The sequence below is a fragment of the Amblyomma americanum genome, chromosome 7, assembly GCF_052857255.1.
Source record: "Amblyomma americanum isolate KBUSLIRL-KWMA chromosome 7, ASM5285725v1, whole genome shotgun sequence".
Taxonomy (NCBI): Eukaryota; Metazoa; Arthropoda; class Arachnida; order Ixodida; family Ixodidae; genus Amblyomma; species Amblyomma americanum.
Genome location: NC_135503.1, coordinates 18,282,595 through 18,404,490, shown reverse-complemented (window position 1 = coordinate 18,404,490; position 121,896 = coordinate 18,282,595). Strand labels below are relative to the sequence as shown.

The window sequence follows — 121,896 nt, the reverse complement described above, 5'->3', positions numbered from 1 at the left end:
ACTCTGAAATTTGTTCAGGAGGCATTTGGCTATGGTCAGACAGCTCTCCTTTGTTTTCTTGGAAAAGAACTGCCCTCTTTGCATAACATAAGACTTGTACCGAAGTTCTTCATGAACGACACGTCTGATGGTGGAATCATCGACCCCCACCCCCTTGGCAAGGACCCTCATCAACTTCCGAGCATCCTCATCAACAACACCTTGGATGAGTGATGAATTCCGGCGTCCAGAGTGTTATAGCACTGGCAATGTCATTTCCTGTGGGAGACAACGTCCACATCAACCTGGAAACGCCCAATTCTTTCCATATTTTGAGAACGAATGACCCAGCAACCTTCAAAAATGTAGTGATCTCTGAATCTGAGTGGCCTGCAGCCAAAGAGACTGAATTTCCCAAGTTAGCCAAAGCTCTACCACACTTACCTGCAGCAAAAAAGGATTTGTCATTATGTACATGATGGTGTGCCAATTTTAATGCATGTTCCCAAATACCTGCTGCACCCTGTATTTGTCTTCTTTCAGTCTCTCCATGCTGTGTTACAGAGGAATGCTTAGAACTGCTGCAGCCGATGAAAAATTCAGCTTAAATTGCGCGAGATTTTTTAACTAGAAATTTGAGGAAGCTGTTTAGCATTCCTTTGTTGCCGTATGCTGCACTCGAGCACACGCTAATGAATAATTACTCTTTTGATCAAGACATGATGCACCTCTGTTGATTTCTCTAGACACATTGGACCTAAAGCGGTACATAGGAAATGAAGTGGGATGACTGAAAAAAACATGGTTAGAGAATACTCTATTGAACTATGACAGCAAGTGGCTTGGGTGAATGAAAAAAGACAAAGCTGAATGGTTAGACGTTTATTTTGAAAAACGTTTAAAGCAGTACACCTTGTTCTTTCACTGCTTTTCTTTTGTAAACAATGTTTTTTTTTTTTTCAGATGTACACTGGAATTATAAATAAACAAGGAATGGAATTTAAGCTTTAGTCCAACGATATGTGCCATAGAATTTGAAGCCCACTCTCTTCCAGAGATCATCAGCCTCCTTGAAGCCTCGGCTGAAAGATAAAAAGAAAGTTGACCAAATTTAGCCATGACACAGTCGCAGGACTGGGGCCAGAAAAGCAGCACCAAATGCTAGCAAGCAGTCAGCCTCAATTAAAATCTTATGGCTATCTTCTTTGTGCAAGTGACCAACAACATCTCTCCATACTTGCAACAAGCTGCTGACTTTTTCAAAGGCGTGCTGAAACATAGAATGTTATGGCAGAAAATACCTGTTCTGGGGTCCTAGCAAGGCTAGAAAAACGATAAATTTACTGCAGCACCAGCTACTGCACATTTTAACTTTTTATGGATTCTGAAGTCTTTTTACAAGGCCTTAGCATGGTGAGCATACAATATACAAGGAAATAAAAGTTGGAAACAACATGCAATACATTAGTAGCACTTTGCAAACAGCATGTTCTCAGTCAGCATTATTAAAGTTGAAGGATACCACTAAAACCTCTTCAACTCAATAACTGCACTTATGTACTACACCCAATTCCTTTATTTCTTGCATTTCCTGACTACATTTAGATTATCTAAAGGTCCACACCAACAGCTCTTGGGGATGAAATCCCTTAAATGGTCCTACAGCATGGTGTCAATGGCACTGCAGATTACCCCTGGAGTTTCAGCAATCCAAAACACAAACGTGAGTGTGGTTTGCAATAAGGGACCATTCTCTCTTTTGTCATAGTGGCTCCAGGAAGCCAGCCAGACCTACAAACTTTGTTTGCTGTGTCTGAAAGCTCAGCTAGGCAAAGCTGCTCTAACATATAGCAGCACTGTTTCATGAAGTGGCCCATGCACGCTACCAGCAAACGATGGCCCGGCAACATACCTGCCATACTCGTAAGGCACTGGCTTGGGCTTTTCTCGGTCTATCTGGTGCAGCAGGGGCGTGAAAATTCGCCACGCCTCTGCCAGCTCGTCACTGCGCACGAAATGTACCTGGCTGCCATAGCAAACATCCAAAATGAGCCGCTCGTAGGCGTCCGGCATGGTCATACCCTACAAGAACAAGTGGGACACATCGTGGCCAGTTAAATCATTCGAAAACTTCACTGAGTTGCAACATTCTTACGTCTCAGTTGATGCACAACTAAGGAAATGAATACAAGGAAAATGCAAAGCAGTTCACCCCTGAAAAGCTGGGTGTCAATGAAACAGTGACTAATAAAATTTAAACAGACTAAAACCACAGAGATAGTAGCCACCGGCTTCCTTTTCTTCCTGAAAAAACATCTTCATAGACTGCCTGCAAGGATGAGTTACAGGAAAAGAAGAGGCTGCAAGAGAAGTGCCAGTTTGCCGAAGTCTCTGCAGATGTGAATGTCACAAGATAGCCATGCCTAGATAAATGTTGCAATGCATAGGCTAGCAAAATTCATTTTTTTTCTGTCATTAACTATATAGGCATCCCTTCATTTTCCAATGGTAACATTCAAGAAACAGAGAGAAATACAGCAAAAGAGAAAAAGTGGCAGGAACCTTGTAGCGGCTGCCATAGGTGAGGTCCAGCTCCGTCTCCTCAATGTCAAAAGCCATGCCAGGCTTCTTCGCCATGAATTTGACATAGATGGCCTCGCCAGGCTGCACCCTCAGCACCAGCTCATTGCGCTTGCTCTCACCGCCAAAGATGTCACCTGGCACGTCCTTGTACTGGATGCGTACCTCTGCCTTGCGCTCATTTAGGGCTGCACGAGACACAGCACGCAGCGATGCAGCAAGGGACGCAAGAATAAAAGCGTGTGCAACATTCCAAACAGCTGGGCTCCTGAAAAGATGGGCCTAGACATTCGCACTATCTTGTACGCCTAACTCCAACCTCATTGCTGAAAAGAAAGCAAAAGTTGAAGCAAAACTTGCAGTTCTGCAATATATGCAGCTTAGAGTGAATTCTGTAAAGAGTATGGTGCTGACGTAATGCATCTAGATCGTGCCTCTTCTGGACAGGCTCTTAACCTAAGCCAACAACACTACTTTTCACAGGAAATGAACACACCCCCTTGAGAGTGGTGGTTAAAAATAAATTCATAAAACAAAGCCACAAGTGCCTTCTCTTCACAGCCAAGCAGATGAGAACTTGGCTAACTACTTAAAATATAAGCAATTGTGACAGTATGGCCTGAGCACCTCTGCAGAGCAAGTTGGCAAGTGGCTACTACAGTCGGATACAACTTAAGTCTGCAGTGAAGCGCCGCCCACAGTCATGACCGGCGCACAGAATTCCTCCACGACAAAAGAGTAGTCCGTTGTTAAAACTTCTCTTGTCATCTAAACAAGAAGCTAATCACAAGAAAAAAGTTCTGAGCTCTAGATTTTTTGATGCCTGGCTTGTTTAATAAAGTCAAACATTAAAAAGCTTATTCCATTTACTTTTGGGACTGGCTAGCAGAGTGATACACTACGCCGCGGACCATGGCCCAGTGTTAACTTCTTTTTTAATTTGTATCCTGCTATAGTCTCAATGAAGGCAAGAAGAGGCTGTTTCATTTCTAAGCTGCTGAATGTTGAAGCAAACTTGTTCTCTCTACAACTGAATACACAGGGTCAGCTTGCACTTTCCCAAATCAAAGGCTCACAAATGTACTATATACTCAACAAATGAAATGCAAACCAAATGAAACACGAACACCAAAATGAGATCTTAGTGGGGGAGGAAGCTATAATTTCACTATGAAGATGCAAAGATTTTCTTTCAGAAGCGTTAGACAACCCCGCTTGTATTTCCTCCCATAGAGCTGCTAATATGTTCATGATTTTGGTCGGCACTTCAATTTTCTTGTTCTCATTTCATTTGCTGAGTATTGTACATGAACATGTGCACATGAATACACACACACATGCACGCACATAAGGCCTCATGTGCTCAAAAAAAAAAAAAAACACCGTTGCACATAGAAACAAATGAAGCTTTCACTCCCTCAAGGGACTGGCTTTCCTGGTAAAACTTAGCCCACAAATGGTAACAATGAAAGGAGTTGAAAGCTGTGTTTACATGAAGTGACAACAGCTTCACTGCCAGCTGTTAGTGGGTCACGGTCACACGGGATTGAAGCCAGGTGTCCCTTTATTTACTGCCTATAACAGATACCTCATTCTCATAATACTCTTCTACCCCTCCAACAAACTATGCTGTAAAGGAAAAAAGAAGTGTTTACAATGTTAGAATTTAATAACACAAAAGAAAAAAAGCCATAGTGGCCCAACAGAGAAAGCACAAAGAAGAGCAGTGGGAAGTCCGGTCTCATTCTCTCATACCCTTGCCGCAGCGCAGGATGAAAGGCACTCCTTCCCACCGCTCGTTGTTGATGTAAACCACCGCAGTGGCGTAGGTGGCAGTGCGGGAGTTTGGAGGCACCGTGGGGTCGTCCAGATAGCCCTGGGCCTCTTCCCCGGTGCCACCAGGCTTGCCCACATATTGGCCCAGCACCACATCATTCATGGTCACTGGTGGAACACATTTGAGCACCTTCACCTGCACACAGCATTGGGGACAGTCATGCTGACACTGCTCCTTGCATTGTCTCTCAGGGTTTAGTGAAGTCTCCACTTCCGCAACCACTATATGTGAAGACTGGTGGCAAAGCACTGCTCTTCGATCTAACAATGGCAATCTAAACTACATTCCCCTGTGGTTGTTTTGACTTATACAATACAGAAAGCATTTTAATTAGGGAACAACCACTAAGTTGTGCACTTTGAGGCATAAGAACATTAAAAGAAGAATGCCACTCTTCCCAGAAATGTCAGGTTAAAAAAAAAATTAATTTTATACTGCTTTAGAGGTAAAATTGTTGCTTCCAGGATACTGCTAACTTAATTGGTCATAAAACCAATATAACATTTTTGTAACTTCGCATTTATAGACAGGGACAATCAAAAGTATAATAGACACAAAGAGGTAATAAGGATGCAGAGGAAATAAACAAATAGAAGTTAAGAAAAATATTACAGTGCAAACTATACCAACGTGCTTATAAATTATATACAGATTGTAGACTAGACTGTTTTAAAGACTAAAAAAAAAAGAGGCTAGTCAAAAGCACGCCCTTCAAATTACCTACAAGGAAAGCCGTTAAAATGCACACAAAAACACAGTGCCATGTACTGGTATTCAAAATGGCCATGGCATGTCAACGCGCACTCGCACAAACGCACACTCCGAAAGGAAGCAAGGCATCTTGTATCGATTTCCTGCTCCAGAGTGCAGAGCGGATAAAAACAGGAAGCAGAGTGCCATCCTGTCGCCCATTATCAGACGACACACGCACACGAGGGCCATAAGTGTCTAAAGCACTGACCTTCTCATTCCTGATGTCCTCTGCATTAGTAGACACTGGCTTCTCCATGGCTACAAGAGAGAGGATCTGTAATAGGTGATTCTGCATGACGTCCCTGGGGAAAAAAAGAAGTGGAAGCAGGTGCTCACAAAGTGAAACTGTGGCGGGTAAGTGCAAGGTCCTCGGTTAAGATGCAAGGCATTAGAAAATTTGCAAGGAAGGCTACTGTTGATGCTTGTTCACACCAGAACGCTTTGCGGAAAAAAAAAAAATTATTCTGCACAGCGGAGAGCATTTCAAAGTTCCCAGGCCAGTCAGCATCGCAATAAAGCAGTTACTCAGCTGTGAAATAGAATATGTGTTGCGCTGCTAGCACCCAAACACATTAGGTGCTAAGGTGCTCTTCACCTGTGTCTAAACCACCTTAAAGAGCAGCTCCGGGGGTTTTTTCATGGTTACTATGTTTTAATGAAACTCATTACTTACGATTACTATGACTACTTCTTTCAAGTTTGGCAGCCATGAGACTTCCCATTACGGCGCAAATCGATTTGAAAGTTTGCCGTTTCTCTGGCCATAGTTTTTTTTTTATTTATTAATACTGCAATCCCAGGAAGGGATTTTCGCAGGGTGAGCATACAGAAAATAGGTAAGTACAAATATTAAGAAAAAAAAGTACAAAGGCCACAAATTAATAATAAGCAACAAAACACAACAGCAAAATGAAAGGCTCAATGACGTAACACAACGAAAAGGTACACTAAGGTTTGGGGCATATAAATACACTACTATCAAGTCATCAGTGAACATGGTCAACAGGGAATTAATTAAATGAAGAAAGAGCACCAAAACGATCACAATATTAAATTCAGTTCAAAAATGGGAACCGGGAATGCATGACAGAGGACATTATTGTGCACTGAGGTTGCCGATGAATGATGTTACAGATAGCTGTAAGACTTCGTCGTTAGTAAGTTAGTTCCACTCCGTTACTGTTCGCGGAAAAAAAGATGGTTTCGACTGGCTGCACTGTATTTCAATACCAAAAACATTTTTAATATGTTGACAACTGCTCTCCACTTCACTAACAAAATTATGAGGCATGAATTCGGTTGTCTCGGGCATTTTATGAAGAAAACTCATCATCTGGAGTCGCTGCTTCAGCTATTCAATGCGTGCATAAGTGTTTTAATAGTAATGTTTGTGATGTCATCTCTGCATGACATTAATTGTCGTTCCTGGCCACGAACTAAATTTCAGTTTGCTGTTTGGGCAATTTTAAAATGGTTCCACTAGGTCATTTGAAAAATGGCGTGTTGTGGAGGACACCATTTGGAACCACCCCCCCCCCCATCGAGTTGCCCTTTAACCCTTTATAAGGTGCAAGCTCTGTGCAAGTCTCACATGCACTCAAACAGTAAATTTGCATTCAGTGTGTCTCCAGGAATTAATGAAATTACTATCAAGCCGTTTCAACACCTGGTTTTTGACTTCGTAAAAAGACCTCAAATGTCGTATGCATCAATACCTCAGTCTTTTGGATGTATAAGACAACTTGCATTAGAAATGAAAATTACTTTAAGAGGTTTGAGACAAGGTAATGCGGTACACTGCCTCAGCATGACACCCACCTGATGATGCCAAAGCTGTCGAAGTATCCGCCTCGGCCCTGCGTTCCAAAGGGCTCCTTGAATGATATCACAACACTGGCAATGCTGTTCCTGTTCCACGTGGGACCAAAGATTTGGTTGGCAAACCTAATAAAAGAAATATAAGGAGGTTTATGATTACACTTGCATATGAATTGTGCGAGGCTAAGTGCCGCAATGTCTTCAGAGGTGGCCAATTCTATTGCTCAGTCACGTTCATGCCAGAAAATATTTAAAATTTAACTACAATCAAGCTTTTCATAATGTTTACAACTTATACATGCCACAGTTTCATCATATCCTCAAGCCAAAAAAATCACTCAATAATAAAGCGGCAACCAAAACCCGCCCAAAGGGGACAGAAAAATGCAGCCCAGGCAATGGTAACACAGTTAGGAAATCCACTGCAAGCTAAATCGAACAGAACATAACACCACACTGTTAAAAAACTAGACTAGGCGTTTCCATTTTCAGGCAAATATCTGGAGCCATAACGCTGCATAGCACAGTGAAACTATCACCCACCTTATAGCCATGAGATTCTGGACCATCTCTTTTCCAAGATAGTGATCAATGCGGTATATTTGAGATTCATCGAAGAGCGATGCCAGATGGTTGGAAAGCTCAGCAGAAGTGTCTGAATCCTTCCCGAAAGGTTTTTCAATCACAACACGTGTCCAACCCCTGAAAAAAATGAAACAAGACAACAACACATAGGCAACAACAGTTGACCTACAAGCAAACAACATTTGCAAGCAGTATACTTTAATATAGCCAATAAAAGCCAGAGCTCTATGTGCGACGACAGAACTCGTGCAACCATAAGAAACCACCCGTAAAGTAAAGGTTGCTTCATACGTAAATACAGAAAAAAAAGAAAAAGAAAAGGAGTGACTAAATCTCGAACGAGATCATCACTCAGATTACACCCACATCTACAAACACCAAACATTTTTTTGCAGTTATAGTCACTTGATAAGTGATCATTTCAGAAAAAGTATGAGTGATGTTTCCCAAAGTGAACACAATTGCGTAAGTAACACTGATAATGCAAAAGTCATTGCTGCCTTGACTCACTGCTTGCTCATGCAGTGTTGCTTGATGTTTGTAGCAACAGGCTGAAAAACGGTTGGTGGCAACGCCATGTAGAACATCCGGTTCCCAATGGAAGCACCCTCAAGCTTTTGCATTTCCTTGTTGAGTGCAGCGAAGTCATCGCCCACATCATATCTGCCAGACACATAAGAGTTGACCTGGGTGAAGTCCTTGAAGCGACCTTTGTCCTCTTCCTTGATCTGCATTAGCAAAGAAATCCAGCCAGATTACGAACAGCATTGCTATAACTAGAATGATAAACTCCGTATGACAACCCGAAAAGGGAACCTGAGATTGTGTGACAAACAGTGCATATAATTATTTACATTAGGACCCCTCTGTTGTAACGTCACTCATACCAGTAAAAATCTCGACTCTATAAGTTGTTGGTGCTGTCATGGCTGCTGTCTCATAATTTGGATGCTTACTGTACACAGTGTTGGTTAAGAAAAGAAACTTAGGAATACTTTCCATCCTCCTTTTATCATCCAGTTACATGCTAATGATTTGTTCTCAGTTATCACATTTGATGTTACCATGTTTTCTATTTTTTCCCAAGTGCCATGGAAGTACCGCAGATGCACGAATATAACATGAAGGAGTGGGAAGGGAGTTTGACTCCATATGGAAACCAAAGCTGTGCATGAGCATGGCATCGCCTTCTGCAACCTCGAAGTCATTTAAGAGGCAATAGTTAAGAAACGTGCGAGCCACAATTGAGCACGGCAAAACCACCTACCCAGTGCCACTCCACTTCACTGCTCCGCGCTGCCTGGTGCTGCAAACATTAATAACTAGCACCCCCCCCCCCCCCCCTTTTTTTTTCCCTGCGCGTGCCGCGCGCTTCGCCCGACTGCCTCAGTGCATTCGAAAAGTTTGCTTCCCCACCTAACTCACAAGCCTTGTGGTAAAGCCATATAAAAAAAAATGCCGTTTAAGTGGAGCTCGACCGCGGCGGCTGCGTTTTTATGGAGGCAAAACGCTAAGGCACCCGTCTGCTGTGCGATGTCAGTGCACGTTAAATATCCCCAGGTGGTCGAAATTATACCAGAGCCCTCCACTACGGCACCTCTCTATTCCTTTCTTCTTTCACTCCCTTCTTTATCCCTTCCCTTACGGCGCCCTTCAGGTGTCCACGGATATATGAGACAGATACTGCGCCATTTCCTTTTCCCCAAAACCAGTTATTATTATTATTACTATTATTATTAAAGTGGCCATCCATTTGCCTCCAACTGTTGGGTTTACGATTAGCCCTTACTTCTGTGGTCGTGACGTCATTACGCGGCAAGTGCGCCGCGATCCACTTGCCGCCATCGACAGATGCTCTTCACTGCAAACTTTTCTTTGTAGTAGTTTATGGGGGGCGAAATGGGACCGCAGTTTCTTTGCTATATCAGAGTTTGCTACAGCGGGGATTCTACTGTGTATATCTAATGTGAAATGGGATTACTGAAGTTCACTGTACACAATTTAATGAATATAAGAAAATGAAGAGGGAATCGACTCAACAGAAGGGCTCAATTCAGTGTTCTCTCAGCCTTTCTGCATCCAGTGAAGCCAACACCTTATGAACAGAAACCATACTATAATTCACAAAATCTTTTCCCCATTACACAGTATGCTGCCCTGCTAACTTTCTCTCGTCGGCAAAGTTTCCACATTCACGCCAACACTTCTATGGCAGCGTGGGTGCGATAGAATGCATTTTGCAGCCAGGATCGAGCTTACCACTTTCGAAAAATGAACAATCAAGGGCTATAATACGCATCCCTTGTAAAGTCTACACACCAAGAATCGCCAAACAAGAACTAAATAAGGAAAATGATTTCACGACCAACTAAAGTTGAAACATGAAATTTTGTCTTCAAGCACATTACTAAAGCACAATAGTCTATATTGCGCGTAAAGTAGGGCTGTAGCACATACTGATATCTGTCTCGAAACAGACAGCAATATTGCCAGCTGGCAGAGTACATTGTGTAACCTTTATCTTCACAGAACAGTGAATCACAACACACACACACACGCACGCACACACTGAATAACTTGTTTCCTGCATGTGCCACGTACAACAAACTTACCTTGAGGAAGGGAGTGATTTTTCCCCACAGCTCCTGTATGGTCATTTTTGTACGGGCATATCCAATAAATTTTGTCTTCTGTGGCAGTAACCCATCTCTGAAAAGTGCCCTGCAAATGAGAGAAGGGATATTCTCGCCGATCTGACCCAAAGACTTAGCATACAACATTATCGTCACTTTAGAACGCCGGATTTTGATAGTAATAAGCAGAGCAACAGAATACACAGCGAGGAGCACACCGGAGACTATTGTTCCCAACAGCACTGAACAAGTTGAGTTATAAGTTTCTACAGCTGACATTCCATTTCCGTCATTCCAGAACTGGCGATACATGCAATACATTTTCCGGCGAAAGTTATCATCAGGAATGCGATTTTGTTTTTCCTCTCTCGCCTGCATGGAGTGAACCGTGAACACAACAGAGGCACTATTACATTGAGCACTCACCATAAAGTTGGGTAGATCTTTTTCTTTGCCAAGTCTCCCTACAATAAAAAACAGAAAAGGCAACGAGCGGGTTGGAAAAATGGGAGAAATGAAAAATCTATGCGCGATTTGCACAACACGCGAGTTCGTGCGTCACACACACCGGCAGGAGCGAGACAAGGAGGAAGTCGAGGAAAGTGCGGCCAAATTATACGCATCTGGCGTGCACCTACATGGAGGAAAACGAAGGGGGAAGATGCGCTTCGGGCGGCATGGCTCAACACCGCACCGGCGTAGAAGGAGCAGGCAAACTACTGCGTGCAGGAGTGGTGCAGGCCGATCACCGCAAGTCCCATGCAGCACACATCCTAGTCCACATGCATACACTCCCTCGATGACCTACGAGCTCGTGAAATACCACGGCGACGGCTAAGCCGTCGCTGTCGCTCGTGTGCGCTGCGTGCCCGTTGAGCGCGTCGCGGCCCGCGGGAGACAGCGCAGCTTCCCTCCGAATTACGCCCATCACAGAACCGCGACAAGTGAACGTCGCTCCCACGTGGCCGCTTGTTTTTAACAGCCAAGCTCGGGTCCGTCGCTAAGCGCTGGTCGGTAAACATTGAGAGGAGCGCGCACGGCGGGAAGAGAGAAGGCGGTGCAAAACCAAAACCAAGCGGGGCAGTAGTGAGCGGGGCGAAGAGAGCGGGTGTAGCGTATACTCACCGAAGCGCCGAGCACGACGAAGATGTGCAGCTGCTCCTCCTGGACGGGCTCCTCGAACAGGTGTATCGATTCCTTGAGGAGAGCGATGCACTGCGGGGAGAGGTCAGGCGGGTACGATGTTTGAGGCATCTCGGCGTCTACGGCGGCGACGGCGACACGAGGCTTAACTGAGCCGCTCTGAACGCAGCCCAGCTTGGCTGGCGATGGCTCGCGTTGTACTACTCCTATTTGTAGCCGCGCGCTGCGGCGGGCGGCGGTCGGACGAGCGGAAGCGGATGATCAGCGCGCCCCGCCTGACGCCGACGGGCACGTGCCCCGCTGGAAAACCAACGGAACTTGCGACCGTCCCGCGCGCAGGCTGATTGGCCTCTGCCACGCGCTCCGATCGCGAGTTGCGTGCGCGGCCCGTCACGGCCGTACGTCGACGATGTCGTAACCGAACGCCCCGTTTCGGCCCCCCTGATTTTTTCAAACTGGTTTGCGACCCTGAGTGAGCGCGGAGGGAAACTTGGCCTGCGGTTTTTGGTCAAACGCCTTTCGCTTTTCTTCTGGCACGATGTCTCCGGCTTGCGCGCGCTGCGTTTGAATGGATGGCGGGCGTTTTCTGCGATCAACAGCTGGCTGAAGGGCCCTGTGTTGCTCGACGGGCGGGCGCACGGATTGATCGCGCCTTCGTACGCGTCTCTTTCGTTGGGTCTTGCGCCGGTTTGACTGTATCGATCATAAGAGGCTTTCCAGCGTTATCGAGCACTCTCGAGTGTCGCGTTCGGAGCGATCATTTGCTTTCCCTTTCGTCCCTCCGTTTCTCTTCGCATTACGCGTGATCGCTTCGGCTGATGTCTTCTTAGCAGCACGAGGAGCGCACGCGGAGGGCGCCTGCGTCAGAAGAGCTATGCGATAAGGCATCTAAAAACGGAACCTGGTGGTGCGATCTTGGGTCCCAAAAACAGATGCCGATAAAACGAACGTGCCAGCTGTTAGTATATCGCTCTCTCCTTCCTCACGGGAAGGGGGGGGGGGGGGGGGGCGAGTGCTCTACGCCTTGGCAGTCAGTGCAACGACCGCGCCGCGCGCGCTCTATCCTTGACTATAGCTGTCATGATTGGCAGGTCTGAAATTGAATTTCGCTACCGCCTGGTCGGGTGACAAGCTGCGACGTGGCATTGAGACACATCCTAGAGCCCGGGCGACAATGTTGAGAGCCGTATGTTAGGGCGAACGCGGCTACCGGGGCGTATACGCGTTGCGTCTGATAGGGCGTACGCGCGAGCTTGCGTGCTATGTGAGGGACAGATACCTGTACTTACAACGGGCGCAGCCAAGAACAGGAACAAGAAGCCGGGGGCAGAAAGAGGTAAAACCCTCATCTGACCGGGGAATAGCGCCATCCGCGTACGCGCCTCGCCGAAGTCGGCCTGCGGAGGGTGGCAGCCTATTCTCGGCTTCGCTGGGGTTGTCCGGCGCGCCTCATCAATGTTTCAGCGATAAAGGCCTCCCTGTGTCGGCGCTTTGCCTTGGTATCGCTGGCGGGATCTTTTGTGCGTATACGCGGGGTCATCGGCAAGCCACGTCAATTAGTGTTCGCGCGCAGACAGGAAAAATTAACGGGAAGACGCCCTCTCGAACGAAAACACTTTCCTGATACTCAGAGGCTGAAAATACGGTTCTGTTTGTTAAAAAAAGAAAGGTGAGGTACAGACGGGTGCTCAACACCTTCATGCAGTTCGACGACTCAGTACCGGGCGCCTTAATTTATTGAAGGTAACAAAAATAACAATAAAGCAAAAAAATAAAACAAAAGAGCAGTGAACTTTACTGAAGCAACAGACACCTCGATGACAATATGCAGACGTAAAAGAAAAAAGTCTTCTAAGTGCCAATTTACACCTATAAATCTACGACAACAATAACAATTGTTTTTTTTTTTTTTGGGGGGGGGAGGAAATGCGCAGTATCTGTCTCATATATCGTCGGAGACCCGAACCGCGCCGTAAGGGAAGGGATAAAGGAGGGAGTGAAAGAAGAAAGGAAGAAAGAGGTGCCGTAGTGGAGGGCTCCGGAATAATTTCGACCACCTGGGGATCTTTAACGTGCACTGACATCGCACAGCACACGGGCGCCTTAGCGTTTTTGCCTCCATAAAAACGCAGCCGCCTTTAAAAGCAAAGTGAAAAACTGTAAATCTGTTCACCACAAAGCTCTTGTCTGTATATCGGCTACTCGATCGGTATAAATTGGGTGACAAGAATGGAGGAGGGGTGGAGGATTGAAAGATTCTTTCACTCCCTCCTTTATCCCTTCCCTCACGGCGCGGTTCAGGTGTCCAACGATTTACGAGGCCCCGCCGCGGTGGTTCAGTGGTGAGGGCGTTCGGCTACTGATCCGGAGTTCCCGGGTTCGAACCCGACCGCGGAGGCGGCGTTTTTATGGAGGAAAAACGCCAAGGCGCCCGTGTGCTGTGCGATGTCAGTGCACGTTAAAGATCCCCAGGTGGTCGAAATTATGCCGGAGCCCTCCACTACGGCACCTCTCTCTCTTCCTTTCTTCTTTCACTCCCTCCTTTATCCCTTCCCTTACGGCGCGGTTCAGGTGTCCAACGATATATGAGACAGATACTGCGCCATTTCCTTTCCCCCAAAACCAATAATTTACGAGACAGATACTGCGCCATTTCCTTTCCCCCCAAAACCAATTATTATTATTATTATTATTATTATTATTATTATTATTATTATTATTATTATTATTATTATTATTATTATTATTATTAGGGGTGAAGGATTGCTTTTTTTTTCTTTCGGCTGCTAGCGGCCACCAAATTTCGCATAAGAAAACACACTTGAACTGGCAATCAAGATCAATAAAGCGCAGCAATGACACACACTATTCACAATACAAATAATACAATGCACACGCCAGCAATGATAACATAGACTAGAAAATATACTATAACTTTACGGGCCCAAGTCAACGGGTGAGCTATCTAGTGTAACTGTCGTTGCTGCAACCGCGGTCGTTGCCATGGGGTGCGTAGGCCTGAGGTCGAAACTATTGAGCTTGCGAGCACGTGCACTCGGTCGATATATCTTTGGGCTTGTGAGCAATGTATATACCCGTCTGCCCGAACTTTCACGCCGTGCAGGTTGCATCTCGAAAAATAGCGTGACAATAAAAAAAAAAAGAACTGTTTCGACATTCATACTTCCTTTTAGTGTTCTCTGTACGGATGCCCAATTTAGCCTCATTGCCAGAACAGTCAGAACATGTATGAAGGCGTGCACCCATGCACAATTTACCCGCCCGTCTTGAGACAAGCAATTGAAAGAAGCAGGCCAACAAACATCACGTAATCTATGTCATGATCGTCCTGTTCTCGGGATTGCCGCCGCGTAACAGCCGAACGAAGCAATTGCTCACCAGGCGACTAAAAAGACAAAATACGGCGCCGCAAACTTCTCGAAATATGTCCCCACAGCGTCAGTTTATTTTAAGCCTTCCAGGAAACGCGTACGCGCGTGCTATCGGTCGTTGCCATAGCAACCTACCGACAGTGCTCGCGCACGGCTGCTGACACTGCTGTCACCTTACACGCCCTGTATTTTCATTTCGCGGTTGCTTTGCATGTGATCCAGTTGATGGACATTTGACTAATCGCAACAAAGAAAGAAAGAAGGGAAGAGAAAAAAAAAAGAAAGCTACCAAGATGGCAAAGTCTTATGGCCATAGGCGCGCCCATGCAGGGTTCTCCATTAGGGAGAGCAAAGTTTAACTGCATTCCTCCACCCCCCTTCCCAACTCCGTCCTATACCGATGCTCCTACGGTCAAAACACGGCGCTAAGGTGAGGAATGGTTATAAAACATTCATTTCATTCTGATGGAAGCGCAAAATATGCAAAACATTGCGGAGCAGTACATTTTACTTTCATGTGCAACGTCGGTAGAGGAAGGCAGTCCCAGCGCCGCTGAGGTATCAATGTAACAACGCGGTTCCGAAGGAATTTACATTCTAAACCGCAGCTGCGTTTTTATGGAGGAAAAACGCCAAGGCGCCCGTGTGCTGTGCGATGTCAGTGCACGTTAAAGATCCCCACGTGGTCGAAATTAATCCGGAGCCCTCCACTACGGAACCTCTTTCTTCCTTTCTTCTTTCTCTCCCTCCTTTATCCCTTCCCTTACGGCGCGGTTCAGGTGTCCGCCGATATACGAGACAGATACTGCGCCATTTCGTTTCCCCCAAAACCAATTATTATTATTACTATAAACCGCAGAAAATGTGCGACCTATCAACTGCGAAAAAGAAACTGAAAAGATTGCCTCAAAGTGACCCGGCTAGTAAACAGTTCTTTGAACGCAACGCCACCGATAGCGTCAAAAACCTGCGTGGCCATAACACTGCACCGCAAACAATGCCGAGACAGGTCCGACAAAGTAAATGTATGGGGCAGACTTTGCGCCTCCTTAGATGATTAAGGGGATAATTACGGGGGCACCCCCTGTCCCTCCTGTGCGCACGCCTTTGCTTATTCTGAACCCTACCATTACTTCAAATAATCGAATCAAATAGTCAATTTGTCGAACATTTTCTTAGCGCACCTGCGGTGCTTAAAAGTCTTTTTTGCTAAAATTAGCAGCTCATATATTCTCCGAGTAAAGTCCGCCCCGCCCATAACGGCAGCGACCCGCCGCGGTGGTTCAGTATAGGCTTTGGCATTTGGCTGCTGATCCCAAGGTCGTGGGTTCCATTCCGGACACGGCGGCCGTTCCAAAACGCTTGTGCGCTGCGCGAAGCTGCCAATGACGGTGCATTTTTAAGAACCCCGGGCGGTCTATAAATTAATCCGAGCCCTCCACTACGGCGTCCTTCATAGCTCGTGTATCGCTTCGGGACGTTAAACCCCTTGGCTTACAATTTACGTAATTGCCGTGGGCATGCGATGACCTGAAACCGTTGTGTCCTCTGACCTGTTTGGCCAATTTCTAATCACCAAGCTGTAAGATGTACTTCGTGCCTACTCTGTAAACAGAAGGGAGTAAAAAGAAAGTAAACTGTCCTCTGACTCCCTTTTAAAAAAGGGGGTGCGAGAGAGATTCCCTTTTTACTCCCATATAGGCGCATTCGTGTTTAGAGTGTAATTTTGTAGGTATCCTTGTAATGGCAGCCAGCTGCACGATGAAGCGTGCAGCTGCATGCACGCACACATACACGCTGACAACAACAGCGCCCCCTGCCCCACCATTCACGCAACGCAGACAGTTTCGACGTTAGTTTCGTTACATCCCCCCAAACTATAGCAGCCGATGTTGGGCGCTGTAAAGAGCACGGGGCGCGCCAGGCACCGGCGTCCCGCGAGTTCCGCGCGTATATATTCAACAGCGAAGTCGCGTGTGTGCGTGAGGGTTTTGTACGCACATAGTTATATTCACCGTTCCGGTGCTTTGACCCCGAAAGCAGTGATTTATACGACGGCCGCCTCGTTTGCCGCCTCGCAATGGCTTTGAACGGCGCGCAATCTGGGCCACGACTTCGCGCGCGCCGCCAGGATTGAGAGAGCGGCGCAGTCGCTCGCTTCTCAACAGCACCTTTGAATCGTCAAAACAGTGCAGCACTGTAGAAAGCTGAGGGAAAAATGCTTAAGCGCTCACTCCACCCTCCATGATGATCACTTCAGTCTAGGCTTTGAAGAGCGTATTTAGCAACTGTTGCGCGGCTCGGTGGATGAATAAACCAGATCTCATGCGAGAAAGACTGCGTGTACTTGTGGCTGGGAGTTTTGTTAGTCACGCGGTTAAAAAACCTTGACACTCCGGTTCAGAATCGTGGCGCCTCTTCAGGCGCAATATTTGGATATATACTAGCATACGGCGGCGTTAGAGCAGTTAATTTATTGCCACATAAAGATACAGGCGGCATGTTAATCTGCAGGCTCCCAAATTTTCAAAATTTTGAAACTGACCGCTGGAATTTGAACCCATCGCACCCCGAATCGGCTGCTGCTATGTACGCTTAGTTCTCACAATGTTGCATGGTTTTATAGAGACAAAGCGCTGTTTGCTCTCCAGGGGGTCTCCGTCTAGACCGATTACTTTACCTTACATTACCCTGCTTTGATTTTGTCTCTCATACTCGGCTGTATAGCTTTCTCTCAGCCGCGCTTTGATCCACGCGGCAGATTTGCGCTCCTACACATACCTATAGCTCCTTGAGGCTGTGTCTTTGTTCTTCGCGCGACTCTTGTCTCAATTTGCAGATAGATCGCGCGTTCCTGTCTCCGAGCCGATCTCCTTTATTTACTATCTGGTTCGCTTCTTTTCCCGTTCTTTGCCCGAATGAAGGCCGCTCTCGGTTCAAGAACAAAAAGCGTAAGGTTTGTGAACTGACTGAGGCGGCGGGCCGGGGGCGGTGTTTTGCATTATCGAACGGGGCCGCGACGACCTCTCGAGCTAGTGCGGCGCTTTTTGTCTGGGAGCAAGCTGGCACCGGGCGGTAACGCGCAGACTGGTTTCTTTCTTCCTTTCTTTCTTTCTTTATTTTCGTTTCGTTTCGCTGCCTCCTTTGTCCCGAGCCGCTATCGAGTATCCTTATTCTCTAAGAGTGTATACAACGTCACCTGCATAGATTACGGCACGTTGCCTGCGCGCGACGGGCGTGACCCTAATTATGCGGTGCTTAAAGGGTTAGCGCACGACAAAAAGGGGAGCGTGGGTGACGTTTGACACAAACGGTCCCTCGAGGGACGCATTCCGTGGCAGCGCAGAGCTACAAGCGAGGGGGGAAGTTGTTAACGGTTAACGCGTGGGCTCCGCAGATCGCGTCACGCAATGTAGACCACCCGGGGCTCTTAAACGTGCTCCGAATTCTCTGTGCCCGGGCGTTTTAATTTGCATTTCGTCCCAACAAAATGCGGCCGGGGTCGAATCGGCGAACTGCCATGGCCAGCGAGTCACCGCGGCTCCCTGCTGGAAAGCTGTGGCAGTAACTTGAATTATTTAGCTTCGCCGGCATTTCAGGCGTTCAATGCATACTCGCTTTAGATCTCTCCGAGTTGTTCACAAAGCTTTTTTCTTTCTTTCTCTTTCTATCTTCCTTTCCTTTTCTTTCTTTTCCTTCTTTCCTTTTTTCTTTCTCTTTCCTTTTCTCTCTGTCTTTCTTTTCCTTTCTTCTCTTCCTTTCCTTTTCTCTTTCAACTCTTTTCTTTCTTTTATCCCTAGCAGCGCTAAATCCTCTTCATACGTCACCGCAGGCTCCGCTGTATAAGTCGCAGTACACGTATTCACGCATGCACGGCAGCCGTCGACAGGTTTTTACCGCATGCAGGTTTTATCCGTTGCCGGGCTGGATCACTCATCACTGTCGGCGCTGACCATGCCTCTCGCTATGGCGTACATATTTTTTTCTTCACGGCCGACGGAACGGGTTCGCCGCTGCCGACGACCCAGCGACTACGCGTGCGCTTTACGGCTGCACCCGTTGTCGCGGCTGAGAGTTTTCCCCCGAACGAAGCGCGCTTTTGAAGCTTCGAATTTGTCGTTTTTGTAGACACTGAGAACGAATCAAATCTGTATTAGAACTAAAAGTTACAGCTAAGAATGTTCAACAGCGAAATTCACAACCAGAATACCCAAATGTACCAAATGTACCAAATTTACCTCCCCCCATGTCTTTCTTCTGTCCCTCACCTCTTTTATTTCATTTCTCCCACCTGCCTGCTATCCTTTCTTTCCGCTGCCCCAGCTCAGGTGCCGCCGCACGTGATGGCAGAAGCCGGGGCTAGCAAAAATCTTTTACCTTCCTTTTATGTTATTTTAAATAAACCATTACTACTACTACCCGCCGCGGTGCACGTGACTCAGTGGTTAGGGCGCTCGGTTGCTGATCCGGGGTGCCCGGGTTCGAACCCGACCGCGGCGGCAGCGTTTCGACGGAGGCGAAACGCTATAAAGCACCCGTGTGCCCTGCGATGTCAGTGCACGTTAAGGATCCCCAGGAGGTCGAAATTAATCCAGGGCTCTCCACTACGGCACCTCTTTCTTCCTTTATTCTTTCACTCCCTCCTTTATCCCTTCCCTTAGGCGCGGTTCAGGTGTCCGATATGTGATCAGATACTGCGCCATTTCCTTTCCCAAAAACCGGTTTATAATACTCAAATGTGAAGATTATTGAGCACTCACTCCACATCCACCGCGGCATTCATTTCTCCACAACAGGCTCGCTGCATGTTTATTCCGTACCTTAACCCCCCACCCCCACTTCGGCACGCAGTTATGCGATATGGTGTGTGGCAGAGGTAAACATTATATAGCAGGCTATTTTCCTTACATGCGCCCCGGTGAAATTCGTTTTTATGTCAACATACCAGAGGAGCCCCCAATGCTTTGTTGATTCTGGCACCGGGACAAACGCTTGCGTGAGGCCGGTGTTTACTTCCTAGCTCACGCAGATCGGCTGATTCATATCAGTTTATAGATTACTGCGAACGCTGTTTGCGGAACTCCATTTCCCGGAACTGCCATCGGTTGCCAAGAATACAGTGGGAGGGTCAGCCAGAGGTGCCTATACTCCGCACAGTTGCGTTTTCTTTATGAATACACTAAAAGACCTCTCTGTGTTACGCTAAACTGGATGTTATCATGTTTATGAGCATATAGTTTATCAGAATTGATGACAACAAAGAAATGAAGAGCACAACAAAAAGGTGTCGTTTTTTATGTTTTTCGATTAAGCTTGTGACTTGGTGATCTGTCAAAATGTCTTGCTTTTTAACGCAAAAAAGAAATCAACAATTTTTTTTTGTTGTTGATTATGTCAGGTTGAGACATCGCTGGCTCGGGCCTCGCTCAATGGCAAGCGGTGCGGTTGATCCAAGTTAGAGAACACGAAATAATCGGATATTTTCGAATGATCCAGCACGTGATCAAGTGTGAAAGCACGCCTTCGCTTTTACTCAATCGCCATATAATAGGTTTTCACGGCCGATATTTGTCAACCAGTTCGTTTTCTGTTACTGCCTCAATTTTTGTCAGGCGTGTTTTATGTTGGTTTTGTTAGCGGTTCTATTCTTGCTGCATTTCTTTACCGGTTTCACAGGTTGTAACTGTCCTATATACTTCTTGGCGCGGCGTCCGTATCCTTAAAGATTTCTTTCTTATTGCTGCCAATATTTTTTGGGTGTTGCTGCTTTTCCATCATTACTTTATTTTTGTACCTGATATATACATTTATTATTCGTCTCTGACTTTCCTGAACTATTAGTGCACTTCGTTAGTCACCATTTTGCCTTCTATGATTGTACAGCAGATTGGAGTGGTCGTGCATATAGATTGCGTGCGTGCAATGGGGTGAGAGAAACGCTCGTTTCGCGTGCTCTGGGTACGGGACCTCAAGAGGGATTTGGTGTGAAAGGAAAAGATTTTTAAAATTTTTTCTGCCTAAAATGCGAACGTCGTATACCAAACAGAAGCGTCGTGTATCGGGCACCAAGTTTCTGAGTCACGCAAGACCTGCAATCTTCGCCCATACGCTTTTCACAACGGGCTTAATTCTCTGAATCGAGAACACGACCGGCTTCAAAAGTGTCTCGTTGTTTCCCGAGGGCTCTCACTTCTTTTTTTGATCATTCCTCGCGTGCGCGATCGCACCTAGGACAAAAAGAAAAAAAAATCGGATTACTTGAGCTCACTCTGAACTATCGTCCAAGGACGTCTCCGCAGTGTGCGTCCCGCTCGAACCAAAGCGAAGTAGCGTTTTATGTAAGTGAATATACGTCGGCACAAAACGCAAGTGAACAGCTGTTCCCGTTATCCCCTGAAGGTGTGAATGCTATGTGTCACCACAACCGCGCAGCGTTGCAAAAGCTGCGCCATGATCGAGGCCCAAAGCTGCTGTGAGTGGGACGACTGTTTTTCCGGGGCGTGAGCGGTGTTGTTCACTCGCTGCCGCTTCGTCAAATACCTTCTCCATTTTGTTGCCTGTCCCCGACGACCCCTCGTGATTCGCTGCCGTAGCGGCGACCGAAGTAGCTCAGTTCTCCCAACCAAAAATCCCTCGTTCACAGATCACGTTTTCACTTTCTGCTCTGCTACCTGCCGCGGTGGCTCAGTGGTTAGAGCGCTCGACTACTGATCTGGAGTTCCCGGGTTCGAACCCGACCATGGCGGCTGCGTTTTTATGGAGGAAAAACGCTAAGGCGCCCGTGTGCTGTGCGATGTCAGTGCACGTTAAAGATCCCCAGGTGTCGAAATTATTCCGGAGCCCTCCACTACGGCACCTCTTTCTTCCTTTCTTCTTTCACTCCCTCCTTTATCCCTTCCCTTACGGCGCCCCTCAGGTGTCCAAGGATATATGAGACAGATACTGCGCCATTTCCTTTCCCCCAAAACCAATTATTATTATTATTATTATTATTATTATTATTATTATTATTATTATTATTATTATTACTCTGCTCTGCTGACTGAAGGTGCTAGCGCGCAGGGAACGGTTTTTCGGCAGTATTGTCAGCGGTGTATCAGAATACAGATAAGACGTGCGAACTATAGCAGACTGGTTGACTAATACCGAAGAGTTCATTTTGAACTATTACTGTTAGGCTCCTTAATTATTGAGAGGCGTGCAGCCCACCGTAACTTATACCGAAAACAGTTTTTAATAATAATAATTGGTTTTTTTGGGAAGGAAATGGCGCAGTATCTGTCTCATATATCGGCGGGCACCTGAACCGCGCCGTAAGGGATAAGGGAGGGAGTGAAAGAAGAAAGGAAGAAGGAGGCGCCGTAGTGGAGGGCTCCAGAATAATTTCGACCACCTGGGGATCTTTAACGTGCACTGACATCGCACAGCACACGGGCGCCTTAGCGTTTTGCCTCCATAAAAACGCAGCCGCAGCGGTCTGGTTCGAACCCGGCTACTCCGAATCAGTACTCGAGCGCCCTAACCACTAAGCCACCGCGGCGGGTCATAACAGTTTTTAAAATTTCGAAAACGCGGTTACCCTTGGCGCTGTGAGCAAACAAATTTTGGCTACATCGTGCCAAAATATACGCTCTTTCGAGAAGCTTGCAGGCAAAGCAACCTCTCCAGAATACGTAACTCGTGGAAGCAGCCAAAATTTGTTGGGCCACTGCGCCGACAGTAACCGCATCATCGAAATTCTAAAATCTGACATGGGTATTACTAAGGAGCCTAAAAGTAACAGTTGAAAGTTAACTATTAAATACCAGTTAACCATCCTGCTAGTTAGCACGTATTAGCTATATTTTGATGCATACTACACCGTTGACAATACTATGCCGAAAAAAAGCGCTCTTCTAACTCTAAAAGCCTATATTTAGTTTGGTTTATTGGGGTTTTACGTCCCAAAGCGACCCAGGCTACGAGGGACGCCGTAGTGAAGAGCTCCGGAAATTTCGACCACCTGGGGTTCTTTAACGTGCACTGACATCGCACAGTACACGGGCCTCTAGAATTTCGCCTCCATCGAAATTCGACCGCCGCGGCCGGGATCGAACTCGCGTCTTTCGGGCCAGCAGCCGAGCGCCATAAGCGCTGAGCCACCGCGGCGGCCCTATATTTAAAAATTGCGTAAAGACTTAGGTGAAACACCCTGTATACTTCATACCGATGACGCGCTCCAGGTAGCATATACCGCTGACAAATTGCAGGATCAAGGAATGAAGACAAGAACTTAATATACAAAACACAATAACGAGAAACAATGCGCCATAAATTTGTTCGGCATATCCATAGCGGGAAGGTGGTGAATAAAAAATACACGGCACAGACTATATGAGAATGTCGAAATGCCTCAATATTATTAGGATGTGGGCCGAATCAGAACACCAGCGCCTCAGCGGGGTCGCATCCTGGCCACACATGAGCCCCACCCTATCCCGCCGGCACGCGGCTTTACCACTTTGTGACGCGAGACGGAGCCATATATCTCTAATGATATATCAGCCGCCCGCAACAGCTTCTTCGTTATGTGGGATTGTATATAGTAGGTGGTTTCGCGCCTCATCTCGAGAATGTTGCCGAGGGCGGCTGTGATTCTGTTCTTCGGCGACTGCGGATCTCATTCTTTGCGATTTCCGCCGCCGAGTCAATAATATGCGGGTGCCCAATAAACAGCTGGTCCTGGTGCCACGCTGGCCAGCTCGTCTGTTATTTCAAGGCGTTTTCACCACCATGTGACAGCATGTGTAGGACGTCGTATAAAACAAGCAGCGTTAATAATAAATAACAACATCTGTCGCGAGCACGCAAGGAAATCAAGCATTGTCTATTCGAAAGCCAGAGCTTCTCTTTGTAGGCGAGTGCGGGCGGCTCGGGAGACAAGTACCCCCAAATACGCGCGAATCCTGCTGCTTTGTGTCCTCGTGGAGATTTCTGCGTTCCGAGTCGTCAATCATCGCGCCTGCAGGCCGCAGACGCGAGTGCGTTTCCCCTTCCCCGTCCCCAAGGGACGGGGCAGACAAAACGATGTTCCTTTCCCCCCGTTCCCAGCAGGCAGGGAAGGGGGGTCGGTGACCCGAACTTTGGTCGACCTTGAGCGGGAAGCGATTTGGTTGGACGCTGTCCCGAAGGGGAATGACCGAGGAGGCTAGTTAACAGGAGTCGTGGAACTCTCGGCGGAGAGGCATACGTGTGCGAGTGCTTCCGAGTTATGCTTCGCACCGACTCATGGTCCTAGCAGCCACCTTTTGCGCTGACAGTATTTCGCGGTTGCGAGCTCTGGCCAAAGTTTCAAATTATTTGTGAATTTGTGAATTATTTGTGGCCACCTCCGTCGTCTTCTAAATAATTTGCAAATGAAGTTCATATTATAGTGCCAAGGAGAAATGCCCCGCCTACTTGTGCAACGTGTCGCGCCGACTGAACCATTTGACAAACGAATATATGGTGTAACATCATGCTCTAGAAATTAACTACCTCCCTCATCAATCGAACGCACCCCCAGATTTTGCAGCCTGAGGAAGAGAAAAATGGCTACAAATCTCCAAGGTGTACGTGCAGCACGGTTTCGCCTACGTGCGACCAGTCGTGAGCGTTGAAAGCTGGATTACAAAAAAAAAATTAAAAAGAGGAGACTAGCTCACAACACACAGATCCACTTAACACTTGCGCTGCTCGTTTAAAAAAAAAGTAATCAGCACGTTAAAACAAATTAACCACGCGTATAAAACAGCTGTAGATAGCAGCCGAAAAAACAGGTTACGAAGCGACATCGGTCAAGGTCACTTAGATTTTTTTTGTTGTCGCTTTTCCTTCACGCGTACTTTTCCGGCATCCTCCGCACTATATGGAGCGGTGACGACGGCATACAAGAGCACGGACGGTGGCGTCGCGAGGCTTTGAATTTTCCTCTTCAGTCTGAATTACCGCGTGAATAGCGTGAATAAGCTGGGCGATCTGTCGCACACAAATCCGCGCTTTCCTCTTTCCTTAAAGAGCGCCGCATTTCCCTCTGAAAGCGGTCCACTTCTGTCTAAGGTGCAGGAGGGGTCACCGATAACAGCCATCTCTGGCATCATGCACGTCAAGGAGCAGCGGACACGAAAACATCGCCCCACCACATCACGCGCGGTTTTGTTATTGCCGACAGTAGAATAGGCGGTACTGCAATTAACTGCGCGCACCTGAAAGCGCACGCGTTCTTCTATGTTGTTGTTTATTTGTTTGCTTGGCTTCCTCAGAATCGCGGCGCTTGAGATTTCAACATCGTGATGCTTAGCGATTCGACTGGCGAGGAGTGACCTTGAACCTTTCGAGTATGCGGGCATGGGGGGGGGGGGGCGGTGCCCCTTAATGAGGCCTCTCCTGTAGATCTCCCTCCTCTCAGGGGGGGCACTGCCGTTCTAACGGGTTGATGTCGTTCCGCCTTTTTGAGCAGAACCGTGCTGTAAGGCTATAGAAAGAAAACTCTGTGCGTACGTATCAAGTGTATGATTTTTGTAATACGGGGTTTAAGGGGCCGAGGCTGAATATGAGTCCTATGAGAGATACCGTATTGAAGGCCTCTATAGTATACGTGAGGTTCTTTAATGTGCGCTGACATTGCACAGCATAGAAGCGTTTTCTTTCGCCTCCATGAAAGAACGTATAATGTTGAGTAGTAGTAAGTTATGCTGGGTTTATATTGGCGCATGAGCAACTACATAAGGGTTTAAATTAGTTTAAAACATCAGTCAACATTAGCGGCGAGCAGTGACAAAAATACTCTTGGAGTTCGTAGAAGAAAGCGGTATAGAGACACCAACATTCAGTGATTCAGGCGGAGCAATTGCCGACATTCCGTCTGTATATAGGCTAACTTCGCCTGTGCATAAACACCACAACCACGCACAGCACGGGTGGTAAACGTGGACTGTGTAAATTGCTTGCCGCGGCGTCCAGTTGCTGGAACATGGACTCCATGTTCTGGCTGCATTTGCGATGGTAGCAATATTTTGTAGGTGCACTATGCAAAAACATCTCCTCCGCCCTTCTCCCTCCCGCCTTCATTTATTTCGATGCGCGTTCAAAGCGTCAGGCGCATTCCATTTGATATTCTGCTGGCAGCTTCATAAGCTCGGAACAAATCCGATTTCGGAGCCCTCCACTACACGTCATCCAGTGTGAAGCTTTCGGATGTAAACGCATCATATTTTCGGCCGTAGGAAAATAAACATATACGCGCTCAGTAAACGGAGCAAGCAAACAAACAACATGCCACAGATATCTACCACGGTATGTATACGCACCACCGCCCGCGATCGTTGTGTTTGCTGCCCCTCGCAGTATAAACACACAGACACGGCCTCACCTGTCCCGTGGACTTCACCATCGTGGTCGACCGTCGTGTACGGCTGTGTACGAGCAGCTACCGGCGCCGTGGTTGGAGGCTCGCTTTCGAGCGACGCAGAGACGGGCTGTCCCGGGCTCTTCGAGCAGCTCCGTAGCCGTCACGCGACAAGTGAGCCTCTGGTACAGGAACAGACGCCGCGCGGTTCTCTTTCTTTTTTTTCCTCTCCCTTTCCTGCTCAATGGTGGTGGTGGTGGTGGTGGTGGTGCGACGGGCGTCGGAAGACGTGCCTCCCGGCCGTGAACACCCCTGCTGAGTGGTGTCTCTGTACACGCACGCACGCACGCTCACAAACGTGTACATACACGTACGTACAGAGGAAAACCGGAGCTTCGTCTGCGCGCAAGAAGTACTTCGCGCTCCGCGGACAGGGCGAGAAAAAGGAAAAAGTCGGCTGCTTCGCGAGGACCCGCGGGCCCTGCATGTTGGCTGTGCGTGCACGGAGCACGACAAATAGCGGACGCGGCCTCGCGTTAGTGAAAATTGCAGGCTTTAGTGAAGGCGTATACGAGAACCACTTTCGCTGCTCGCAAAGCTAGCAGCAGTGAATAATTATAAACACAGTCGAACCCCGTTATAACGAAATAATGGATACAACGAAGGAATGACAGTTTCCTTGGGAGCTAGGTCAACAGGGGCTATAACGAAGCTACGGCTATAACGAAGTAATCGCCCGGCCCCATTAACTTCGTTATAACGATCGGTTCAACTGTATACAGCTCAAAATGGCTGCACCATATGGCCTATATGAACATACGACTATGTATAGATTGCAAATAGCCATTTTGACGAAGCTGTGAAGACAGGAGTGTAGCCTGTATAGATCATTGCAGACAGTGTAAGATTATACTGAAAGAATAAGCTCCAACACAGACACAGGGGTGTTATTTTCTTGTGTTCGTCTGTGTTGTCGCTTATTCGTTCCGTATCATGCACAAACTAGCCCAGCAAAAAGTTCTGCTACAGTAAGATGAGCTGCAATATGAGGATAATTCTTAATGACATATGAGACAAGATATGGTGTGTGATGTCGTTAAATGATTAGTCAAATCGCACCTCGGAGGCGGGAAGGCCCCTCCGCACGGGGGAAAGGGAGCAGTAAGGCAACCGATATGCTCTCTATAGTGAACTGTAGTGAACTCGCGTGTTAGGCATACCGGTTGAGGTCGCGACCGCATAGGCATACATCGCCCATTGACGTGTAGCCGACAGTTCGTCGTGACTTTCGCAATACCAGGAACGATCGGCGTCTCTCACGCGCATTCGTTTTTCCTTAACTATACGCCTAGCGTGAGCGGAAGCAGAGCGGCGTGCTATATGTTTGCAACCTTTTCTATATATGCGCCGTAAGCCGCTCGTATAGGGTTAAACGCAATTGTCCGATATATTCAAGCGGACACAACATGTGTCCAGACGCGGCACCAGGAAGGGCGCCCGTTTATTGCAAAGCCCGGCTTCGGCAGCGGCCTTCAAGTTCAAGGCCCCGTTGCGCGGAATGTCCCGCCACAAAATTACCCCAATTATCTCTATTCGCGTCCCCCGGTGGCGCGATTCGCCCCCTCACGGAGCACTCCTTTGTTTTCTGCAATGCTGAGTGCCTCCTTCCCTCCCCCTTCGACTGCTGCCTGCAAGCTTCCTTCTCGCTGAGACTCGTTTCGGGGCGCGAGACAAGGCTGCGGTTCTGAATGCACCATTGTTCTGTGGTGGCCCGAGTTGGAGGTCGGTCCTTTTAAAGGGCTTTCCAGCCCGCTGCAGCGCCAAAGTGGGTCACCGAGGAAACCACATGCGTCACTTAATAACGCACTTTCACGCGATCAGGCGTGGTAGCTTAGGCGTCTGTGTGGTTAGTGCATTAAATGCGGCACAAGCATACAGTTGTACAAAGAGGAAGGGGAGTCTCACTACGACGAAGCAAATGGTTCTGAAGTGCCCGAAGCATGACGCAAAACGCACAAAACTTCCCTTGTATCTGACCATATACTTTCTTACTCTACAGTAAAAGGATTTTCAACAACTGTAGTCTTGAGGTGTGAACGCTTGTTCCATATTTAATTCTCTTTTTTTTTTTCGTGAACTGGCGCGCTTCTTCGAAGCCAAAGTGAGCCGGGGAAGTAACTCAGTCTTATTCAGGAATGGAAATACTTTCGAATAGGCGGACTCGTATACAAATAGCTAGCAACGCTTAAAACACCTATATTACTATAAGGGAGTTAAAAAGGGACTAATCTGTCCTCAAGCGCATTCCATTTGGATTGCCGGTATATGTATTTCGAGAAGTTCAGCGCTCCAACCACAGGTTGTCTTAAAAGAGCACCCCGCCCCGCCCCGCCCCCCCCCCCCCGCCCCCCCCCCCCCCCCCCCCCCATCCCCGCCAGCTACCCCGAGCGAGAAACTGTCAAATGAAGAACTGTACCAACCCCTGTCTGCGAATGGAACTGATCAGCCACGAAGACATGCATTGTGCTAATGAGGCCGGCCGTAGTAATCCAAAGGTCATTGTCGCATTAGCTGATGCACTCGATAAGTGAAGAGACAGCACAAAGAGCTCTGCTAAGAGCTCTTGTATCATCCTCGTGCTGCTTCGCGCTGCCCAGAACCTGCTACTACCGTCATTATTTTTGTTTATAACGGGAATGCAGTAAACTATTCTGGATAGAATATAACTACACAACATAGAGAAACAGGCAATATACCTCCGGTAGAAGCCAAAACGCGCCACATATACGGAGGTCGTGGGCGCAGCCGTATACTATACATCTCGCTTGGCAACGGGTGGCCTTTTCTTATTCGTTCTTTTTTTATAATAGATTTTCCTTTCCTTTCCCACTTGTAACGCTGAAAGTGCTGCGGCTGTCATTCTGGAGCATTTCTTTTGCTGTTGTTGGGCGAGGAAGCCGATCTCTGAGCATTTTTTTTTTACATGCAGCAGATGTCGCCATCAAGCTCCGCGACCAGAAAAGTTTCTCTCTCTCTCTCTTCGTTTAGTAGGTGACTGCGTCCGTCCCTCACCCCAACTATAAGGTAGCCAATCAGATATTGGTTCACCTCCCTGTCTTTTCTTTCCTCTGTTCCTTCCTTCTAACCGTCGTCATCATCTACATCGCCAGCCTAACTATATAGCCCACTGCGGAACAAAAACCTTTCCCATATCCCTCCAGGTAACCCTGTCCTGTGTCATATGCGGCCACCTTATCCCTGCAAACTTCGTAATCTCTTCCGACCACCTGACTTCCTGCCGCCTCCTGGTGTACGTTTGCCTTGTTATGGTATCCGCTCCGTTAACCTTGACGATCATCGGTTATATATCTTACCATCGTATTACATTCCCTGCCAATGCCCATTCATTCTCCTTGATTTTGACTAGAACGCCATTATCTCGAGTCTGGCCCACTCTGCCCTCTTCTGCTCTCTTAACGCTACGCTACACCCTTCATTTTCCTTTCCATACGGCTCACTGCACCGTCCTTAATCGAAGTTAAGCCCTCTTCGTTAGGCTCCAAGTTTCTGTCAATCGGTGAGCAGCGGTAGGACACAACTGTTGTATACTTTTCTCTGGAACTAATAATAGTAATAATTGTTTTTTTGGGGGAAAGGAAATGGCGCAGTATCTGTCTCATATATCGCTGGACACCTGAACCGCGCCGTAAGGGAAGGGATAAAGGATGGAGTGAAAGAAGAAAGGAAGAGGTACTCTGGAACTGCAATTCATGATCTGTGAGTACCTGCTAAGTGCGCTCCACCCACTTCATACAATATCAGGCGACTGAGTAGCGAGGTGGAGCTGCAATAAACGTTTTTCCTAAAGATCGCGTCCCGGAAACTTTTGTCCCCAGGCAGAATACGTCACTTAGAAATGGCAGAGCAAGCGAATAATAATTTAGAACTGACGGAAAATGTACGCAATGAGAAGCGCCCATATGAAAGGACGAAAATGAAAAATGAACTGAAGGTCACGCCCCTGACAATTCGTGACAATTCGTCACGCCCCTGACAATTGCTCAGCCGGCATTTTACTTGCAAAATTTATACGAAATTTAAACGAAAAAAATTGAAAATATGATATCTTTCTGTTAACCATGCACTGTAAAGGCCACAGTGGTTATATTCTGCGCCTTTCTGTATCACCTGATCGATGGTATGAATATGGTCTACTGTCGAGTAGCCTTCACGAAAGCTATAGCCTATCCCTTTGGTTTATTGAAGTTTCACTGATTTTATAGAAGCGATTCGTTTAGTAAATACCTTGTAGGCAACGGACAGTAAACGTTAGCGATGTAACTGCTTCAATAAAGTAACTGCTTTCGCAGAAGTTTCGCATCAGATATATCTGATCTTCCCGCAATTTTTTAAACCTCCGCCCGCTGCAGTGGTTCAGTGGTTATACGGTGTTCGGCCGCTGAGCCCGAGGACGCGGGTTAAATTCTGGCCGCGGAGGCCTCATTTCGCCCGGCCTCATTTCGATGTAGGCGAAATGCAAAACCTTTATAAAAGTGGTCTATATACAGTCTATGGACTTCCTATAGACTCTATTGCCTTCTTATAGATTTTTATTTTTGTATATACACAGTCTATAGAGTGTCTATAGACAAAAGTCTATTACAACTGTATGGCCATAGATCTATAGATTGTCTATAGATTGTCTATAGGATTTGTATTGCCTGTAGACTATTCTCTAGGATTTGTCTATGACAGTCCATAGACGTTACAGACAGAAGTCTATGGACAGTCTATATGTCTAAAGAAATTTTTTTCAGGGAGGTGATCGTGTATTGCGCAATGTCAATGCACGTTAGAGATCTCCAGCTGGCCCAAATTCTTCCGGAGCCCTCGACTACGGGGTCCCTCTTTCTTCTTTCACTCCCTCCTTCACCCCTTCCATTACGGCACGACTGAAATGCCCGCCGACAAGCTTTCCGTTACCCCAAACTATTTTGTTGAAACCTCCGCCAGCGATCATGCGCAGCGAAGCATGCACTTGCACTCGGTACACTGCCACCGCATCGCACCACGCACTACATGACTCATACCTGTGGGTTCACAAAAGGCATGTGCCTGATTTTCTTTCCCGCATCGCGCAGGCGGCAGGCGGGGAAGCCGCCTCTAATCTCTCTTTCCGCGCCATCGCCGGATTTGCCGTCATTTTCGTTGCTTCCGGGCCTCTTTGTTCAGGGCCTCATTTCGCCGCCCATTTGTCTCCGCTGCACGGACCCCGTCGGGCGTAGATTTCCGACTGCTCGGCCGCAGCAGCGCGCGCGCCCATGCGCAAGCGGACCGACGGTGCGTGTCCGTCGCAGCAGCCGAGCCTGCACGGACACCACGGAGGAAACAGCGCCGCTGCGGTTTGCTCTGACCCGCTGGCCCGGAAAGCGTGTACACGCGTACGCCGTCCGCTGACTTGAAACACTCGAGCACGTGGCTTGGGCTGGCATTATCGCCTTTGTCCTTGCAAAGACTCCTTTAGACAGTCTATAGACTCTTCATAGACTTCTGTCAATAAAGCCTATAGACTCTTCTGGAGTAGCATGCTAGGCCGACCGACAACCAGGCAGACCTCTCCCATTCCATTAAAGTCCCTCCTCCTCCTCATCTATAGACTCTGTATATAGACAAACCCTAGAGAACAAAAACAAATCCTATAGACTGTCTACAGACAATCTATAGATTTATGGCCATATATCTTAATAGACTTCTGTCTATAGGCATTCTACAGGCTATGAGTAGGCGAAAAGAAATATCTGTAGGAAGGCAATAGAGACTATAAGAAGTCTGTAGACTGTCTACATAGCCCATTTTTATGAGGGTGAGCGCTGGTCGCTGGGACAGAGACCAGTCTGAGTGGCGTGATTGTGGTGATTGATGGTACCATGCAGGTGACCTGGAGCGCTTGAGCAGCCGGGGTGGAACTGCCAAACCGATCTTGTTTAGAGCAACCCCCTACTCGCCAGTAAATTCATACTGCAGAAATGCGATACCCAGAAATTTTCATGGTTAAAAGACACAAAGCGCCAACTGAGGACGTGCGCGCTGACGGCGTTTCCTCTGTAGAGCGGCGCCTCCGACTTGTTCGTGGATTTGGGTGCTCAATTAAGTGCTCAGGCGCGATGTTTTAGAAATAGAGAGAGAGAGAAACCCCGAGCGGTGAAATTGGGAATCTTTCGCGTCAGAGTTTAGAAAAGTCAGAAAAAGTACATGAGGTCCCCTGAGAATCTTTGCGAGAACAGTCAGCGTATATTATGCTAAGGCTCCCCCCCCCCCCTCCACACACACACACACACACGTGTGCGTACAAAATCTGATTTTATTAATTTGGTTACATGTTTACAACGTGAGACGCAAGGAGTACACGTAACAGTGCCCCCCCGCCCCCCCCCCCCCTCCCCCCCCCCCCAAATGAGACAATGGGATCCATGGCCATGAGATCCATGAGATCTGCATACAGCATACGGTGTGGAACACTTTATACTTTGCACTGTGGCAGCAGAGCTCAACATATATATGGCGAAATTCTAGAGGCCCGTGTACTGTGCGATGTCAGTGCACGTTAAAGAACCCCAGGTGGTCGAAATTTCCGGAGCCCTTCACTACGGCGTCCCTCATAGCCTGAGTCGCTTTGGGACGTTAAACCCCCTTAACCTAACCAAACCAGACGACTCCAAGGAAATAAACTACGCATGCACAGTCTTTGTCAAAAGTATCAGCCGAACGTGATTGAATCTATAGGCCGTTTAGTGGGACTCTTGCAGCATTCTTGGGAGTCGTAGCTTCTATATACCTTTTTTTTTTAGGGGGGGGGGGGGGGGGTAATGACGAGCGTACGCTTCCGGTGCACAACGAGCCACACGTCACTGACGAAACCTCTGGGGCTGTTTTCTTTTGACAAACGGTGTAAATGCATATTGTTTATGCACGTGGTCCTTTCAACATTTGAACGGGAGTATAAACTTAGCAGAGTCTGAGTTGAGAGAATAAATAAAGTTTATACAAGTTTTCTCAAGGGTATACACACCGATCGTCACGTCCATCCAATATAACAACCGCTTGCTCATTAGCACGATGTCAACTACTACGTGTACCGTGTTAATCACAGGCGGCGCACAAATAGTCATTGTTTGTGCGTGCGTTTTATATCGCTTATCTCCAGCAACGTATAGCGAAAGCGCACAACATGTCAAGGCAAAACTGTGCACCTCAACTCGGCTCAGACAGTACACAAACTGAACGACCGTCAAGATTTACTGTTTCGTATACGCTACCCACATTGGATCGTTTGTAGCGAGTGGACCTTGAGCTGTCTTTCCGATCCCTGCTTGTACGTCCGTCATCGACCAAAGCTTGTCATTCGCTCACGGTACATTACACTCTGATCTATACATAAGGGACGCGCACGCGGTAGAGTCCCGCGCGTCCTTATAGATCGCAATAACACGCGTCATTTGCGCGCGCTTTTTGCAGCACGGAAGGGGGAAATATGGCGGTCGCACATATGGACTGACCACGCGGACCCCGCCAAGCGCGACTGTGGGTTTTGTAGGCGTAGTACAGCGCCGTGCCCGTGTCGTCTCCGCCCACGCACAAACTCTGTCAAGGTCGAACATCGTCCGAGCACTGAAGAACGGGGCGTGTATCTATGGTTAAGACGCAATGGCATACAAGCTCCTGTCGTACGAGCAGAATATTCCGCGGCCCACGCGTCGAGCGCGCTGCCGCATTTAACTTATGCATATACGCATAAACGTGCGCGGCAGCAGCAGCGGCAGCAGCAGCAGCAGCGCTGGCAAACCGCCGACCGGCACCGGCACAGAGGCACAGAGGGCAATCAATGGAAGGCGTTGCCCGGGCGCTTCGAGATCTGGCGCTGATACTTTCGCGCCGCCGCTTTATTCTGCCTCGTATAGTTCCGGCTGTGGTCAGCCTCAGACTGCGTGTCCCCGCTGCCAAGAAGGAGAGCTTTCTCCGTTCTCTCCGTTTGGCAGGACACGCAAGACTGCGCCGCAATTATCCGCCGCCCGCGTACCGCATTTTCTTCCACATAGCATAAGGTGTGGAATCTGGCGTTGGTTTGACTTTGACACTACGCACCGGCTGCGATTCACATCGATTTTTATCCCTTGTGGCACCGCTCTATAGCTCAGCGAAAGGGGAACATAAAAAGGAATGTCTAAAAACAGGAAACATCTACTGAGGCTCGAGTTACACATTTAAACATCATTTTAAGGGTGGAAATTCGTTTACGGAGTAAATTGACGCAATTACGACACAATCGCAGCAGGGCGGCAAAAAAAAACAAACAAATATTATCCTTAAATCATTGTCTAAGTCGAGGTTACTATACAGGCCTCTTTTAGCGAACGACATCAGCGCACGTAATGGACCCAAGGTGGCCGAAGTGTCACTCATACATAGCCCATCTGTCGCTTCGGGACGTTAAACCCTTCAATTGATAAATTACATCGTTTTCCCTTTTAAAGAGCGCATTCATCGTCAAAACGATCAGCACCTGTCGAAGAAATGTAGTTAGCTCTGCCACGATGGGTGGAAAAATGGTAGAGCACCCTTGTTCCGAATAAGTGCACTTAACTGTGGCCAAATGAACTCCCATTGCGTTGTTGTTTCAGTCACCCTTAGACGTTAATATCAGGCGTTTAAGGACCTGAGTTTGGCACATTTAAACACCCTTATGGGTGTGAATTGGCTTTCAGTTTATACTGGAAAACGCAACGATTATATGCTGAAAGAAAGACTCAATAACCCGACTTCTGCTGGAATCATTAACCCGCGCTGTGGGCCTCACCGCTAACATTATATTTTGGTGTAAAACCAACAAGAGGTTGCGTGCTAAGTGCCCATGGGACCAGTAACGGCTCTAAAATTTCCCGGCAATGCAATTTCCTCTTCCTCCGAATGGATTCTTATGCCAGGCTTCTACAGTTAGTCACGGCTGCTTCGTCGAAAATAATGGTGGACATGGGTGCGTACAACGCGGAAGAAATTCACAGTCATTAAAACCCATGACAACATGAAGAAAACGCCAGTTTATTTCCCTTCATTTTATGAAAGTGACATAACCCAACTCGGAAATTATATTTAGACCTCATGGTTATGCCGGAATAAATTAGAAGAAAATAAAAAGCGTCACTGTTTGCATTACATTGGGCACAAATCTGTATAACCACACTTCGAAGGTGTATCCATGCTAACGGCAGCACTCAAAAACACCCACGGGGGTAAAGGAAAGGCTATAGACGTAACAAGAACGCCGACAATGTTATTCAGATATTGTGTTGCGTCTACCTTCTATCCCTTGTGTGTGTGCGTGTTTACGTGTGCGTGCATGCGTGCGCGCGTGCGCGATGCGATATGCATGGTGAGGCGCGGGGTGATCACCGAACAAGGAACAAGCTAACAGGAGTATATACTAAGTGCTCCATAATATAAACCGCTCGCAAGTCAATGGGCACGCGTGAGCGGCACTGCGCAGTCCATTCAGTCCAGCACAACTATAGCTGGCACAACGAACAGCGAGAACAAGTGAGAGTTGCGCTCACGAGGGACCGATAAAGCAGCGAAAACTCCAAATCAGTTTTATTAATTACAATTAGCGTGATATATATGCATGACTGCTGCGGGCTGACTGAGGAAGAGTAACTGAAAGCGCTGCATGCTCGTCTTTTACTTGAGCACCCATTAAATACCTTTACGCCTGATTTAACTCTTCTGTTTCATTTTATTGCTCGTTCTCACTTTTCTGAGCTTATTGTTCACTAAAGGTCGGCTGACTAGCCATGTATAAGTTAGCCGAATTAGTCTGCCATACCTCCGTTCCACATACTGAAAAACAGTAACCGCTTGAACTGAACCTGAACAATTGCGAAAATTTTGACACTGGCAGTATTCGTTGCGGACTTTCCGAGCGGCTATTTTGAGCGTGTACCCGACACAAAGCCACCTGCCCCCGTTTAATTCACCCCTTTACCTCCTCGTCCGATTTCATTTCTTTAGAATAGGGTGATCCTATCGGTTAGGGACATAGGGGAATAGGGGACGGGCGCGCCATGTAGTGAGCAGGCGCAGGACAATAATGGCCCTCCGGTTATTGTCCTGCGCATGCGCACTGGCGCCCCGTTATTCCCTTATGCCCCTAACCGATAGAGTCACCCTGTTCTAAACGTCCCTAATATATCCCGAACTGGTCCACGGCGCTAAGTGCCCTCGCTCCCTGCGCCAGTGATACGCATGGGCAATGCAACTGCTTAGACTTTTCTTTACATGGCAGCGTTGGGAGAGCAACCCGCTAATAGAGACGTTACAGCATAGCGCGATCCGCAATCCCCTGCCGTGGTCCGCTTCCGCGCGGCGCGTGCGCAGATCACCCCGAGGGCGCCAGATTGCGCCAGGCGTCGGCCAGCTGCGCACATATGGCACCACGTGGTCGGGACCAGTCAGCGCGGTGCTCCTGACAACATGAAGGAGGTATAATGCGGCAGGGATATTCGGTAGTCGGCTACATGGCACGGTGTGGACGAGGACACGCTTGCATGCACGGCAGCCAGATCACTCACGCCGTTGGAATGAGTTCAATGTTTCCGGATGTTTAAGCGCACGCCGGCCAGCGCGCAGTCCCCCGCGTTTGCGTCTCGCTGCGTGCGGTCGCGGCGTATATTCTCTCTCGCGCTGGGGCAGGAAATGGTTGTATAGTGTTTGCTTGCGCGGAGATATCTCTTTCCTTTTTATGATCGCCTATTATCAGGGGCATGCGGAGGGTTGCGTCGAGTGTTTATTACAAGTTCGGTCCAAACACCTGCGCGCTGTAGCTGGCATGGGTTCAGTGAACATTGTTTACAAAGGTGCATAGCCAAACGCGGGCGCTCGCTTGGCTGTCCACTTGCGTGCCGCTGCCCATATTAGGTGCTATACATCGTTGAAGGACAGCATTTTCCACCCACCCGAAAGGGAAACCCTGTCGTCTTGAAGGTTCCTAGCGGTCAACGAAATGATACCATTTCGCGGTTCGCGCTACGTCATATTACGGTCAACAACTATCCAGGTAAACGGAGAAGTACGGGGGAGAGAGGAATGCAAGTAGGGAGAACCTTCCCCCTTCCTTGTTGGAGATATCTGTGCACTCCTACGGCGAACAATAAATGTTTATGGGAACGAAAAAATGAAATGAAAATTGCCTTGGGGGCGAAAGGAACTGGCGCAGTATATCTGTCTCACATCTTGGCGGACACCTGAACCGCGCCGTAAGGGAAGGGACAAAGGAGGGACTGAGGGAAGAAAGAGCACACGGGCGCCTTTTGAGTTTCGCCTCCACCGAAGCGCTGCCGCCGCGGCCGGGTTCGAACCCGGGTACTCCGGATCAGTAGCCGAGCGCCGTAACAACTGAGCCACCGCGGCAGGTAAAAAAAAACAGTTTGGGGTAAAGGAAAGACGCAGTAACTGTCTAACTTGTCGCTGAAGTACATGGTTCCTCATTACCAAGCCTAATGAGGAACCATGTACTCCAGCGTCGTCCTCGTCAACTCCTTTTCTTGTGTACGCGTCCTGTTCCGCTGGTTTCTCTACCTGGTACCATGTACTCCACCTTTTAACAATTTTAAGATCTTGTACATTCACAAAGATAAACTAACTAGAGAAATCAGCGAAGCATTTCATATCCACAAAAACCGCGACACATGCGTAAACACCCTATCCGTCCTCGTTCATGACTGTGCACTATTGTATCTCGATCCCCATGACTGAAGTTGTCAGCTTATCAGTGTTGTTGGTGAAGCTCAGGAGCGCTCTTGGTTGTAAAGAGAGTATATTTTACGTGCTCCTCTTCAATAAACCTTCAGTTGCTAGTCAGCGCTTGTCCCGTTTTCTTCTTTCTTGTCCTTGCGCTGTTTTTGTTCGATTGCTGCGAAGGGCGACAGTGGCACCATCAAAGGAACTGCGCAGTTTGTAATGCCGGCCTTGGCGCCCTTCGCGTCATGGCGCTTTTCTATGCAAACAACAGATGGAGCCACTAACGCCCTTTAGCAGAGTCCGAAGTGAACGAGGTCGATGAGCGAACCCCCCACCTCCTGACTTTAGCCTTTGCGTGTTTTTTCTTTTTTCTTCTTTTTGCTCTTTTTGTGCGGTTTATCTTTCTTTCTCTCCTTGTGCGCTTCCATCTTCTTGTTTTTTTTTTTGTTTTTTTGGTCCGGGTGCCCAACCTAATGGTGCCCACCCGTTACAAAGGGCAAGGCCTCAAGTATCTATCTATCTAGCGAAAACCCGGAGTTGGCGGATTTCGGTTTGTTGATTTCGAGGCAGACGATTACGGGTTTGCATCGTGCGCGGCTGAACCAGGTAAGTACTGTTGACAAACTTACTACGGGACAAAAGTTACCGCAATACCCAAGTTCTGTGCCCAATTTCAGCGTAAACGATCCAGCGGTTGAGGCGAGAAAAATTTCATGTCTTCACGATGAAGATGCACAATACTGTACAGCCCCGATATGGTGCTACACCGGCTCTTGATTGTAAATTCACAGTTCGAACAGTCTTGCAATTTTGTTAGCTCTGCGGCAGACTGAACCGACTCAATGGTGGTCACCGAGTAACTTTTTTAAAAATCTTTTTCCCTTCTGTTCACTCCGATCATCCCTTTCCTCACTGCGTTGCTGAAACGTAATTCGCGCGTTTGCTTGCTCCAAAAGACTGTAAACACCGCCGCGGTCTCCAATTCAGCCCATCACTTTGGGACGTTAAGTTCCATATAATAGAGAATTGTGTTCGTTGCGCAGAAGCTCTTGCCATGGTTGCGTTATGACATGTTATGACATGTGTAAATCTATGGTAAATCTCCCCTGCGGGATAGCTGCCGTACAATGGTGCAGTACTACACTGGCCGCCATGCAAATTCGGTTCGACCCTTTGATTCAGCCTCCATGCCAGTTATTTTCCCGTAGATGTGGTATGTATATAAATACGGTATAGAGGGCTGCGCGTACCCTTTCTTCGCTGAAGTTGTCAGCTTATCAGTGTTGTTGGTGAAGCTCATGCGCACTCTTGGTTGTAAAGAGAGTATATTTTACGTGCTCCTCTTCAATAAACCTTCAGTTGCTAGTCAGCGCTTGTCCCGTTTTCTTCTTTCTTGTCCTTGCGCTGTTTTTGTTCGATTGCTGCGAAGGGCGACAGTGGCACCATCAAAGGAACTGCGCAGTTTGTAATGCCGGCCTTGGCGCCCTTTGCGTCATGGCGCTTTTCTATGCAAACAACAGATGGAGCCACTAACGCCCTTTGGCGAAAACCTGGAGTTGGCGGCTTTCGGTTTGTTGATTTCGAGGCAGACGATTACGGGTTTGCATTGTGCGCGGCTGAACCAGGTAAGTACTGTTGACAAACTTACCACGGGACAAAAGTTACCGCAATACCCAAGTTCTGTGCCCAATTTCAGCGTAAACGATCCAGCGGTTGAGGCGAGAAAAATTTCATGTCTTCACGATAAAGATGCACAATACTGTACAGCCCCGATATAGTGCTACGCCGGCTCTTGATTGTAAATTTGTCTTGTAATTCTGATAGCTCTGCGGCAGACTGAACCGACTCAATGGTGGTCACCGAGTAACTTTTTTAAAAATCTTTTTCCCTTCTGTTCACTCCGATCATCCCTTTCCTCACTGCGTTGCTGAAACGTAATTCGCGCGTTTGCTTGCTCCAAAAGACTGTAAACACCGCCGCGGTCTCCAATTCAGCCCATCACTTTGGGACGTTAAGTTCCATATAATAGAGAATTGTGTTCGTTGCGCAGAAGCTCTTGCCATGGTTGCGTTATGACATGTTATGACATGTGTAAATCTATGGTAAATCTCCCCTGCGGGATAGCTGCCGTACAATGGTGCAGTACTACACTGGCCGCCATGCAAATTCGGTTCGACCCTTTGATTCAGCCTCCATGCCAGTTATTTTCCCGTAGATGTGGTATGTATATAAATATACGGTATAGAGGGCTGCGCGTACCCTTTCTTCGTCAGAGTAGGAGCTGTCTTCGTCCACGGAGCAGAGGCTGCCGGTTACGAGTTCCAAGAGAGAGGTGCTGCTTCTCGCCGGCGCAGCGCCGCGCGCCATGTGGTCGGCTGCACACGGACGCCGCGGGTTGCAACGTTGCGCAGGCCTTCGTCAGGTCTCTACACCTCTGCACGCGCCGCACCCTCACCTGTGTTTCGGCCACCCGGAGCTCACGATCTTCCTGCGGCGAAGACAGTTGCCTCCCATGCGTGACCCATTGATCACAATGGGCCGCATACGTGCTTGTGTTGTTTCGCGTCTGCCTAGCGAACACATGAGTGTACGCCGTCGACAACCGTGTGCCACAAGATAAAAAGGCGTTCTCTTCATTACTTTCGCCAGGTGCGGGGTACATGAATATATAAAGCTGTCGTCCCTGTTGTGTTCTGTTTTGGCCAGGCCCATTTCACACAGCTGGCGCTCGGAACGCGTACTACATACGTGTACGAACTCTCCGAGACGCTGCACCGCCATGTGTGCTTCTCAATCTCTGGCGTGCCTGTTGCTTGGTAGTTTGTAGTGGAAACAATGAGGGCATCGCGCACAAAATGTTTCACACAATGATTTGACATATCGCGGCCCTTTTTGCAGGTTTTCGTGCGCTGTTTTCTATCGAACGAACGGCACTACTACCAGCAGCAAACGGTGAGAGCAAAGAGAAAGTTATGAAGCTGGTCTTGATGTTGACTATAATGTGAATTACCGACGAAGATTCATGACTGCTATCTGACGGAACAACCAACAATGCAGCAAGCAGTGGAAACGAAAGCAACGGAAGCATGGAATACATGGCATGGAATACATGCCAGCACGAAGTCAGGAAACGAGTCAAGACAAGGTGGAGCCGACGGGAGTAGTTGCGGTAGCTGCGCGCGAATTGGCGGCAAGTTGTTTGAGTTGGTTTCATATTATAACCGAAGTTCTCTGCAAAAAAACTGCCCGGAGTGTGGTGCGAGGCATGCGGCGTTCGTTTTTAAGTCGGCTGGATCGTCGCGCACCGCATGCTTAGGGCATATGATTTTGTCGGCCAGGAAGTGCGCGTTGCACTGCCTGCAAAGACCGTTGAAAACCGTTAGGACTCGTCCATCATGGAGCTGGACGATACAGACTCTCTCGTTAGCAATACACTCACAGTGTTTGGTGAACTACCATTCGACATCCTCGATCAGTCATGGATCGACACTGCGTGGGATGGCAGGTACACAGACGTTAGTCTCCCTGATGTTGACCTGTTGGAATCGTGCGAGGGAAACTGCCATGCTCTGCTGGACGCGCTGGCGAGCGCCTGCGAAGTTTGCGAAAAGTGGTCCCTTTATTTGGGGCCTGAAGACGTAGGAGAAGGAAACGCCGACGAAAAACTGTGGCAGACGCTCATGGAGAACGGAGTTCACTACAAAGCGCTTCTGGGTTTGGTGTACCTAGGCATCTGCCAGGGTAACTCGCCGGGCGCCACTTTCGCGAATAAGAGGATCGCCTTGCGGTTCTGCAAGCTTTACTTCAACCTCGTGCTGGTGCCCGGTAGCACGGCCTACCGGATTTTTCAGGAGAGCCTATTTCAGAGCGCTGTGCAGTGCTTTCGGCTTCCTAGCAAGAGCAGCTCTAGTGGCAGCGACGGGACGGCAAGTAGAAACTCGTCTCAGAATGCGTCCGGTCGAGCGTCAGGTCGAGCGGCCGGTCGCGGCGGCAGGCGAAAGCAGAATGCCGCTGCCTCTGTCTCTAGCCTCGATAATTGCGACGCGGATGGCGAAATTTCGGTCGCTGAAAGTGAGACCATTTCCGAGTCCATGCTGTTGGACTTCATGACTTGCATGACAGACACGCTCAGAGACCTCGGCTGGATGTTGCAGACGTTCAGCCTGCGTTCATACGGGGACGTGACTGACTTCTTGGTTCAGCACCTGTGCGAGATTACCCAGCTCGACATCCCCGGCGCTGTCGTGAACTTCAACATCGATTTCGAGCAGCGTTTTCGCGGCTGCCACTACCGCCAGCTGACGACGTACGCCTACTGCACGCTCAAGCTGCTGTGCTTGCCACTGCACGGCGAGCCTGCCGAAAATTTCCGCACCATCGCCAAGAGCCTGATGCCGCATATCCTGATGCTTGCCGCCGGCAATGCGCAGTCAGTGAGCCGACCCTTCATCAACATACGAGACAACGCCATCTCATTTGTGGGCCACGTGGTGCGGTCCTGCGAAGAATCGCTCAAAGACAGCTTCGAAGACGTGATCATAATCTTGATACACAATGTCGCATTCCACGCCGTGGACAGAACCGATTTCCGTCTCAAGACTGCGCAAGCCGTGCTCATGCTTATGGGTGACCTGAGCGAGGAGCGCTTCAAGCGTGTTGTCCAGTGGTTCATCAGACTTACCATGGTGCCGTTGGCCAACCGACGCGTCTTTGCACTCGAAATGATCTTGGCCCTCATCTGGGACGAGCGGGTGGCCGACAAACGTTCTGACCTGTTGCTTGCTGCCATGAAGCGTTGCAATGACAAAGCAGCCACAGTAAAGACCAAGGCATTGTCCGTGTTAGCGTCTGTCACAAACGAAAGTCCTGAACTCTGGGTGCCGTTACTTAAGGTGTCTAACCCAGTCGAGCCAGGCGGCGAGGGTGAAGGGGAACAAGTCGCAGTTGAAGACGACCGCCTCTCTCAACTAATGCAGGTGCTCAAGTACCGCACAGAGGACTCCAAGGTGAATGTGCGCAAGGCAGCACTTTCACTGTTGCAGAATGTGCTCTGTACCAGTAAAGACTTCATCAAGGAAGAGTATGTGGAGGTGCGTCTCATAACCTCTGTCTTCCTCCCTTTAGTTGTAGTGTTTTTCTAGGGTGCTGCGATACACCCCACAGCTGCTTTGTACCTGCCAGTCACCGCTAAAGTGGTGCAGAAGGCTGCGGAAGTGCTCTTTGAAATGCACTTCTATGCACCTCTTCAGGCTGTGCTGTCAGGCAGTGAAGAATTTTTTGCAACACCCGTGCGTTGTGTAATACGTGTACATTAGTAGAAGACTGTTCCCTCCAGCATTTTTGTTTTTGATGTCTAAAAATGAGAGGCAACTGTACGTATTCCACGCAGTGCACTGTTGTTGCTCATTGCCTGACAACCTCTCTCACCGAAAACAGTTGTATAAGCTAGAAAAGAAAAAAATAACGAAATACTGTTGTCGCCCCCCCCTCCCCACTAGCCATTTTTGCAAATGAAATTCATGTATCAACACTGATTTTTAGGTGCGGATCCCAGAGGTTACTCTACACTGCCATTCATGTCAAAATGGCGGGAACATGTCCTTTGTGGCAAGAGTGTCGTGAATTTGTATAGACCAGCAGCAAGATTTTTAAATCCAATTTTCTGGAGATGAATGAGTCTTTTACTGCTGGACAAAAGCCAGCTTAGAGAAAGAGCGAGAGAATTGTTATTTACTGATAATTGTAATTGGACGGAGTTTCTCTCAATATCACCAATGTTTCACATTGCTTTTTTGAAGAATTGGTGGCTTGATAAAAGGCTGTGCTGCCTGTTTTGCTTATATTGTGGTGTGAGTAAAATACCGAAGCATGTGCTGTGTAAGAAAGGGAAGGCTTAGATTTAATGACTAGGAAAACTGCATGGCACACTTTTTCTTAGAGGTGATTGCAAGTTTTTTAAGCCTTGATGCTGGTGCTGTTGCCACGCTCAAGCTGACAGACTGCACCTTGCCCTAAAAACTAAAGCTTCAGCACTTATCTTGTGGCAACAATCTCATGAGTAAATTGGTCTTTAAAGATGTGTCGTTAAACTTGTTTGGCATCATGCTGTAAATTTTGAAGCATGTACCTTCTAATTAAAGGGGTCCACGAACCATTGTCTGCCCCGACTTGTACCACGCCACAAGTAAGGGTTAAAACACTGGCTGAAAAGGTTAAAACACTTAAAGTGTGATCAAGCCAATGTAGCAAAGCAATTGAGAACACATTATTGCACTTCGGCTTCTGCGACGTTGTACCGAAGACAGAGTTCCTTCAGTTCGGCCTGCAGTGTAGGGAATATAGCAGCAGTTCGGGCAAAACGGTGCTGCACTGCTTGTAGCTTAATGTAGCGCAACGACAGGGCTGCTGGAGAAGCAGCCACTTATGCTGGGTAGCACTCCATTTTTGATCTTGATGCTGGCTGCCGGTCATCCGCCACTACAGGACCAGGAAAGACACCACGTTCCCCAAACATAGCCCAGGGACGTTTGACTACTGGCCTGAGCCACCAGAGCCACAATGTCAACTGACAGTAGAACTACGCTGCAACAGAGCTCAGGCCTTTGTCTAACTCTGTGCCTCATCAAGCATCACTATCGCAATCAAATGCGCAGTCATTCTACTGAGTGATGAACATGAATGATGAAAAAGACTGCGCGTGGCATGCAGACTTGTTTGCTGAGCTGAAAAGGGCTATAAGGCCAATGATTTAAGGTACAGGTGTACTTGTGGAACCTATTGGGTTTATGTGCATTGAACAGACAGACCTCCGAAACATTGCTTGAATTTGGTAATGAGTTGTTCTTCGTTGTAATTTAAACACCCTCTCTACTTGGAAAACAGAAAAGACCATTTGGCAGCTTATTGTGCATTGCCCTATTGCTGGCACCATGAATGAGCCCTGTGTTATGATGTGCATTGTGGAAACCATGAAAGCTTTTCTTATTTTTGGTGCTTGTCTGCATGTGCAAGTGAAAACCACCGTTGCTTGTGCTTGCAGGGGCTAATTTAGGCAAGTGAGCCAACAAGCTGTGACACATAGCAACATGAGCTTGACCTTTAGTAGCTACCTAAACAGCGCGATGCCTTTATGAGTATCATGTCAGTGCACATTAAAGAACCCCAGGTGGTTGAAATTTCTGAAGCCCTTCACTACAACGTCCCTCATAGCCTGAGTCGCTTTGGGACGTGAAACCCCATAAACCAAACCTTTATGAGTATTGATGGAAAAAAACGTGCTACACTAGGAAAGATATGACAAAACAAAACAGTTAAGGTACACAGGACAAGCGCGTTTTATTCTTTCCTAGTGTAGCACGTTTTTTTCCATCATTATATACAACCAACTAGCTCCCATTGTTGCCTTGCTTGCCGTTATAAGCTCTAGGCCAGCCGCAGATTGGAAAGGGTGGAAGATGATGTGGGGCTTCCCTGGCTGATCAGCTTTATGCTCACTTCTTACACTGGCCCTGGCGTTACCTGGCTTTTTTTTTTCCCATGTCTGGATACATTTTGTTGTGTAATGGTCATAAAGCCCAAGTCTCTCAATACTGTACAATCCTTTGCACTGATTCGTTTTCACTGGGAAAGCATGCAACTGAGACTACACCCCAAGCTACACTGCAAATCCGTCACATAATCAGTATTTTTTACTGGTTTATGCTGTGTCTTTTTTGTGAACAAGGGCGCTACTCACAGCTGATTTACTGAAGGCTGGACCAAGCATATACAAGGTACTTCACCTAAGACTACACAGTTTTTAAAAATAGGCTTTTTTTGTGTTGGAAGAGCACTTTTTCCAGCATAGCACTGTCAGCAATTTAATGCATAAGGGTGCTAATAAGACGTACTAACTAGCAGGTTGGTTAACTAATATTGAATAGTTAACTTTTTAACTATTACTATTAGGCTCCTTAATTATTGACGTGTGTACCACACTGTAAATAATACCCATATCAGTTTTTAGAATTTCAAAAATGCTGTTACCCTCGATGCTGTTACCCAACAAATTTTGCCTACATTGCACCAAAATACATGCGTTTTCAAAAAGCTTGCAGGCAAAGCAACCTCTCCAGTGCTCGTAACTCGTTGAATTAGCCAAAATTTGATGGGCCACAGTGCTGAGGGCAACAGAGTTTCCGAAATTCTAAAAACTGATATGGATGTTACTTACGGTGTGCAACACACCTCTCAGTAATTAAGGAGCCTAATAGTAATAGTTCAGAAGTTGGTTAGTCACCAACCACCACGTGGGTGGCCACGTGGTTGGTGACCAACCACGTGGAGAGAGGGAGAGGAGACGGGGGGGAGAAAGTGAATCACGTCCAGGGATGAAGATGAAGGAATTCCCAGTGAAACGGAGCGGTGAAAGACTGACTTTGCAATTCGACTAAGCGAGTTCCACTCGGCCGCCGTCACTATTCAATATTAGTTAACCAACCTGCTAGTTAGTACATCTTAGCAGTATTCTTATGCACTACATCCCTGTCAGTGCTATGCTGGAAAAAGCGCTTTTCTAACACAAAAAGTCTATTTTTAAAAATTGAGTAAAGTCTTCGGGGAAACACCCTGTATATATCCACAGGCCTGCAGATGCACAACCTTACAACGAATCTTGTTGACTGGCAGACGGGAAGTTATACCACGTGCAAAAGAAACTTCATCTCTGCATTGTACAGCACAATTGACGTGTCATTAATGCAATCTTGTCCTGCTTTTCTGATAGAAAATGCCTCCAGTGTTTCACGAGCAGTTTATTGCTTACTTTTGCCTAGGATTTGCCTCTGATTTTCCTAGTGGTATGCCTAAAGAATTTTCCTAGTGGTATGCCTAAAAGGATTTGCGTAGTGGTACTTTTGCATAGTGGTATGACAGTCTTGAAGTAAATCAACAAAAATGGGGTAAGGCAAGACGAAGAAAAGCCGTCTGTGTGTGGATAAGGTCGCCGTCATGCTTGCACATGTGCGCAGATCCTGAAAGAAAGCTGCCTGGATCTAGCTCTGCTGGTGCGCAAGCAGGCGTTGCATGCCTTGACCAAATGCTTGCGGGTGCACCCCCAAGAGGAGCTACTGCAGCGCTTCTGGCTGGAAGGGGCCCTGCCATTGGTGTTGGATGCCGAGAGTTCTGTCGTGGAGAAGGCTGTCGAGGCATTCGAGGAGCTGATTCTGGAACCACTGTGTCTCATGTCCCCGGGACCTGAGGCAAACCTGGCCTGGTGTCTGCTGGGACAGGCAAGTGCTTCTGAGGCCATTGCAATATCTTTGACTTGACTGTGTGCTGGCTGTAGCCGGTGGGGTTCGAGATTAACTGTAGAAGTTTGGCAGCACTCTTCATTAGCACTTGATATGTTTACCCCAGCTGTTGCAGTTTTATTCTAGTAGTCGCCCCTACATTCCATGCTACACCCATACTTGTAAACGACATGTATAATTGTGGGCACCACACACTGTGTATCACATACTGCATTGAAACACTCTTCAGGTATGGCAGGCAACTCATCGCCCTAGCAGTCTTTCATTTGCCACAGGAAGCTGAAATAAACTGCACGATGCAAGGTCTTAGGCTAAGTGGGTGACCAACTTCTCTGGTCTCCTGTTCAATAAGGAGATTATCTCATTGGCAGCAAGGATTTTTGAGTTGTTGTAGTGCAGCATGATTCCTTGCAGCCACGTTCTTGGGCACTTCTTATTGATGTTCCAAAAAAATAACAGTTAACAGTAAGAGGACACCGGTGTGTCATTCAGCAGCTGCTCAATGTAACCGTTACCCTATGACCACTTATTGCTAATGAAAGTTGCCAACATTTGTTTTCTCTCTTTGACATCCTGGGTTGTGACCACCACTTTTCCAGGGAAGCCCCAAACAGATATGCCGCTTTTTTTGTAGCGACAGCTACAGTACGCTAGCATTTCGAGCCTTCAGCGTACCAACCACGTGGAGAGAGGGAGAGGAGACGGGGGGGGGAGTGAATCGCGTCCAGGGATGAAGATGAAGAAGGAATGCCCAGCGAAACGGAGCGGCGAAAGACCGACTTTGCAATTCGACTAAGCGAGTTCCACTCGGCCAGCTGAAGCTATCACGTCACTCCAGGTTTAACCAGAGCAAACTTTTTTCCCTGTTCATGTTGGCGCATCCAGGTGTTATTACTAGTCATGATGTCTTCTAAATGGAAAGAGTTTCCAGTTTAAAATTGTTGTGCCATACTGTGGTCCCATCCAGCCTGAGCCAACTTTCCGCCTCAGTGAAAAATGTGTGGCACCCATTCACATGAAACCTGCCAGAAAAATTGTAGAAACACTTGGTGGGTCACTCATCAGGACTGCCTCAAGTGTTTTCATATACTGAGAGCGGATCTTTCTAACGAGCTTCTCCCACGAGTGATGCTTTCTGCAGTCAGTGGCATTGACCATCTGCTAGTGGGTACGTGTAGCGAAGCACTATCTCGAAAAGTATGTGACAGCAGTTGAAGTAGCTTTGGCTAAATATTTAAACCAGTTTTTAGACAATAAGGTGACATCACTTGGAAATCCCATTGAAGTTCTTGATGGGCAGGTCAAACCACAGTAGCGTAGTGCAACTTGCAGCAGCACATTGCTTGCACTGGGAGACACTGTGCTAGCGAACTGACAGTTCAACATACTAGAAAAAGCCAACAGTTATTTGCCCAACACTTATATTCTTCTAGGTTTCCAGTTTCCTATGTTACGAAAATTTTCATGACTCCTGCAAAACAACTTTGGTTGGCAGTCTTGAAACGAGCATTAAATGAAAGGAATGAAAATGTGTTGCACAATTTTACCATGGGCGGCAGGAACACATCGGAAACATACTACGAACAGCTCCATTTTATTTCTTGCCTTTTGCCTGGATAGATTAATACTGATACTATACCTGTCGAAGCATAATAAAAAAATTCCAGACGGTTTAGCATGAGTAGGCCAAAATCAGATTAGGTGCACTTGCACTTCTGTTTTCACTTCGGTTTCGGCTCGGTTTCGGTTCAAGGCTTGGTTTCCAAGGTCAAGCAGGCTTCAGGCAAAGATCTGCGAAATCAGACTTCAGCTCCACCTTACGGGTATGACGGGATAGCATTAATGGGTTAATGGCCATATATGCGGAATTGGTCATTTTCTACTTTACATTCATAGATCGCTGGGAGCCCTCATACCACTCCTGGTGCAGTGGTGAAGCAGTTAAGCAATGCGCCACTGCTCTGCGATGGCATGTGCTGCCACTTGCAGGACTTGTGAGACCCAGGTTGCTTCACGATCACGGAGAGAGGCTTTGGACAGACAAACATCGGTGAAATCTGAGATTGGGGGTTCTAGTGCCCCGCCGCGGTGGCTCAGTGGTTAGGGCGCTCGACTACTGATCCGGAGTTCCCGGGTTCGAACCCGACCGCAGCGGCTGCGTTTTTATGGAGGAAAAACGCTAAGGCGCCCGTGTGCTGTGCGATGTCAGTGTCCCCAGGTGGTCGAAATTATTCCGGAGCCCTCCACTACGGCACCTCCTCTTCCTTTCTTCTTTCACTCCCTCCTTTACCCTTCCCTTACGGGCAGTTCAGGTGTCCAAGATATATGAGACAGATACTGCGCCATTTCCTTTCCCCCCAAAACCAATTATTATTATTATTATTATTATTTAGTGCTAACGCACTAAAAGCAGCTAAACATTTATGCCAAATTTTGTCCTTCCTAAAATATTTATTTTTCTTTCCAGACTAGTGCAACTTTCTTACCTGACATTGGACACCATAATGAGAGGAGCACTGTGTAGTGTACACTGTTTAGCAGTACCACAGCATTCACATCCTGCGTGGCAGTGTGCAATTTCTGCAGAGCTTTACAAAAGTTAGAGCACAGAGAGGCACATGACATTCATGTTCATTGAAATTTGTTTTGTTGGGAGCTCTAATGTTGTAATATATTACTCTATGCTGGCTTTAGTGCATTAAAGTGGGAACTGCTATTGTCAGACCTCTTTTAACCATAAAAAGGAATAGACAGCTGGAAGAAAGCTTGCTCACAGAACAGCCTTGTTCCCTGGTGCAGCCCACTTGCATATGTTTCAGTGATTGCGCCCCGCAGTGGGCTTAATCAGGCTGATGGTGATGATGATGATTGTTTTTACAGGCATTTCTGGGACATGATACTTTAGGAGTTGTATTTCCAAGTGTATTTGTAATATAATAAGAATGTCAGACTAAAGTGCTTCTAAAAGGCTTAGTTGGCGTGCACAATTACGTGCTCAAAGTCACTGATATGATTTTACTGTTTTCTTTGCTTGTTCTTTTACCTCTTTGTAAACTGGCTGACACTTTGTTGAGCATACTAGACAGGAATAAATGCTCGCTTTACTTTCAATGTGTCATCCTACCTTTTCATTCTACTTTTCTTTCATTCATGATTTACCAGTGCAACTTTGATTTTGGATCAGTGTGCAAATTACGGTACATATGCACAGAATGGTATAGGCAGGTACCAGAATGGGCACATCCTCTGCATTGATAAAACGAAATTTTGTGCTCATTCTACGATCTCTGTGATTGTAGAATGGAGCTAAGGTGGCTCTTCCCATTTTAACGGAAAAGAATAAGGGTATTTAATCTAATTGTGATACCACGCATTAATTTCTTGATACGAAACAGTTGAAAGTGCATATTTTATGTTTACAAGAACTGCAACTAAGTTGGACCCAGCTGCACCGTGCATATCATGCGCATGCCTTTGACTGGGCCAAGGACTAACAACGGCCGCTCACCGCAACTTTTGCATGGTACTTTGGGTGACATACTGATAAAAATAATGTACTTGTTCCTCTCTCAACAAGTGTGTCGCTTACGGATGCCACATGCATTGTTGTAGTGCTTGCACTGTTTCATGGTATGATTTTAAAATGCACTCTGTAGGGCATTAAAAAGTCTTTCACTGCAGAAATGGAGTTCAGAATGACAGAGTAGTGGCAGAAAGTTGACTTTACTTTGTCACCAATTTTGCTGTTCAGGTATCGCAGGGCCCATTTCGTGAGTACCACAAGTACCTACAGCAGGCCGTGCTTCAGTTGCATCGTGCTGAGAAGATACGGTTGAACCAGCTGAACAGCCTGAAAACTCACGTGGGTGGTGCCAATGATGCCTCTGTCTGGCTACTGCTCTCAAAGCTGTCTATCTGCTGTGACCTGGGACAGGGCAACTTTGCCTTTAGCTACTGGAAACAGCACTGGGAGGACCATCCAGAGGGTTGCAGCGTCCCGCATGCCTCCAACGAGACCGTCAACCATGTGCTCATTGTCCTCAAGAAGGTGTCCCGCCACTTGTCCTCGAACGCCCTCAGGGAGCTAATTGTCGACATGGAACAGCGGTTGTCTCAACTGAGCCTCCCTGTTGATGTTATCCCTCGCACAGTGGAGTGCTTGCACAGCCTCAAGCGCAACCTACATCGAGAACGGCCTGAGCTGGGCGAGCGTGCCATTGAGGTCTGGTGCAAGCAGATGCTGGACAAGTGCCAGGCATTCCTCTCCGAGGCCGTTTCGGGAGCCAAGGGCGAGGATGGCGATCTCCAGGATGAAGAGCTTGTTCGCCACCTTGTGGTTCTCGGAGAAGCGGCGCAGCCTGCCCCTCGTGCTGTCTCTGGTCAGCTTCACCAGTTGGTCCAGGCCTGCATGACCAGTTTGGACCGTATGGAACCTGCAGAGCCTGCTTCTGGGGAGGATGCTGCAGTGTCTGAGCCAGATGCAGAAAACGTGGAGGCCAAGGACACGAAACCTCCCAGACGGTCTAGGGGTCGACTGGCAGGGCCCGGAACGAGCCATCTGCGGACCTCTCGGCGCGTGCGCGCCCAAGCCGTGATAGTGATGGGCATGCTCTGCATCCAAAATGAGATGCTTGCGAAGACTGTTGTGCCAACCATGGGCAATGCCCTGTCCAGCACCCAGGACCCGATGATGCGTGCGAACCTGATAGTAGCTCTGACCGACATGTGCAAGCGTTACGCTGTTTTGGTCGACCCGTACCTGCCTGTTCTGACACGCTGCATCAAGGACCCTGTTCCGGCTGTCCGCAGCTTGGTCCTCACGTGTCTGCTACAGCTGCTGCAGCAGGACTTTGTCAAGCTGCATGGCCGGCTTTTTTACCGGCTCCTCTCAGCCTTGACAGATGAGGAGCGTGAAGTCCGTGAGTTGGCTGAGTTTGGCCTGGTTGACTGCGTCCTCAAGCGGAGCCCGCACATATTCTACCAGCGGTTTGTAGAATGCATCTGCTACTTCAACTGTTACGGGAGTGGCGGCAGCAATCAGGCATCGCAGGACAACATTGTGGAGACATCCGAGCGAGACAAGCGCCTGTTTGGCCTTGAGGGGGCAGAGCAGCGCGAACGACGCATGTCATTGTATCGCTTCTTGCTGCTGAACATGTTAGATGAGGACCGTTTCAAGCTGACTCTGGCTCTGACCCAAAGCATGCTGACGCCTTGTACGGACGAGTTGGCCATTGGGCCCACATTGGAGGAGCAGTGCCCCGAAATGCTGTACGATGCCTTGCGGGTGCTCTGCTCTGATGAAATCAAGCTGCAGACGATCGCGGCCGCAGCTGAGGATGCAGCAACAGAGGAGGACCCTGCCCAGGCCCTGATGCACTCGACGCGCAAGACCCTACTCTCCACTGTGGTGAGTACTGGCAGCAGGGGCTTCTGAAGCACTGCTGCTCTTCTTGAGGTCATTGGCCCCGCATGACTGGTCATGGCAGTGCTTCCCCTGTAGGCTGTTCATTCTTTATTCCTGTTCTGCCACGCAGGCAAGCTAACCAGTTAGTCCTGTGCCTTCTGTTATCCTCAGCTCTGCATCCCTGCAGTCTGACTCTGGACAGTTTTAGCAGAGAATTTTTGCATCTTTTCGCTGCTTTTGCTGAATGCGGAGCCCTTCTAGACTCGCATCCATGAAGTGAAGTTTTAGCTGAGCAGTCCGAATATGGCGGCCTATATAGGGCCTTTAAAGGCGAATTGCTGCGGGCACTCACTTGATATGAATGGAAGAGCTACAGTTCTAAAAAAAAAAAGAGAAGGAAATATAGCCTATCAGTCTGCTGTGCAACAAAAGAATTTGTTCATGTTATTGAACATGAATGTATGATAAGAAAAAGTAAAATGGCGCCTGTACTGTGTTGGAGTGGTTAGTATTGCCAGGTCTGCTTGACTTTCCTCGCATGTGAGCAGAGCGGACATACTCTCGACTAAGTGGGAGTGCGAAGGTGCTTCGCTGACACTGTCTTCTGATAGAGGACAAACTGAAGTCGGTCTGTGTTGATAGATTACCGCACTCTAATGACAAAGATGCCACTTTCACTTAAAACAGAGCTTTTATAACCATGAAAGGCCAAAAAGTGAAATACATGTCTCATGCAAACTGCGGTGCATAGAGAGATTTTTTGCTTGTGAATCTCTGGGGCTAGGCAACACCACCATAGTCCTTGTTTTGGTATGGACGTCATAAGTTTGAATCGAGTGATGAGAAAATTTTTAAATCCAATTTTCTTGGCAATAAATGCATCTCATGCTGCCGCACATAGTTGTAGCTAGACAGAGCCACAGGCATGGTTTTCAGTGAGACCAAAAGTTTGATGGGGTTGTCCTTGGTGTCCTTTTAACACCTTATGCTTTGAGGGGTTGAATTCAGCGCTCTTAAAAAGCCTCACAGCAAGGCCAATATACTGAAGCAAGTTGCTTAATTTCCTCTTTTAATGTTGGTCTGATATCATCGCAGTAGCGTTAAGGGTCCCATGTCGCAGAAAAGCCGGCGTCGACATTGTTGGCTGTGAGCGAAAAATGCCCAGAGGAGCAACCTATGTGGTAGGTAAGATATCCTGGTCACGTGACCTCGTGACATCATCACAACCTGCCCACCGGTTTGTGAGCAAGCTGCCCAGCAAGGCAGGCGGCAGTTCAATTAATGATTGGTTGTGAGAGGCTGCTTGAGAAGAACAACTTGGGTCTCACAAGCCCCACCGGTGGCAGCACCTGCCATCGCGAGGCAGTGGCACATCGCTCACCTGCTGCACCACTGTGCCAGGAGTGGTATGAGGACTCCTAGGAATCTATTATTGTGACGTAGTATGGGCATGAGCCCATTAATGCAATTGCATCATACCGTTACGGTGCAGCTTAAGTGTTTCCTCCAGTGTTTCTCCCCTTCATTATCTCCAGGAAACACCTGCATGTAGAGGTTTTACCACTGTGTCAAGTTTCCAGCTCTCTCTTCAGTGCCTGCTACATGTTTCAGCCTGCAAAATGTCTGGCAACTCTGGAGTTAAATTGCAAAGGCACCACAAATGAACACTGTGGTAGACATCTGCGAAACATTTTGATTGTTCAGCTGTTTGGTTTGCGACAAGTTTGTGTAGAAAAATACTTGTACTTGTCTGGAATGCACACTTCCAAGAAACGAAGGGAGTAGTATGAAGAACTGCATGTTTCGTTGCTTGGAGATTTGTCTCTGCAACCTCGATGCTATGCTGAGGCAGGCAAAAGTTCTGTTGCAGCCTCATCATTCCAGCCTTGTCCAGCCTAGTGTGCTTTCGCCATTATCAAGGTTCACCGAAAGAACTGTGTCCTCATTGGGCTTATGCTTGTACCGACCAAGTTTAAATAGACCTGTTAGACCTGTCCCACTTTAAGAACACAGTGACTTTAGGGGGTGTGGCCTTGTGGGCAAGAACTCTCATTGTGGTCTTCCTTGCTCCTTGTCCTTCATTTTGCCTCTTCTCAGTTCTTGTGTACCCACTTTCGACTGGTAAGCTTTGCTTTTTCTTGGCACATGGGCAGCCTCCTTCCACATGCCAGATAATAATAATAATTGGTTTTTTGGGGAAAGGAAATGGTGCAGTATCTGTCTTATATATCGTTGGACACCTGAACTGGGCCGTAAGGGAAGGGATAAGGAAGGGAGTGAAAGAAGAAAGGAAGAAGGAGGTGCCGTAGTGGAGGGCTCCGGAATAATTTCGACCACCTGGGGATCTTTAACGTGCACTGCCATCGCACAGCACACGGGCGCCTTAGCGTTTTGCCTCCATAAAGACGCAGCCGCCGCGGTCGGGTTCGAACCCGGGAACTCCGGATCAGTAGTCGAGCGCCCTAACCACTGAGCCACTGCCGCGGGGCCCACATGCCAGATACAAATGCGCTTTCATTATAGGCTAGGAGAGGTCTGTTTCTTATGACACCATTTAGATATATCTACTGCTAGACTGACTTGTCAAGTTGTGAAGGTTGTGCCGCATACCTCTCGGCACTTTGTGAGGTGACTCACTCACAAACAAACAGCCGCCGCGGTGGTAGAGTTGCTATGGCGCTCGGCTGCTGGCCCGAAAGACGCGGGTTTGATCCCGGCCACGGCGGTTGGATTTCGATGGAGGCGAAACTCTAGAGGCCCGTGTGCTGTGCGATGTCAGTGCACGTGAAAGAACCCTAGGTGGTCGAAAATTCCGGAGCCCTTCACAATGGCGTCTCTCATAGCCTGAGTCGCTTTGGGACGTTAAACCCCCCAAAACCCTAATCACTCACAAACATTTTTCTCCTCCGCCCGCTCATCAGCACTTGATTCACGTTGTCTCAGAGACTCACTTGTGCTCGTACCCAAAGCAAGTATGCTGCAGGACAGGACATTTGAAATCACTCAACTCATGAAGTCAGCATGATGCATGGCAAGGTTATATGCATCAGATGGTAGTGTGTCTGTGAGCAGGTGTTGAGAAGGAAGGTGTGCTGTAAATGGCTGGTGATGAGCCCTAATGTGTATGCAACCATACGGGCCTTTACTTTTTAAAAAAATTTTGTGTAGCAACTGTTACCATTTGTTTTTAAATCGGCTTGTATCCTTTTTTCTTGCTTCCTCTTGTCATTTCGCAGTGCATGTTCTAAATTACATCTCATGGGAACAACCAAAATTCATGCTGGTCACAGGGGCTTATGTCCACTTAAGGGCTCAGCGCAACATTTACACAGATCCACTCACAGGGGCTCATCAAGCATGCGAGTGTGAAGAAAAATGAGTGCACCTGTGAATGAACCTGTGGTGCTCTGGTGTGCTTGTTGCACCGCTGGTAACTTGAGGAATTACGTTGTAGTAGTGGTCTTTTTTTTTGTTTTTCCAGTTTTATTTGTTCACCGCAGTCTGCCGCTTCCCGTACAACCACAAATTACAAATTGCTGTTGACATTGAAGGCAAGCTCGAAAGTTTGATAATTCTGCATATAGAAAGAAAGTGTTTGCAAATCCCCCCATTATGTTCTCATGAGACCTCATATGTGACCATGTGCGCAGGTACGGCTGAATTTAGCGGATAATGTGATCCCCGTGGTCATTTCCCTGAAGAACAAGTTGGAGGCTACCCAGTCACCGCTTTTGCGTTCGCTGCTGATGTTCCTGCGGGAGCTCATGCGTGACTATAAGGCCGAGGTCAAGGAAATCCTTTCGGCTGACAAGAAACTTGCCAACGAGGTAGCGTATGACCTGCGGCGCCTCGAGCAGGAAGAGGAAGGGGAGGCCTTGGCTGATGGCCAGTCACCAGGTATGCCAAAGACACCTGCGCATACGCCCAACCCTGAACTTCGAGAACTGTTGGACACAGCTCGCAAGCTCAGGGAAGAGGCCAGCAAGCGACGTACTATTGTCATGCTACCAGAAGTAGCACCTGACGAAGGGAATGAACAGCGGGATGGCGAAGGCACTGCTGCACACCAAGGTGAGCCTCAGGCTTCTGGGGATAGGCACGCTTCAAACTGGCGACGGTTAGCTTGGTCCGAGAATTTTGGGATGCGTCGTTGCACTCTGTGAGCAAAATCTATTGGCAATAGCCTGGAGTGGCGTCTTGCCCGTCTTGGCCACAGGACTTAAAAAAGGGTGCAGTATTGATTCGTGGCAGATGTTCTGGGAGAGAAATCAGTAGTGCTTTTGCCACATCCACTTTTCTTCCACTGATGACTGGTTTCGAATGCCCTTTTAATTGTGATCTGCTTCTGTGGTTCATTTGCTGTGGTGCCTGGCTTCTGGGCACAAGCTTACGAGTTCGATCTTGCCTGCAGTGGCTGCATTCTGATGGAAGCAAACCTCCAAAAATGCCCGTTTACTGACATTTCGGTGCATGTTAAAACCACAGGCAGTAAAATTTACTGAAATTAATTTAATTAGCTCCCACTGTAGCCCTGCCATGCAAAAATTGATTAATCTTAATTGCATGATTGCTGTGTTTTTTTGTGTATTGGTTGATTGGTTATTAGGAAATGAAAGGCGTGGTAGCTGTCTCACTTCCCGGTGGACAGCTCAACAGCGCCATGAGGGAAGGGAGGAAGGTGGGAGTGAAAAAGAGAAGGTGCCTTAGTGGAGGGCTTCGGAATAATTTCGGCCACCTGGAGATCTTTAATGTGCACCGACACTGAACAGCGTCTTTTGCATTTCGCCTCTATCGTGTTGGTTGTAGCTTTACTTCTTTTACGTGTACAATGCTAAAAGCACGCTGGGGTCAACTCTGTCTAATACTTGTTCTAAGTAAAAATCAATTTTTGGCTCCTTGTGGCTATGTTTGAGGTTTGCTTTGTGACAAAGAGGCATTTATTGCTCAAAAAACTGGATTCTAAAAATAGTGCCCTTGTTTTTCTTTTTCCCCAGCACTGAATTAAAACCATTGATGGCAGTAATGAAAAGAACGCAGCCATTGCATTTTCCAAGTGAATGGCTCTGTGGCCCAGCATTAGAGGTGCACACCGAAAAAATGTATTGATATCATCATCGCAGTTTGCTTGTGAGAATGGCCTCTGGCTGTGATACCTGTGTCCAATTTTGTTGGCCTTTTCCAGAAGCTCTGTTATCAATGGAAGTAGCCTCTTTGTCATTTTAACACGGATGCAGGCCAACTGTAATTTGTCCTCAATGCCGCTTCAAACAGTGTCCCTCTTGTCTTGGGCTGCAGATTTGACAAAAATGAGCAAAACTTTGGATGTGTGTTTAAAATATCCCAAGCTTACAACCATCACAGTTGATGTGAAGAAGGTTTTCTGTGATGTTGTTGAGCCTATGGCTTCAAACAAATGAATAGCTACCATTGATACTCGCATGAGTGCAGTTGTATGGCTACACCGGTAACTAGTTGTAACTAAGTTACATCTTGCTGATTTCTCCTAAAACATGTTGTAATGATGTATGGCTTGTGTAAGGTACAGCAATGGCTTAGAGCTAGAGCATCCGCCTTGCATGCAAGAGCGAATCCCGATGCCGTGCACTTCTCCATTGGATTAAAGAAAAAAAAAGTCTGTCGGCAGAGTTTGCATAACCAGGCCTGGGGCACGGCCTGATCTCAATGACCAGAACCGACTACGCACTCCCTCACCAGAACAGGACTTGGCCACAACCTCCTGCACGATTGCCCCAACTAACCCTCGGTCCCCAGCAGCTGTGGAGCAGACCTGTGATGCAGCACAGGGTGCCAAGAATCTATGGCTCCGGACAGGCCACCATTGGAAACTGAACCTGGCAACGTTTAACACTAGAACGTTATCCAGTGAGGCTGGTCTAACAGTGCTGTCGAGGAACTAGTGACTATTAAATCGGACGACGTAGGGCTTATTGAGCTTAGGAGGACAGATGAGGCATATACAGTGCTGAAAGGCGGGCACATACACAATGCTACCATGGACTAGCGGACATATGAGAAATAGGCTTGGGAGCTGACAACATAGAGGAATTCCATAGTATTAGCGAGAGGGTGGCAGGTATCGTAATTAACCTTAAGGTGGGGCGAGACTTTGTTTTCTAAAAAACATCAATTGTTAGAGTTAGCACCCTGCTGATAGAGCATTTCTTTAGCTTTCAGAAAAACATTTTACACTTGGGAATTCACGACTTTATAGAGATGCTTTTCTGAATCCTTTTTCGTGGTCATGTCTAGTGGAAAGGTGGAAGTTACAAAAGGTTTTATTTACACTCTTTCCACCCCACTCTGTTTTCGTTTTTTATGTGTGGCAACCTTCTGATGGAGCAGGTTTTTAGCTTTCAGGAAGTATATCACACTTGGCTATTCGTGACTTCAGAAATGCTTTTCAAATTTTTCGTGGTCATGTCAAGTGGAAAGGCGAGCTTTCAGATGCATCATCCGCATTTATCTCAAAACAGGATTTTCGGAAGTTCGCGTACTTTTTTCTCGGGAACCATTAGGCGCAAACAGACAAAATTTTCCCCAGGTTTCCACCTGTGCCTATTACGTGATTGATACCAGAATCAAAACCCCAACTTCATTTCTATTTTATTGACAAAAAAAAAAGTTCATCGGTTGCAGTTTTATTGCGTAGGGAAAGAAAAATGAATTACTTTTCTTTTTTCAATGCGCATACTTTTGGTACCATCTGTGTAGAACAACAGATTGTACTCTCATGCAAAATTTCAACACTGCATTCAGTAGATTTTAAGAAAAAGTTACAGGAGTAGAGAAAACAAAAATAATAAGGGAATAATTACTCATTGGCATGCAGCCATACGGCTACAAAGGAAAGCTAAACAGCATTCTCAGAAACTTTGTTGTTAAATAAAAATTCGACCTGGTCCGGGGTTCGAACCCGGGACACCGCTTTACCGGAGCAGTCGTTCCACCAACTGATCTAACCAGGATGGCAAGCTGTTGGTGGGCGAGAGCGAATTGATCAATAACTCGAAATGGGAACAGTGTTGGTCAATTGTTTAGGGGAATCCTCCAAGGTGGAGTAGAATTGTAATAAGGGAGTAATTACTCATTGGCATCGACCCAAGCGCAGCCACTTCGAGTTATTGATCAATTCGCTCTCACCCACTAACAGCTTGCCGTCACGTTTCTCAATTTCTTGGTGTCTGCTACCGCCTCCCTTCGGCGGGAAATTTTCTGTCTGAGGAATTCAAGATGGCGGCCCCCATAGTAAATCGATATAGCAACCCAATTGGTGATTGGCAACATCAATTGTCAAACAGCTAACGCTCGTTACTTCATCTTCCAGACGGTGGCGACATCAATTTTTTGTACTCTTTTTGCATCATGAAAGAGATTTCACAATGTACGCTCACCCTGGCATTGTGCACGATGTGGAGGTCCACAGGATGGTAAGGTGTCAAATTAGCCTAGCCTTGAGGAGGGAACAGAAGAAACTAGTTAGTGGTAAGAGCGGTAATAGGTGCGAAGACTGCACAGCATAAAAAAAAAAAGATTTTTTTCGGCTACTTTCGCCATTGCCGTCGACAGAACTCGATTTGCTGCGAAGTTGCTCCTGCGGTTGAGACAGCGCAAATGTGGACTAATTCTGTGGGCACGAGAAAAGGAGCTGTTGAGACCTTGCACCAAGATGTATGCTGCTCAACATTTTTATGAAGTGAAATTGTCAATAAATGCATTCGTACCTCGTTCAGCAGTTCCATTTTTCAAAATTGGGCGTTTGGTTGGTGCGTTTTCTCAGATACATTTTTTCCCAGCATTTTATTTTGTTTATACTGTAGATACTTGCTTAGGCAGTTTCTTCCAATAAATGCGGTTTCCAGTAATGCTGATACGAGCTTCCTGAATTGTCAGTTCACTCGTACGTACAGCTCCTATCCCAGCGACCGAGCGAGTGACCACTGACGAGGCATACCAAATAGTGAAACGACTAAAGCGCCAGCGCTGCTGTGGAGTTAAAAGTAATAGTAACACATGCCGCCATCCTGAGTTCCTCGGACTTAGAAAATTTCATGCCGAAGGAAGGTGGCAGCATGCCTGTCGGTGCACTTTTGTTCGTTGAATGTTCAGGCACTTTTGTATTGAGGGTACAGCCCCCGTCAAAGATATACAGCGCAAGGGGTTTGCTGTTAAGCTGCTTAGCGTGGCTCCCTAGCACATTTAGCAGTCCAAAGCGTGGGTTGATTGAGGATGCGAGGCCATTCCTCTTTCAAGATACCGCGGTCGCCGAGGGTGCATAACGAGGCACACTGCAGGCCTCAAAAGCAAACCCCTTTGGCTGTATACTTTTGAATGGGGGGAGATACATCTGTTTCAGTTGATTTCACCCGATGCTGCAAGAGCCTAACAGCTTTTCTGCAAATTTGGAATGCAGAAGGCGCTACTGCCGCTCCCTCTGAGAAAAATCCTGAGGAGCAAGGCACTTCTGAAGTCACGCCCAGGAGAAAGTCCGTGGACTCCACATCTACACCTTGTAAAACTAGATGCAGAAAGAACTCCTCGCAAAGTTCCACACGATACAAAGGAACTCCTGCGAGGCGCTGTAGGGGTAGCTCGACAGCAAGAAAAGAGCTTTTGATGGACAATATTGATGGAGGCAGGGAGGATCAGGTGCAAGGAGGAGAGGTCCCAGCAGCAGATGCGGTACTAGATCGTCCACCGTCGCGATGTTCTACCTCGTCGGACCTCAGTGACAGGAGCATGGCATCCGAAGGCAGAGGAAGGGCAAGAGAGAAGGGTCCACCTTCTACGTCTCCTTCAGGAACGCGTCTTTCGGGGAGACTGCCTTCGCCACGGAGGAGGTTTCCAATTGAACTGGGTGACACGGGAATACGGAGCTCACCGCCCTCCTTGAATTCAAGAATGTCGTCGATGATCATTTCTGCATCGGATTCTGGTGAGGGCGAGTTCAAAAAGCCTGTAAAAGCTGCACAAGTGAGGAAAGTCGGCCGGTCAACAGGAAGCCCCAGCAGTGCCCAGACCAGCACACCAGTGCTCGGTGACAGGAGAAAGAGGCTGTGTATGTCACCCGACCTCAGCCTAATCAAGTGATAATTGCCTTCAGCACATTCATACATGTTTTCATATTTTATACACAATTTCATATTTTATTATCAAGCATTCATAATGATTAAGTGAAATCGTGTATTGGTATAATGTAATTTATTTGCACAGCTTATTAAAATGTTTGAAAAAAAAAATTGTGTATAAAACAAACATGCAATGACATCTATGTGAGTGCTGGTTTCTTCACTTGTCAGCCAGGTCGGTTTGGCTAAAGTAGGATGCAATGAGGCAAATGATGAGGTTCAAAGGTGCAAGGTTAGGATCATCTTTGGAGGCCTGAAAAGGCAATGAAATACGTCATCTGCATGCACACACAAAGTGAACGAGAAGCTGTGGTATTGCAAAACCACACTGACCTTCCAGAATTTAACTGTAGTGGTGCCAGCATCTAAGTTCAGCCCTATATTGGAGCTTGTGACAAAGCTAGCACAGGCACAAGGTGGAACCGAACGCTAAGTGCTGTTGACCTACACATAGAAGTGAATCATGAACATGCTTCTGAGTTCTGATAATTGTTGTACCCACTTGTATGCCCCTCATTTTTATGCTGAAATTGGCCGGGAAGTACTCTAAAAAATTGTGAACTGTGGCAGCTATAAAACTGCGAGGAAACGCTAGAAAAATGGGAGTTTTTTTTGCCGTTACGGTTTCTACCCACTAACTTAACGAGGCAGATCACTTCACGACTGTTTTGTCTATTTTGACGCCGTTTGTTATGCTGTACTGTTGCGAGTAAAAAAGATAAGCACAGTGACGTCACCGGAGCAGTGGAAATCGCACAGCGCGGCCGGTGCAATGCCGTGCGTTGCAACCACACTTGGCACTTTTTGTTAGCGCCGTGTTTCTAACTGCAGCGCCGAGTGTTGTTCTGGGGCATGTCACTAGAGCTAATTTTTTTTACTCGCGACTATACTTCTAGAGCCTTAGTACAGGTCAGGACATCCCTCGTTTATCGAGTTAGTGAATTTTAAATTTATTGTATGAAATTTCCTTCTCACTCTAGATATGCCTGCATTACAAAAATTAAAAACCAAAATTTGTACTTTGGAAAAAAAATCTTAAGAATGTCATAAGATCTGTAGCAGGCCAGTAGGAACACAATGTTGAACCAGCCTTTTCACAAATTACAAAACAGTTTTCTGGTGATATAACAGTGAAATTTTTTATAATAGTCATAAAATTATTTTTAACATGTTAAAAAAATTTTATGTACTATATCAAGAAACAGAAAAATTTTTGCTGAAAGCTGCGCCCTCCTTTAACCGTTATGGACTGCAACACGAACTAATTTTTGTTGCGGGTAAAAAAATCAGCCCTGTGGCTTAAATTTGAATATCCAACCTTGTGACATCAAAACTATCACCATTTAGAAGTGAATGGCAGTGAATCCTAGTCTCACAGGTAAGTGCGCAAAAAAACTGGCGTACCACAGTTAGCCTGCGATACCCTATTTATTTTCGAACTTTTATAGTTTATAGAAGCTCAGTTTTCAGTGAAAGTAGCATGTCATTAGAGCACAATCACCTTTATTCACAGGTGAACTTCAATTTGTCCTCGGTGTTGCTTAGAGTTTAGAGGATGTCAAGTACAAGGCTTTGCTAAAAGAAAACACCATTAATATAGCATAGCTATAGTGACACGAGCTTTTCTAAACTACAAGTTAAAATGAGTAACTTCATTAGCTGCAGCTCAAATTGTTTGACAAGTAGCTCTAGGCACGCAATAAAATTTTACACCTTGTGTCTTCGCATGGTTTTAAAAGTGGTGCATGAATAACCTACTATAACATACAAAATTAATCAAAACAGTTAAAAAGAAAATGCCACAGAGACGGTGTCAGACCTGGATTGCCAAAAAATGACGTGGTTTTGCAACTTCATGACTGACACCAGCATTTAACACCTCTGGGACAAAATGCAATTTAATTTATGCTTTCCTACCACAATTTTTCTGACCAGGACTGCTTTACAAAATGAATGAACAGAAATAATTGCAACAAATCCCATTTTTGGTTAGCGCAAAACAAGTAAAATCCTCATGAGTTGGCTTTAAAACTTGATGAAACTTGCGTGCAAATATATTTAACCCCTTAACCGTTTATTTATAGTAACAAATCCCTCACCACAACTGCATATTTTTTTTTTATTGTTGAATTGAAAATATGTTGTAATAAAAGGCATGTATTAAATATTTAAAAAAATATTCGAGCCAGTTACAAAGGCAAAATACCAGAATGAAGTTTATTGCTTGCTCCTAACAGAAAATCAGCTGGCTGCTGGTTACCACATAACAAATCGGACGTCTGCTGTCCAAGTTTCACACGGGAAGGTTTGGAACAGTGTGATAGATCTCAAAACATGGAATTACACACAGGGGCTTGTTACACTTGCTGCACCAAAATCGTGTTTCCTTTCTTATCTTCTTGCCCTTGTCTCGCTTTTTGCAACAAATGAAGCACTTTCTTGTTGGCGTTGGTTTGTTTTCGCTTGGCGGAATGTAAGCTGGAAAGTGCCGCTCCTTGAGGCGTACGGCATCGAGCCCATCAGATGGCCGTCCACGCTTTGCTTTCTTGGATGGGTCCAGGTACTTGCTCAGTATTGAGTCTATAACGGCGAGGCGGTAGTCAAGGTGAGTCATCTTCCCTCCATTTTTTTTGTATAGTACAAAAGAGTTGAATGTAGCCTCATCTACCATGTGGCGAAAAATCATATTTTCTGCCTTTTCCGTGGGACAGGGCAGTTGGCCGCATCTGATCAGACTTATCCACACCTCCCATTGTGTGGTTGTAGTCTCGCACAATACTTGGCTTTGTGACGTTTCGCCCTTTTGAGTCGGTGAACGTTTCCATGCTTGCACTATGCACTGTGCTCAAGACTCACGAACTTCTTGTCGCACATTGGAGGGCGACACATTTACCCCTCTGGTAAGCCTGGACCTCTCCTTTCTTCAGCTTCATGGTTCGAATTTCGGGAGGCATGTCCTTTCTGTTTCCTCTGACGGTGCCGTATACGTCTGTGCGGTTCTGAAGGAGGAGATCCACGAGCTCTGGAGAAGTGTAAAAGTTGTCTAGGGTCACACAATACCCCTTGCCAAGCAAGGGCTCCAGGAACTTCATTACAACTTTGGTTCCCATTGGCGAGCCGGGTTCAATGTTTGCTGGCGTACAGAGATTGGTTCCTTTTCCAGTGTAGATGACGACATCCCACACGTATCCTGACGATGCCTCTCAAAGCATAAAAAATTTCAAGCCAAATCTTGCTCTTTTCAACGGAATATACTGCACCCATTCCAGCCTGCCTTTGTAGAGCATGAGGCTTTCGTCAATGAATATGTCCCTCTCGGGTATGTACACTGAGTGGTAGTTGTTCAACATCCGGACAATAAATGGCCATATCTTGTGCAGCTTCGGCTGTGGATGCCCACTGAGGTCGGTGACAGAGGCATTATCAACGAAGTGAAGCATCCGCATTAGCAGTTGGAACCGATTACCGCTCATTACTTCTCCGAAGATAGGTGTGAACAGGAGCTTGTTTTTCGACCAGTACATATCTCGTTGTGGCTTGTGAACAATTCCTAGCAAGAGTAGGAGAGCAAGAAACAACCACATCTCCTCCTTTGTGACAGGCACCCATTTTTTGAGGCAGGAATGCTCAGTGGGGCACAAGCTTTTGATCTCTGCAGCGTAGTGATTTGTTTCGTCAACCATCAAAGAAATTAGCTCATCAAAAAACTGCTGAATGTATTCAAGCAAGTCGTCAGGCGAAGTAATCGAGAATTTCTTACCAGGCACAGCCAAAAACGGAAACCTGGGAGGCTTGGTTGGAATGTTGTCCAAGTCGATCCTCATCCATTGGCGCACACTCGCAATGCTATCTTCTCGGCTGTCCACTTCATCATCAGAAGAGCTACTCATTTCAAGGTCGTCACTGTCGTCCTCGCTTCCCGAAACAATGTACATTTCTGTGTCAGAATCATCTTTGCAATAAAATGACGACGATGAAGAAAACGTTCTTTTCCGTACGGACAGACCAGCAACACACGTGTCTCCGCCACCGGACGCCATTTTTCCAACAAGTTGTATCACGAAAATGAATTTGGAGCTGTAGAAAAAAAAAGCAACTTAACGGATCAGTGGTGCCTCTGTCGAGCAGTGCATGATATAAGCCGCTAACGAGTGCTGCTCGTCCAAAACTGCAAAGGAAAGAAATGCATCTACGAGGACGAGCTACACTCGTCCGAAACGGTTTGGGGACAGCTCGGGAAGGACGAGCTGTGCTCGTCCGAAACGGTTAAGGGGTTAAGCTGCTGAGAAATTCATAGGCTAAAATAGAATCTGCGTAAGGTCGACAGCCGGCACACAAGTGAAAGCCCTAGTACTCACCAATTTTCTCCTTGCTGCCGCACAAGCACGAGCCAAGGCACGGATATTCGAGCAGATGTCTGGATGCAATGGCTTCTCCACGCAGGCAAGGAGAGCATATATCCACTTGCCCTTCAACAAAAATATGTTTCTTTTTTTAAATTCAGTGCGCTATGCTCAAAATGCAGAATGCTCAAAAAAGTGCTCATGGCTAAGCGCACGAGGCTATGGTTCAGATTCAGCAGCTGTTACGCAATGCAAAATTAGGCACCCCTTACCACTTTATTTTTTCCAACATATAAGCCCCCCCCCCTTCACTGCTCACAATAGAACAGTGCTTTCAGGTAGTACTCTGTTTTTCGTACCAGTATAAGGCAGCGAAAGCAGCCTTATTGAGAAACTGATGAAGGAAAGAAAAAATGCGAAAGTCGCTTACTGCTGTACAATGTAACTATACAATCGATACACTACAGCACTGCAGAGGGTAAAGTTTCCTGGACATTTAAGCCCTTTCATGTGCGGTTCACAATTTCGATTGAAAACACATATTTGTACCTAAATGGTATATCAAGGCCTCAAGAAACCCAAACAGGATTTGTCACCCAGATCGGAACTTTGAGCAAAGACGCACAAAACTCAAGCCGATTTTATCACCATTGGTAAAATCTGCATAAAAATGGCAGACGACATGATACCAAGCCGTTTTAAAAAATATTCGCACTAAACAAAAGTCGCTGCAAGGTGTGGCACACTGTTGGAAAAAGCTGCGAGTTTGTTTTGTACACAATTGTGCACATGGTGCTTCAAAGGGTTCTCTCCCCCTGTTGTCGAAAAAATGTCCCTTTTTTGTGGGTCTTTGTTAAATTTTTTTTTCCAGGTCTTAAGTTTAAGATTTAATGTGATGAACACACTTTTCAATAATACAAGCTTCATTAAAGTGTTTCAAGTTTGACAACAAAACTTTATTCGAGAAATTAAAAGTTCTTAGATAAAATTTGAACAAAACTTGCACAGAAATGCCTACATCAGGAAAATTTTTTAAGAAACTCTGGAATATACAAAACGTCTGCCTGTCCAATAGCAAATACTTCGAAAAAAATTGAAGCTGAATCACGGTAGTGGCCATTTTCATTGTGAACGCTGACACTCCCCATTTTTCACAGGCGATTCATAAACTGCTGCCACACAGAAGAAAACAAACTAAACAGAAAGCTAAACTATAGACTTTAGCTTCAAGCGAGACGGCACAGCATGTCCAAAAATCAGCGGGGGAACTTAAGCTTTGCCTTAAGAGTATGACGCGATAGCTAATGGGGTAATGCCCATTTGTGCAGAACTGGGCATTCTCTACTCAACATTCATAGATCCATGGTAGTCCTCATACCACTCTTGGAGCAGTGACACAGCAGTTAAGCGATGCGCCACTGCCGTGCGATGGCAGGTGCTGCCACTGGTGGACTTGTGCGATGCAAGTTGCTCTTCCTAGCAACCTCTCGCGACCAATCATTAATTTAACTGCCACCTGCCATGGTGGGCAGCTTGCTCACAATTCGGTGGGCAGGTTGTGATGACGCCACAAGGTCACGTGACCTAGCTGGTGGATGACTCCACGAGGACACGTGACCTAGCGTGACCTAGGTTGCTTTTTGGAGGATTTTTCAGGGACTTTTCGCTCACGGTCAGTAACAACGCCTCCGGATTTTCTGCGGCATGAGCTCCCTAATGTTATTGCATTAAAAATGTCCCGGAAGCTCTTGAAATCGACATTCGCATCCATTGCTAGCTGGCTAACAATGGTCAGTGGGTGTGAGAGGGAAAGAGAGAATACAACATAGGCACATGCTCACCATATTGGCACAGAAACCATCCTCTTCAATCCACTGCGTGTTGTAGCTGATTATTGCTTCTATTTTTTGCTGCAAGTTTGAAAAGAAGCATGTCAGAGCATGTCTGTACCAATAGATGAGGGACTGACCTGTGATATAGTAGTGACGATGCTGACCAGTGGGTGGACGCAGGACGAAGTTGAACCACAGCAGATTGCTTTCCACTGGTCTTTCTCCCCGATCTTCGGCTGCGCAGTACATAAGGTCATGAAAATAGGATTTTACACTCCTCAGTGGCACAGAGCTGCAACACCCTATTTGTACAGTGCGCCTCCTGAACAGACAACCCTTGACTTTAAATCTGGCCCTGTGCTACAACAGCAGCAGATGTACACCACTTATGGGCTGCCTTGCATGATCGACTGCAGAGAAGCAGCACCTTAGTGCAGCTGTTACAGTTAGGGGTTAGACCTTTCGGTTAAAATTAGGGGTGTGCGAATATTTGAAATTTCAAATATGAATATGTTTGATATTCGGTTCATATTTGGTTCACTAACTGGGCAAATTATCCAAAGATCGAGTACCAGAAAAACAGTACAAAGCCACCCTCTTCGCATTTTTTCTCTGTCGTTTATTGCGTTGACCAATTCGTAATCAGTAGGCTTTCCCACATGATGAGAAAAGATGGCCGACCAGCCACTTTGAACAATCATAACGCAAAAGCTAGTTTTTTTTCCTGTTCGTCTGATCCTTCTATACTGTGTTGCATACCTAAATCCCACACCCATGGCATTCCTCCTGTCCTCTTCATAACTTTTAGCGAGAGCTCTGCCACCTCGTTTTGGTCAACCATGATATGCGCGAAAAGCCCACTTGCAAAATTTTGCACGAGGCTCCCGAAAGGGCGAGTGGAGCTGTCCCAACAGGGCAATAATGCATTGTAACCTGCGCATCTATGACAAGCGCGCAATGGCAAGTGTGACAACGACCAGAGGGCCTCAGGCCAGAAGATAGCCCAGTCGCCTAGTTTCGATTTCTGAGCTTCACCGCTTGCCCGCGGCTAAGGCAGCTGTCTGCCCGCTTTTGCGCTGGTCGTTGGGAGTAATTATTCCGAACCAAGTTCTGCGCTGCTTTCATGCGCTGACTGGCGAGTCGCTGGTCATTTAAGCAGTCTTACTGTTCTGCGAAATCTGTGTGTTCCTCTTGCTTACGTTCGCGTTGTTCTTCCTGCAAGCTGACACTATTTATTGCGCACTCCTCACAGATTACTCTGTTTGTGCAGTGGAGTCTGCTCATGAGGCTTCACCACCGCATTTTTGCAATATTTTATTTTGGGAGTGGGGGAGGCTCGAGGCATTCTTTAAATTGACCTTCGGATAATTTTTTCTGATCACTTGAACTCAGAACTAATTAGGTTTTACTGGCCATCATGTTATTTTTAGTTGCCAGTAATGTGTCATTTTATGGATATCATCTTGCATGACCACATTAATTTTTTTATACCATGCTGAGTCAGTATAGCTTTGTTTATTTCAATTGCAAAGACCGTACACTATATTGAAAGAAACAGGTCAACATTATCTGCCTGTTTCAATTTCTGACATTTTTTCATATTGAACTGATATTCGATATTCAGCTTGATATTTGAAGCCATTTTTCCCTTCATATTCGTATTCGATTTGTGTTTAAAAATTTCAATATTCGCTTACACCTAGTTAAAATCAAAAAGCACCAATAAAAGTATGCCGCATTTTCATAATTTGGTTTCAATTGAAGAGAGTCATTATTATTAGCATATATGCCACTGCTAGCTGACTATTAAGTAGGCTTTGCATTCAGTCAAAGGAGAAAATTAACGAAGCACGGAAGCCAGGGGTATGGTGAGACGACTGCACTGTTGAATTAAGTAGCACAGCTGTGCGTTTCTACGCATTCATCTTCAACCTTGTGCACCATTGTAGACTCGGAGGCTCAACTGCTCGCTATCTATTATTGAACCGCTGTTTGTTCACTAGCATGACCTGCTTAGGACCATGATGTTATTTTTAGTTGCCAGTAATGTGCTATGTTATGCATTTCATTTTGCATGACATTTTTTTTATATCGTGCTGAGTCAGTCTGGTGGGGGGGGAGGTGGCTGCTCCTGGTATCTGTTGTGCAAGCTAGATGATGGCTGTTGCGACGCCATATTTTTGGAACCATCTCTCGGCCTCAACAACAGTGGTCGCTGACAGAATTTTAATCTAATGGGGCTAGTAAGGCTTCAGCCTTAAAAAATAAAAAACTGAAAATTCCAACTCTTGGTTATAGCCAGCTTACTCAAATTTCCTATGCTTTTTCGACTGCAGTCCACTGGCTATCGCTATTACTTTTTTTTCCGTACATCACAATAGACATGGAGCTAACCTAAAAAGCCTGCTGGTCCCTGGGCTATAAAAGTTGACTAACAGCAGTTACTGAATGTATGTATCACGCTCAAAAGGGGTGAGGACAGATGAAGGAAAAAATTACCTATACAGTACACAACTTGCAACTAATTATGGAAAAACAGTTTGTACAAGTGAAGTCTCCAATAAACTATCCTTTTCGCACAAGATGCACACATTCAAGGATGAACCAACTAGCTCAGATCAAACTGTTTACAGCTAAACATTGCAGGCTTCAAAGCAATTTGTCACATCCAGCTCTCTGTATTTCTGTGCTTTTAGTCCACAGTCTTTCAGACCATCTCTATTGCATTTCTCGCATATTACTTTCAAAATGTGGTAGACTTAGGCAGAAGAGCAACCTAAATATGCCAGCCTTCAGTCTCTAAAAACTGACATTGCACTGTACATGGGCCTCTAGCATTTTGCCGGGATCAAACCCACATCTTTAGGGTCAGCAGCCGAGTACCATAACCACTGAGCCACCATAGCAGCTACAATATTTCATGTGCAACAGCTATGACATAGGAAACACGATTTCACCATGCCATTACATCATATTCTGCAATACACAAAACTGTCTTTCTCAGGTCAAGGAACAAAAATAAACATTGGCATGCTCACTGCTTTTTCTTAAAGGGGCTGTGAAGGGGGCTCGAGTAAAGTTGCGGCATGCCTGGGATATTGAAGCACGCTGCTTCACGAATAGTGTCCAGCAAGGATTTTTTAAATGCGGTTTGTAGGAGCTGGATTATCTGTAGTTAAAATTTGAATTTCAGCGTCTTCGCGCCTTTCCCTCTGCTCTCGTCACTTTTTGCACGCTGGAAGGTAGGCGCTCCTTCGCTGACCCCCCTCTGGGAGCGGAGCTTCCCGACCCGCCGGAGATAAGCGGCTTATTGGCCGCGGCCTCGATAGCTGCCTGGCGTCTGAAAGTATCTAACCAATGGCCACCTCTCACCATGTCCACGCAGATGCGGGGGACGGCGGAGGGTGCGAGCATGAAAAAGTCGTTGGGAAGGGCTCACCAACTTTGACGCGTGATTGTGGGTCATCTGCTGCGTGTAGAAGAGCATTATTTGGCTCCGGTTTTCATAGCAACACAGTGCAGTGATTAAGTGAGTTAGCGTGCTCTCCTTCGGAAGGCGTTTCAGAGCCCCTTTAAGGGCCACTAAGAGTTGGCATAAAAACAAGTGAATTACGGGTTTATTCCCTTGGTAACCTAGAAATTTCTGGCTATAAACTAGAAAACCATTTCAAATAGGAACCGCGTAAAATGCTGCACTGCTCTAGTGAAGTTTTTAATAGATGCTGCATTCACTTACCAGCCGCACCGGGCTTCTTTCATTGTTCTTTTTCAAAAGAGCCTTGCGTTTGGCAATTTTCTGAAACATATAGAAAGTAAGCAGCTTTTAGAGACAAGTTCTGTCAGAACTTCAGTATGTGCTCTTCAAAACAATGCTTGCCTGTCTAGTGGCATGGAAGTTATAGACCTGCTTCCTCTGCCACTCGCGTGAGGGCGCATATCCTTCTGGGGGTGGTGGACAATCATTAGACTGAAATGCCAACACAGAAAGCTACTTGACAACATCAGCTCCTTTGAGAGCTGAACACTGAGGCCTGGGTACTTACATCGGTGAACGTCACTGTCTGTTTTCCCAGGAACTTGCTGGTGTCCAGATTGGCAACGACAACATCAGGACAATTGCTTGCTTCCATTCTGAATTGACAGAGCATGAAATAGCAAAGTAAGTCAACCCTGCTGTAAGCATCTGCTGAGAGATTAGCAGCACGGCATAGTTTCATGTGTCCTTTTACCCTTCTTACTGTTCTTCACCCTTTTTACCCTTCTTAAACCTATACCAACAGCCACATACAAATTTATTTAGATCCTGAAAGGTTAAGGTGTACAACAAAGGCTGACCGCCCATTCAAGAAGGGCCAGTAAACAGGAAGTGCGTAAGACAGAAAATTAGGGGTTTGGCAAGAGAACGAGTCATGAGGGCAAGAGTCGTCGGTACCCAAAGCGGGCACGTAGGAGTGAATGATGTGCAGAATTAGCATTTTTTTTTATGCTGCAGACACTTTACAGTTGCAGGCGAAGGAGCCAGCACACTTCACACATTACGTGCTGCACCACAATAAAAAAAACACAAGCTGAGCTGGCTCTAGGGCCTACAAATTACAGCATGGCCTACAACAATTTTTTCAAGCGAAGCGCGTAGCAGCTAAGCCAAGCTTTCTATTTCAAGCTTTTCTTAGGAAAACATGGCACACAACACTTCACTTACTGCACTCTTCTCAAGTATTCATTCGCCGTTGTAGGAGGAAGGTCCAAGTCATAGTCTTCGCCCGTGTCCTCCACAGGAAAGGCACGGTACCTAAGCAGGGGTCTGTCGTCGTCAGACATGTCTTTTGCAGGATGCGAACGACGTTTATGTGGCCAAGTCTGGAAACATGGAGGTAAGTGAGAGAGAGAGAAAAAAAACTACAGAATGTAGCAAGGGTTGAATTACTGCTGACAATGTCGCTAAAGCACAAAAGTTGTTGGACCGAAAGTTATAAATACGCTTATTCGAAAGGAACAACAAGCGGGATGTCAGCGTTCTATTTTTTTTCCAACTCCCAGAAAACGTATTCAAGCAGATGCTTACACACATCCCGGCTTCAGCCATACGTTTGCACGCTCAATGAGGCTTTGTTTTTTTTTTTTTTTTCTGCGCAGTGCTACCTTGCACAGTACCTGCTCTGTTTCTGCTAGCAGAACATCGAAATTTAACAAGCGTCGGATAACTTGTAGCCTTGACTGTGCCGCAGCTGAAACGGACTCAACGGCAGCAAACAGCGAAATTTAACACGTCACATACAGACCGTTATCTTCTGGCGGTCTGCTAAATCACGCTGGCACAGAGCTGACCTCAGCTCCGCTTGAGGCTAAGCTTCCTTGCATGGCATGCACAAACGTTAGCATGCACCATGGCTTTGACGTTTTGCTAGGACACCGTAGGACTGTAGTTTGCCTCCGCACTCTCCTGCGCTCTCCAGTCAGGCTCAGTTCCCTGGCCCTTCCTCTCGCCACTTGCAGTAGGGTGGTCACTAGCGCCGCGGTTACACTGCTTACGCAAGAAGCGTGAACATGAAAATAAACTACGCCTTAAACGATCCTAAATCATACATTAGGTCATATCGGACTGTTCATAGACTGCGGATAAGTTAAACTTTATTTTCGTAATCGCATGCGAATTTGACAAACTTTCCTCTATTGCGTCTACCATCTACTCCATTGCACTTATCTTATTTGTCCACCGTGTACGCGTCGAAGCGAATACCGAAGCCAAAGATCCAGTCTTGTGCCGGCTGGCGCCGCCGCCGCCTGTGCTGTGAAGCTTGTACTTCCGAGCGCAAGCCATCTTGGCGGAAGTTGCCGCCAGGAAACAGATGACATATATATGTGTCTGAGAGTGAAAGGTTTCAATCATATTACGGTTTACGCTGGCGAGCATAATGCCGTTAGCTCAGCTTGCGGCGGACCCTTGGGTCGAGATCAAAGCGGACTGCGGGGTGAGTGCGCCCGTCGCCTATTCATTATTCACCGACGTCCAACGGCGACGTCTCCGTAACACAAACATTGACCGGCATCCCTTTTCTTGGGTTGTTTTTGTATGGTACCTTCGTTCGCGATGTTTGTTGGTTCAAGTGCTGCAGCCCTGAAACTGTCTTGCACCGCTTCGTGAACGCCTCGAGTATTTGACAGACCTGTTTATTACATGTTTTCCACACGGCGGATTCCATGTTAGTGCATCTGGCCATTATTAATAGCTCTTTTTTTTTTATCCCCCCCCCCCCCCCCCCCCCCTCCCTTCGTCCTGAGGGTTTACCTTGTCCCTCCTTGGACGCTGACTCAGGATCGCCGCAGTACCGGCACACGGTCTGGGATTTGATATTTCCGTTGCGTAAACCTGACGCCAGTAACGCTGAAACATGTAATCGCGGGTCATCAGGCACTGCCAGACGAGAGCTTCGATAAGATAGACTCGCGCGCACATTTCAGTATTTGTATCATTCTTCGGCTTTTCCTCGTCTCCTATATCGGTCGTAGCCACTTGCGTTCTTTGGATGAGAACCGTGTGTAGCCGCGCGTGACAACTACAAAAAGAAGTTTGATTGAGGCGAAGAAATACCGTATCGGCCCGTATAGCGCGCGAAACACGCCGTATTGGGAGCGCGGTGAACGCCGGCATGTCACGCATTTCGATTTTTTTTTTTTAGGTGCCATGTAGAGTCCTCGCATCCGTTTGACGCGTTCTCCACCGTACATGTTGCCACTGGAACGTCAGGAACGCATGGATATTCGCGCGTAGGACAGGAGCTCGGCAGCTTGCGTTTCAAGAAGCTTTCGTGGCAGACTCGTCTCGATATTTCGGATATTGCGCGAACTGGCTTTTACGTATTCTGTTTCGAATTTTTTTGAGCATAATAAAATTTCTTTTCGTGGAACATTGGGTGTTGACCTCGCCTCACTGAGAGACTTTTTCGCCTGTCACACTGGGGCATCACTGAAATTGTCTAACCACATTTTGCTCACCTTTTTTTTTTGGGCCACACATGCATTTGCATTGTGCTGTTTGATGCGATTAAATGTGCTGAACCTGTTTGACCAGTATTACCTAGCAAACAGCTTGAAACGGACTGTAAAATTATGTTTTTTAGAGACAATAATTGCTCTATTATATTGTTTTGACAGCATCTGCTAGTGTGTTTCTGGTAGAATTTTTTTTTACAAAAGGTGCCAAGTACAGTGTTTTGCTAGTGTCCTCCGTGAAGCGAGTACGGGCTAGCCGGCATTCCTTGTATGCTGTGTGTCCGCCTTTGCTTGGCAGTTTCACTTGCATCATACAAAGGTGAACATGTATGAAGGTGGTGGTGCATTGTTCAGGCTTCAGGTTTTCAAGAGAAATTAATTCATACAAAATGTGTAGTGTAATGAGTACATAAGGAGGTCCCAAAGCTGAACTGTAACGGGGACCTCCTGTTCCTAAATGCATTACAGAAGTGTAAAAGAAAAGTACGCTGGAAAACGACATTTAAGGCATACTGCATTATAGCAATCCATGAACAAAAGCTTGAAATAACAGTGATTAGTGTATTCATTCAAAAAGGCAGACAGCGAAATAAAGCACGATTTTATTGTATATCTGCAAACAAAAAATTATTGATGCTATTAAAAAAAAGGTCCAGGGGATTACGTTGTTTTCACATATACTGGAATGTAATGTTTTAACATTGCATTGGTTGTTGGAACATCGGAGCTGTGACTCCCCCCCAAAAAAAAGTTCTGCTAAGGTATCGTGCCTGTGAGGCATGAGGTTTTGATATCATTGACGCTTGCCTTTCAGGGTCCGCCAGGTGAGGATATGGCTGTCGACGAAAATGATGAAGCACAAGTTAGTTATCCTTTCATCCTCTTCTCTTTAGGTTGTTGCTCTGAAGGAGAGACCTTAAGGTGTGCCGCTCTAACTGCTATGAATTCTCTGCATTTTACCTCTTCATTCTTTGATTGGTCAACTTTTTAGTGTAATAAAGTAGAGCATTATTAATAGTGTCAGGCCTGTATGCGTTCTGCTTGTGTGCTTGTGTTGTATTCTCGCTTCTTTTTCTTTGCTTCTTTTGTGTTAGCCGTGCAGCAAGACTGTGCGTAAGTTGCTTCGATTCTTTGAGTCATCCCTGTCGTTTTAGTGTCCGCCACAGCAACCAAGTTTAAAAAAAAAAATGTAATATCCATTTTTATAAAATGGCAGTTTTATTTTGTTGTTGTGGGCTTACGTTTAATGCGCAAGCAATGGTTTTCATCTCTAGGACATGGACACTGGAGATATGGCTGAAGGGACACATGAGATTGAGTTGACAAATGTCACAAAGGAAGGCCACCCAAAGGGTGACCCTAGTCAGTTCAAGCTCCTCAAGGTTCTTGGACAGGGCTCTTTTGGGAAGGTAAGCGGTCTTGCACTCATTTCATTGTTCTGAATTCTTCATGCGGCCTCTCTGGCTATGCTGTACTTCCAGGACTTGCTAGGCAATTCTAGAGACCTTTTGTGTGTCTTGCGTGATGTACTGATCAGAGGTGTCTCCTGTTTTGCTTTGTGCTCATTTTTTTTTTACAGTAATGTGATCCATTCGTTGGACTCCTTGCATAGAAATCACTGGCCCAATGCTTTTTACTTCAGTAACTAGCCATAAAATCTGCAGTTCTGGTGTGCAACCAGTTTTCTCATCCGAAGACTACTGTAGTTTATTATACTGTAGTTTATTATGGCCAGCTTCAGTTTTGATTTTCTAAGTCACTGAGGACCACATAGGCTCACAAACCTCTGTCATACAAGCTGTTCCGTGTCCCTGATGTACCATGGGACAAAGGCTTGTCTGTAAGGTTAGTACTTTTTGCTAATTACCTCACAAGTCCTTAGGCATCTAAGAAACCTGTTTATTTACATTTATGTGCGTGTTCGGTAACAGACACTTTTTTTTTTGTCACTGGCAATAAATTGACCCCCAACTTTGTGAGGAGCAGTTCTATAATATTCTCTGCAGGTAACATGCAAGCAAAGGGGAGTGAACTATTATTTGTTTGATGGAGCTACCTTACAAAAATTTGACTAGACTAAACCTCTAGCTCTCTGGTCTGCATAAGTCTAAGCAAGGGTATCGTTCAAGTTAAAAGAACATTTATTTTTTTCTTGATCAGCACTTCCATGTGTTGCCACAAGTCTGTAGCGATTTGTGTAGCATAGAGCATTCCTTTGTGGATTTGCTTGTCTAGCTTTAAAAGCCAACCCTGTCGTACAAAACAGCCTGCTGCCAGTAATTATGCCTACTGACTGTACTGAAGTTTCATTAGGATTTGCTTATTTACCTGGTTTTGTGTCACCCCGGTCTTCTCATATTAAAATTTTGAAATAAACTAATTGAAATAGCATTATAAGCACATGTGCTGCACTTGCATATGATGTCTTTATCTTAGAGCACAGCTGTTAAGTGGCCATTCCTTGCTTGCGCGTTGTCGTTGTTGTCGGCGTAACCGGCAGAGCTATAGCAAAGGGACGAGCACAGCAAAGGATGAAAGTAGGGCAAGAGTGAAAAGGCAGAGGGGGTGGCAGCAGTGGAAGAGAGAAGGGCAGAAGTGTAAGGCAGAAAGTGGAGGGTATCGCAGGGCCAGGCAAGAGCGGTCACGACCAGTTTGCACCACTTGTTGTGCGACGACTTCCTAAATACATTTACGGGTAGCCGTCATGCTTAAAATGTGCACTGCAACCGCCTGTGAAAAAGAAACTGCTGTGGATGCGGTAGCAGGCAGATACTCCAGCAACCCCTCCGTTCCAAGCAGCACTCATTGCAGAGTTTGTGAAAAACAACGCACTGCGTTGTAAAGTGAGGCAGTTCCTTGTGCAGTTATTATGGGCCCCTAATCGGCAATTTCTGCACTTCGTGCCAGCAGCAAAGTAGTGATGAAATTGGCTTAGGACTATGGGGCTTAGTCATCACAGGCTGGGCTAAAGTTCGGCTGAAATATGGCTGGCTGCTTGCAAAATGAGCAGATTTTTCTTTGTCTAGTCCTCTTCTTTCCGGGGCTGGACCTGCCAACCCCTTATGTCAGCAGCTGACCACTTGAGTAGCTCATTGCTTCTTCCCTTTCTTGCAGGTGTTTCTAGTGAAAAAGATTATGGGCCCTGATGCAGGCACACTATATGCCATGAAAGTGTTGAAGAAGGCAACATTAAAAGGTCAGCTTTGCTTGCAAGGGGTTAATCTTCTTTGAAGGCCTTTTTTTTTGTTTAAGGCATTGTGAAATGATACTTTTTTTTTTATTGCCTCATTTTCTTCTTCCTTTTACAGTAAGGGACAGGTTAAGAACAAAAATGGAAAGAGACATCTTGGCTGAAGTTCGACACCCTTTTGTTGTGAAGCTGCATTATGGTGAGGGTTTCCTCTGAGCATTCCCCTTTGCTTTTGATGTCCTCTTGCTCTTCAGAAATCTGCGTAACAGCTCTTTCTTTCCCTCTTTTTTTTTTGCAGCTTTTCAGACTGAAGGAAAGCTGTATTTAATCCTGGATTTTTTGAAAGGGGGAGATCTTTTTACAAGGCTGAGCAAGGAGGTAACTTTCACTAAGCATTTTGCTTCTTGTCATCCCCCATCACATTACTGTTGTATTTTTCAAGCTTATGTAATGCTTTGTGCCAGACTTTATTTTTCCAACAAGCCTTCTGTGGCGGGCCAGTAGGGCCTATATTTTTTTTATGTGGATGTATATTTTATTACGATGTAACTTTTATTTTCTTCTCGTCGCATTGTTTTTTTTTTCTTATTGGTTTTGGAATGTGATGTAAATAGTTGATGTGGCTATTGTGTTGGGACAAGTACGTACTGTGGCGGGAAACACGTGCATCTCCATTTAGTTCTGGAGTTTTTGAGTTGGCATTTAGTTGTGCTTGTGCGATTTCAGGTTATGTTCACTGAGGAAGATGTGAAATTCTACCTGGCAGAACTTGCTCTTGCTCTGGACCACTTGCATGGCCTAGGCATCATCTATAGGGATCTAAAACCGGAGAAGTACCCATGCTTTCTAATTTCCTTTTTTTTTTGTCTTGGTTTGGTTGAAGTGTAAACGTGCTCTAGGTTGCCTTTTTTGCATATACAGTAGTTGGAAATTCCTCCCCACTTTCAATTGATATTTTGACTTGGCATGTTGAGTATGCTGACATTCACTGTCTATTTTTAACAATTCTTTCACTTTCATTTAATGTCTTTCTACCTACAAACATCCATTCCGCATTCACTGGTTCTTGCGTGCAGTCGTCATCAGTGGTCGATCCGTTTGTGGCACTGAAGCAAGCTTATGAAAGAAAACAGTAACACAGAGACTTGCATTTTGCTTGGGATCATGAGTTGGCTGAAAGCTCGCATTAGCGTGTGTATAATGTTGTCGACCTTGGCCATAAAGCTTGAGTTTGGCAGCTGATGGGGCAAAATAATGATGACAGAGGAGAAAAACCAGTGATAACATACCTGTAGTTGTGCTGTTGGAGGAGCTAGTCGCTTTTCCCCAGTGCCTGGGGACTGCCTTTCGCACCACTGCACTTTCTCACTGTTCAGTTTGACCGGTGAGAATGGAGTCCTATGGTTATTTGGTGGTCTGTGTTCGTGACACAATTTGGAAACGGGCAGCATTGGTAGTGGCAACGCCACCTTGTTTTTCGTGCTCGGAGTGAAAGGAAAGCATCTGCGTTTTTCATTCCTTGCAGCATGTCCTATAAGCTAAGGAAGTGCATTTTTTTTACTTCCTACATTTCGCAGCATGAAGTTTTTTAATTTCAACTCTCTGTCATGGTTGGCTAAATTGCGCGTCTAAGCCACTTCAAGTAGCTGGTGTGATCTCCTTTCGCGCAGTGTGCGGCACCAAGATTTGTAGTTAAAAATTCCAGTGGCCGCTTTTCGATGGAGGTGAAGTGCAAAAGGTGCCAGAGTGCTGTTCAATGTTGGCGCATGTTTGAGAACACCAGGTGGTTTAAGGGGGGAGCCTGGTCTTGAAGAAAAAATTTTATTACTGAAGTTGCAGTTAAGAAACCTTCAGGGAACATGTATTTTTGTGTGCAGATTTTAAATATATTTAATTTCATGTAAAACAATTCCTTGAGCACTTATGCAATTTTTATGCAAGTATTTTGCGAAGAGCTTTGAAGAAAATTTGCTGTGGGAAACGCTCTGAAATGTATGCCATTAGGTTCCCTTGATACCAAGAAGGCAACAAGGGTAAAATTATCATCCTGGCTATCATAGCACTTGAGTTCTAGGGTACTGAAGCTGCCAATTCAGAAACGGGAATACACACTTTTCTTTGCATTTCTGAAGCGACAACTTCCAAACCTTATAACTTAAGTTCTATGATATGCAGGAAGACAATTTCACCTTGTTGCCTTCCTTGGTGTCAAGAGAACCCAATAGCATACATTTCAGAGAGTTTCCTACAGCAAATTTTCTTCACAGCTCTTCACAAAATCTTGCATAAAAATTACATAAGTGCTCAAAAAATTGTTTTACACGAAATTAAATGCCATATTTACAATCAGCACACAAAAATACATGTTCTCTGAAGGTGGTTTCTTAACTGCAACTTCATTAATAATTTTTTTTTTTTTTGAGACCAGACTCTCCTCTTAAATGAATCCGGAACCCTCCACTATTGCGTCCCTCATAGCCCATGTGTCGCTTGAGATGTTAAACCCCAAAATTTGCAATTTTTGTACAGGATTGGTGAAGCACTCAGTATGTGTCACATTACATCTCCCCTGCAGCATTCTTCTGGATTCTGATGGCCACATAAGTCTTACGGACTTTGGGTTGAGCAAGGAAGCGCTCAATGACCAGAAGGCGTACTCTTTCTGTGGCACGATTGAATACATGGCCCCTGAGGTCATCAACCGTAAGGGGCACACAATGGCTGCTGATTGGTGGTCGTTTGGAGTACTCATGGTGAGCATGGATTTCCTTCTGACTAGCGCAGAGTAATGCAACGGAAATGTCCAATCGTTGATTCGTCATCTGCCACAAGAGTGGCTTGCCTGTCCAAGTGCTTATGGTTGCGAGTTTACTGTTTCCCTATTCGCTCCTTATTCTCGCGTCTTCAACTTGCTGTAATTCACATGTTGCTGTCTTATGTACAGTGCACAATAGTGCCTGCAGTGTGCACGCTGTGGTGCAAGCTTTATGTGTGGTTGGCTGCAAAAATTTGTGGAACGAAGAAGCCATGAAAGTTATAACACCCTTAAAAAGCATTTTGCCAGTGGCTGAACATGCAGCCTGGGATTCACTGATGCAAAGCATGTGCGTCTGTGTGATCAACGCACTGTGCCTGTCATTTCTGTAGCTGTGTGCAAAAGCTGTGAGGATAGTATGTGCATTTTCCACAGCTTCCATGTTCTGTAAACTTGGCATCCACCTGCACAGTGCACAGGGAATGATTGCTTTGCTGCGATTTTGCTGGTTTCTTTGAACGCTCATGTTTTGAATATTATATTTTGAGTGTATAAACGGGTCACAATGAATCTTAATGCCATTGCTTTCGAATTTCTCTGTGATGGATGTGCATGAAGATGTATGGGCATTAGTCAAACATGTTGGCATAAGGCTGTTTTCACAGCTTTTGTGCCCTGAAGTCTGTACAGGCAGGTCTTAAGTGCCAACATTGTTTTGAGGAATTGCTTTTTTGCGCCTGCACTTGTAGCCTTTGCACTTCTTTTGTGCAGCCATTACACGGCTGGCGCAATTGCTCATCACCGGTGCTCTTTTGATGTTTCCAGTTTGAAATGCTGACTGGAGGCTTGCCCTTTCAAGGAACCAATCGGAAGGAGACAATGATTCAGATACTCAAGTAGGTCCCCTGCAGCATTTTGGGGATGCGAGTTTCTGTGTTCATTGGTCAGGGCCTGCACATGGTGCTCATCCTGTTGTCTGTTCCTAGGGCTAAGTTGAGCATGCCGCAGTTTCTGAGCCCGGAAGCACAGAGCCTTCTCAGGGCATTGTTCAAGAGGAACCCTGCCAATCGGCTAGGTGAGAACCTATTCTTGTTTACCCACGGAATTTTGTAAAAAGAACATTTCGAGCAGTAAAAAAACAACGCAGATCAGCCACAAACCTTAACTCGGCATAGAAGTTGCAGCTCGTGGCAGTTTGCCTTGGTAAATAATCTGTAGTGCAATAGCTTGTTGCAGTTCATATTCAATGTTAAGGTAACTGCCAAACTATCTTATTACATCACATGCATTATGCACCGTTTTGTAGACCACTGCATGTGTCCACGGGAAGTAAATAAGAAAGAGAGGTTTTATTGTGGGGCATGTACCTGCAAAGAAAATCGTGACTAGTCTACATACATACATTTCAACGCCAGCACATTACAGTTGCATTGAACAGTTTTGTGTACCATTCTACTTGCTAGCTACCAGTCAACACTTGTTACAAGCCGCGCACTAGAAAAGCTTCTGTTGACTGCCCCAATGCACAATAGGAATGTGCGGGGGACAGGACGCGCGCGCTGGCCCGGGTTGCCTTGAAGTTTGTAAGCTGAAACCTGTAGCAGTGTCCTGCAGGTAGCGACTTGAGGCTCATATGGTGTTTATGTCATTGTAGGCTATTGTAAACGTTGTATGTTGCAGCAGCTTGTGTTTAAAAGCCTCCATTAACTTGATGCACTTAAACGCATCGGGAAGAGCAACTGCACTTGTAGTACCTATACTGCCCTGTCTCTCAACCAGTGTGTTGAGTATGTGCTTTGCAGACCAGTGATCTGGTTAGCATTCTAACGTCCTGTTTAACATGAGCTAGGCTCATAAGTTGGTGGACTTTAATTTTGTTGCGAAGCATGCATGCTGCACTGCAATTAAATTAGGTCTTTGAAGCATTTTGGATGCCATCTCTGAACACTCTCATGCACTGAAATATCAATCGTTCGGTACACATACTGTGCTTTTCTTGAGAGAGTTGTGTAATGATTAGTATGGCACTGACCACATGTGTGCTTGTGGTTTTCTTTTAAGGCTCTGGTCCAAATGCTATTGGCGACATCAAGGCACACCCATTCTTTGCTACCATTGACTGGGTGCAGCTGTACAGGCGAGAGGTGGTGCCTCCATTCATACCAGCTGTGTCAAGGCCGGACAACACACTCTACTTTGACAGGGAATTCACATCGAAGACGCCAGAAGGTTTGCACGGTCCTTTTCTTTCTTTTTTTTGTGCGTATGTAATTCAGCTCAAGCTCAGTGTTTGTAGTTCAGTGGAATATGATTTGCCCAAGATATGTATATGTAGCTCCAACATGAAAGGGAATCGTCGGCGTGCATACAAGAATGAATTTTATGGTTACTTCTGCACAGAAGTTAAAAATGTTAAAAATGTCTCATGGGCATTATCCACCCTGAGGGAAAAAAAGCTACGGATTTTAGAACAGAGGAAAAAGCGTACTTTTACTCGTGCTGTTTGCGGTGGGATCACTGGTTGAATGTGCTGTTTGCGGTGGGATCACTGGTTGAATGCGGATGTGTTTCCTTTCATATAGGAGCTGCCTGTAAATAGGAAGGTTACTAGCTTTTTTGTTCAGCCCATAAATGCTTGTTGCAGTTTATACTGGAGGCTGGCAGCTTTTCTTGACTCGCTGATTCCGACATTGAAGCAAAATCGTGATCTTCCAGCAATTGTGAAACCTGGGCTTGAATAAACATCATTTGGTTTAGTTATTTAGATGTATAGAGGATGTTAATACGCGGGTTTGATCCCGGCCGCGGTGGTCGAATTTCTAGAAATTCTAGAATCTAAATTCTAGAGGCCCATGTACTGTGCGTTGTCAGTGCATGTTAAAGAACCCCAGGTGGTCGATCATAGCCTGAGTCGCTTTGGGACGTTAAACCCCCAAAAACCAAAACCGTATAGAAGCTGTTATATTGTATGGGGAAGGAGGAAGGAAGGAAGGGAAGGAGGGCTAATGAGCAACACACCGCTTCATTGTTGCTGTGTCACTGTGGAGTACTGCAACTGCAGAGCTTTTTCTTTCATTTATAGTATGGCTTTAACAGAATGTGAATAGCACTTTAAATGTGAAAGCACTCAGTTTCAAAATTTTTCTGAGATTGGTTAATGCATTGTCTTAGCTTGGTAGCAGTGGGACCTCTCAGTGTTGGGAGTTTGATATGAGTGGAGATTCCTTTGTAGATGCCTTGCTTGTCATAAAACAGGTCCTGTTTGCTGTGTGCAACTTTTAATATGTCCAATAACACGCTCGGAGAATATATGGTCCTTGTTAAATTGGCCAGCCAGAGATCAATGTTGTATTTATATATTTTATGCAATGTTTATGGGCAGATGTGTCCTTGTTATATGGTTGCAGTGTTTTTGCATGAATTCTAACTGAATGCTTGTCTATTTAACGCCATTTTGCAATGCAAGGGTTCAAGCCTTATCATTCTTACTTGTCTGTTCTCTTTTCTCCTATCGCAACAAACCTCTCGTTGCACAAAAGAGTTTACAGGTAACACCCCTTTTTTTTTTTGCCTGTAGTCTTTTACTTCTATCTAAACCTCTTGCTGCAGTTTTTTTACCCTTTTGCTAACATAGATGTCTGTTCTTTCTTTTTTTTTTGTACTGCAATTGGCTTCATGCCAGACTCCCCTGGGGTGCCACCAAGTGCCAATGCCCACGAGTTGTTCCGTGGGTTCAGTTTTGTGGCCCCTAGTCTGACTGATGAAGACTACGTCAAAAGCAAGGACAATCAGTCCTCCAAATGGGTGAGCTCTTTGCTGCATCTGCACTCCACTGACAGTGGGTTTTGTGGGAGCCATCTGGCTTGACAGTGTGCTGTGCAGTTTATAATCCAATTGGACACAGGGCGCTTTTTCTTTTCTGTATGTGTTAGTAGTCATTGAACTGAAGTCAAGCTTATATGGCAGAAAGCATTTCTGCAAGCACAACATTGCAGGGGTCATTTAGTATTTGGCTTGCTACTTCTTAGTAGTAACTTGCAACTTACTGAAATTTATTTTGTTCAATAAGTTATGCGTGAATGTTTGCAGTATTGGAGGAGGATTGCAGTGCAGACAGGGCAGCTGTGTGGGCAGTGGACCTGTCGTAAGCTGCGAGGCCTGATGACAGCTGCCAGCTGTTCTACCCTCTGAGAATGTAGCAAATGCAGTGTGCGCGTGGGCAAAGCACAGCATTTTACTGGGTTTCCTCAGTGGATTGGTTGCATTTTGGGAAGAATGGACCATAGGGCTTTCATTAGTGTTTCAGCTTTGACGGGGTTGGTTCATTTCCCTAGGTTGGCTGGAGAACTAGATGGTCTTGTTTATTGGTAACTATTAAAGGGGCAGAAAACTGAATTCTAAGCTTCGAATTTTTTCGGTGCAAAGGCAAGCTTGTTCTCCAAGGAGCTCAGTTCTGCAACGTTTTTGTTAGAATGACTGTAGATTTTTAGAGAATTTTTTTTATCAGTGCATACGCTGGGAACCACAATCAGCGAAAGCGATGGTGATTGCACGTTGGCAGAAGTGATGTACCAAAGAATAATGTAAATTTCGCTCCCAAAAACAGTAATCGGGACTTTTTTTAATATAGACTAGCACCCATTTCAGTTTCCACACCAGAAGCTGTTACTGCACAGTGACATACACCTCATCGAGGAAATTTTTAGTTGACCGCGTTTACTACTCCATCCAAGAAATAAAAACACAGTGGCACCATCAATTGATAAACGCTAAAAGCACATCTTCGGTGATGCGAAGGGCGCATTGCTTTTCATTGGAGGGCTCTCTGGAGAGTGCGTCAACTATAATAAAAAATTACAAATGCTCCTGACTCTGCATTTAAAACAAAAATTATAGTGATATTTTACCAAGATGTCATATTTTACCAAGATGTGCCATTATCGGTGCATCCCACAACATGGGATGCACCGATAATGGCATGGTTTCACTGCAAGATAACTTTTTATGAGATTTTCAACGCCAAATTAAAATTCTAAAACATTGTTTCTTTGACATTCCAGTGTTCAATTCTTAGAATATGAGGCACAATCTTTTAATTTCCACCATAAACTCATGATGGTATGGTTTTGGTATGTGGTCGGTCCCTTTAATGATGCTAGTGGCTTTTGTGGAAGGCCAGTTTTCCCAAACTGCAGATGATTCTCGGTACTTGAGGGAATTCTGGTAATGGGTACGTAATTGTACAGACACGGTGAATGGCACGCTCGCTTGTGTAAGGGAAAAAAAAAAAAATGCTTGCTCTGTGCGTCATGTCGCAGCTCTGTCATACTGGTGCTGGAGTTAATAAAAGGGTGCACTTTTTTTGTGTTCTTCAGTGGTTCATAATAAATGCATAAATGAACTCCATCAACTTTGATGTGTGTGTCATTTACGGCAAGGTGGCTGTTAAATTCTACATGACCGTTTTAGTTTCATCTGTTCGTTTCAATCCAGTTTGTCCATTTTATTTCTGGTTTTTTCTGCTTTTGATGTTGCAGTAATTTGTAGAGAGACAAAGTGAAATTGGCCTATCTGTGTAGATCTCTCCCACGGGTGTCATCTTCCCGCAGCTGTGTTCACATCCAGCTTTGCTATAGCTGGTGGCATTGGTGTTTTAATGCTACCCATCTTGGGTGTTCACTGGAAGTTGTCTTGTGCAGGTAATGTGACGTAATTTTGTATCCTTGGTGCTGGTTTGCAGTATGGTCTTGCCTTCAAGGAAGCAATCACAAAGGAGTATGAGCTGAAGGAAGACCTTGGCTTAGGTTCCTATTCAACTTGCAAAAGAGCTGTGCACCGGGCAACTGGAAAAGAGTACGCTGTCAAGGTACTTTATCATCTCTGTTTCTGCTCTGCTGGATCCGGCTACAATCTACCAGGCAAAAGATTTTTATTGCCTGGCCAAATTATTGTCATTGTATTTTGAATGGCAGGGCAAGGTGAAAATGCGTGAGGAGAGAGTTGGAAAATAAAGCTTAAAGTGCAATTTTTACTTCGGTGTGCCAATCCTGCCTTATGTAGGAAGTGGTGCGGATGGGTTTGGTAAGCTAAGAAGGAGACAGTAAAAATGTATCATGTGCTACCTTGATGTTTTCAGTTCATTGAAGCACTGTTTATAATTTTAGATCATTGACAAATTCAAGAGAGACTGTCAAGAGGAAGTGGAGATACTGCTGCGGTACGGCCAGCACCCCAACATACTCACAGTGTATGATGTAAGTGGAATGCTGTCTTCCTAAACTTGTTAATTGGGATTTTGGTGGCTGTGGCCTTTCCCTCATGCCTAATGCTGTGCACTTCGAAGGGTTCTTCTTCCTCACTCTTTTTGGCCTTGTCAAAAACAGGTGTACCAGGATGCCACATCAGTGTACATAATCATGGAGCTGCTCAAGGGTGGAGAGCTCCTGGATAGGATCCTAAACCAGAAGCATTTCAGCGAGAGGGAAGCTAGCGCTGTACTAGAAGTTATTGCAAAGACTATGAAGTTTCTGCACGACAATGGGGTGAGTGCTGCTCGTGCCTAGCCCTCTCTATCGGTATTCATATGATGCTATAATCGGGCACAACTCGAGAACGAAGCAGCAGGTGTCTCTAAAAGGAGGCCATCCGGCCAATGGCGTCAACTGATTTTTTTTGACACCATGGTTAATTTGATTAGGCCATGGTTATTACCCTTTCATCTGCCATCCCCTGCGATTTCACTCTAGCGGGTCCTAAGGGAATGGTCAAAGGGGGGAATTGGTAGACGCCATCGGTCGCAGGGGCTCCTTTGAGGGGCATTTGCCGCTTCGCTCTTGAGTTGGACTGTAGTGCACTTTGAATGCAAGGAAGCCTGAATTGGCTGCAGCACCTGAGGAACTGTATGTAGAAAGAGTTATGTGCCAATTCTGCATGTTGTGTGCGTGACAACATTGCTTTTAATGGATCAGAATACAATACACTTGCATTAAGAGGAACTATGACTCAAAACCCAGGAATTGGTGCTTAACAGCTGTGACTGTAAAAATAAATAGTGGTCATTGCAGGAGGCAGGAGAAATAGGAAAAAGAACCTAGACCAGTGATGTTTTCAAGTAGGATGACGCAAGCTTTTTCATTTTTCATACCCTCACTCTTAAGCTCACTTCATATATAATGCCCTCTTTGCCATTATCTTATCACTGCAAGGTAATTTTATTACTTATTCTCATGTATCATGATGCACCTGGCATGGTCATACAGTAGAATCTCTGATCATACGAATTTCACAGGGTCACGTGTCATCCGAAATTCGTGTCACCCAAAACGAACATAATTCTTCTGAAGAATTTACACAAATTTGTTTTTGGCTGACTGGCTTTACTTACTTACAGCCGTGTGCCACTGCTGACTAGCGACATCGGCACTGTGCGGGTTGCGGCAGTAGCAGGGGCGCATGTGCCGCCGCGCTTACTGCTCGCAGTGTGCACCGCGCGACCGGCGATCGCAGTGCCTGCGATGTATGGCCAGCAGTTACTTTGTGCTCAAGGGTGCGGTCGTGTCACGCATGTTGGTATCATCCGCAGTGGGTCAGGAGGTTGTTTGTAACGCCAGAATCTCTGCTTAAGAATGCAGCTAAAATTGCTGATTTCAGGAATTTGCTGTGTGGTAGAGATATTTTTTCATTTGAGTGCAAGTTCTGAGCTGCCAGGATTGATTGCTAATGCATTTCAAACTTGTGATGTGGTCAACTGTGCGCAGGTTGTGCACCGTGACCTGAAGCCCTCCAACATCATGTACGCGGACGAGAGTGGCAGCCCCGAAAGCCTGCGTATTTGTGACTTTGGCTTCGCAAAGCAAATGCGTGCTGAGAATGGTCTTCTAATGACACCGTGCTACACGGCCAACTTCGTGGCGCCCGAAGTGCTGAAGAAGCAGGGATACGACGAGGCCTGTGACATCTGGAGCATGGGCGTGCTCCTGTACACGATGCTGGCAGGGTGTGTTCGGATGTTAATCAGATCTATCAGCTTTCAGGACCAGGCAGTGTTGTTTTGTAGAGCTACGCATGTGTTGGTTGGAACATGTGCGGCTAATGGCATTACTAAAAATATTAATATATAAAGTAGGACAGCTTTAGTTGGTGTTGCTTGTGGGTCTAGGTTCAAGCAGTAATTGTGGACATTATTTAACTGTTTCAAATAGCACTGAAGTAGATCTGCTCTTCACTTGCATCAGCATGAAGAGACTTTGTGAGTGCTTAACTACCTGTGCTGATCTAAACTTGTGCAGGGAGTGTTGTATCCTTGCCTCGTAAGCTGGATCCTTAGCTGCCATGGCCACTGATGTGTCTGCTTAAAAATATTGTTGAATAAAAACAGTCCTTTTCTGAAGCAGTGCTGTAAGCCACAGAATTGCCTTGATTTGACGTTCTAGATTCCTTGCAAAAAGTAGTGTCTCTGTGAAGATGCAAAGTTAGATGCTTGGTGCAAGTGCTGAAAAAGTTGGAGCAAATGCTAGGTCGTGCCCAAGTACTGAAGCTAGCTGAGAAAATCTTACTTCTGCTCCTATTTTAGACTGAAATTGTATTTCGTTGAAAGTTTTATTGTCTCATTAGTGGCAGGTTCCTTTTCTGTCTAGAGAGACAGTGACTTGTTTTGTTATTTAAACTAATTAAAGTATTGTTGAATATCCCTTGCTGTATTGCAGCACCTTGAGGCATGTGGCATTTGCTTCCCTCACGGGACACTTCACAATCTCTGACTTCACAAAATTTTCACTACAATTAGCCGTTCATGCAAATGTGATTTTATTTTTGTGAATATTTATTACCTTGCTTAAGATACTTGGAAAGTTGTGTAGCACTTATGTATCTAAGCAGCTGGCGGAGTTGTGCTTGATGGTATAGTAACCTTCGAAGGTTGTTTCCTTTTTCATTTCTGGTTCAATCTAATTTGCTGCTGATCGTGTACAAAGACTCATGCTCGTCTGTGCTGTCTTCTTTGCAGGCACACACCCTTTGCAAATGGACCTAATGACACACCAAACCACATATTGGCCCGGATTGGAGAAGGGAGGTTTGACCTAATGTCGGGAAACTGGGCCAATATCTCAAGTCCAGCGAAGGTGCATTATTTTGCCACATTTTTCTGGTGTTCACAGCAGAGTTAAATTTGTGCTATAAGCTCCTGTTGCGATCTTGTTGCAGCATCTAGTCCAGAAAATGTTGCATGTGGACCCCAAGCAAAGATACAGGGCAGCTGATGTCTTGGGACACGCCTGGATTGTGAATAAGAACAATCTTCCAGTCAGCAGGCTCTCCCATCAGGAGCCTCATCTGGTGAAGGTTGGTCCAGCTCTTCCCTCCACCGTATTTTGTTTTTAGTGCGTTAGTATTTATACTGGCCATCTCGGACATTTAGCCATTGGTGTGTGTGCATGTAAAGTGAAAGTAATGCAGAAAACTCCAAATATTTCAGGCAAAACAGCATATATACCATTCTGTGTTCCTTAAGAAAAACTTGCACTCTTCTCAACACTCTCGGGTTCTGAAGCACTGAAAGTCTTATCGACACAGTGCTTTTGCTTGCCAGCTTTGCGAAATCGTTATGCATGAAGCATAGGTACGACGTCTGCACACAAAATTGAAGCAACATTTTCCTTTAATCAATCAGATATAGCCTGAGACTAACGGGAACTATGAGGCTGTCATTGTTGTTTTGGTGCTAGATTTTTATCTCTTGAGTGCATCACACCTACCTCCTCCCTAGACGTGCCTTGGCTTTGTTCCACGCTCAATATTAATGAGTCTCTCACTTCATGATAATCGTAGTATTATTTCTTCTCTTCCTTGGTTGTACTCTCGGAGGCTTCCCGGAGCATAGAGGAGGCTGCGCGTGCGGTCAGATCTGAGCCTTGGAGGGTGCATCCAATAAATGCTTAGCTCATACCACCTGTATAGTTTGGCTTCCTTCCGTCCTTCCGGTCTGTGTGTTTGTGCTAAGCACTTTTCATAATGTATGGCACAGTACTTGATGGATTTCTTTTTCTGTCGAGTCCTGCCTTTTCTTTAAATTTTGTTGTGCCCTTAACTTCTACAAAAAGCTTTCTAATCTAATTGTTTAAGATACGACAGCATTAACGCTACATTTCACGAAATATGGGGCCTGCAGAAGTTGACATCTTCATTGCGTTATATTTCCAAGCCCAGTTGATGTTCCTTCATTCTTTTTGCTGGATTGTAAGAGAGAAGAGATGGTGGGAGAAGCAGCTGTTCGAACAGACACAAGTGGACACCTCACTGCCTTGTGGTCTCATGACTTCTTGCGTGTCGGTGGCAAACAGATTGCAATGTTGAAGTCTGTTTGACATATGCTTATGAAAATTAAATCCAAAACTTGGAGGCAGAAAACAGGCTTCAGTTATTTTCAGCAAATTGGTATGTGTGGCGTTCAAGGTACTGTAGTTTCTTCTGGGCAAAAAAATAAATAAAAAAAAGTAGGAAGTGAGAATTTTAGACCCCTGTTCTAACGACCCCCACGCTCGACCGCGCGTGGGTGCGGGGCCAATGATTACAGCCCGTGCAGTGCAATAATTTACACACCTATGTGATGGCAAATGTAAAATGTGTATTCACAATGCAAATCTTTTCTTCGGTCATGTAAGGAAAGTAAAATGTCCTGTCTCTCCAACCTGAAGGAAAAAAATGGCTACCCTTTGTGATTGAGTACATTTGGTAATGCAGTTCTTCAGTGGAAAAGCACTTGTATGGAGGGAAAGAAATGGTCATGTACACCTACATGGGATGGGGTGCACTCACTTGGATGGGCACTGCTCGCACTTCTGCCAACCAAGCATGTTGCTCTTGCTTGGATTACTTTGGTGGCAGTGGCGGAGAGGGAAACGCGTCTTGGGATGGGGGAAAAGAATTCCTGATGTGAGGGTGGTAGTAGTAGTAGTAGAAAACATTTATTCCAATAACGTAGGATAGAGAGGCGAAAATACAGATTTTTGGGTGGAGTCCTTATTTCAGGACCCCAATGTCCACCGCAGTTGCTCTTGCTTGGGATATCAGCTTTCGCTGCGTCGCCAAGTCAGAGTTGAGCAGGGCAGACTCCCACTGTTCCCCGGAGTGATGTTTGTCTAGTTCGGGGGGCTTGGGACCGGAGCAGCCCCATGTTACATGATATGTTGTTGGAATTCCGCCACACCAGGGGCAGATTCTGTCATATCTGTCATACCACCACTGCCGAGGTTTACGCCGCGGCTCGATCTGCCACACGCAACACGGCAGCTGGCGCGGACAAGATCACAAATGGGATGATTCGAAACCTGGGCAAGTCGCAGATCGAGGTCCTCACTAACTACATAAATGACACCCTATGGGAGGCGGGAGAACTCCCTGCAGAGTGGAAACACTCCGAAATCGTTACTATCCCAAAACCAGGCAAACCACCAAGCCTGGAAGCATTACGACCCATCCCCCTCACCTCTTGCCTGGGCAAACTAGTCGAGCGCGTTATGCAGACAGACCCGCCTCCAAAACTACATAGAGGACAACAACCTCTTTCCACCCACTGTGATCGGCTTCAGGAAAGGTCTTTCTACGCAAGACGCTTTCCTCCTTCTCAAGGAAGAAGTACTCAGTAACATCCTGAGAGGCGGTGAGCACCTAATTATGGCACTTGATCTGAAAGGCCACGACGCCATCCTGAAAGAGCTCAACGCCCTGATGTGAGGGAACAACAATGTGTTTATCCCAGTTTTTGTTCTCTGTAACATGCGGCAAACAGATACGATTGCGTTTGCACAGCTGCGCACCTTGCCTCTTGTTGCAGGGGGCCATGGCAGCGACCTTCAGAGCCATCAACAACTATCCCAAGCCTCCTAACCTTGAGCCTGTTGCAGCGTCTGAACTGGCCAGGAGACGGGCCAATAAGACTCGGCATCTTTCATCCACAGAGGTCTGATGCGAGATCCCTCCTTTTTTTTCGTAGTTGTTGAGAAGGAAGAAAAACATCGACACTGCTTTGCCTTTCTCATGCTTGGTGACAGCTTCGTTGGACTGGTCAGCGCAGAGTTCAGCGTGCATTTGTCGGCTTTCTGGAACCAGTGTTCTTATTGTTCCTTCATGTGTGCTTTGTTTTAAATCGTGGTCATGGAGCAGTAGCTGGAGTTCTTGTGTTTGCAGACCTCCTTGTTGTTTCTAGAGACATGGGCCTCCGTGAGAGTTAGTTCAATGATGCTGTATTGAAAATGCTGTGAGGTGTAGCGAGGAACAGGAGATGGAAAAACTACCTAGGCTTGGAGAGTTCAAAAGTGCCTCTGTATGCAAGGTTTCTTTATGGCATTGGAAAGGAGAATGCTCTCTTCAATTTCTTTTTTTTTCCTTTTCTTCTTGGGGAAATTAATAAGTAGTCAAAGCAGAATCGTGTTGCATATTGCTTTGACATTTTATAGTATATATATTATATGTGTTTGTGCATATCTTTATTGTTCATGTTGCGCATGCAATTATGTGTCACTGAAGTACCTAAGGTTATGTGCCATCGGATATCTTATAGGCCGAGAATGATTTTTTTTTTCAGTGTATTTTAAAGTTGTTTTAATCCCTTGATAGTCTTAGCTTTGTGTTGCACATAGCAGCTTGGTGCAAGTGCAAGAGCCGGCACTCCTGCTTGACCTACAAATTGGAGAAAAGACTGGTGACTGTGCATGAGAAAAGAATGCTGTAGGCATTAACAGAGTGTTCCTGTACAGGTTGCCCCTTTTTGAGATGGCTCTGATGGGAGCAATTGCATTACTCATTTTGTGGCTGTACACTGTGCTTTTGTTTGTTGACTCTGGAGATAATAGAAAGAAGAATGTGCAGAGCAAGGTTCTTAACATGTACAGATATTCCTCGCACCACTTCATTATTTCCAGCTAATACATCGTCCTTTTTTATATGTTCAGTTGTTGACAATCTGGTTTGCCCTGAATTGTACCAACCATGTCATTTAGGAAATGGAATGACCAATGATCATCAATCCGCAATGGCCGTTGCAATTTTGTAGTTGAGCTCTTTTTTCCTTTGCTTCTGCCAGGTTTGTTTTGTTTACGCTTAGCCCTGCGTCTTAATGACATTAAAAAAAAATAATCTGTACTCTTGACACTTGAGTGCGAGAAATGCCTTGTGAAAAAAACTGGGGATAGGGGCCTGCAGTAGTGAAAAAATGATGGGCCTAGCTTAAATGCCTCAGTAGCTTGGTTAGTAGCTTACACTTTTGATGTGCCTACTGTTAGTGAGCAATTCAGGATTTGTTAGCGCCAATAAAATTCAAATGTTATGTTGCCTTAGCCAAGAAGCAAGACTTCCTGTGCCTTTTTAATTGGTATGTAGGGAGTGGCAGTAGCATTGGTTTGTTTGGTTGGGTAATATATTAGTATGCTGGCTGTCATCACGACAAGCTGTTCTTAATGGCACATGCTGATGTTTGAGGTTCCTGGGCTACAGCATTAGTTCCTGCGTTCAAGCATTTCCCTGTTTCATGTTGTGAGTGTGCCTGTTAGCTGTTGTACTTACTGCTGAAAACAATGAAATTTTTTGTTTTGCATTTCAGATGTGTCAGTGCCACTTTAAAAAAGTGCATTTTGTCTATTGCTGTGTCGTCCATAGCTCCATGTGAAATTTATTGTTCTGTTGCACTGTTCACAGTAGGTACAATGTGTGAAAATGTGTTGTTATATTTCGTGTTTTGAAAGCCACAAGCCCAACACCTTAGTTGTCAGCTAGAAAGAGTATGCTTTCTGCACATTAGCCCGAATGATGTGGATAGAAACGTGCGTGAAATGGCATCAGCATTAGCTGATTAATCTGCTTGCCAGCTAATTATTCTTTTTAGCTGAGTGATAGCCATCTCGGGCAACTCTACACAACGACACTTGCGTTGTACTGAGTAGAAATTACTTTTGCATTCTTTTCCCCCCAGTCTGCTGTTTGAGGCACAGACACCGGACTTTGAATTGTTGCTTTTACGGCGAATGCCCCCGCTGCTTGAACGATGAGGACATGAGTCATGTTTGTAAATACACGCGACTGCACTGCTTGTGTTCACTTGTGAAGGCTGTTTGGTGTACTACTGTGTTATTGGCACATGGCCTATGTACCTGCGGAAGTAGCGGAATATCTGTCATGAGACGACTTGCGTATTTCTTTTTCCGAGCTGAAGCTCACTTTATCCTTGCAAGGAACAGCTGAGAGCAACGACTTAAAACAAGTGATTGTTTCAGAGGATGCTGTGTTTTGATGCTTGGTGAGGTTGCACAGCTTGTTGGGGCGGCTTGACTTCTTTGGTTTTCTTAATGTGCTTGTTCTAGTTCCCAGAGTTTACAAAAATAATTTTTTTTACTTGTCATGTTCAGTTCATAGAGGCGAGTAGCAAGAAAAGCTGGGTATGAACTCTGCTACAGTCTGAGGTATGGTGACAAGTGGCTTTTTTTCTCATCGTTGCATATCCACAAGGAAGATTTTTGCTGTCTGAATTACTTGGAGCTTACCAAGAAGTGGCAGCTCAGAGGAGACAGAGCAATGAATTGTGAGAAGAAAAATAAGTGCCAATCTTTTTGTAACACTTGAGTTGATAGTCTTCTATGCGAAAGTTCCACTTGTACATAGAACACCAGTTATGACCTGGAAAGACTTCTGTGGATGGCAGTTTAGGAGTCCAGGGTGGCTTGGTTCATGATACAGAAGAGTTCCGCTTCTTCTGCAGTGCGTCACCGTTGCGTCGTGTTCGACTGGAAATGTGTGATGTGGCACTAGGCTGTTGCTCTTACCGTAGTCTCATTCCAGTGTCAATAGCCGTCCAGGTTGATAAGGCTTGGATATCGACGTCCTTTCAAAACTGTCTCCTTGCATCTGTATTTCTGCTGTCTTGTGAGTGTGCATCGGATGTCACGACTTTGCAAAATTTAGTATTGTGGATTGTGTATTTTCTTCTGCACTGCTCTCTTTACCTCCCTTTTTGAAGCTTCTACAAGAGTGCAGTGTGTCGAGCAATGGCATGGCCTCTACTGCGTCAAATGGCCGTTTTCACGGCATGCAAATGACTCTCGAGAACAAAGCTATTGACCAGCAAATGGACACCCCATTGAATCATCCTGGCCCCCTTTGTTCTCAGGTTTTTCTCATCTGAAGTATGCTCCCGATAGGATATGAAAGTGCATCTTCACTTTATTCAAGAGTAGGGCCCCTTTGACGGACGCGATACTTAACCTTTTGACCCCTGGAATCCCTCCCTGCTGTCACGTTTTTGTAGATGGTTAGACTTGTATTGATGTGATTTCTCTTCCACAGCATATGTTTCAAGACAGTGCTAAACAATAAACACTTTGATACATTGTTGACGGATTGGTGTGTTGGATGCTGCTTTTCTTACGCTCATGCCTCATCTTTTCTTTTGTGCAGAAATATTTTGTCTGAAAAATAGTATCAAATTCTACATATCGGTGAACCTTAGTTAAACCATGATACAATAACAGCATCCTAGCATGGCATACACTGCTGCCGTTAAGTTGTGGTGAAAATGTACAGCTGCTGACAGAATAGTGTAACCTTGTTTCTGTGCTCAAACTTTTGTCTTGTTGCATAACTGAAATAGAGCTGTCCAAGGCCAAAAGTAAATATTGCATACAGTCGCAGACAGAATATGGGCCACGCTGTACTGTTATTTTGCATTTCTCCTTTACCACGTGCCACATATATGGGCCAATAAGGGGAAGTATGAGCACACCTAAGCTGCATTTTGATGCTGAAAGAAAAAAAAAGGGTGCAGTTTTCAGAACAGCAGCTGCAGAAGCCATGTTCAGGGGTATGCAGTAAGGGAACCAGACTTTGTGGAAGCACCTCTCCAGAATATGAGGGCCTAGCTGTCCCGATTTTTTCTGTTCACGACTGCTGCCTGGTGGAACATTCACTTACAGAACACTAGCATTTCTAGAATCATTTTCTTAGCAGTTTAAAAACACACACTACATCTACGACAGGTTGTCGTAGATTAGTGTTGGAGTTTGAAATCGCCAAGAAAATGTTGCTAGCATTTCTGTGCATCCAGCATTGGGAGAAAATCCTCGTATTCTCTGGGGAACTCCTGGAGGTCACTGCTGAGGAGTTTGCATTTGTCTTCTGACCAAGTATCTCATTCTGTAGGTTCGAACGTTCTACTGAAGCTTGTGCAAAAAATTGTGCCTGGAAAGTGCACTTGCCACAAGGCCTCTAGCAAAGTAGTGAAAAAGTGGCGAATACTTCAGGCTAGCCTTACCAGGTGGAGGTGCAACTGGGTTTTAAGAAATTTGCAGAAGCACGGACGAGTGTCTGCAACAAGCTATTGCCATCACCCTTGACAAACTCCGCCTTTCGGGAAATTAGTGCAGACAAATGTTTTGCCTGCTCAGCCTGTGCAGTTTCAGCACTACGCAGATAGGTCACCTCAAGTGTCGAGAAATCAGCAATGATTGATTGTACTTGTTGTGCCAGCTGCTGCAATTCACATAAAATTCCCGGAGCCCTCAACTATGGTGTCCCTCATAGCCAATCTCTCTGGGACGTTAAAACCCCATAAAATCCAAATCATGCTGCTTCGCACTTCAGCAGCGATACTGATTTCGTGCCCTACACCAGCCACAGTATATTTCAGGAGAAAGCCGTTAGCAGGGTCAGCAATGTCGGTACTAGTTGACTACTTTTTGTGCTGCTGGAAGCAAAAGCAAAAATGAAATGGCACCAAGTAAAGAAAAACACCTTTATTAATTCAAATGCTGTGAACACGTGAATGATAAATTGCACCAAGCATCCTGGCTGGCTTATTTAGTGATGCCAACCACACCACAAGCAAGACGGGCTCCTGCATTTCCAGTGGTCTTGCTCAGTTCATGGCCTCCCTTTCCAAGGTCGTCTGGATCAGCATGAACCTGTACCAAGGACAGCCCCATGCGTTGTACCAAAGCACTGCCATAACATTGAAACAAACTACTAAAGCTAATGTTCACAAATGAAGATGCTCAGTAATGCAGTTTGTGTAACTGGAAATGTAAAACACAGCAACACGTTCTAATGTTTGCTGCAATCACAAATAATGGCAGAAGAAAAAAAAATGAAGGATGGAACCCTGGACCGGAGCGAGTGCTCACTGGCTACTGCAGCCAGAACAGCTTGTGGTCTGAATAAAGGAACTCACTCAGCAAATGAACTTCACACTCACCACAACAGAACGTCCTATGATGTTGTGCTCTCCAGTAAGGGAAATTACGCTATCCTTTATGTTCACCTTGGCAACACCGTCATCACCAGCAATCACATTGCCAAGGTCTCCAACGTGCCTGGTTTCACGGTAGAGAAAAGGACGAAGTGATAGGGCAAGTACAATCAGCATACAGACACTAGCACAAAATGAATTTCGCGACAATTCCCGACGCGCTCACCTGTTAGTGTCGGCCGGCGCACCGTGCTCCTTGCTGTGTGGGTTGAAATGTGCACCTGCACTGACACATCCTGAAAGCAAAAAAAAAAAAAAGCCGGCTCGTCAATGCCAGTCGGGATACAAACCACCTGTTACAACTGGAATAGACCGTCAACCAAGACGACAGCCATACCACCTTTGCGCGCGGCATACTAGCGCGCGATGAAAAGGAACTAAGTGTAATTGCAAGGTAGACACTGTAGTGTAGTCAGAACGGGTTTCAGCATATTACAGGACGTACCGTTAGTGTTATCTCCGAACTCGTGGATGTGGAATCCGTGCAGTCCTTTGCCGAGGCCCTTGATTTCGCCGACAACTTCGACCGGCTTTCCAGCAGCCTGCAGGGGGCACGGTATCGTGTGTAAAATAATCATACGCACATAAATTGTCAAATAAAGTGGCCCTTTTCGAGTGCGCCAAGGGCGTTAACTTAGATTAACAGGAATCACTCGAGAGGAAAACATCTATTCAGACACAAGGTAATGGTGCCGTGTGCAGAGAGCCCCGACTACCTCCGGCGTAAACAACAAAAAGAAACAGATTACAGACAAGGGGCTTTGCACGACCAGCTGAAGAATTACGGCAACATTTCCGACTATAGGATATGCAAATACCCAATTTCCACAGCATTACGCCCTATACTTTAAGGGGATGATGGATAACTGCGCGAGCACGAATCGCTCTAAACGACAAGCCGCTTTCTACTCCTTGGAACTCGCCTCCTGCGTGAAGTGGATGGTCCCCTCGGCTGTTTCCGAGCCCTTCAGCACACAGACAGCCTTGATGGTCATCTCGAGACACTTAACGCCTCAGTCCGAATTGTTAGTTACCGAGGAAAGAGCAGCCGAAACTAGAACGGAACTGCTACACAGACTCGCGCCTCTCGCTGTTTCCCGCTTTCCCTCGCCCTTCAGCTCGTTTAAATACCGCGACTAATCGATACTGTAGCGCCGCCGCGCCGCGCCGCCAAATAAAAAAAAAATGCCTGCATTAAACTAAGAGAAATATTAATTCAAACGAGTATGTATATAATTATACAAATCTTCAATAATACTGTGTCATAGAGCGAAATAAGTAGCACGTGAAGTGACCAAAGTGACGTCAATGACGGTTAACGGCTGTTTTTAGGTATTTTGAGGAACATAACACTGCAAATATGAGCAACATTGACTCTCTACTAGTAGCGCCACCTTTTCCGGGCTTGTGCGTCGTCCATATTGCGTGGTGCGCTAGTTGGTCTCCGAAATTCGGGTGAATTTCATCTTGAAAAACGTCAACTAAGCAGTCCTGACATGCCGAAGAACAAGGGTGAGTTTCTTTTGCCAGCTTTGTCGGAACACATCCGCGCTAGGCCACACGCGGCAACTCGACGACGCTGACTGCGGCTCACAATGGTAGTCTTGCCAGCCGCTGGCGTAATGCGCACAACGTTTTTCCGTTCATCCAGAAATGTATCCTCCATTTCTCGTTGTTTTCGGAACAGGGCATATGTCAGGGCAATGAGAAATAACGCGTTGCGTTTCACGTTGTAGCTAAACATGCGAGTCGGACGTAGTGACGCAAGGTGTGTATTTGAGGTGCTCCCCTTGTCACATCGAATCGTACTGTGTCGTTCCTTTCTTGGTATCAACTCTGACCTCTATTCAGCCCTTGTGGTCATGTTGTCATCGCGTCATTTTCATTGGTCTTGGCTAAAGTATCATATGGTAGTGAGCGTCATTTATTTCTGCGGCATTCAAGGTTTTAGCTTGTAATGGACGATAAGTGCTAAATTTCCGTTAGAAGTGAAGTAACGAAACCACTAAATTAGCCGGACGGGGGGCCTTTTATACTGCTTGTTATGGAATATGTTAATAGTTTTTGACAGATGACGTCACTTATTGTGGCACGCTTTGCGTGTCCAATGTGCTGCGTCATATCTGCGCTTAATACTGGTACCCGGTCGTTTTGTTGTTGGTTACAGGAAAGGGAGGTAAAAACAGGAGAAGAGGAAAGAATGAGAACGAAACTGAAAAGAGAGAACTCGTCTTCAAGGAAGACGGCCAAGGTAAGGTATTCCAACTGAGAAACGAAACATGATGCAGCTTACAAGCTCGCAAGGCCTCGGTAGAAAATGTGCGGCCATTGCTTGTGGCTGCAGTGTTGGAGGAATGAAGGCCTAAGGGTATTCACTCTGCTTGCACGTGCCTCTGATTGCTATATTAGCATTTGTTTTTGTAGCGAAATTGGATCACCGAGATTGGTGATGTTCAAACTTTATTGCTGAAATAGGTTTAGTAGGTAACTTGTGGAATGTCCTTCAAAGCATTACAAACAGCATGTGTGCTGGATATGCTTGCATTCACCTGGCTGTTTCAGTGTTGCACAGCTTTGTAAGTGACAAAAAGCCAGCGCAGAAATTGCATCCATGGCTTCTGCAGTGACACTTTCATTCAAAGCAGATCTGAATTTATGCGAAGTTGAGCAACAGTTTTATGCAGTAGAAGTTTCAAAGCTTGTAATATAACTGACTAGAACTTTGCCTGTCGTAATTGCAAGGAGGAAAGACTACCACCCCTCCTGTTTTCTTGTGTTCATGCATGTTGAGTGCTCATGTGTATTGTTATTTTAACTGACATGGTAGTAATAGTAGTTTGGGGTTAGTGCTACTACTGCACAGTGTTTGTAGTAGACCTGTGTAAATTCACTCATCATCCTGTTGCCTTTTCATGCACTTCTCCTGCATGAAACAGAATATGCTCAAGTAATCAAAATGCTTGGAAATGGACGGCTAGAGGCCATGTGCTTTGATGGAATGAAGCGACTCTGTCACATTCGGGGAAAACTGCGAAAAAAGGCAAGTGAATTCTTATGCAGTCACTTTCTATTGTGTAGACCCTCTTTCAAAAGTAAGGAGCCTAAAATATTTGCTTCTTGGCCATGTTGTGTGACTTGTTGTGCATCACCAGTGTCACGAATTCCTTGAAGGTAAGAGCGTAATACTCGTCCTTACCCCCGTGAAAGTTGGGACTGCCATAGATGTTATAAGGGCCCTACTTGCACAGCTTAGAAGCAGATCCCTTGGCCTCTACTTTTGAACATGATTTTTATCATTGAACTTTATTTTCCTTTTTTCAAGCTTGTTTTCATTCATGAGGTAACCTAGGTATATTTTGTATGAGGGATATTTTGCGAGGTTTGTAATATTTGTTGTACTGCTGAAGTGTAACAGCTGAGAAAGAATAAAGGAAGAGCTTGAATTTTGACATGCCTTCTTGTGCACAACACACTACGAAATTGTTTTCTGGTTTATGCATGTTTCAGCAACAGCTGAAGTATGACAATTTTGCACTCTGTATGACCTTCAACTAGACCATCTCCCGAAACTTCCGAGTAGCATAGTGCCACGGGGGCAAACAGTGGTTCTGGTCTAGCCTGTACAACCTGAACTGCCTAGTATCATTTGGTTTGGCACATTTGCTGTGCAGGCTTAGCATGCTGGTCTCACTCTTGGGGCTAAAATTTGTCGGGTAATGACGCTTACAGATGCACGTGGCAGCGTTTAGAACGCTAAGTTCGCCCAAGCTTGTTGTCATTTAGCTGAGGTGGCGTGGCCTGGTGCCTTCCTTGGCAGCAACAGGCTACCTATGCTGGTATGCTGAAAGCAAGGCATTCAATCCGGAAATTATTTGATGCTGCGCTAAGGCTTCTGTTGCTGTATGAAATTGGTTTGCAGCTGACGGTGAGGCACTAATGAATTAGGTGCACTTTTATTATCTGATAAACCTGCTGTGCCACGTGAAAAGCATCATTGCAGGTTGGCATGGAAAGGATGCAAAGCGAAGGAAAAGAATGGTAGAAAAGTGCTAGAAAAAGGGGGAAGGGAGCATTGCACATAGCTTAGATGATATTACAGCTTTTATGTTTTATAGCATCCATCTAGTAGTAATTTTATGCTGTGCAAGCTTTTCATTCTTTCACATTTTTTTAGCGTGTAAAATGCGGCAGTAGATTTGTGCTAAATGCATTATGTCTACCTTGTTAGGTGTAGCAATCCCAGCCTCTAAGCATTTTTTATTTGTGAGCTGCAACGCCTCTCTGTATTAAATGCTTGCTTAGTCTTTACAGCTTTCTTACTCTCCGCATGGCGCAGCAGGTGTTTTTCACTCGTACGAGTATGGTATGCTATCGTACACATGCCATAAATTCTGCTGAATCTGCACTATACTGGAAATATTTGGCTTTTTTCGACACCTGACTGATAGTTATCCTTTCTGCATTTTGATTGGAGGTTTGTAATTTCGTTTTAGGAACATTACACTGCACTCAAGACTAGGTTTAAGTGTGGGATTTTCTGTTTTGTCTCAGGGCATAAAGCGTAAATGCGAGTAAATCAAGGCAGCAGTTACTGATTTGCATACATCTTAGCCTGCTGGTTGTATTTACAGGTTTGGATAAACCAGGGTGACATAATCTTAGTGGGTCTAAGGGACTATCAGGACGCCAAGGCAGATGTCATCCTCAAATACAACCCGGACGAAGCACGAAACCTGAAATCCTATGGAGAGCTGCCCGAACATGGTGAGTTGATAGAATGGGGTACGGTTGCCTGCCCGATGTTCTGCATAGTGCTGCCAATGGTTGGTGCTCAAAAAAGACTCAATTTTTTGTGGTGGGTACAATTTGTGTTGGGTGGGTGGGGATGGGGCTTGTACCTAAGCTCAGGTACTTGTCCAATATTACATTTAAAGTTCATTTCAATTCAGACCTGTAATTTTCGTTGACAAATCGGTAGTGGACAGATAATACCGATAATGATTTGGGCCCTTTCGCTAGCACTTAATGGTATCGTATGCAGCGATCAAGTGTGCAGTGCTTCTGCATTTCTTTCTTCAAATTGTTGCTTTTGTTTGGAGCATAGAAGCTGCAGTTAATGTGCCTGTCTAAATGTGCAGTTATGAATTGACTCCGCCTTATTGTTTGTCATATTCTCAACGCCCGGTTTTCTTTACCTTCTAAAGGTTTTGCTACATGTACCGCCCTCCCCACCACTGTTTGGAAGCATCTGGTGCTTGAATAATTTATATCAAATCTAAATGAACTACCTGGCGTCTGTCAAGCTTCAGTTGCTGCACAGCCAGTCACTGTATGAAGTTGGGTTAATGATATATTGAATTCTTGCAGCCAAAATCAATGACACTGTCAACTTTGGTGAAGAGGAAGAGGACGACAACATTGAGTTCGATGAAGTCAGTGGTGACGAAGACATTGAAGGGGTAAGCCACACCTGGTCATGTGCAGGTGTTACTTGTCCCCTCTTAATTTTTTCAGTTCTGAAATAGCTCTGCGTCGCTTACTAGATTTGTTTCGTGTCAGTTGCTGCATTGCAGTCATTTGTCTTGTTTCTTTTTTTCCCTGGCTAGATATGAGCACTGGTCAAGAGCCTCCCGGATCGGTCTCCACAGCATCACCTTGTGCAGAATGTCGAGCGCCACTGGTTTCTTTCAAGTATCATATGTGCAAAGTTTACTTCTCCCTTTTTGCATGTGTCGTGTGGAGTCAGCTAAAGTAAAGGTAATAAATTGCTATTTATTCCTCTGTACTCCTCAGCCCAACGATTGGAGATAGGCCCCGACTATGCCGTGATGGGAGTGAGTTTGCGTGTGTGCTGTCACGGCCGCAGCATTGGTGGAAAGAAGCCCATTGTCAAATTTGCAGGCGCCACCTCCGAACACAAACTGTGGACTTCAGAAATTAGCAACACGTTTCTCCCATGTTTTTGTGGCAGTCATGTGCTGGTCGGTTTACTGCAGCGTAAAAAAGCAAGTGGCGAATCGGACTGCTTTGCTGTGTCGCTGCACTTCAGCAGTTCACCCTGGATCCCCTTGCCTCAACTCACTCAATTGTAGGTGTTCATGCTGTTCACCCAGAACTGTTAACATCCTTGTGCAGTTTTTTTCTTTTTTTACTGTGGTATGTGCTGGGCAGCAGTGAGATGGCTGGATGGTTGTAGACAATAAAAGGCTGCTTTATTTGATGTGTAAAATCATTGTGATGTGTGCAGTAGTGGCTGCGACACGTTTAACATTGTTTGTTTGGCATATCTTAATGTCTGTGAATATGAAGATAAGGTGAAGTGCTAATAAAGACATTACTGCCAATTATTACGTTGACTACTGAATCTTTATTACTAATTGTGTGCAATATGAGCCCTGTCAAGCCTGTGATGATTTAATCATTACATTGGATACTTCATGCATCAAGTGTTTGCCATTATAGTTTTGACGAGTGTGTTGTTGGTGCGAAGTGAACAACGAAACCACATGCTACAGACGACCTGGAGTCCTTGATGTTTTAGTTGTACTATCTGCAACAAATGAAATGTGAACAAGAAATCTGAGGTGGCAACCTAAAGATACCGAAATATTAGCTCTTTGAGAATTTGATTAACATATCTGGAAAAGTATTCCCTTCAAAATGAAATTACCCTCAGTGTTCACCTTCCATTTGCTAAGAGGTTTTTTTTTTTTTTGCTGTTTGTAGCTTAGTTTTCTTGTTTGCATCTCATTTCTTGCTGATAGTACCTTGTCTTTACATTTTCAAAGTAGAGTAATGTACAGACTAAGATGACTGAAATTCAGTTTTGGCTAGCGAGTCCTCTGCTAGCGGATTGAGCTTTGATAATGTTGGTTGTTCCAACTGTTAAAAAAGGTGCTGTAGACTTATTGGTGCAAAGCTAGAGAGCCAGAGGCACTGCATATTTGCGTGCGATTACCCGTGCTGATTTTTGCCCAATTCTTGCCATTGCGTGCTGGCTTACAGCTGAGTAGTAAGTTCAACAACCAATAGCGGGCACCTTTTTGAGGGAGTTGTGGAACCGGTGTGTTCAAAGTGGGCTGTCATGCTGCGAGATATGAATATTACGTACAGCCGCCCAGAAAATTTATGGCTTTTCTTTTTTGGTTGTGTGGCATTTTATGTCCATAACTATGCGAGAGAGAACAATGTTCATGGCACGCAGTCTCCCATAGCCAATAGTGGATATGTAGGAGGTTCTCAGACACCGCGTTGGGAGTAATGAAAAAAGAAAAGGGGACCTCCTTTAGGCCCGCATTGGAAACTGCTGTTTAACATCTCTTGAAACTCTCCTTGCTCTCTGGAGCCTTCGTAACTGACTTAGAATGGCTCCAGGCATCAATGAAATTGGGTTTTGGGGAAAGGAAATGGGGGAGTATCTGTCACATCTCGGGGCACCATAAGGGAAGGGATAAAGGAGGAGCTGAAGGAAGAAAAAAAGGGGTGCTGTAGTGGAGGGCTCTGGAATAATTTCGTCCACCTGGGTATCTTCAATGTGCACTGACATCCAACAGCAAAGGGGTGCCTTTGCGTTTCGCCTCCATTGAAACACAGCCGCCACGGTCTGGTTCGAACCCAGGTACTCTGGATCAGTAGCCGAGCACCCTAACCACTGAGCCACTGCGGCAGGTTCTGTGTGCAGATTTTGCCGGCGCGGCGTTTCCTTGGCTCTACCTTGCTTCCCCAAAAAGGCATTCGTGTCTCCACCTGAGCAAGCGAAACTGTGTGCATGGCGTGAAACCTTGGGCAGTGTGGAGCCTTTTCTGCAAAACGGCACAAACCAAAGTTGCCACTTGGTCAGAATTTGGACACGCCGCCAGCGATGCAGTGGCAGACGTTGAGAGTGGGCAGTTGAGACATGTAGCAAGAGTCGTGGCATAAGGTGCTTCCCAAAAGTTTGGGGGAATTTAAACAGTGTGCTTGAACTGAATGTACTGCGCCTTTGCGCTGGAAGATATGGTGACAAGTCTACCTTCAACAGCCCTGCAGATAAGAGGATGCATTGTTTTGTTCTGTTTGGTTTTGCAAGGGCATGTTTCAGTCATTCTGCTGACTTCTTTTCATCCGAAATGATGGACTTTAAAATCTGTTTCAAATTCTGTCTCAAATAAATGCTGCAGAAAGCTTTCAGACCTATAATTCCATGATCCAAAGAAAAACTGCTTTATGGTAAAAATGCTTCAAAGATGGCCGAACGTCTGTTGATGGCGATGAGCGTTCTGTGCGACTGCCAACAGGGATAATAATAATAATGTTCGCGAGGCTATCCCTGCAGATTGAAGGCGAACTTCCACGATGTCTGATAATGTAGGACAAATTATTGTGGGACTCAAAAATGAATGAAATAAAAGTGTCCCTGCCCGCACCACTAAGTATAATGGGATTGATAATATAGGACAGATTATATTGGGACTAAGAAAAGAAACAAGAAAAATGTGTCCCAGAGAGAATGTAGGACATAAATTATTGTGGGGCTATAAAAAGAATGAAAAATAGCGTCCCTGCCCGTGCAGATAATGTAGGACAAATTATTGTGGGACAATAAAAAACGAAAAATTGTGTCCCTGCCCGTACGACAATGTAGGACAGTCATACGGGGTAGTTTTCTCGATAAACATCCAGGAAAGCGAAACAACTGCGCTGTTACTGCTGAGGACACGCTGTTGTAATTCGGCCGCAAAACAAGCACGGAGTAACGCCCCCTTTTTTTATGCAGGCTACTTCCGTACCTTTCACAACGTTGCACCTGATGTACGAAACGGAATATAGGCCTTCGCAGATGCACGCATGGTTCAATCACGCATCGGCCTCAACTGTACTCGCGGTCAGCTTAGTGACTGCAGCAGAGGTTAGGCAGGAAAGGGAAGGAGACGGGCCTTTTGTCCATGTGCCGTGCCCTAGCCACCCTGCACCACGTCTCTGCAACTACACCCCTGCACATCCCTATAGCCCCAACAATGACCGACCCATCCAGGTGTTGCCCCATTCAGGAAATTAAAATTGAGAAGGGGGCTGAGAGTCAAGGAGAAACTAATCATTTTTTATTTGTGTTGTGTGTCGGGAGCAATGTTTATGACTCCAACACTCAAGTTAAAGATGAAAAAAATTCTCCGTCGAGTTAAGATTCGTTATGAATTAAGGGGTGCCTTCAGAAAAACAAGGGGATATGAAGGGAGCCACTGAACCCATTCATCAGTGCACAAGGAGAAAGGCCTGTCTCCCTTTATTTTCTGCGTTGCCTCTGTCGCAGTGCCACAGAAAAGTGACCAGGGGCCGTATTAAGTAACTGTCACAAATTCTGTCAAAAGTTATTGACAGTGACGTCAAAATGATGAAACGAAGAGACGTCACCGCTTGACGAAACGAGGAATCAGCCAATTACAGCAGGATGGTGCCCCGAGAGCATTTTTTTTTTCAGGGTGAGGGGCCGTCTGCTAAATTTTTGTAAAAAGACAAATTTTTTTCTCCCAAAAACCAATTAAAAAGGAAAGCAAATGACGGAGTAACTGTCTCACATATCTCGGTGGACCCCTGAGTCGCGCCGTAAGGGAAGGGATAAAGGAGGGTGTGGAGTTCGCTGACCGTTCTTCGAACGAAGACTGAGAAAGGCCCGTTTCACATGCATGCGATTTTCGCCTGCGACACTGCGAATTCTGTCGGTCTGCGACTGGGGGAGGGCCGTCGGTCTAGTCGCAGACGGCTTGCGATCGAGTTCCGTTCGGTTGGAATTCAGTCGCAGCGTCGGTGTGTTCGCTCTGCGACTGACCATTGGGGATCGCCGAGACGGCGTGCGACGTGGGGTCACGTGTGAGCTGTTGCCGCGGTGGAAGCAAATCTGCTTATTCTAATCAAAGCATTCGAAATATTGCCTTGCATCTAAAAATACGCTGGTCATAAAATCATTAACACATTCCGTGTGGCATTTCTGTCGCGTTTAATAATGGGTTGCCTGTGCAAACATCAAGAAACCTTGCCTGTTCCTCCGACCGAATTCGTTGTGTCGGTGTTGCATGTGAAAGCAGTGACCGAAAATCGCACTGCGGCCTCACCGACTACACCAGATATTTTGGGTTCAGTCGCAGCATGTGAAACGGGCCAAAGGCCGCGCCAGTGTCGGCGCCGCGTGCCGCATCAAAGGGAGCCGTCTGGTCCCTACTTCCTCCGTCTTGCAGCGGACGTCCTTGTTTACCCACGCCGCCTCGGGCATAATCCGCCTTGAAAAAGCCTAACCAGATACAGCTGTCGACATGTGTGCATCGTCAAGGGGTGACGAGACTTCGGCGATGCGGGAGAGATACAGCTGGGTGGGGACCGAGTGCTGAGTGACCAGGAAACGGATTATTCCCTTAACGACTGTGTTCTCTTTGTTGCTGTCAACAACCTGAGTCATCGCCTCGTCGGCACATGTTTCTAGCATCTGTGGTGCCGTGGGGAACGGAAGTCGTATTTGTGTTGTTTGTGTGGTTATTTGAAACCTCCTTCCCAAATGTTTTAATCAGAACCTTTCCCCAATCTCTGATCAGTGGGCGGACCTTATTTTCCTTTCCCTAACCACTGATTGGCGAGATGGGTCGTTTGTTATCTTATTGGTTGCTGTCCCCGCTAAGGGCGGAGACAGAGGGTTTAAAACCAAGCGCTCTGGGTTGAGCGGGGGCTGAATTCGTCTGATCCACGATTTAGTCATGTAAATAGTTTTGTCCCTGCTTTGTTTCTTTTCGTTTTTTTACCTGTTATAAATAAATAGTTAACCTTCTCCTTTCCTTGAGTAATGTGAATGTTTGCGAGTAGAACCACCGGGTCATCAAGAAACCCCGATTTCATCATCAAGTAGTTTCCTCTCATTGCCACCGGAAGGGGAAACTCAACTGAGGGACTGAGAGAAGAAAGGAAGATGTACCGTAGTGGAGGTCCAACGGGCGCGAGCAGCGGCCACGTCCAGCGGGGTCCCGGACTAAGGACTCCACGTATGTAAAGGGACATTTTTGGCCTGCAAACTCTCTTCACTGGACAAAGTTTTCACCACCACCACCCGGAATAATTTCGACTACCTGCGGATCTTTAACGTGCACTGACATCGCACAGCACACGGGAGCCTTTTTGCGTTTCGCCCCCATCGAAACGCGGCCGCCGCGGTCGGCCGAGCGCCTTAACCACTGAGCCACCGCGGCGGGTCCTCTTGTTGCTCTCATTCATACTTTTGCAACATCACACGCACCGAGACGCGAATGGTTGGTGAATGTTTGGCGCTCATTTTTTTTTTTTGTAACTAGATAAGTGCTGCATGCCTAGTTCTGAGCTGCATACCTAGTTCTGCAAAGCTAGTTCTGATCTCATTCCTTGAATGACAAGAAGATATTTTCTGATGGTATTCTGATATTAGTTTCACGAAAAAGCTGTCGTGATGGACAAAAACTTTCTGGAATGCTTTACTGTAATATGCATCCTTTGTCCGTAAAGTTTGAGACTGGTTTATTTTCTTCTCTAGAAATGATTCCCCAAAACAAATGTTGGTCCGTATGTGTAGGGCCAACTTTTCGGGATAACCTGAGCTATTTATGTTAATTGCTGTGGCAGCCGCTAGATGACACGACATGTAGAAAATACGTTGTCACTAGTCATCTGCGCATTCTACTGCGAGTGAATGTGGAGACATGTACGTCCACCTCGATCAGCATGTAAAAATAAAATTGTGTGTGAAGCTTGACATGATTGCGACACAGGCGTATGAGCTCCTTCGTGACGCTTACGGCAACGAGACATTATCGTGGGCGCAAGTTTTCGAGTGGCACAAGAGGTTCTTTTCGGGGAGAACGTCAGTGGAAGATGACACAGGGCAGGGGCGCCCTTCAACCTCACGGAATGAAAACAACGTGGCTCGGATCCGGGAAATCATACAGCAAGACCGCATCATTGCAGTCCGCATGCAATCAGGTGCTCTCGACATTAGTAAGACAACATGCCACCAAATTTTGCGTGAGAACGTGGGGAAACGAAAGCTGAATGCAAGACCTGTGCCGCACTCTCTCACACAGGACCAGAAGGACACGCGGACATCAGTGAGCGCTGATTTGCGCTCCGAGGCAGAGAAGGATGCTGCATTCGTCGACAGAATCATTACTGAAGAGGAAACGTGGTGTTTTCAATACGATCCTCAAACAAAAAGGCAGAGCGCCGAATGGCGGTCCACAAGCTCTCCGGCGTCGAGACAGGTGCGGCGACAGAACACCGAAATAAAGACGATGCTGATAGTTTTTTTTTTCGATGCCAGAGGTGTCATACACCACGAGTTCGTCCCACAAGGGAAGACGGTGAATCAGGAGTTTTATATCTGCGTGCTCTAACACATGCGTGATGCACTGCGACGCCGTCTCCCTGACTTCTGGGCATCTGGACAATGGAGCCTTCTCCACGATAACACAAGTCCGCACACTGCTCTCAGCGTGACAAAATTTCTCGTCAAGCACAGCATTACTGTACTTCCCCATCCGCCATACTCGCCTGACCTCTCCCCATGCGATTTTTTCCTGTTTCCTCGTGTGAAGGGAGCCCTAAAAGGTCGCTGTATGGGGAGCGTGGAGGCCATTTAAGACGCCACGACAAAGGAGCTGACAGTCCTGCTAAAAGAAGCGTTTTCCAACTGTTTCCAAGAACTCAAGAAGAGTTGGAAGCTGTGTATAGACTGCAATGGAGACTATTTCGAAAGGGTGCTGCACAAATGATTTGAATATTAAACGCATCTTTTTAAATGGACTCAGTCTCGGAACTTTACGGACAAAGGTATTTTAATCTGATCGTGCTAGCTTAAAGTGTGTTCAGTTAAAGTACCTTTATTAACTGCAGTTACTTCTTTCGTTCGTGACTATTCTAATAGGACATTTTGTCGTATTAAAGGCACATTTAAGGGCATATACTAAGGGTATTTAAGGGCCTTTAAACGTTTTTTCTCTTTTTTGAAATTTTTATTTGTGTGTTTGAACATTACTGCTACCATTTTGCACCTTATCGATCCTTTGCTCTTTGAAGAGAGTCTTTTATCGGTATCTATTCTTTGTATGTAGATAGTGTGATTCCTGAAGGCCTTCGAATCAGGTATATTATATTTCACTCGAAATTATGAATGTTATGCTTTCTTAGACAAACTGTTTTCTTACCTAACGAAAGGTTGCTTAATACCGACAGGTTTCATCTCAGGAAAATTTAATTGCCTAGTCGTCATATGCGCTGGACCTTTTTTTACTTGGTAAAAATGAGCAGGAACAAGTACAAAGTCATTAAAGTTTATCCACTAATCACTATTGAAAAGTTTATCCCTGGCGGTGCAAACTGACGCATATTCCCCCCCCCCCCCCTTATGCTATTTTTTTCAGGATCACTTTTCTCCAGATGGAAAGAAGCTGAAAATGGAATGCCGTTTATACTATTTTAATCACATTGAGCCGAAAAAAGAAAGGAAGGCACCGTTTCCTCGCCAGACACCTCTGTCGACATCCGCTGCTGATTCATGTCATGTATTCCAGCATGTACAGCGGCGATAAAAACAAATGCGAACAGCGCGGCGGCTTTGCTCCGCTGTTCGCATTTTTTCTTCACGCTTACTTTTGTGGTAACAAAAAACACTACAGTGTTCCATGATATAATCATGGACAACTCTAGCGTCTTTCTATTTATTACCAGGCAGGTTACATGCGTTATCAAAATAAATGCGAACAGTGGTGTGCGTAGGTAGCGCGCTGTTCGCATTTTTTTGTCGCCGCTGTACATGCTGGAATACATGACATGAATCAGCAGCGGATGTCGACAGAGGTGACTGGCGAGGAAACGGTGCCTTCCTTTCTTTTTTCGGCTCAATGTGATTAAAATAGTATAAACGGCATTCGTTCATAAACGGTATGCTTCATTCGCTGCTGTAAATGCACGCCCAATTCGTTAAACATGCGTTATACCATATAAAATACACACCGTCGGACGCGCTGGACTGAATAGAGAGGTACAGCATAGTGCGATCCTCTACCGTGAACCACTTCCGCGAGGCGCCACTGCGCGTGCGCAGAACGCCCTAAGGGCGCCAGATGGCGCCACGTTCCCGTCATCTGCGTGCACACCTGCCGCGTCGAGAACAATCAACGCGTACTCAGTGGTCAAGTGTCGCTCTGTCAGTGGTGCTGTTCCTGTGGCTTTTGTTGCTAGCAGCGTAACACAGCACCTGCCAGCGGCGGCAGGTGAAGAGTTGCGCTCAAACATCGCATTGTCGACTATCGCAGTCGTCTGCCAATTTTTTTCTTTCTTCGGCATCTGCGATTGGCTCGGTGCGACGACGTAATGCATCGCACGGCTAGCCGTGGTTATTGTCACTAAGTCCTGATCGTCGGTTTCGTATCCCCCTATCCTCTCTTTCCGTCCCCTCACCCCTTTTATTTCATTTCTCCATTCTGCCTGCTATCCTTTATTTCCGCTGCCCCAGCTCAAGTGCTTCAGTATCAATGGCAGATGCCGGGGCTAGCAAAAATCTTTTCCTTCCTTTTTATTTTTATTTTAATAAAACCACTTACTACTACTACTCGTATCCCCTCTACAACTTAACGCAACGCACTTGAACCTAAAGTGCATATTAAAAATATGGCATAATTATTATTAGCCAATTAACTAATACTGCGCAATTTCAAAAATTACTTCGAGGAACGCCACACGAAGGGAAACAATATGTCGTGGTCTCACCCAGCTCCGGTAAATCGCTTTTTTTAATCCTTGTTTCAAGTTACTTGAAGAACCCTGTATAAACCTCAGGCCATTCTACTCGCGACATTTTTTCTCTTCGTCAGGATTTGCGTTCACTACTTGGCCTAGATGGATGTAGTACCTCACTATACTTCCAGTAGATCTGAACCTACCATGAACACATGCTTCCCACTTAATAGATATGCGCATTTTTCGCTCACATTTAATGCACCCAGCTCTAAGTGTGCTCTATATATGAGGTAGATATGCATTGATAAGCGCCGTGGAGAGCCATTTTTTTCTGATCCTCCACAGCGGGTGACATGAGCCAGATCTGTGGATGGGTGCGTTGCTTTTGACACGTGGGAGATTGTTCTGGGCATTAGGACATTCCCAGTAAGCGTAGTTATTCGTAGCTCGAGGGCAGTGAAAGCTCGAAGAGTAGCCCCTAAATACGCATTCTCGCATCAGGGCACACGTTTACCCAAGAGATAACCTTCACGTGTGGATTCCTGGGCATGCCTCGACCCCTGTAATCAGCGCGTTCATGCGCTGGCTCGATCCGTCCGGGCCCTGGAAGATCGGACACCCAAACCCACACAGGAAACCTCGCGAGCTCTACTGACATGCCACCAAATCAGCACTCATTACAAAAACTGCCGCTTCACCCTCCCACCACCACTCCGTACATCAGAGTCAAAATACAGTGGGGTCCGGCGGCAACTGCAGACAGACTGCTACATCTCAGTTTACCTCCTTCATCGCTATCACTCTATCTTGACCCTCCCACTCTGCTCAACATATGGAACGGCCAAGGTCACCCCCGTACACTACCTGTAGGAATGCCCCCAACCCATGGCTGTTCCCCCCATGCCCAACCTATTCCCTTCCTCATGGTAGCTAGGCTGCTCAACCAATTGGCCAAATATGGCTAGTGGACAGAGCTCGCCGTGAGGCGCAGACCCCTGTACTCTTGGAAAACTAGGAGCCCACCCTTGAGGATCTTTTGTTCTTTTTTAAACAACGTAATGCAGGCATATCTTTACGAGAGGACCTCATCTGGCGGAGGAACTCTCTGCTTCTCTTCTTGGAACTAAGGTTCCATTAAGTGTGTTTGTATGCGCCCGTTCGTTCAGTGATCGTTCGGTTTTGGTGCTGAACGAAGTTGTCATGTGACGAATTGCGCAGAGTACATCGTAGCACTTTTGACACAGTATATAGATCTCAATGCTACAGGAAACGTCTTCCAGAACGAAGTTAGTCTAATACATGCATGTTTAGTACAGTTCACAGCTCTCGACTGTTTATCTCCTGTTCTAATTTCCTGACGAAACAGTGGCGCTTCTGTGCCTAGAGGTGGATTTTCTCTTTAAGCCGACGTGCTTGTTTCCGTCTAGATTACGCGCCTGATGAGTCTTGCGGAATATGAAAAAAAAAATTGGCGGTGGTTTAGCTCTGCTTAAACCCGGAGTGACGCGAGCTGGCCGAGTGTAACTTGCTCAGTAGAAATGCAAAGTCAGTCTTTCGCCGCTCTGTTTCTCTGGGCGTTCCTTCTTCATCTTCCTCCCACTTGAAACGGCGCATGCGCGCAGCTGTTGCAGCTCGGTTTCGCCGGCGCGCCGTGCCGCCGGTAGCAGCAGCTGCTCCGCATTGCGTGACTATAGTCACGGCGCCGCTCCGCCGGCAGCTGCTCCGCACCACGTGACCAACCACGTGACAGCGTGGCCGCGCAGCCACGGGGTGGCGACCGCCGCACGCTGAAGGCTCGAAATACTACTGTAATGTAGCGCTACAAAAAACAAACAAACTTGGCGGTGGTTTAGCTCTGGTTAAACCTGCAGTGACGAGATAGCTACAGCTGGTCGAGTAGAAACCAGTCTTTCGCCACTCCGTTTCGCTGGGCGCTCCTTCATTTTCGTCCCACTTGGCACGGCGCATGTGCATAGCTGTGGCAGCTCGGTTTCGTCGGTGCGCCGCCCTCAGCAGGAGCTGCTCCGCACCACGTGGCTGGTCACGTGACCAACCACGTGATCAGACATGGCGCCGCCGGCAGCTGCTCCGCACCACGTGACCAACCACGTGGCGGCGCAGCCACAGGGTGGCGGCGGCGCCGCGCTGAAGGCTCGAAATGCTACCGTTATGTATATATCTATCGCTCCGAAAAAATTGCATCCCGAGCCTAAGAACAGCTAGAGCAGTGTGCAGTGTGATCTTGCAGGTGCTGAAATATGAACATTTATTCGCGATCTGTACACGCTATAAGCAGCAGTTGCATAGCGAACCGCGTTCCTAAACATAAAATTGACGGGACTAAAGTAATTAGATTTACGAAAAACTAATTTTTCACTGGACATGGGATTTCCACACTGCTGACTCCAATCGCAGAGGGCCTGAGTGGTGAGCAATGCACAGTTAATTACCGAAGAGTTCGCGCATGCGGCAACACATACACGGGCCAGGAAGTTCCATCAACGGCAAATGATCAGCACTTCTACCAGTGCTGCTGTTGTCGCCACTGGCTCAGGTATCTTGATGGCGCCCTGTAGCGCGACTCGCATAACATTGAAGTATGTAGCGTGACGTCCCCTTAGAGTTGCTTCATGCCCGGTTGGACATAGGGTATGAATGACATCCGAGGGCAACCTTCGGAGCTGTTTTCCAGTCCACAAAAAGCAACGTCCAGGACCGAGCTAAGGTCTGGCTATGTCGACCAATGCGAAGCCTTCAGCAAGCATCGCACCACTTCGAGGAACAAATGTTTCCCATTCCAAAGTTCTGATGGCCTCGTCGGTGCAGAGTCATTGGCGGTAGGCGTGACGTATTGTTGCAGTTAGATCACTTATTTAACCGCTGCTAGTTCCGAAGCGTGCCTTCTGCTTTGTTTGGCGGTCCTGTCGCCGGAGCAGCTGTCCAGCGCTGGGCAGGTAGAACTCTTGATCTTCATCAGCCACTGTGCTGCTTGCAGTCTCGAGGGTCATCTTGTCTCGGGGGTCATCTTGAATGTCATCGGAAACACGTTTTTCGTTTGTCCAGTCGTCTTCCGTGCTCGCAGGTGCAGTAAGCCTATCAAAGTTTGCGTCTGAAGAATAATCGTCCGATAAAGTGGCCAGAGTTGTGGTGGCGAGCAAGGTGCTTTGGAGCCACGGGCTTTGAGGTACGCTGGCCGCAGTGTCACCGAGACCGCCTTCCTGCGTTGTTCGACGCGAGTGTTGGATTTCGTTCTCTGTAGCGCCACTGTCCGTGGCGAGGAAAGCGCCGGCGTCGTTTAAATTGTCATGTCCTTTCGTGATCGCCTGCACGACGAGGTCGCGGTAGGAGTTCGTGCCTGAGGGCAGCGCACCAGGTAATGACATCGAAGTTGTCTCAAACGACGGGGTGGTTTCAACGGACCGATTTATAAAGGCATCGGTGCCTGTGTCACCGAATGCACCCTCCGATATAGCATTGGTTGTACTTTGGAGTGCGCCAGTCACTGCGTCACCAGAAGCTGTCACTATGCTGCTCTTATTAGTACCACCGAATGCTGCTCCTTTGCTTGGCAGATCTTTTACTGTAGCAGTGCCGGATTTTTGGGGGTTCCTGGAGGAATTTTCATTTGCATGGGACGCATCGTATGATAGCACCACCGGAGTGCTGAGGGGTGACGTGGTTTCGGATATCGCGACTGCAGTTGCTGTCGAACTCGTTATCGTGCCTTTTTTCGTTGCGGGACTCGTACCAGGAACTATAGTCTCGAGTGCTTCTGAGACGCTGCTTACCGCAGTAGGTCGGTCGGCATTAACGGGCGGCACGAATGTCGACAGGTCGCGTGATGCGATACCGTTAGTGACGCTGAAGTTGCCGCCCACTGCGTCCGTCGAATCGAGGAGGCTCGCACCGTCAAAAGTCGAGCCCGAAGCACTGACGATTTTCCGCTCATTTTCAACGATAACCACGGCTTCGTCGTTGTCGTCTTTGCCATCAGAACGGACCTCGGTGGTCGACCGCCCACTCATGCCTTTAGCGGTGTCATCCGGCAGCTTCTGCGTGTGCACGCTAGCAGGTGGCGTTGCCGGTCGTCTCGAAATCGTGCCGTAGAAAAAATGGCTGTTTCTTGTCGGGGCGTAGCGATCGCTGGGCAGGGCCGAGACACTGCTATTGTTTACTTCGTCTGTCAGGTTTTCAGCGGGAATCGCCAGACCACGCTTGGGTTTAGGCTGGCCCTGCAAGAGAGCCGCCTTTCGCGAATGGTACTTCTTGCAGTCGTCCTTCAGGCGCGGTACGATGATGTACGCCGTCAGGGCGCCGAGCAGGACCGAGAGGATGAACAGGCAGACGACGATGCGTACCTGACACGCTTGAGACGACCACGCGAACCCGACGGTCTCCTTCTTCACTTCTTCAGAATCCTCCTCCTCGTCGGACATTGCGTGGCATCGTGGCTTTTGCTCAACGCGTCTTCTTTCTTTTTCTCGAGTCTAGGAACGGCACGCGCCCCTTGGCAAGTTGGCTGACTTCAAACGCGGCTCGTACGCAATGTTCGCCACAACGGTGAGCTTAAAGCTGAGACGTCTATCGCCAGAATAGCTATCAGGGAATTTTTTTGTTTCTTTGTTTCTGATTCACAGGGCAGGTAAATGATTATGTTATTTTCATTCCACTCCATCGTTATCGTCTGCAGCGCCGATTGAAAGATCGCGTCGGCAACGGGAGACCATGGCGTCGCTTTACTCAGTGACGAACTGCGAAAGAAATCAATATTAAGGTAGAATAGTAATATTTATACAGGGTGTTTCACGTAACTTGAACCAAGGATTTAAAAAAAAAAGAGACGCGGCGCACTAGAGATGGGTGAAACCAACGACATATGGTTCCCCGTCATGAGCAGCTACTCAGAGAATTTTTTAAAATTGTGCTTAATTAGTGAATTAGCTACGGATAATTATGCAAAATTTTAAAGATTCACTTTAGGGTCACGTGCGTTTTGTTGAGTCGCAGAGCAGGTTAAGAAGCAGCTGATCTAGTTTTTTGAGCCAACGTATCTTCTACGTGATCCTTTTTTTTATTAGATATAAGATAGCATTCGCCGCGGGCGGCAACATCTTTTCCTTCCGTTTTTGTATCTTAATAAGATGCCCCTACAGCTAGTATGTGCACCTTTACAAGATAACTAGAAACGTTTTGGGCGTTTTTGTCGTCGCATTGCAAAAGCGAACACTGGCATGATAATAACTGCCTTATGTCCTAAAACTATGGGCGAAACGGAAGTAGGAACACTGACTCTGACAAATACACCCGAGTCGCATCCCCATTGCACTCGTGGCTCGAGGAGAGGGGAAGGGAAATGGAGGTGTCGAAACAACTCATTCGCGCCAGTCTGCTTTAAGGTGGGCTTGCCAGCTGCCTCATAGAGGCCGCGAAATGCCTCAAGCTTTTGATACAATGCTGTATTTGAATGCAATGCCAGGCATAGGTACAGTCGTGGGCAAAAGTAAGAGCAGCCCCCTCCCCCTTGATCGGAAGCTTGCCTCCTGCTGTCGAGATCGGCTGTCTCGACAGCAGGAGAGCTTCGTCAGGTGGCGCCCCCATGCAGAGCGGCAAACTTCGGAAAACGAGAGAGGAGGGGGGGGGGAGGGGGGTGCTCTTACTTTTTCCCACGACTGGTATCAGTGTTGGTTTCTTCTTAAGACATCAAATGCGCAAAGAACTTTTTAGCTACCTTGTATTACGCGTCAGCAAACATGAAGTTGCTTTCTCCTGGAGGCAGACTGTAAAGTGGCGATGCACGCTTTACAGAAAAATTCTCGTTCTTTTTTCTGTGGTGTCAACTTAAATCTTACTGCAACATTTAAAGCTTTCTTTTAGAGTACTTTCATTGCGTGTACTTAACTACCCTGCGTCGATCACGCAGAAGCAGCGGTCGACGTATTATTGATACAGCGGGGGATACGAAAGATAAAAGATGCCTGCCAACTGTTCGCAAAAAACGAAAAAAAAACGTTAGTAAGGTGGATAAGATAACATGGCGCAAAACCTTGAAGAGTGTGCGCTGGATAGTATTTCTCGCCGCCGAACTGACAGGACTACACACTGTGTTGCAAAAAGACTGATCCCATGTTTTGAGGGAAAAATATGAGCGGTGGCGAACTTAGTCAATTAGCGGGAGAGAGCTGGTACTCTTGTATACAGGATTATTAGCCCGTGTCCTCCTCTAATAGACATTTCTACCAGGAACCAGTAGAGAATGACCTTCTGAATGCATGGGAATTAACTCATTCCGCTATCGCGTAATACCTGTCACGTGGTGCGGAGGCGCGCCGGCGAAACCGAGCTGCCACAGCTGTGCGCATACCCAGGAGGAACGCCCAGCGAAACGGAGCGGCGAAAGACTGACTTCGCAATTCAACTGAGCAAGTTCCACTCGGCCAGCTAGCTATGGCTATCGCGTTACTCCAGGTTTAACCAGAGCTAAACCACCGCCAATTTTTTTAAAGCCATTAACAGAAATAAAATTTGTGGAGCAATAGATAAGCGCTGCTTTTTTGGCTGCGTATAAGACAGCAGTTCGAAACGCCTGCTTCAAGATAAATATTTTGTTTTATTTTTTAGACTAATATTTACTGACAAGCAAACCAAATATGTCTCCTTTGTGTGTGCGTGTCCTATTCCCTTAGGTTGCATTTCGAGACGCTCCTTAACCAAAATCCCAACCTTTTTTTAAAAAGCTGTCGGACGAACCGGGAGACGGTACCGAAAGTTTGGGCACTGTACATCTGGCAGTACAGAATTATATTCAGGCTCGACCGTCCGCATTATATGGATGGATGTGGGACACTCATAAAAAGGCACACACCTAACCAGAGTGACTAAACACTCCCACTGGCATCGACATTCCCCACCTGTCGCTATAATTCGCATAACCAGCGATAAATGTCCCCAGTAAAACTTTTTTTCCGGGAAAGTTGGCGCTTCGTATGCACCCGTGTGCTGTGCTATGTCAGTACACTTTAAAGATCCCCAGGTGGTGGAAATTATGCGGGAGCCCTCCACTACGGCACCACTTTCTCTCTTTCTTCTTTCACTCCCTCCTTTATCCCTTTCCTTACGGCGCGGTTCAGGTATCCGGCGATATATGTGAGACAGTTACTGCATCATTTCCTTTCCGTGAAAACTAATTTTCAATTTTCATTTCATGCAAGATTGAGAGCGGGCGTTCAAATCGCAGAGTGGTTGCAATACAGCTTCCGCCAGCGCTTTTTCGCCTCGGGGAACTGGTTTCTGGGCTCAATCTACTTGTTCCCGGGTTCGAACCCGACCGCGGCGGCTGCGTTTTTATGGAGGAAAAACGCTAAGGCGCCCGTGTGCTGTGCGATGTCAGTGCACGTTAAAGATCCCCAGGTGGTCGAAATTATTCCGGAACCCTTCACTACGGCACCCCTCTTCCTTTCCTCTTTCACTCCCTCCTTTATCCCTTCCCTTACGGCGCGGTTCAGGCGTCCAACGATATATGAGACAGATACTGCGCCATTTCCTTTCCCGCCCAAAAACCAATTATTATTATTATTATTACTCAATCTACTTTGCGCGTTCACTCGCCTATGCTGGAGTACGTTGTGCCCACGAAATCGGCGCTTGCATTGTTTGCCAGCCTACAGGAGGATGCGCGGCGGCCACGCGCTCGGGTGTTCCCTTATTGATTCTACCTGTACATCATGGCAGAACTTGATAACCTGGCATATCAGTCTTAAGATGGTTGGTTTAATGCGTCTATACGTTGATAAGCAACTTGAAGAATATCCTGAAGACATGCCGTTCCGCTCACAGTGCACGTGCACAGGGCGGCAGGCACTTCACATCGCGTTAAAGCACCTCTTCGTCCACACTCGAGTACTTCCCAAGGAAAAAACAAGCACGCTTAAAGACAAATAAGGATTGTTCGGCGTCTCCTCGCCCAAATGTACAACGCACAAGGCACAACAAATTCGCGAGGAACGCCTCCCGACCGTAGTGATTACGCGCACTACCTACAACAAAAGCGCACTGGCGTCGCCTCCTGCCACTACAGGCGACGAAGACTCGTTCCGACGTCGACTGTCCCTGTCAGCATCGTCCTCCGGCGCCTTCTTGGCCTCGGCGATTTCAGTTTCCACGACGAAGTTGGCACCGTGCGCTCCGTCGGCGACTTTGGGCAGCGCGTCTTCTCCGCTCGAGAGCGACGTCTGGCGGCTGGAGGAAGCGACGGTAGTGGAGGCGGCGGCGGCGTCGTGGCGTTCTTGCGCGTCGTGCAGGACGCGGACGAACTCGGGCACCACGAGCACGGCCGCGATGGCGGCCATCGTGAGCGACCCGCTGAGCACCGCGCAGGCATACAGGGGAAGCCCGAACCCTGCCGACGTCGAGCGCTTGCAGCGCCGGTGCAGCACTTGCGGGGCGGCCGCAGCCATGTCTGCTTCGTTGTAGTGCCAAGCTCCTATCTTCTGGGCGACTGGCCAGTGCCGTTGCCGCTGGCCTCGGAGGACTTCTCGCTTTGTTGAACTTCTTTCTTTGCTTCTTCTCTTTATCGACCTGTTTTTATAGTCTTCTTCGTTGTTGCTCCTCGTGGTAAAATCCTGGCATAACTGGTTGCCGTTCATTACGAGCAGGGTATACTCTCAACTAGGTCGTGCGGTCGATGGTAATGTGCCTAATGTGTGTGCGTGTGTGCGTGGATTTGCTGTACGACAGGCCCGTGTACTTTACTTTTCTTCCTTCGAAGGAAGAAAAATAAAGTAGGAAGAAAAATAAAGTACACAGGCCTGTCGACTGTCGCCAAAATCGCCACTCTCACTTCCTCATGTGGACAGAAGAGAAGTGAAAGAGTCGGGAGGTAAGGGAAAGAATAGGCGGGCTCTGCAGCCACCTGCGCTGAAGCGACGACGATGGCTGCGGCAAAAGTCAAATACTTCCATGTCTCCTATTCCGCAAGCTTCCCACAACTCGGTCAACCTGTTTTTATAGTGCATATTTTTCTTCGTTGTTGTTGTTGCCTCAAATACCATGGCA

At 46.4% G+C, this 121,896-nt stretch overlaps 6 protein-coding genes across 16 annotated transcripts; 3 read left to right on the top strand and 3 right to left on the bottom strand.

Annotated features, from left to right (window-relative positions):
* Positions 1-846: 846 nt before the first annotated feature.
* Positions 847-40,257, bottom strand: Zw (glucose-6-phosphate 1-dehydrogenase Zw). 6 transcript variants are annotated; one of them, XM_077631370.1, is made up of 12 exons: positions 40,135-40,257; positions 11,311-11,400; positions 10,612-10,649; positions 10,165-10,273; positions 8,063-8,280; positions 7,511-7,669; positions 6,968-7,093; positions 5,358-5,451; positions 4,315-4,531; positions 2,542-2,747; positions 1,892-2,061; positions 847-1,061 (listed from the first exon to the last, which is right to left on the bottom strand). In XM_077631370.1, exons 1-12 carry the CDS (start codon positions 40,240-40,242, stop codon positions 980-982), a joined length of 1,617 nt encoding a protein of 538 aa, XP_077487496.1. In that variant the 5' UTR covers positions 40,243-40,257; the 3' UTR covers positions 847-979. The 6 variants fall into 6 exon arrangements, with proteins under 6 accessions (XP_077487496.1, XP_077487500.1, XP_077487497.1 ...); XM_077631374.1 differs by lacking the exon at positions 40,135-40,257 and adding an exon at positions 26,110-26,233; XM_077631371.1 differs by lacking the exon at positions 40,135-40,257 and adding an exon at positions 12,618-12,755.
* A 117-nt stretch (positions 40,258-40,374) lies between these two features.
* On the top strand, positions 40,375-61,837 carry LOC144098599 (condensin-2 complex subunit D3-like). 2 transcript variants are annotated; one of them, XM_077631366.1, is made up of 5 exons: positions 40,375-42,965; positions 46,884-47,144; positions 50,917-52,575; positions 56,223-56,643; positions 61,004-61,751. In XM_077631366.1, the coding sequence occupies exons 1-5, from the start codon at positions 41,271-41,273 to the stop codon at positions 61,678-61,680; spliced, it is 4,713 nt and encodes a 1,570-aa protein (XP_077487492.1). In that variant the 5' UTR covers positions 40,375-41,270; the 3' UTR covers positions 61,681-61,751. The 2 variants fall into 2 exon arrangements, with proteins under 2 accessions (XP_077487492.1, XP_077487493.1); XM_077631367.1 differs by having other exon boundaries at positions 41,018-42,965; positions 56,223-56,469; positions 61,004-61,837.
* On the bottom strand, positions 61,775-73,376 carry Gem2 (Gemin 2). 5 transcript variants are annotated; one of them, XM_077631377.1, is made up of 9 exons: positions 73,176-73,376; positions 72,596-72,753; positions 71,937-72,024; positions 71,771-71,860; positions 71,630-71,689; positions 68,031-68,129; positions 67,903-67,971; positions 66,077-66,187; positions 61,775-61,971 (listed from the first exon to the last, which is right to left on the bottom strand). In XM_077631377.1, the coding sequence occupies exons 2-9, from the start codon at positions 72,712-72,714 to the stop codon at positions 61,879-61,881; spliced, it is 729 nt and encodes a 242-aa protein (XP_077487503.1). In that variant the 5' UTR covers positions 72,715-72,753; positions 73,176-73,376; the 3' UTR covers positions 61,775-61,878. The 5 variants fall into 5 exon arrangements, with proteins under 5 accessions (XP_077487503.1, XP_077487505.1, XP_077487502.1 ...); XM_077631379.1 differs by lacking the exon at positions 73,176-73,376 and adding an exon at positions 73,048-73,168; XM_077631376.1 differs by lacking the exon at positions 73,176-73,376 and adding an exon at positions 72,959-73,083.
* Positions 73,377-73,648: 272 nt separating this feature from the next.
* On the top strand, positions 73,649-96,214 carry S6kII (Ribosomal protein S6 kinase II). Its single transcript, XM_077631369.1, has 19 exons — positions 73,649-73,865; positions 75,701-75,748; positions 76,161-76,295; positions 78,001-78,082; positions 78,195-78,275; positions 78,375-78,454; positions 78,803-78,909; positions 80,652-80,829; positions 81,657-81,727; positions 81,818-81,906; positions 82,893-83,060; positions 84,514-84,635; positions 86,572-86,697; positions 86,996-87,085; positions 87,215-87,373; positions 88,589-88,827; positions 89,836-89,953; positions 90,036-90,173; positions 92,665-96,214. The coding sequence occupies exons 1-19, from the start codon at positions 73,809-73,811 to the stop codon at positions 92,794-92,796; spliced, it is 2,220 nt and encodes a 739-aa protein (XP_077487495.1). The 5' UTR covers positions 73,649-73,808; the 3' UTR covers positions 92,797-96,214.
* Positions 96,215-97,594: 1,380 nt separating this feature from the next.
* On the bottom strand, positions 97,595-99,249 carry LOC144098597 (superoxide dismutase [Cu-Zn]-like). The gene is made up of 5 exons (XM_077631364.1): positions 99,045-99,249; positions 98,567-98,663; positions 98,288-98,357; positions 98,068-98,185; positions 97,595-97,777 (listed from the first exon to the last, which is right to left on the bottom strand). Exons 1-5 carry the CDS (start codon positions 99,114-99,116, stop codon positions 97,670-97,672), a joined length of 465 nt encoding a protein of 154 aa, XP_077487490.1. The 5' UTR covers positions 99,117-99,249; the 3' UTR covers positions 97,595-97,669.
* Positions 99,250-99,481: 232 nt separating this feature from the next.
* On the top strand, positions 99,482-104,468 carry eIF1A (eukaryotic translation initiation factor 1A). Its single transcript, XM_077631365.1, has 6 exons — positions 99,482-99,633; positions 100,289-100,372; positions 101,058-101,161; positions 102,753-102,885; positions 103,489-103,580; positions 103,728-104,468. The coding sequence occupies exons 1-6, from the start codon at positions 99,618-99,620 to the stop codon at positions 103,731-103,733; spliced, it is 435 nt and encodes a 144-aa protein (XP_077487491.1). The 5' UTR covers positions 99,482-99,617; the 3' UTR covers positions 103,734-104,468.
* The last annotated feature ends 17,428 nt before the right edge of the window (positions 104,469-121,896 follow it).

Excerpts from the sequence above, each read along its gene's own strand:
- Zw (XM_077631370.1), bottom strand. The coding sequence starts at position 40,242 with ATGGCGCGCGGCGCTGCGCCGGCGAGAAGCAGCACCTCTCTCTTGGAA. Across the intron at positions 5,452-6,967 it reads GACAGCTTTGGCATCATCAG|GGACGTCATGCAGAATCACC; the intron begins GTGGGTGTCATG and ends TTTTTTCCCCAG. Across the intron at positions 1,062-1,891 it reads GTGCCTTACGAGTATGGCAG|CCGAGGCTTCAAGGAGGCTG; the intron begins GTATGTTGCCGG and ends TTTATCTTTCAG.
- LOC144098599 (XM_077631366.1), top strand. The coding sequence starts at position 41,271 with ATGGAGCTGGACGATACAGACTCTCTCGTTAGCAATACACTCACAGTG. Across the intron at positions 47,145-50,916 it reads CCTGGTGTCTGCTGGGACAG|GTATCGCAGGGCCCATTTCG; the intron begins GCAAGTGCTTCT and ends TTTGCTGTTCAG. Across the intron at positions 52,576-56,222 it reads AGACCCTACTCTCCACTGTG|GTACGGCTGAATTTAGCGGA; the intron begins GTGAGTACTGGC and ends CCATGTGCGCAG.
- Gem2 (XM_077631376.1), bottom strand. The coding sequence starts at position 72,979 with ATGGCTGAAGCCGGGATGTGT. Across the intron at positions 72,754-72,958 it reads TGGCTGAAGCCGGGATGTGT|ACTTGGCCACATAAACGTCG; the intron begins GTAAGCATCTGC and ends CCATGTTTCCAG. Across the intron at positions 71,861-71,936 it reads AGACAGTGACGTTCACCGAT|TCTAATGATTGTCCACCACC; the intron begins GTAAGTACCCAG and ends TTGGCATTTCAG.
- eIF1A (XM_077631365.1), top strand. Across the intron at positions 100,373-101,057 it reads CTTCAAGGAAGACGGCCAAG|AATATGCTCAAGTAATCAAA; the intron begins GTAAGGTATTCC and ends TGCATGAAACAG. Across the intron at positions 102,886-103,488 it reads TGGAGAGCTGCCCGAACATG|CCAAAATCAATGACACTGTC; the intron begins GTGAGTTGATAG and ends GAATTCTTGCAG.
- LOC144098597 (XM_077631364.1), bottom strand. The coding sequence starts at position 99,116 with ATGACCATCAAGGCTGTCTGTGTGCTGAAGGGCTCGGAAACAGCCGAG. Across the intron at positions 98,358-98,566 it reads GTTCGGAGATAACACTAACG|GATGTGTCAGTGCAGGTGCA; the intron begins GTACGTCCTGTA and ends TTTTGCTTTCAG. Across the intron at positions 98,186-98,287 it reads GCGCCGGCCGACACTAACAG|GCACGTTGGAGACCTTGGCA; the intron begins GTGAGCGCGTCG and ends CCGTGAAACCAG.
- S6kII (XM_077631369.1), top strand. The coding sequence starts at position 73,809 with ATGCCGTTAGCTCAGCTTGCGGCGGACCCTTGGGTCGAGATCAAAGCG. Across the intron at positions 76,296-78,000 it reads GACAGGGCTCTTTTGGGAAG|GTGTTTCTAGTGAAAAAGAT; the intron begins GTAAGCGGTCTT and ends CCTTTCTTGCAG. Across the intron at positions 81,907-82,892 it reads GAACCCTGCCAATCGGCTAG|GCTCTGGTCCAAATGCTATT; the intron begins GTGAGAACCTAT and ends TTTTCTTTTAAG.